Here is a 144179-nt window from a genome sequence, read left to right as displayed (position 1 = left end):
TGACAAAACAGGACCGAGTAGCCCAAAGACCTAGGTCCAGCTCCTGTAGCTTGGGCACTTCCATTTCTGCCTCTGGACAATAGAAGCAGCAAGCATGGCAACAGTTCTTCCCGTGAACTGGGAAGTGCAGTGACTCTGTCACATATATTCTCCTTAATAGCCTCCATCTCTCTCTGGTGCCTCTGGCTTGTGACAGTCTGACACCAAAAATGACTCCTTAGAGCCCAGAGATCAATCAGCAATTTTTTGGCAGTTCCTGTTTGTGTTCCAACAACACGCTCTTCAAAGAACCATTCAGTTCATGACTCAACTCTATTCCCCGGCTGGGCTGGGAATGTGCACTCTCTGAGTAATGTAGATGTGCCTGGTCTGAAAAATTATCTTACAAGTAGACCCAGAGCCTTTTCAGAAGCGGAGCAGACTATTCCCCACCCTGCTGAGAAGCCCACCATCTCACAATCACACCTGGAATCCTCTGGCATATAAATGGCACCACTCTATAACTAACCTCAAGAAGATGCCAGGACAGTGAATTGTGGCAGCCCTACAGGTCCTGGAACATGCAGCCACATATGCGACACCACCACATTTCACAGTACTGACAGCCCAGTAGGAGCATAGATACAGTAGGGTTAAAGGGCACTAGAGAAAAGAAAAGGAGCTCTCAGTGATTACATTGCTGTAATGGTTGTAAAATTAGACTGCATAGATTATATCAAATAATGCTTACCAGGAAATAAAACGTTATCAAGTAAATTTTATGAGTAAGTTGCATAGAAGCATGCTAATCTCAATGAGTGAAAAAAACAGAGGCCCAACTAGTACTAAGTAGCTCAGTAAATCCTCAGACAATATCCTTAGTAGCACCATTGTGAGATATAACAATTTTCTCTTTTAAAATACTTAATTTAAACACCATGGTTTACAAAGTTGCTCACAATACAGTTGTTATGGACTTTCAATGCTCCCAAAGCAATCCCACCACCCGAGTGACCTTCTCTCCACCAATGTCCCCATTTTCTCAAACACCCACTAAGTCTGTCCCACAGTGATATTTTTTATACTACTTGTTACAATTAAGTGGCTAAAGAATTCTCAAAAAAACTTGAGCAAAAGAAAATTTGTGGAAATTATTATATCCCACCATGGAGTTGTTAAGTTCTTGTCTGAGGATTTGCTAAGCTATTCATTGCTAATTGAGCCTTCTGTGCTATTGTTTGGGGGTTTTGAGTTTACATGCTTTTGATGTTACTTTCCCATATAATTTGGTGTGCTCCGACTGGAATTTCAGTTTCGTGGGATTTGGAGGTGTCGCATGGCTGCATATGTGACTCCACAATCCATAAACTTCAGGATCTATAGTCTGGACCAATGAGTTCACTTGGTGGTGGCTGTAGAATGAGGGAAGGCTACCAGGGTTTCTGGAAGTCTGAGGAGGTCGGGGGAAGACTGCCTGCCCCACTCTCAGACCCCAATGCTCTCAACCTGAACACTTGAGAAGCTGGAGTTTTCGCAGCCTGATGTCTCTGTAGAGATTATTAGTGGAGCAGTGGAGTTGGGCCCTTGACATGGCAGCAGCAGTGGAGTATGGGTGCAGATGCCAGGGCTTCAGCAGGACCACCTCACCTCCGCAGGGTACCCCAGAGATTTAGCCATGGGCACCAATATATGTAAATGAATTTTAATGGCTTGGCTTTCATCTCCTTAAAGATTTGGTCATAAATCTGAAGAGCAGAGCTGGTGGGAGGTGGGCCAAATATAACAACTTTCACAAATTTTCTTTACTAAACTATTTTTAATTTTATATGCCATTTTGCTATAACAAGCAATTAAAAAGTAAATTATTTTGTGCCTGCTAAGGGGACAGGCTTAGAGAGAGGGCAGCAGGAAACTAAGGACATTGGTGGGGGAAAGGTCACACTGGTGGTGGGATTGGAGTTGGAACATTGAATGCCCCAAACAACTGTATTAGGAACAACTTTGTAAATCATGGTGTTTAAATAAAGTTTCAAACATTTTTAAAAAGTGACCCCTGAGCTGGGCTGGAGTGATAGCACAGTGGTAGGGCATTTGCCTTGCACACTGCCCACCCCGGGTTTGATTCCTCCATCCATCTCAGAGAGCCCAGCAAGCTACCAAGAGTATTTCGCCTGCATGGCAGAGCCTGACAAGCTACCTGTGGTGGATTCAATATGCCAAAAATAGTAAAAACAAGTCTCAAAATGGCGATGTTACTGGTGCCCGCTCTAGCAAATCGATGAGCAACGGGATGACAGTGACAGTGACAATGACAGTGACCCCTGACCTAGGGATTTCACTCAAGTGATAACTCATACACTTTAGCATACTCAAAGACCTGGGTTTGATTCCTGGCTACAAATTGACCCTGACATGCAAAAGAGCATAGTAGAAATGACATCTGCACCTTTATGTTCATTGCAGCACTGTTCACAATAGCCAGAATCTGGAAACAACCCAAATGCCTGAGAACAGACGATTGGTCATAGAAACTTTGGTACATCTACACAATGGAATACTATGCAGCTGTTAGGAGAGATGATGTCATGAAATTTGCATATAGGTGGATGGACATGGAGAGTCTCATGCTAAGTGAAATGAGTTAGAAAGAGAGGGACAGACATAGAAGGACTGCACTCATTTGTGGAGTATAAAATAACATAACATGAGACTGACACCCAAGGACAGTAGACGCAAGGGTCAGGAATATTGTTCCATGGCTAGAAGCCTGTCTCATGAGTTGGGGGAGAAGGCAGAAGGAATAGAGAAGGGATCACTAAGTCAATGATGGTTGGAGGGATCATTCGGGATGGGAGGTGTGTGCTGAAAAGTAGGTAAAGGACCAAACGTAATAATATCTGTATCTCTCAGTATCTGTATTGCAAACCATAATGCCCAAAAGTAGAGAGAGAGTATTGGAGAAACTGTCTGTCATAGAGGCAGACAGAGGGCCGGGATGGGGGAGGGATATACTGGGGACATTGGTGGTGGACAATGTGCACTGGTGGAGAAATGGGTTTTTGATCATTGTATGATTAAAACTCAAACATGAAAGCTTGTCATTATATCTCATGGTGAATCAATTAAAACAACAGCAACAACAAATTGACCCTTACTCCCAGCACTGCTAGGAATGGGCCTGAAAAGTCCCAAGCAAAGTTCAAAATAGTTTCAGGGGTGGTTGGGAGTAGTCCCAAGGAATACTTAGCAGGAACAGAGAAATCTGTGGAGAGAGACCACCTAGCAGTGCTTACTCCTGTGTCTGTGCTCAGCGATCACTCCTGGCAGTGCTTGGTTGACCTTATGTAGTTCCAGAATTCGAACCCAAGTCAGACACAAGAAAGGCAAGCACTTTAACCCCTGTGCTCTCTTTCCTCCTCTTGGTCTGACTTTGTACATCTTTTTAGCCATGGGCACACTGTGAACCAAGTCACCAAATCTCACAGTATTCCACAGAGAGACTTCTGAACTTAAAATTGTTTTCAATATAATCTTGTCAAGTGTCTTCATAAAGATCATGCATGTTTAATAGCACCCTGAAGGAGGAAGAATTGATTTGGTTTGAGACTAAAGAAAATGGCATGGTTGGGAATAGGTAAAGACCAACCAAGGTAGAGATAAATTGTGCGTGGTGTGTGGGGACAGTGAGAAATCCAGGAGAATGAGAGGTGACTGGATATGCGATCATCAATAGAGCGTATGCCATGCTAATGTTGAGATCCTGAGTTTGGTCTGGGCACCAAGAATAATGTGAGGGAGGGGGAAGGTCAGGTGTCAGTGAGATAGTACAGCAAGTGAGACATTTATCTTACATCCAGCTGACCTGGGTTCAATCCCTGGCACCTCATGGTGCCAGGAGTGAGCCTTGAGTCTGGCAGGACTGATCACTGGATCCAGAGCCAAGAATAAGCCATGAGCATCACTGGGTGTGACTCCCAATTTTTTTTTAAATAAAAAATGGGTGATTCAGATACAGAAGGCTTAAAGGGCACTATAGAAAGGACAAGGAGTTCTCAGTGACTATCTTTATATAATGGTTGTCATATCAGACTGCATAGATTAGGTCATTTAAATGTTACCAGGAAATGGTACATACACAAAACTGAAATACTAGTAAAAAGTGACAAAGGGCTCACCCTCTAATAGGCACCAGACTATAATAATCAAACATTGTCAGCCCTATTGTCCCTCTTTACAGAGGACAAAACCAAGACTCAGAGAAGTAGTGACAGCTCTATTTTTAGTACACACCTGGGACTATGACCTAATGAATACTTAGTGCCCATGGAATAGATGATTATAGTGGTGATCTGGGTCAAAGTACAAATGAACATATTATAAAATAAAAATGTAGAGAGGAGGGTGGTATTATCTCCCCCCCACCCAGTGCACAATCCCCCCATTATGATGGCAATGATCCCTTTGGGAAGAGGAACTCAGTCATTTCTTTTTTTTTCTTTTTTTTTTTAATCACTATGTGGAAAGTTACAAAGCTTTCAGGCTTAAGTCTCAGTTATACACTCATCCCTTCACCAGTGCACATATTCCACAACCAAGAATCACAGTATACCTCCCCCCACCCCCACCCCCTGACCCCCCACCCTGCCTGTGTAGCTGATAAATTTCACTTTACTTTCTCTTTACTTTGATTACATTCAATATTTCAACAAACAAAATCACTATCATTGTTTGGAGAACTCAGTCATTTCTAATTCATAATCTAGGATTTATTTATTTTTTGCACAGTTAGAGTCGTACACATGCAAGCATGTCCCTTACTCCTGAACTATATTTCCAGCCTATCAGTCCTGGAATTTAAAAATTAATACTAGGAATCTCAGTATGAATTTCTGTGGTAAAGTTATGCTTTGCACCTGTAAGATCCTGAGTTTTATCCTTGTCACCACAAAGATAATAGCAATAAGGAATAAGATTTATTTTGCTAGAGTATTTTTAGAGTTATTGAAAATAGTAAATCTTTTTGTTGAAAAATGAAGAGGCAAACTGTGAGAATCTGCAGACCCAGCAGTGAAAGGATTAGCCCCCACAACATGGTCATTAGCAGCAGATTTAAAAGCAGATTTAAATTTGTGTACAGAAATTAAAAGCATATGGAATTTGAAAGGTGAGATAAGAACAAAACATTATTCTTCAGACATATTTGTAAATAGCTCAGAAATAAATAGAATTTCAAACATACGGAATTTAAAAGATGGGAATAAGATTATTTTTATAGACAGATTTGTAAATAGCTAAAAAATAGAATTTCTAAAAATAAATTTCTAAATTTCAGTAGGTGTGTTCAAATCATGAATTAGACAGTGAATCAACATTTCTTGCAAATTTGCCATATGTCAGGTTCTGTATTTAGCCTAAGTCTATGTTACTTATTAATCTTCATAATATGAAATGAGGTAATTGCTACTTTGACTCCAGTCTTAGAGAGAAACCTGGGCAGACTATCTTTTCAGTCTTTTTGTAAGAGTTAAAGGAACTACACTCTCCACGCTTCAGTCCTGCATGCACATCCCAGAAGTGGATGCCTAATCTCTCCTTAACATTGCAGCTTGCCATCCTGGTCTCATTCTTGTCCTTCTTCAGGGCATTAGAACTAGCTTTACTCTAGCATTTCTTTGCTCCTCTCTCTCTCTCTCTCTCTCTCTCTCTCTCTCTCTCTCTCTCTCTCTCTCTCTCTCTCTCTCTCTCTCTCTCTCCTCTCTCTCTCTCTCTCTCTCTCTCTCTCTCTCTCTCTGCAACCCCATCTTCTCCTTAGAATTAGTATTCTCCTTAATGAAATCAGTTTTCTTTCAAAAAAGAATTAAAACAATCCTAGTGTTCAAAAATTAGCATCCTTCCCCACAGCATTATTCATTCCAATGGATGATTCAGGAGTTTTGTAAAACAAACATGAAAATGAAAATATATTTGATGCCCCTTAGTTTAAGTTTAAAAAACACTTGAATATGTTCCCATTTTATTCCAACACAAACTTGGAAGATAATCAAAATACAGTATTTGTAAAATTTTATTTTTGTGTAGCATGGGTAATATGATTACAATAGTGTTAAAATATTGATGTTCAAAGTTACTGTGCCCAGCCACCACCAAAATGCTTGTGTCCCTCCAGCCCTGTCCTTATGTCATCTCTAGACAATCTTCATTCCCCTTCCCTCTCTACTGTGTAGTTAGTTTTATAATCCAGAGCCAAGTGTTTGTCATTGTTCATTACTGCTTATTCCCTTGTTTTGCCTCTTTATATATATTCCATAGATGAATTAATCACCCAGTACTTGTTCTCCTCTTGACATAATATCCTCCAGTTTCATCCTTGTTGCAGAAAATTGCATGATTTTTGTCTGTTCTTGACAGCTTCATAGTATTCCATTATGTAGCTATATATAAGCTATATATGTATATATCACGACCTTTTTCCAAATGGAAAAAGTATAGATGTTTAATACTAAACATCTATTATTAAACATTTGTGCTGTTATTGTATCCAGGCTATTAAAATAAGCATTTTTAAAAGAAAAAAATACCCCAAACTTGGATTTCAATGCTATATTTATGTCATTTAAAAAAATCTAAGAAGTTTTTTATCTGGCATAAGCCTGTGTTTGACCTTGCTATTTATAAACGGATGAGAGCCCAGATGCTAAGAAACCAGGTGGAACCATGAATTTCTGGCTGTTGACAAAGATAACCTTGAGATTACAGTTCTATCATTTTACTGAACATAAGCTAGCTTGATTTTCAGGGAAAAACTATGTTCTCATGTCTTTAACCAACTGATAGTATAAATCTCCATTTCTCATTTGGCCAACTTAAAAGTTTTCTCATTAATTACTGAGTTAAGTCTTTGGCACAAGTTCATGCTGCATTTGCATGAAAATTTTTTACATTCTTTTAAAAATTAAAGATGTTATTTATGATTTTAAAAGGTCAAATAAGTTTCTAAAAATTAAATATATAAAACCCAATAATATATTAGCCTAGTAAAGGTGAACAAGTTGGAATGGACAATAGTTGTAGCATCCTCAGGTTACAGTTTTCAAAGAAACTTTTATGGACATATCCTTCTAGTGGGGCTGGAGCCATAGCACAGCAGTAGGGCATTCGCCTTTCACGCGGCCGACCCGTGTTTGATTCCTCCACGCCTCTTGGAGAGCCCAGCAAGCTACCGAGAGCATCTAGCCCGCACAGCAGAGCCTGGAAAGCTACCCGTGGCGTATTGCATATGCCAAAGACAGTAACAATAAGTCTCACAATGAGAGACGTTACTGGTGCCCGCTCGAACAAATCGATGAGCAACGGGATGACAGTGACAGTGACAGATCCTTCTAGGGAGAGAAGTACATGAACATTGATTGCATTGTTGCTCAGAAGAACATTAAAAATGGAAACAGTGAAATCAATATTACTAATATTGGTTTAAGAAAATACCTTATAATAGAAAGACTATGCTGTGAAAAATAAATGACAATGCCTTATAATAAAAAGACTGCTGTGAAAAAGAAATAATTATGCTATATTCATCACTCTGGTTGAATTTTACATTAACCACATACGTTGATTCTGGTTAAATTTTACATACATATGATACAAATCTTGCAAGAAAATAAGAGAGAGAAGCTCCATGACTCATGTCAAATACAACATGATGCCACAGACTCATCTCTAGTAGACTGGCCTGAGCGAGAACTCTGGGGCCTTCTCAGAATGGGGCCTGGCATGTTCCCCTTATGCCTGAAGGCCCAGTAGCTCCTGTCTAATTCCAAGACCCACTAAAAGGCCAATAATCTCAAAGGGTGACAATAATAATAATGCAGAAGACTGAAATAGCACCAACCAGCTAAATCAATGTCTGCAGTAGCACCATCATGAGATATAACAGTTTTCACAAATTCACTTTTGTTGATTTATTTTTATAATTCATTTGCCTTTTTGCTGTAACAAAGCAATATGAAGTTATAGTATAAACATTTGTCCTCTGGGGAGATTTTCTAAGACTGCTGGTGGTTGGATGTCTGAAACAACAAACAGTACCAAACATTACATACACCATGATTGTTCCTCTGTGGACATTTAACCATGATGAAGATTAATTTGTGTTAGACACTACAAGAGGTTAACAACAGTAGTGAATAATAAAAACAATCATAGCAATGCTCCCTAATACACGTTATGTGAATATGATCTCTGTCTCTCAAACTTCCTTACTACTCCTGCTATTTTTGCACTGGGATCAATCCCAAGTCAGTGAGACAATGGAAGCAAAACTAAGGCAGCGCAGTGGAGGGGGGATGCTATTGTTATGTACTGGTTTATTTTTAATGATCTGTTATAATATTTTATAGTTTAAGAAAACATCATCCACATACTGCTTGCCCAAAGAAGGGTTAAAAGTTTGTAAGAGTCAGACCCTAAAAGTTTATGAGCAATCATCTCTGTGATCATTGCTGTGTAAATGCCTAAGTGATCCTGGGGGGGAATCCTTGCAAAAAGCATGTCCTGATCCTAACCTATGTACAGAGACAATTTGCTTCTGTGAGAGGCATAGCTGGAACTAAAGCCTCATTGATGTATGTTATAAACCATATCTTTGTTTTAAAAATAAGTAAAAGCTTAGTTAAGATAAAGGAGGGTCCGCCAGAAGAGACCCCATGTGGCCCCACACGAACAGCTCCTCCTTCCTGAACGACCATGATCCCAGAGGCCCACTAACTACTTTCAGAACCCAACGGCTTCTTGCAGAAATGCCTCTAGACTGTGAACTAAGCTATGGTGACTTCTGGCAGAAATTTCTCTGGACTTAATTACTAAAATAGCAGAAATCCAAAACCGCATATGCTCTTCATTCTCTGGAATGGAAAACAAATTATCAAATGATGCCTTTTCAGCAGGTCTGATTGTTGGGGGAAGATTCCAAATAATAATAGTGAGTTTTCTGTTGAAATATTGAATGTAACCAAAGTAAAGAGAGAGTAAAGTGAAAATCATCAGCCACACAGGCAGGGGTGGGGTGGCATGGGAGGTATACTGGGTTTCTTGGTGGTAGAACATGTGCACTGGTGAAGGGATGGGTGTTTGATCATTGTATGACTGAGACTTAAAGCTGAAAGCTTTGTAACTTTTCTCATGGTAATTCAATAAAAAAAAGAAGAAGAAGAAATACAAATGGTCAAAAGGCATATGAAAAAATATATATATATATTTTAAATCTTAACCAAAAAAAGATAAAGGAGGGTCCATTATGACATTAATTGGAAATAAACACTCTGGACACAAGTGTTGAAAGTAGATAAAGGGATATTCATGATAACCTTTCAGCATCTGCATTGCAAACCATAATGCCTAAGCTGAGAGAGAAAGATAAAGAAAGAGAAGTGCTTGACATAGAGGCAGGTATGGAGGGAGGGAAGAGGGTGTGATTTGGAGGTTGGGAGAGAAATTGGTGCTGGGAAATTATATTGGTGAAGGGATGGGTTTTGGAACATTGTATGACTGAAACCAATCATGAACAGCTTTGTAAATAAACTAATTAATTAAAAAGTAAGTAAAAACTGTAGTGAATCTTGCATGATCTTAATTGACACCTTAGAATGTGGTTGTAGAGTATAAATACAACCTCAGTCTTTGAATCATTTGTCAAATGGGTTAGAGTCATTGTGATTCCTGGGCCCACCGGGATGAAATAAACTTCTGTCCTCCCCTTCTGCATCTTGGCTGTTCCATTGAGTTCTGACAAACGCAGGCATAACATGATTAATGGCAATTCAAACTTTTATGTCTATAAACGCCTTTGGGAGTCTAAGCTGACCCATCGAGACTGGCTCTGATTCTGCAGTCCCTGTGTTAGTGCCTCAGCGGATTTTCCTGTGCTGGTGGATTCTTGAGAAGTGTATGAAAGATTTGCACACAAAACTCGGAAGAATGAATGTTAGTTTACTGTACAGAAAAGGTAGAAGCTTCTAGGTCCCTCCCCAGACGTCAGTGCCTCTCCTTTACCGGTGAAGGCTGACCAGGTCCTGTCCCTGACGCTGCTGGGTCCCCTGAATGCTTTCCCTGTTTGCTCCATGCCATCTACTCGCTTCCCGTGAACCACAGCTGGGTCCTGTTCCATGTTCACTTCCCGGTCTGCAGCCACAGGTCCGGGTGTGTGGGCACGATCCCTCCCAGCTATACCCCAGCAGTTCCTGTCGTCTAGTCTCAGGTTTCCTACTCTCCTGCATGTGAGCATGTGAGTAGGAGTCCCGAGCTCAGCACTTGAGCCCCTCCTGGGCATCCAAGCTCTATCTGGGTTCTGCCCCTCTCTGGCCCCGAGGTGCCTGCCTGGGCTAGGCCCAGTCCTGTCCAGTCCAGGCTCAGGCTCATGCAGCCCTACCTCACCTGGACGGACATCCTGGAGAGAGAGAGAGAGAGAGAGAGAGAGAGAGAGAGAGAGAGAGAGAGAGAGAGAGAGAGAGAGAGAGAGAGAGAGAGAGAGAGAGAGAGATTGGGTCCAGGGGATGCAGGTACTGAAAAGGAAGAAGGGAGAGGACTGGCACTTGGGGCCTCCTGTTGTCTGTAGCCAAATCTCACCCCCAGCCACCCCATTCTCCCTTCTGATTGCCCCTGTTCCACGGGCAGAGACATTAGTGATAGGGCCCTCCACACCCCAGCTCCTGCTGTACCACCCGGAGTCCACCTCGCAGAGCACCCTGTCAGGACTCAGTTAAAAGTCTCCCCTGGCATGCAGCCCTTGCAGCTCCAGGCCGTGTCCACAAGACTGGTTAATTGTTGCCTGCACTGGCCAGAATCTTGGAATGTGTTTCCTAGGGACGTCAAGTTCAGCCCGAATGTCCCTCAATAACCATTACACTGTCCCATCAGGCTATTTCCAAATATGGGGTGGGGGGAGCAGATGCAAACAAGGAAAAGAGGGAAGAGGTTTTCCCCAAGTCTGTTCCATGTAGTCAATTTCAGCCCTTTGGATTCTTTTCTTCCATTAGAACCTTAAGCCCAATCAGGCACATCTCACTGTCGGGGAGCAGGGGAGCTGGGGATAAAAAAGGAAGAAAAGGTGATTCTAAGCCCGAATTATTAGGAGTTATTCTATTTCCTCAGGTGTAATAGAACTGCATCATGTGTACCTTAAAAAACTTTTGGCACATTAAGTGACCTTGGTGAAAGTGTCATCTGGCAAAATATCTGCTTGATAAGTAAGTGGAGCCTGAAACTTCCCGCTTCTCCTGAAGGCAGGCTGGGAGGAGTCACTACCTGCTTTTCAGAGTTTCTACCTCCCTTGTACTCAGACAACAGCAGGAGATGGAGGAGAGCAGGGAGGCCTCAGGGCAAGCCTGCCACTGTTCTCGTTACTAGGTCCATGTTGAATGGTGTCTCTCTACTGCTGTCCCAAACGGCAGATGCAAGAGGTTGATGGTGCAGCCTCCAGCCAAGCCATCCCCATGGGCGAGCCCTAAACCTGGGGAGCATCTGGGGTCTAGATACTGGGGAGCAGCTCCCACTGCCCAAACTCCACATCATCTGGGGCCAGCTACCTTCCCTGCCCACTTCACCCAGCCTAATGGAACTTTGCTTAGTAGTTTATTTCTAAACTTGATTTTAAAGCGTGGAATGGTCCTAGTGATAACTCAAAATTTCCAGAATAGTCTCCAAGTCAGCTCTCCCAAGGACTAGCCCATTATTGCCTGGATACATTATTGTATTATAAATATTATATGCGTATGGACTGGAGCGATAGCACAGCAGTTAGGGCATTTGCCTTGCACATGGCCAACCCAGGTTCGATTCCTCTGTCCCCCTCAGAGAGCCCAGCAAGCTACCCAGAGTACCTCACCCTCACGGCAGAGCCCGGAAAGCTACCTGTGGCATACTCAATATGCCAAAAACAGTAACAAGTCTCACAATGGAGACATTACTGGTGCCAGCTTGAGCAAATTGATGAATAATGGGATGACTGTGCTACAGTGCTAATATTATATATATATATATATATATATATATATGTATTGCTGTATTTTATGCAGGTACAGTGCAAAATTCAAATTATAAGGTCTATTGTTGAAAACCTAAGAATATTTTATTCAGGGTCCTCACCCAGAAATGCTCAGAGACTTCCTGGCTCTGTGCTCAGGATTCATCCCTTGTAGTGCTAAGTAAATCATATGTGGGGCTAGTGATTCAAACCAGGACCTGCAGGATGCAAGATTAGGGCCTTAACCCCTGTACTATGTCACCAATCCAAAATGTAAGAATTTGAAGACAGTGGCAGGACTTAGCTCCAAATGTGGAGGTCTGCTGAGCCCTGCATACTTACAAAGCTTCCCCTTCTTGAACCATTTACCATCCTGACCTCTCTGAAGTCAGAGTGAGAATCCATCATTGCACCCTATTTTTACAGACAAGAGGAGAAGGGCCAAGCCTCCAAAAAGGGAGGCACCCCAGGTCCTGGGCAGATCTTAGAAGTCACTGCCACAAAGAGAAACCTTGGTACTTTCCACCTCCTGGAAAGTAGATCAGAGTGATGTAGGCAAGCAGGCAGATAGGGAATGCCCACTCCCAAGGTTATGGCAGTAAATTTCCTGGGAATAGCTCTGACCTCATGGAGAACTGATGCCATGCGGTGCCCACAACTCCCCTCTTGAGATGTGTACTTTCATACTTTCATGTCTAATGCTGAGGTATGTGAGGTGTGTGCCCTTGGAAGAGCCCAGCTTTTCTCTTGAGCCTGTTACTCTCCACTCTCTCCCACTATCTCTCCCTCATCCCCTCCAAATAAAAACTGTGTAATTTCACTGCTCATCGACTCCTGAAATTCCTTCCTGCGAGGTAAGACAAGAATCCAGTAACCCGGGGTCCCGGGTGACAGAGGCAGATTGGGAGAAAGTGACCGTCTTTCTTCTCCCCATTTCACATGAGCCACCGTGAGGCCCACCAACATCAAGAGTGTGTTTTTGTGAGCAGCAGATCTATGAGGACATCATCAGAGATGGAGCTTGAACTTGCTTTTCTGGTCCTATTTTTGCAATATCTTTTTACATCGAGAGCACATAATAGGATTTTTCCCCCACTAGTTTATATTGTAAAATTTCTGTGTCATACAAGCTCCTATGATCATTATATATGTCAAATTTGTCACTTAACTATCTCTAGGTAAACATTGTTATCCCTTTTCCTTTAATTTTTTTTTTAATTTTGATTTATGGACCACACCAGAAGACACTCAGGCCCTATCAGCATTACACTCAGGGTCCACTCAGGGAGCCAGATGTCTTACTGGGCATTAAACACAGATATAATGGGATTTCTTGGGGGGCTGAAATTCTGGGGGGATAAAGAAACATAAGCAGTTTCAGCATTGCCAGTATAGCAGCCCTCATTCTAGAAGATACACCAGGTGCCCAGGAAACTAATCACAGCATAGGAATTGTACAGGTTTTCCTGCTGTCTTAGCACAGAACACACCTGTCTGGTTTGCTTTGGCAGACTATTTGGGGAAGAGATGCTCAAAAGCTTTCCCATAAGTTAAGGGTAATAGTTAAGGGTAATACCATTCCTGAACTTAGAAAAAAACCTACTAATCCATAGCAAAAAGGGTTAGTTTGACTCTTGGATCTTGGGGAAACTGTGAATCCTTATTCGGTTATTGTAGAATCAGAGATAGTCCTGACCGTGAGTGAATATGTCCTCATTTAGCTGCTCATGGTCAGACAAGGCTATTTAGTTTAATATCTATTAATTGATAATTTGGATCAAGGCTCTACCTATTTATTCAAGTTTATGTCTCTCTGGGAGTGAAGCGATAGCACAGCGGGTAGGGCTTTGCCTTGCACGAGGCCGACTATGGCTCAATTCCTCCGTACCTCTCAGAGAGCCCGGCAAGCTACCAATAGTATCCTGCCAGCATGGCAGAGCCTGACAAGCTACGGTGGTATATTGGATATGCCAAAAACAGTAGCAAAAAGTCTGACAATGGAGACGTTACCGGTGCCTACTCCAGCAAATCGATGAACAATGGGACAACAGACAGACAGTGCTATGTCTCTCTGGGTTCAGATTTATGTTATTTCTAGGACATGATCATCTTTACAAGAGGTGTCTTTATTCAGTCAGTCCATCTGTCTTCCAGTGGGACAGGACTTCTTTATCCCATGTTCTTTGAGGCCAGGACGATGCTTTAACAAGAACACAGGCTCCCACAAAGGGTCTTAGATTGTGATGCTGACAATTGCCACACATTGATTATGTACCTGCAAAAACAGTTTCCATATGAATACATTTTTTGGTGAATTTTATGCATATACTTTTTAGGCCTGCTTTTAGTTTCATTTTATCTGCAATCTGTTTTCAGAGGTTGTTTTAACTGAGGGAAAAAAAATTTTTCAAAAAGATGAGTAGTCCCAAATGAAAGGTGTACTTTGTTGTGCTGAATAAATCATGTTTTCATTCAGTTAATATTTTTGAAAAAAATAATTGAAATGTCACTAAAAGGATACACTGATCTCTGGTGTTAATATCTTTCCTTTTTTACTGAACTAATTTTACCAAACTATATGAAGAAGCTGTCCCATTTTTCATATATAGATTCAAACCCAGGCAATATTACCTATTTTGAAAATTTAAAGAAAAGCTTTAAGCTGACTTTGTAGTTATTTTTTAACATCCATAATAAAAGCAGTTTTGTATATGAAGCTCATCCTTGATAGTTACAGGATCAAATAACAATTACAACATTTATAAACATCTGTTTCCAAAATCAATCCTTAGCCCTACTGTTGCAGTATTTTTTTAGAAAATTTTGTTTTATTTTATTTTATTTTTTTGTTTATAGTTACAAGCTTTCATGTTTGGGTTACAATCACACAATGATCAAGCACGTATTCCTCCACCAGTGCACATTCCCTAACCCCAATATCCCCGGTATACCCCCCTTTTCCACCCTCCCCCTGCCGCCATGGCAGACAATGTTCCCCAAACTCTCTCTCTCTCTGCTTTGGGGCATTATGGCTTGCAACACAGACACTGAGAGGGCATCATATTTGGTCCATTATCTACTGCTGCAATTTGAAAAGAGAGCTTTAGGGGGCTGGATAGATAGTATAGAAGGTAAGGTACTTACCCTGAACGTGGCAGCCTGAGTTTGAGCCATGCTACTCCATACGGTTCCCTGAAAACTGCCAAGAGAGATGAAAAAAGAGCCAGGAGTAATCTCGGAGCACAACCAAATGTGGCCCAACTCCAACCCCTCACTCCAGAAAATAAAATCTTCACCTACCACACTACACGGACCTGAGCAATAGCACAAATGCCTTGCATGCGGCCAACCCAGATACTACTACTTCACCCCTCACAGAGACCCTGGCAAGCTACCAAGAGTATCTCACATGCATGGCAGAGCCTGGCATGCTAACCGTGGCGTATTCGATATGCCAAAAACAGTAACAACAAGTGTCACAATGGAGATGTTACTGGTGCCCACTCATGCAAATCTATGAGCAATGGGATGACAGTGATAACAGTGATCTAACACCATACTCAAAAACTATCATCATCATCATCATCATCATCATCATCATCATCATCATCATCCCGTTGATCGTCGAATTTCTCAAGCAGTCTCAATAACTTCTCCATTCGTCCTAGCCCTGAGATTTTAGAAGCCTGTCTTTACTTGTCTTTCCCAACGATGCCACATTGGAGGCTCTTTCAGGGTCAGGGGAATGAGACCCAGCATTGTTACTAGTTTTGGCATATGAATACACCATGGGAAGTTTGTGAGGCTCTCCCAGGTGGGCAGGAAACTTGGTAGCTTGCTAGGTTCTCCCGAAGGGAGAAGTAGGCTATAAGTTCCTGGAAGAGAGCGATACAGAAAGTCTTTTGCCCACATGCCTGGCTGTCCTCCCTGGGGCCCCTCAGAGCAGGTGGGCTTCAGTTTCCCTCCCCGGCCTGAGCAGAGCTCCCAAGGCCAAAGACCTATGGAGCCTAGCCACAGCCATGCTCAAGGCCTGTCTCCACAGGAGCCTCATGCATGAAGGTACCGGCAGAGGAACCCAGGTGTGTGGGACCCAGGACTAAGACCTCCAAGCCTGCTCAGATCGGGACTGGGCCTCTTCCACCCAGATTTCCCATTTTCCAGTAGTTAGGTGGTCACACCTAGGGACTGCCCCTGGCGCCTTGTAATCCCACCAACGGCCAACATCCAGAGACTTAAAACCAAGCTCCCAGAAGCTCACGGCCACTTCACGGCCCTGTGACATCTTATAGCCTACTCAAAAACTAATTAAAATGAATTGAATATTGGATGTGTTCCAGAGAGGGATTTAATAATTATCACTACAACCATCATTCTAACAGTCTTACAACCCTTATGCTTTCTCGAGGGAGAAAATCTTGTGATGTTAAAGCACCGGACTCCTGCTGAATGAAACTTGACCTTGGAGTATCCCAAAGGTGTTGGGGAATTGTCTGTCCTGAGCAGTATATGAGCACATTGAAAACTGCCAGGTTAGACAGAGAAACAGACATGGGAACAAATGTGGCAAAAGATGCCTTCAACTGAATAAGGAGGAATTCAGGAAGACTCCTCCCTACAGTGATGGGAACCTTACAAGAAGCTTTGGGTTTCAAGGGAATGGAGGAACAGGGAAGAAGAGGAGCAGGCAATGGCATGCTTAGGGGAACTAGTCTAAGGTGAAATTGTTTCTGCTAGACTGGAGATGTGCCCTCCTACATGAACACACACAGTGTTTTCTTCAATGGAAATAAGCTTCGTCTATTTCCTTGGGAGAACAACGTTCCTTAGTGTTCTTCTCCTTAGTACTTACCTCTTGGAACTTGTGACTAAACTTAGAAGACGTGCAAGACGGTTGGACTTACTCTGGGCTTCTAATAGTACTTTAAAAGCAATGCAAAGGAGTTTTACGTTTTTAATTTAGTCACCCATCAAATTACAAAGTTATTCATGATTGAGTTTCAGGCATAAATGTTCCAACACCAATTTCTTTATCAATGCCCACTTCCCTCCACCAATGGACCCCTCACCCCATTTGCCTCCCACCCACCAGTCTATTTCCACAAGAAGTCACTGTCACAGTCACTGTCATCCCATTGCTCATCGATTTGCTCAAGCGGGCACCAGTAACGTCTCCATCGTAAGACTTGTTATTACTGCTTTTGGCATATCAAATACGCCACGGGTAGCTTGCCAGGCTCTGCCGTGTGGGCGAGATACTCTCGGTAGCTTCCCGGGCTCTACAAGAGGGGCAGAGGAATCGAACCCGGGTCAGCCATGTGCAAGGTGAATGCCCTACCCGCTGCGCTATAGCTCCACAAGAAGTGCTTTATCTAAAACATGAATAACTTTTTGAAACATGGTTTACAGTACTGTTGCTGATAGGATTTCGGACATAACACTTTTCCACCTTTCAGCTCCATCAAGAAGTTTCAGCTCCATCAAGAAGGAGTTTTTAAAGTAGAAGAGTGGCGCAATTAGCCATGCATTCTATGGCATAATTAGCCATTCCACTGCATTCTTGATGACCTGTTGAAATCCAGTGCAAGATCCACTACCATAAGAATTACCTCAGAAGTTTGTATAAAATTCAAAGACTCCCCCTATTTCCCACTCCCAGATCCTCAGAATGCAAATTTCTGTAGCTATGTACAAACCACATTCTGTGTTTCCATCACACTTCCCCACACACACTCGGGTTAACCCATCATCACGTTGTCTCACTCTACCCTACCCCCAAATGATCTGAGTACACATTAATAGTTGAGAAAAAGTGTGTTACTGGTTTATGAAATGGTTCTGTGATTCTTTGTGACACAGAACGTGTCAGCAATTTATTGTTTTGGGAAGAGGAGTTCTACTTTACCTACTCTGTTCTCTAACAAGAAATCTTCCAGAGGGAGCCCAAGCCAAGAACAATGATAATGAGGTGGCTCACCCTGGCCTCCTTCCAAGGCTTCAGATTAAAGAAGGACCTCTGAAGGAGAAGAGAAGAGTGATCCACCATTCCCTGGAGCCAGACACTGTGTCAGTCATCCAAATCCATCTTTAGGAAACATCTTCTCCATTGTTCCTGATCTGTGCTTCCCTCTGCCACAATCACTGCTCCTTTTCAAGCTCTGACTTTGCCTGTTACCATGACTGAACATGAATATCTTCATTATACTTTATGTACTATCATCTTGGTTGCTAATTGCTTTGCATGTCTTCCTTGATGCTTCTGAGAGGACAGGTTTTTATTGCTTTTCTCCTAAGGCTGTGTGTTATGTTGATGGATTGGTGCATTGATCTCACTTGTTCCTCTGGACCACAGCCATCTCCCAAATCATATGTTCTAAATGTTGTAGTCATCTTCTACTATTGATGATATGCCAAAACATGTTTAAACTTTGAAATATCCAATATGCCAAATATGAATCATAAAAAGTGAACATTTAATTTGGCCAGTTATTAGTAAGAGACTGAATGTATAATTAAGTTTCCCACCAAAGATAATTCCAGGACCAGATAACTTTGTTGGTGAATTCTACCAAACTATTAAAGAATAACAATTTTCTCAAACTCTCCTCAAAAAATAAAGAAATGGAAGATGATCTTGAACCGCTTTACCTTAATACTAAAGTTATTTTTAAAAAGGTGCTCCAGTGAAGCAAATGTCCCTAGTGAATATTGACATAGAAACCTTCAATGAACTATTAGCAATAACTTCAACACATTGAAATGATCATATATCATCATTAGCTCTGACATATACCACAGACAGTTATTTTCAACATTCACAAATTAATGTAATATGTTTTAACAAAATAGTTTTAAAATATTATGATAAGATAGGGAGGATTAACATTACCAAGATGGCAATACTGCTCAAAGCACTATACAAATTTGATGTGGTCCCTATCAGGATACTCATCACATTTCCAAAGAAATAGACAAAACAGTCCTGAAATTCATATGGAACAATAAACCTCCATGAATAGTTAAAACAATCCTTTGAAAAAAAGAAGATGGGTGGCAGCCCCTTCCCCGACTTCAAACTGTACTACAAAGCAGTAGCAATTAAAAGAGCACGGTATTGGGCTAGAAACAGAACCATAGACCAATGGAACAGAGCTGAATATTCTGTCACAGACTCCCAAATATATGACTACTTAATCTTTGACAAAGGAGCAAGAAAAGTGAAGTGGAACAAGGAAAGCCTCTTCAACAAGTGGTGCTGGGAAAATTGGATAGCTACCTGCAAAAAAATCAACTCTGACCTCTCTGTATAGTGCCAGGCACAAAAGTCAGATTAAAGTGGATTAAAGACCAATATCAGACATAAATCCATAAGGTAAATAGAGGAAAATATAGGCAGAATCCTCCATGACATTGAAGCTAAAAGCATCTTTAAGGATGAAACACCACTGATCAACCAACTGGAAACAAACATAAACAAATGGGACTACGTCAAACTAAGAAGCTTCTGCACTTCAAAAGAAATAGTGACCAAAATACAGAAAGAGCCCACAGAATTGGACAGAATATTTGCCCAATACCCATTTGGTAAGGGATTAGTATCCGGGATATACAAGACACTAGTAGAATTATATAAGAAAAAACCTCTGACCCTATCAAAAAATGGGGAGAAGAAATGAACACGTTTCCTCAAAAAGGAAATACAAATGGCCAAAAGGCACATAAAAAATGCTCCACGTCACCAATAATCAGGTAGATGCAAATCAAAACAACACTGAGATATCATCTCACACCACACAGACTGGCACACATTCAAAAGAAATAAAGCAACCAGTGCTGGCATGGATGTGGGGAAAAAGGAATGCTCTTTCACTGTTGGTGGGAATGCCGACTGGTCCAGCCTTTCTGGAAAACAATATGGACAGTTCTTCAAAAACTAGAAATTGAGCTTCCATATGACCTCACAATACCACTTCTGGGAATATATCCCGAGCATGCAAAAAAGCACAGTAAAAATGACATCTGTGCCTATATGTTGATTGCAGCATTGTTCACAATAGCCAAAATCTGGAAACAACCCAAGTACCTGAGAACAGACAACTGGTTAAAGAAACTTTGGTACATCTACACAATGGAATACTATGCAGCTTTATGAGAGATGAAGTCATGAAATTTGCTTATAAGTAGATAGACATGGGGAGTATCATGCTATGTGAAATGAGTCAGAAAGAGAGGGACAGATATAGAAGGACTGCACTTATTTGAGGATTATAAAATAACATAACACGAGACCGACACCCAAGAACAGTAGATAAAAGGGTCAGGAAGATTGCTCCACAGTTGGAAGCCTGCCTCATGAGCAGGTGGGGAGAGGACAGCTGGAATAGAGAAGGGATCACTAAGAAAGTTATGGTTGGAGGAATCAATCAGGATGGGAGATGTGTGCCGGAAATAGATAAAAGACCAAACATGATAACCTCTCAGTATCTGCTTTGCAAGCCATAATGCCCAAAAGTAGAAAGAGAGTACGGGGAATATTGTCTGCCATGGAGGCAGTGGGAGGGTGGGAAAGGTGGGGGTATACTGGGGATATTGGTGGTGGGGAATGTGCACTGGTGGAGGGATGGGTGTTTGATCATTGTGTGATTGCAACTCAGACATGAAAGCTTGTTACTATATCTCACTGTGGATCAATAAAGTTTTTAAAATATTATGATAATTTCTATTTTTATGAATGCAGAAAAACATTCATGAAGCCCAATACTAATGTATGATAAAGATTCTCAATAAAATGGGTAAAAAGGGGAATGAACCCCCAACATAATAAATACTATATATGACAATCCACAGCTAACATCATACTCAATGGTGAAGAGCGGATTTTCCACTAAAATCAGTGACAAGAAAGGATGCCCACTCACAGCACTTTCATTGAACATAGAACTCAAGATTCTAATCAGAGAAATTACATGAGAAAAAAATAAAATTTACAGGACTCAGAAAAGTTTTATAGAGGGGCCGGAGCGATAGCACAGTGGATAGGGCGTTTGCCTTGCATGCGGCCGACCCGGGTTTGATCCCCGGCATCCCATATGGTCCCCCAAGCACTGCCAGAAGTAATTCCTGAGTACAAAGCCAGGAGTAACCCCTGAGCATCGCTGGGTGTGACCCAAAAAGCAAAAAAAAAATAGTTTTGTAGAAATATATTTGCATGGAAACAAAAAAACCTTATGAAAGCTAATATACAATATAAATCAGAAAGGCATTTAATAATAAAAAAGCTGAAAGTTTAAGAACTCAGGAGACCAAGCCATATAGCCAGTAGGGCACTGACTGGCACCCGACCAACTGGGTTCCATCCCCAGCACCACACCTTCTCCACCCTTCCCACGAAGGAGTGATCTTTGAGCTCAAGCCAGAAGTAAGTCCTGGTCATTGCCAGGTGTGTCCTCTAGTACCCCAAAATGAACTTAATAGTAAAAAAAAAATGTTCATCGGAAACAAAAATAGCTTCCAAAGGAGAGATCCACGTTTCTTTTCATTAGAAACATGAAAAAGTGTGTTTTGTGGCTACATATCTACAGGGAAAGAAAGAAATGCAAAGCATCGTACTAGTAGCTTTCTAAGAGTTCCTTTGTTTCTTGCCTGAAACAATCACCAGGATTTTACTGAAATCATTAGATGTAGGTTGTTTTACTTTTTGTCAACCTAGTATACATTTCTAAGTTCTTTGTGTGTATTTAGGGGTGGGAGGTTGCAGACATACCCAGAGTTGCTCAGGGATTACTCCTGATACTGTACACGGGAATAACTCCTGCTGATGCTTAGGGAACAGTTTGGGAATCTCAGGGTCAAACCCAGTTCAGCTGTGTGCAAGCCAAGCGCCCTACCTGCCATATTATCTCTCCGGCCCCAACATTCCTAAGTTCTTATGTCCAGAAAGCACTTTTAATCAGTGCCTATGTCAGAGACCTGCCCTGGCAATGAAGTTCAGTTTATTCATGTACTCATGTACTACTCTGTAGGCAGTTTCCTAGTAAGAATTTCTCCTGTACCTGAGCTGGGGTTGAAGTGCACTTTCTTGAATGCACGATAGATAGGTTTGATCTTGGCTTGTAGTATCCTAGGCCTGATCAGAATGAGCAGGATAGGGGCTGGAGAGATATCACAGCGGGTAGGGCATGTTTGCCTTGCACGTGGCTGACCGGGGCTTGATTCCCAGCACCCCATATGGTCCCCCGAGCACCGCTGGGAGTGATTCCTGAGTGCATGAGCCAGGAGTAACCCCTGTGCATCGCCGGGTGTGACCCAAAAAGCAAAACAACAACAACAACAACAAAGAATGAGCAGGATATGGGTACCAAAATGCACCATTGAAACTGAGAACACACAGGTAAGTTGGAGAAGTTGGATCAAAAACCAAGACAAGAACAATAAGGCCAGGCAAAGGATCCTGTTCAAGTAGGACAGAAAGTAAAATGTAGCTTACGGAAAATCTTTGGGTTGGAAGCTTAAAAAATTATGCCCATAAACGATATACATATGAGTCCCACGTGCTTATAGTCCATTTTCATTGTGTTTCCCAGGGAGACAGTTTTCTTGGAGGTGTCTCAAAGTCTTGTCCTTTATTAACCCAATAACGGCATGTCAAGAAGCCAAGATTTCACAGTAAAACACAGGATGCCCAGCTAAATTAAAACTGAATTACAGAAAGCTAACAAAATGTTAGTTTAAGTATGTCCTGTGCAGTATTTGGAGCATACTTATGCTAAAAATGTTAATAAATAAACAATTAAATAGATTCATTGCTTATCTTAAGTTTAACTGGGCATTTTGCCATCCTAAATCTGTCAACCTTAGCAGGATTAAAGAATAAAGCTTCCTCAATAAAGAAAGCACTTGTATGAGAGTCATACCCAAGAAATAGCTGGCACCCAGGCAGTGATGTTTGGGTATTCATATAATGAAAAACAAAGAAATCAAGGGGGAGAGGAGATGAGGAGAGCAAGGGGAGCATTATAAGACTGGAGCCTGACAAGTAAAAATAAGAAAAGGAAAGATATTAAGTGAGATTAGAAAGGCAGAACAGGACAGAAAATTCAAGCTATCAAATCCTTACAGAGACTGAGTTAATGGAGCCATAAGACCGGGTTTAAATTCTGAACAAAAGAAGCAGACAGTGTCAAAGAGAAGAAAAACCAGCAAATTGAGCAAGGCAGCCAAGATTGGAAAGAGCAGGATTGTTTTCAGGCCATATTATCCTGTAAAAACTGTTTAACAATTCTGAACCTTATTTTCTCAGATGCCAAATGAAGGAGACACAGAAACCATTTGATAATTCTTAAACATAGCCTATCATAGTTCTGTTTCACCTTTTCTAGAATTTCAGAAATATCACTTTGATGTCTACCTTCATAATTTTTTCTTTTGTCCATCCATGTTGATGTTACATTTCTTTGTATTATTCATTGCTGAGCATAGCATTCTATTATGAATATGGGCATCATTTAATCCCATTCACTTAAGGATGGACATTTCCATGATTTTTCAGATATTGGAGTATCATGAACAAGACTTGTATCAATATGGGATACATGTTATGTAAATATATATCACCTTTCTATTGTATGATAGATTCCTGGGTCATAGATGAGGACACAATTAAGTTTAGAGAAAACCACTAAACTGTTTCTGAAGAGGCTGCACCTTTGTAACAGGCCCATTAGCATTCACTATCTGAAGGTTCTTCACCTATTCTTATTGCTGGCCTTGTTAAATCAAGGACATGTTTTTGTTGTTGTTGCTGTTGTTGTTGTTTTGTTTGTCTGTTTTGCTTTTTGGGTCATATCTGGCGATGCACAGGGGTTACTCCTAGCTCTGCACTCAAGAATTACCCCCTGGCAGTGCTCAGGGGACCATATGGGATGCTGGGAATCAAACCCGGGTCAGCCACGTGCAAGGCAAACACCCTACCCTCTATGCTATTTCTCCAACCCCAGGAAAGTATTGGTTTTTTTTTTAAAGTTAGGTAGATTTCAAATTCAAGTCCTTTTATTTTCTAACCCTATGACTTTGGATAATTGATCAGATTTTATTTAGCCCAGTTTCCTCATATTTAAGATGAGAATATTACTCATAAAATAGAACTTATGTGGCAAATAAGAATGAAAACAACATGCACAATTCAATTTCTTGGCAGATCTGAGTATGTTCACCTTTTAATATGTAGCTAGTCTAATTCTGAGAGCTAATTCATATGAAGTTCTAATCAATTAAGATGCCTTTGTATTAAAATATCCTGAATTGGGTGAAATCTGGTGGCTCCTGACAGAGGTGCTCAAGTTCAGGTCATGCTCCCACCCCAATCTTCAAGAGAGAACAGGAGCTGACCCTCCAAAATCAAGGCCATACCTGCGTACCCATAAGTCCATCTCCAGAGTGAAGTGAGAACCGCTGCATTTTGTGTTGTCTGCAAGGGCACCATGAGGAGTGAAGAGCCCTTCCTTCTATCCAGGTGCAAGCCTAGGGTCAAAGAAGAAGTTACCTGGACTGAGATTCCCAAATTGTGTTCTAGGAGATTTTAACATACATGCCAGATGTAGAATTTAAAAACTGGGTGGTTACAAAGGAGTTTGGGAAAAGTTTTCTGTAGTCACATTGCAGATGTGCACGTTAAAGGTGCTGAGGGCTCTTATAATTAAGAAATCTGTTTAATTTTTTCTGGCCCAGGCCCCTTCTTTCTTGCTACACTCAGAAGCAACGTCTCATTCGTCCCTGTCAAGTTCAGGGTCAGGTGAATGAGGCCCACTATTATTACTGTTTTTGGCATATCAAATATGCCATGGGTAGCTTGCCAGGCTCTGCCGTGTGAGATTCTACATTGCTCTCTTCCGGCAGTTTTGTTTTATACTGGGTAGGGGGATAGCGCCCCCCAAAAAGTCTGCTGGATGCCGAAAGTAGATGATGGACCAAACATAATGACCTCTCAGTGTCTGTGTTGCAAGTTATAATGCCCAAAAGTAAAGAGAGAGTATGGGGAATATTGTCTGCCTTAGAGGCAGGGGGAGGGTGGGAAAGGGAGGGTGGGAAAGGGGGGTATACCCAGGGTATTGGTGGTGGGGAATGTACTCTGGTGGAGGGATGGGTGTTTGATCATTGTGAGATTGTAACCCAAACATGAAAGCTTGTAACTATCGCATGGTGATTCAATAAAATTTTTTATAATTTTTTTTTTAAGTCTGCTGGAAACTTCTTGGCTCTCTAACTCCTGGTTCTCCTGCCACCTTCCAGCCATCGGCCTCTGGGCCTCTCTGCTTGGTGGATTCCAACCAAACTAAACACTTAAACCTTGTTATTTATAGCTTTTTTATAGCTTTGTTATTTATAGAGCAGGGGTCAAAAAACAGCCTCTGCACTAAGTAACCCACTTATCTCAGGCTCCAACCTTGAATTTATGGTCTTTTGCCTATAAACTTGCCCTTTTTCTTTCTCACAAGATAGCAACAGTCCCTGATAGTTCTTATCTCACACTCAGGCACTGAATTCTTAAACCCAAACTCCAGGAGGCATCACAGGCTCGCTCTCCCTCTCTCCCTCTGAGTGGAAAGGCACCTCTGCCAGGGGGCACCTCTGCCCTGCTGCCCCCACCAGCGATCACTGGGCTTGACCTTGCTTCTGCCAGTTTCCTGGAGCTGTGTCCTTCCCATCCAGAAACATTCCTGCCCTCCCTGGGGTGATTCATGCCCTGTGCTCACTAGAGCTACTCAGCTCCCAGCAGTGTTGGCTAATTAGCGTTCTTTTTCTGATAAATAAGAAATGGCAGCTGTGGGTCATAAATCCACCAGGGCATGGTTGGGGCGTCCTATCTGAAATCTCTGCTCACAGAGATCTCAGGTCTGAGTGAGGTGCTCATAGGAGCTCTGCATGGCCCTAAAAACCCAAGCCAGACAGTTTCATGCTGTACCTAGAACTATGGCTTGGACAAACCCATGCCCTCCTTCATCTTGGGTTTGCTCATGCACAAACTGGAGTAATACCTGTCCTGCCTTTCAGGGCAGCGTTAGGGTGTCTCTGGGCTAAAATGAAGTATTTTAAGCTCTTTGAATGAGTACATTGCTGTAACAATGGACGGCAGGCACTTAATGTCCACAGAGCTTGACTTCACATCACAGGCTGTGGATGAGGGAGGGGAGGCAAATTGTTGCTGTTTATTTTGAAACTCAGGGAGCCTTCAAAGGTTTGCTGTCCAAACTGAAGTGATGAAGGACAGTGACATCGTTGACCCACCCACCCCCACCCCAATGGAGCTGGACAAAGTGTAAAGTGACCCAACGTCCTGTTTGGGCACAAGCACAGCCATCAGCAGCTGTGGAATGGACACAGGACCAGGAGATTGGACCCTCCCCTCAAAGCCCAATGTGTACTGCCCAGGTGGGAGGGAGTACCTCCCCACAGAGCGGACCCTCCCTACCAGGACAAAAGTCAAGGACTACTAAGGAGATGGAGCAGAAGGGCAGTGAGGGAGCCCCCCTCACCCCCACCCCCAGGAGCTGCTGGCGCGGTGGAAGCCACAGTCTAGGAAGAGAACCTAACTCCTTGCATTTGTCAGCTTATGGGAGGCCAGCTGGGTTCCTTGACTCTAGACCTCTTATTCCCTCTTCGAAGGCCACCACATAAATTCAAGCTGAAATTTAGAAGCACTGATTAATGAGTTGTTGCTGGTCTCAGTCCTTCTTTGGTCCCTGTTCCTCTGTTCCTCCCTCTGATTAGATTTTCATCCTGCTTATTTGCATGATCACTTCGTTGGGCTGGTGGAGCCATGAATGAACAGAGAGAGAGACAGCTTGGGATTGGATAGTGAGGTTGTTAGAGGCTCAGCACTGAGGACCCCAAGTCATAAGAGAAAGACACTTGGAGCCCCATCTGCTGAGAAGGTCTCTCTTTTATCCTCCAAAGTGGGCTACAATCTACATACATTCTTATCAGTGAGACAGGGAGTACCGAGGTAATAAGTAAAAGAAAAACAATCAATGCATCGTTTCCACATGGTACGGCCTTTAGGTGCTCAAAAGGAAAATAGTTAGTGTCAGTCTATCTTGCCCATTTTGGTGTGGCCTTCAGGTACCATCTCCCAGGCACTCCTATAAATCTGTCAGGCCCAGTGTGCTCCCATCAATCTGGTGGGCTGGTGGGCCCTTAACTCGGTTAATTGGGGTCATAAAAGGAATGCTTCTCCCTCCCTTCTCTTGTTTAACTTAGGGGGTAAATGTCAGTTTCCCAGTCCCCATCACATTTCTAATTTTCATTATAGTTTCATAATTCTCACTAAATACAGCTTCTTATGTGTCATAACAACTGGGTGCCCGAAAGTAGATAATGGACCAAACATGATGACCTCTCAGTGTCTGTGTTGCAAGCCATAATGCCCAAAAGTAGAGAGAGAGTATGGGGAATATTGTCTGCCATGGAGGCAGGGGGAGGGTGGGAAAAGGGGGGGTATACCTAGGATATTGGTGGTGGGGAATGTGCACTGGTGGAGGGATGGGTGTTTGATCATTGTGAGATTGTAACCCAAACATGAAAGCTTGTAACTATCTCACAGTGATTCAATAAAATTTAAAAAATTCAAATAAAAAACAACTGGGCACCTCCCTCAGGCTGGACACTAGAGACTGAGTAATTGATATCAGCAGAGCCTAGGTGTTTCCAGTAACGGCCCATCTTCATCTGCAGTGGAACAGAAGCTCAGGCCTTCTCGGTGATAGCACCAGCTCGGAAGCCACTTTTCAAGGAGCTGCCTGGAGCATTGAATTTGCTGTGACACTTTACCCCCCATGAAACCTTACACTCTTGATAGCACAGTGAGTACTGTGACTGCAGTGGCTGAGTAAGCGCCTGGTAGAGAGAAGGCACCTCCTGCATGCATAGGGAAGTGATTGCTAACACGCTCACTGCTCTATTCCTCCAGCTATTCCCCTTTTGTCTTCTCTGCCTCTCACCTCCTTCTCCAGAGAGGTTTTAGCCCTAAGAGGCCTTTCGTTCCTACCCTTTCCTCTTCTCTACAAGTCTCCAGTGTGCGTTTTCACAGACTGAGCAGTAAAGGCAACTGGGGATCTAAAAGGCCTCAGGAGTCTGCTTTAAGACTGAACATCCCTCTGACATGTGGATTCAGGACATTTCTGCATCGTAATAATGCTCTGGAGGGCCAAACTCAGTGCTTCCTAGAGGCTACTGTCAGTTCCACACTCAGGAGTCACTCTTGATGGTGCTTCAGGGACCGTACAGTGCCTGAAAATTTACCCCACCTCTTGTGTGCAATCATCTACAGTAATTATTCTTTCATTGTTTAGTTTGGTCTAGTCTTTTAGTTCAGTTGGTTTCATTTCCAAGCATTGGACTTTTTTTCTCCATTTCCATTTGTGATCAATTTCCATTTTCAAATCATCATGTTCTGAGAGGAAAGTTGATACAATTTCTAGCTTCTTGATTTTTATGGAAATAGTTTTGTGGCCTAGCATTTTGTTGATCTTGGACAATACTGTGTGTGCACTGGAGAAGAAATTTTGGAAGAAGAGCTCTATCTATGTCCACCAGGTCCATCTCTTCTGTTTAGTCCTTCAAGATTGGTGTTTCCTACAATAATACTTTTGAATATTCTTTCTTCGGTGTCTAGCTGTGTGGAGCCAACCCCCACCACAGGCTCCAGAATACCTTCAAATGTTGGGGAGACAAAATTCAGATGGAATGCTCTGATATGCCAGTCATCTTCGTGGCTAGATAATGCTTAGGAGGTCCAAGAGATTTCTCCTTTTCTAATAATAGCACCAAACACAGCTCAGACTCCAGGGTAGTAGCAAAATGTGGCACCAGCAGATCCTGTCTGAAAAAGTAAAATGTAAACTCATCCTGGTTATAAGCAGGGATTTTTGAAATTAACTCCTACAGACAAAAATTAAGTCCAGGGATTCCAGAGGTCGCCCAGAGCAGATGGTCTGGGCATCTACCCTATCTTGGTTATCCCCAGCCTGTATGTAACCAGCCTGTAGTCCCTTTCAGGATCCGTGTTGACCAGACACCACCCTTCCTGGAATTGCCATGGGTCTGATGTTACTCTAGACGCAGAAGACTGAACTTGATCTCGAGGATAGAATATCCCATCTAGATTCTCTCTCACTGAAAAAACAAACAAACAAACAAACAAAAAACCTGCTTCTGGTTTTCCAAGAGAAGGAATTACAAATTCCGCTCGAGCCTCTGTTTACAGTGATCCACCTGATCGAGCCCCGTGTAGTGTGGGCAGCCTGGGTCTGGAGGCAGGGCAGATGGCACAACTAGCATTGATCCAGACCTTCTCGGGGATGAAACAGGAGCCCCAGCTCCTTCATGCCGCGGCTGTAATACCTGTGGGAAAGGCAGGAAGGATTCCATTTTCAAGATGAGGAAACAGAAGCTTCACAAGAAAACAACGTCCTTGAAACACCCATCAGAAAACCATAATCACAGCCTGACTGGCCCAATTCCAGCATGCGCTCTCGATAACCAGCCTGTTCAGGAAGTCAGTAAGACTCCAGAAACCTCTCCCAAGGAGGGCGGGGGTGGTAGGGTGAATCCAGGTGGAAGGTAAACTTGTAATTAATACCTGGAAAATCCATGACATCCTTGGAAACTATTGAGTTGCTTGCTCACTCCACATTGCTTCCAGGCAGTGGAATTGGGGCACAGGCTTTGACTGTCATGCCTGCTGCAGGCACCAACGCCTTTCACTGCCCTGAGCCAGTCCTGGCAGGTGGGAGCCTCTCCTAAACCAGTCACTGGGAATTGTGGCAGCCACCCTCTCATCCACCAACCTTCTTTGAGACACACCATAGCTCTTTATTTTTAATTTTTTAATTGAATCACTGTGAGATACACAGTTACAGAGCTGTTCATAATTTAATTTCAATCATACAATGTTCCAACACCCATCCCTCCACCAGTTGTACATTTCTCACCACCAGTGTTTTCCTTCCCACCACCCAATTCTTAGCCTGCCTCTGTGGGAGGCAATTTTCTTCTCTTTCTCTCTCTCTCTCTCTCTCTCTCTCTCTCTCTCTCTGTCTCTCTCTCTCTGTCTCTCTCTCTCTCCCTCTCTTTCCCCCTCTCTTTCTCCCTCTCTCTCTTTCTTTCTTTTTGGGCTTTATGGTTTGCAATACAGGTCCTGAGAGGTTATCATATTTGTTCCTTTACATACTTACTTGATTTCAGCATGCAGTTCTTATCTATTCATCATCGTCATCTTCATCATCATCCCATTGATCGTCAATTTTCTCGAGCAGTCTCAGTAACGTTTCCATTCATCTTAGCCCTGAGATTTCAGAAGCCTCTCTTTATTTGTCCTTCCCAATGGTGCCGCATTGGAGGCTCTTTCAGGGTCAGAGGAATGAGACCCATCATTGTTACTGGTTTGGGCATATGAATATGTCACGGGGAGTTTTCCAGGCTCACCCATGAGGGCAGAAAACTCTCGGTAGCTTGCCATGTTCCCTGAGAGGGAGAACTTAGACTATAAGATGTCGCGTAGCCGCAAAGCGCTTCCAGGAGTTTGGTTTTAGTCTCTGGATGTTGGTCATTGATGGGATTACACATCACGGGGGGCATTTTCTGGGTATGACTATCTAGCTACTGGAAAATGGGGGATCTGGGAGGAAGAGGCCCAGTCCTGATCCAAGCAGGCTGGGTTCCTCTGCCAGTTCCTTCATGCGTGAGGCTCATCCAAACATGTGGAGAGGGGCCTTAAGCATGGCTGTGGCTGGGTTCCAGAGGTCTTCAGCTGCAGGGGCTCTGCTCAGGGCGGGGAGGGAAACTCAACCCACCCCCTCCAAGGGGCCCCCAGTGAAGACAGCCAGGTGCGCGGGCAAGAGACTCTTGCAATTCTTATCCAGAGTGATTATTTTCAACTATCACTGTCATAGTAGTCCTTTCTCTATCCTAACTGCACTCTTCCTCCAGTACTTGAGGCAAACTTTCAACCGTGGACCAATGTTCCTGTCCCTTGTCTCTAGTGTCCTGGGTTATTAGTCTTAGAATATTTTTTTATATCCCACAGATGAGTGCAATCATTCTATGTTTGTCCCTCTCCTTCTGACTCATATCACTCAGCATGATACTCTCCATGTCCTTCCATTTATGAGCAGATCTCATGACTTCATTTTCCCAGTGACTGCATAGCATTCTGTTGTGTAGATGTACCATAGTGTCATTGTCCAGTCCTCTGTTCGTGGACACACCATCCTAGTTCTTGATAAATGCCTGCTTCCTGTTGGCTGGTTCCTGATATGGAACCCTGCCCTGGACTCACCGGATCCAGCCTTGATGGGCATTCCAGTGCCCTCCCCCAACCCCCTAATTCTTCTTGTTTCTCACCAGTGCCAAGGACTTCCCTTCTTGTGTCCCCCCTTTTGACCCTCAAAATCCTCATCACTTGCCAAAATCAGTTGCAAGTTTGGCACAGTAATATTTGGCTTTCTCCCTCAGAATCCAACTCCACATTTATCTCCCTCTTACTCCCAGACCTACCTCTTCCCCATTCCCCACCTGTTCACAGGTGAAGCCACAACACCAGAGAGGAGATTGTGTGGGGAAGGCTGCGTTATTTAGAAGAATATGTAAAGACACAGTTAGAAGTTTTAATTCATAATAGTAACCCTAGGGTTGCAACATTAATCACAGCACTGGGGATGTGATGCATAATTTTTTATCAATAACTTTTCATAAATTGACTCATTAACTTTCAACGTGATGCTTTCTTACAGACGACAGTCCTTGGGCCCTAGGTAGTGATAACCTATCCAGTTTCCAATTGTGGAAATGATGAAGGGAAGCAGAAAGGGGAAACAGAACAGGAAAGACTGACCAAGTCAGCCATGTAGAGGCTCGCCATTCCCCACTGCACCTCCCTTGAGGGAAGCTATACCCCAGATGGCTATAGCAAGGGACTTAAGGGAGAGGGTTGGTGAGAAGTACAGGAAGCAAAGGCATGCAGAAATGTGGAGGACTCAGCTTACTCACTGACAATGTTGGTTCATGTCAGGCAGCTGAAACAGGCATTCCCCAGTCCTGGGGCAGAAACCCATGACTCATGATGGCTAGGCAACCTGGAATCTTTGGTCTGGTCCACAGCCAAAGATGTAACCATGGAATGAGAGAAAGTTGGCCACTGAAGCAGTTTCTGCTCTAGCTTGTCCCGCACACATGGCATTGTGCCCAGCCCAGTCTGACTGTCCCAGCTAGCTTCTCCATGCTCCTCCCAACAGGGCCCCAAAAGTCTCCTTTCCTGTTGCTCCTTGCTGGCCATGACTCCTCCTTCCATATGTCCTGGAAAGATACTTCTTAAAAGCCAATACAATACCCCAGACAGGCCAGGAAAGGGTAGCTATCCTTTAAAAAGTCAGTTTTCTGTATTCTAATCTTAGAAGTGGTGAATCCCATTGCTTTTCCTCTACTGTATCCTAAGACTTGGTCAGTAAGTCCAAGTGAGAGGACTGCAGAGTGATATCCAAGAGACGGGGGTCACTGGAGATCTCCAAAAGTTCTCCCTTCAGGTAAAAGGAACCCTTCATTTTCAGAAAATCACATCTACCTCCCACCAGGAGGTGAATTCATTAAGATGAGAATAAAATTAGAGGAAAGTTCTAAGCTTACTCTAAGCAGGAACCAGAAAGTTGTAACTTGAGACTTGAGAGCTATGATGGACCATAAGACAGAAACATTTACCACTGACTGCCCCTCGGCAGTGGCTGGTTATCTGCACAGATGGCTATAGCTTTGTGCCCAAGCTGTCTGTGTCTACCTTACGTAGGAATGAAGAAAGTTCATTACTGCCAGCAAAGAAAGGTCTGAACAGCCCAGTCAGTGCAAAAATCTAAAGGGGCCATCTAGGCTAACAAAGTGCCTCTCCTGCTTTCCGTGTGGGCAGAGTTGTCATGCAGAGTAAAGGAGGGCAGAGATACTGACCAGATCAGCCAATAACAGGCAGAACCTGTTCCCAATACCTCAATGTCTGGGTCCATTCAGGACTGAGTTGGTTGGGCTCAAGGCCACAATTATCCCTAGATACATGATCTGTATGGAGGAGTGTCCCTGGCTTCCACCTGACTCACCCACCAGGAGACACTTTGCTTTCTTTTCAACTTCTGAAGCACAGAGAAACATAGGGGGAAAGGGAAGAAGTTTCATCTTACAACACATTAGAATATAGCCAATTCCTCTGGGTTCTTTCAGAGGTTTCAGGGATTTTTTAATCACTCAGGAGCTGACTCTGTCTATAAATATTTATTGGGAGTCTTAAATGGATAGTCAGCTCAAGACCATGGGTCGCTTCAGATGAAGAAAGCAAGAGAGTCATAACAAGAGGCTGATGGCCACAGTAGCAGAAGCTATAACATCTGCGATGATGCTTGGGGAATCAACTCAAGGAAGATGTAGGCCTATTGGTTATGCTGAACTTCAATGTAAAATTTTGAGCAGAAACCAATAAGAGATTAAGGGAGGAATCAGAACAAGACTGATAAGATTCATAATTCATGTAGAAGAGTGAAGGCTAATATTCAGGAGTTCCAAGATCAAAGGAAAGCTATACTGGTCACAGAGTAGAGGCCACCACCTGTGCTAGTTTACCACAATAAAGCCAACCAGATTGGCACCTTCAACCTTATCCATCAGGGTCAGTTGCCCAGAACTAGACAGACAGATGCTGTGACTTGTCCATGTTGCAAGCTAGCCTCAAAAGCATTGAGCAAGGGAATAGATTTCCTATTTCCTGTGTACTATATCTTCTTTGACCCCTGGCTCCTTGACACATGAGCCATTAATAGGTTCATTAAGAGTTAACAGATACATCAAGAAATACCAAGTACATTAAGAGCAAAGGTTGAAATATTTATGTAGTGTGACCATAGGGCGAACAGCAATCAATAAACACCATTAATGTATAGCGTTGTATTCATGGTAATTAATTATATTCTATAGGACATTTCCTAGTTAGGCACACAATTGCAGCCTTTTTTGTCTAGAGTAAGCTAAACTTGTGTCCAGGGGACTACCCAGACATCAGGTTGTTTTATTATTTGTGGGGGGAGGATTACAATTTCTCCAAAACAAGGTCCTTACTTGATAAGAATTCAGTTCCCTATATTTGACACAGTGGTAAATGAGGCTCTCAAGAGGCAATTGTACACAGAGTTGTGGTCATCTTGGTAGAAACTCATACATCATGGTTTGGGGTCCTACATAAGTATCCAGAAACAAGTAAAGAACGGTTGCTTGGGAAGGCAGATGAGGATCCAGAACAAGTAGGTGCAGCTACTCAAGAACCCAATCAACGGGGCTGGAGCAGCAGATAGAGCGATTGCCTTGCATGTGGCCGACCCGGATTCGATTCCCAGCATCCCATATGGTCCTCTGAGCACTACCAGGTGATTCCTGAGTACAGAGCCAGGAGTAACCCCTGTGCATTGCCAGGTGTGACCCCCAAAAAGAAAAAAAAAGAACCAAATCAAGTTAGAACTACTGATTTCAAATTATTATTGAAATTAACTATAGAGACAATTAATTCCAGAATCAATCATTGTAAACAAACTATTGTTTCTGCTAAATTAAATACAGGAACCATGTCTTCTTGCTTATTTGGGTTTCCTCAGACTAGCTAAGGCCCTGGTATAGGATAGGCACTTAATAAACGTGCTGTTGAAGAAGCATTGTTCCAGAGAAAAGAGGAATACTGTAGGGAGTGGAACACAGGTATAGCAGAGAAACTTCATGGGTTGATGTAGAAGTTGAGTTTCATTTTTCTTCCAAGTGATAGAAAATTAAGGGAAACCAGGAAACCCTGATTGCAGGTTAAGAGCATGCAATAGGATTCCAACCTCCTATTCCACATTCCTCACCCTGACACCCTGTGGGCCTCATTCAGAATACAACATAGTATTCAAATTATACCACTCACCATTTGTAAAGTCTAATCAATGGATTGGGAATCTGTGCAGGACAAAATCAAGCTAACAACCTGAACATGGGTCTGTGAATTAGCCCTTGACCCATAACTGCATCAAGTCTTGAGCAACTCACTTACTGTCTCTATTATACTCACAAACTGCTTGTTTGCATGAAGCAGAGGCTTTCCAGTTTGGTGTAGACTTACTTATTTACTTTGTTGTTGTTGCCTTCATTTTTGGTGCCCAAAGTTTTAAAAATCAAAGTCAATATCTATTTCTTTTCCCTGTTTTCTCCTGACTTTTCCAGTTTCAATTCTGTGTTCAAGTCTTTATTCATTTTGGGTTGATGTTTGGGTTGATGTTACAGGCATTTTTTGTTTGCGTCTTTATTCGTGGGCCATACCCAGTGGTGCTCAGGGCTTACTCCTGGCTCTGCACGGAGGAATCACTCCTGGTAGGCTCAGGGGACTATATGGGGTACCTACCTGCTGTAATACTGCCCTGGCAGTGTGTATGTTATAAATTAGAAGTACAGTTTCATTCTTTTGCATATGTCAACTCAATTTTCCCTACACTGTTTATTTAAGAGACAATTCTTTCCCTGTTTAGGTTGTATATGACTTAACTCCTAAGTCATAAATTAGCTCACCTTATGTACATTGGTTTATATTTAGATTTAGTCTAAAAATGACTTATGGGGGGCAGAGAAATAGTATAGTGAGTAGAGTGTGTGCCTAGCATTTAGCCAACTTGGGTTTGATCCCTAGCATCCCATATAATCACTCCTGAGTCTCACCGGGAGTGATCCCTAAGTGCAGAGCAGGAGTGCATCCTTAGCACCACCAGTGTAAACAGAAAACCAAAATAAAATAAGATAAAATAAATATAGTTAAAGGTACTATTTTAATGCCAGTACAATACAGTTTTGATAACTTGAATTCTGTAAAAATTTTTAAATCAGAAAGCATGCTGTCTTTAATTTTTTGAATCAGAAAGCATAAAAAGAACTATTTTCTTTTCCAAGACTGCTTTGACTATTCGGCACTTTTGTAATTCTATACAAATTTTAGGGTTTTTTTCTATTTCTTTGAGAAATGCCATTGAAATTTTGATAATGATTACATTGAACCTACAGATTGCATGGGTTATATGGCAATTTTACAATTATTGATTCTTCTAGTTTGTGAGCACACTATAGCTCAAGGAAACCATCAAAACAGGACAAGGAAGGAAAGTTACAAAATCAGTCAAGTTTTTGCAAATCACATATCAAATAATGGACCAATACCCAGTGTATGAGAAAATCAAACAACTCAACAAGAAAACAAGTAACTCACATTTAAAATGAATGGAGGATCTGATTAGACCTTTTTACCTAAAGAAGGCAATGTGTAAATAAAATAGGAAAGTGTAAATAAAAAGCACAAGGTTATATCTCTTTACACAGACGTGATGATCAGTACCCAAAAGGCAAGAGACAACAAATGCTGGTGATGGTGTATAGAAAAGGGAATCCTTGTGTACTGCTGGTGATATTGAAACTGGCAACGTCACTATGGGACACTAGGAAGGCACCTCAAGAAATCAAAACTAAGTTTACCAAGATGAATCAGTAATTCATATTCTGGATTGAGATCCAAAAGAAATGAAACCATTATCTTAGAGATACCTCAAGTATTTATTGCAGCATTATATAGTCAAGAGCCAGGCAAGCTGACCAGGCTTTGATTCCTCCATCCCTCTCGGAGAGCCCGGCAAGCTTCCAAGAGTATCCCGCCCGCACAGCAGAGCCTGACAAGCTCCCCGTGCGTATTAGATACGCCAAAAACAGTAACAACAAATCTCACAATGGAGACATTACTGATGCCTACTCGAGCAAATCGATGAACAATGGGACTGCAGTGCTACAGTGCTATATGGTCAAGATATAGAAACAGCGAAGTGCCCATCAAATAAGTGGGTCCAAAAAAGGTCTGGAAGCTAGATATGTAGAGGATATAGAGAGATGGATAGATAAATAAGCTAAGTTGTGTTTCTCGAGGTGCAGTCCTCTATAAAGAATCACACACTGGGTGTCTGGGTCCCTGTGATGTCAGTGGGCCCCATGAATAGCTCATGTGAGGGGGGGAGAAGAAAGAAGGTCACTTTCTCCAGATCTGCCTCTGCCACCTGGGACCCAGGGTTACTGGGTTCTTGTCTCTCCTCACAGAAAGGAATTTCAGGAGTAGATGGGCAGTGAAATTACACAGTTTTTATTTGGAGGTTTTGCAGGGAAGGAGGAGGAGAAAGTGGGAGAGAAAGTGGAGTAACACGTTCAAGAGAGAACCCGGGCTTCTCCAAGGGCAGAGAGAGCCCCTACTCACATCCCAGGATTACGTATGAGAGCAAAGAAAGTATACATCTCAAGAAAGAAGATGTGGACGACGCATATGCTCGGCCACGTGGGCACAAGCAACACATGGGCAGGGCAGCACGTGCACGCCCTTCCTTTGTTCAAGGTGGCTTTAAAGGGATTCTCCAACCTGCCCCCACGTGGGGCTTCTATCTAGGTCAAAGTCCGTGGTTAAGGAGGTTGTCAAGGGGGTAGGGTTGGGAGTGGTGATGGTCTTCTTTTTTTTTTTTTTTAATTTTTATTAAATCACCATGTGGAAAGTTACAAAGTTCTCAGGTTTATATGTCAGTTATACAATATTCAAACACCCATCCCTTCACCAGTGCCCATATTCCACCACCAGAAACCCCAGTATACCCCCCACCCCCACCCCCTACCCCCTTTCCTGGCCTTTTGTTCTGTCGAGGGGGTCCAGCCTCCTCAGGGTCCATTGTTGGCACAAGGTAAGGGTCTTATCAGCCTTAGTTCCTGTTTTCTGCAAGGTTGGCCTTTGCAGCTTTAGAGCTATTACTTCCCAGGTAATTTGCTGCCATAGCCTTGGAAGGGGGCCTTCCCTATCTGCCTGCCTGCCTACATCACCTGGAAAGAGTGGGTACCTATCAGGGGTCTATGGTTACGGGAGGCACCGATCAGCCTGCAACACCGGTTCTAAGAGAAACTGGAATGGAGAGACGCCTACATGAGGTGATTCACTGTCAGCTCCCAGGTTCCGTCTCCCACCCCAAGTTTTACCTTCTTCCTTGACTGAAAATTTCCCATTATAATCATGCCTGGTTGGGGGTGGGGGTGGGGGCTATAGGGGCAGATTTAGCTGAGAGGGAGCTCAGAGCACAACCGTGTCTGGGCAAGAGGAAACTGGGACACAACCGATATGTCACCCTCCAGGGCCTGACCTGCCCAGTGTGGGAGCGTTTCTCTAAACTCCGAGCAAGGGTCTGCCCCAGGGCACCCCTCCAAGGGAGCAGGGAAATTAATGGACAAACATTCCCTGGGCTACTCTTCCCCCCTTCCTCCGTCTCCTGCTAGCACTGAGGAAATGAAATACACACTGGGGAAATGAAATAAAAGCCAGTGGTGTGTGTGTGTGTGTGTGTGTGTGTGTGTGTGTGTGTGTGTGTGTGTGTGTGTGAGAGAGAGAGAGAGAGAGAGAGAGAGAGACAGAGAGACAGAGAGAGAGAAAGAGACAGAGACAGAGACAGAGAGACAGAGAGAGATGAAGAGAAAAACAGAGACAGACAGAGATAAAGATCATGAGAACGAATGTGTGTGAAATAGAATAAGATACCGAATGACAGAAAAAATTGGGTGGGGCAGTGTGCAGGAGAAAGAAACAGAGGAAGACAGAGTGTTTGAGAGAAAAAGAAGGATCCATAGTCTCAAGGCGTGGCCGCTCAGGAAGACAAGGAAGGCTGGACAGCTCTGTCTGACCTCAGGCCTTCCTGGAGGCTAACAGGGAATGATTAGTGTGTGGTTCTGGGTGTGAGGTGCCGGGGCTCCACCCACTGGCCTCTCAGAGGAGCCCTGCGCTTTTAGAGCATCCCTTCCCTCTTCTCACTTAGTCATGGTAAGGCGGCTTGAGTCAAAAGGAAGTCAGGGTCACTGTAAGGTCGCATCCATGTGGCCTCTGATCACTCCTGGGTGTGCCTTGGGTGTGTCTTTTTTCTTTTTCTTTTCTTTTTTTTTTTTTGCTCCAGATGAGACACTTCATTGTCTGAGACTGGCAAATCCTCTTGAGATTTCTGGGAGTTGGACTTTGGGCAAAACAAGAACAGGGATGGCAAAAAGTGCCTGCATGGGAAGAGGAGGTTTTCCTTCAGGGAGGCCAGCACAATAGCCCAGGGTGCAGTTTCCTATGAACCCTGGCCACCTCCCAGCCCGCTCTCCGCACAGAGAGGGGGAGGGCAGCTCCTGCTGCCTAGGGAACTAGCAGAGCTTCCCTTCTGCGGCGTGAAGGCTCTCTCTCTCTCTCTCTCTCTCTCTCTCTCTCTCTCTCTCTCTCTCTCTCTCTCTCTCTCTCGCCCTGCTCTGGAGAGTGGGAAACTCAGCCATGTGCAGGAGAAACAGAAAGACGGCGTGCAGAGGAAGCCCACACACTCTCCCTGAACCTCCGGCATAGAAGAATGAGGCTCCTGTTTTAAATGACCAAGTTTGTCTAATAACGCTCCAAAGCATTTTCCAAGGTTCCTTCCAACTTAATGCAAAGTTGATCTCAAAAGCGAAGAACCACTTTTTCCAAGAAGGAATGTAAGTGAGGCTACAGAGCCGCGGAACTTTGAGGCTCCCTATTGTAGCCCACTCTCCCTTCTCACAATGGTGTGCTTTGAGTTGGTTTGAACTTCCATAAGGCATTAGGAACAGAAGCTCTCGGCCCTGACCTCCTGCCCAGACCTGCGAGGGACTGTCTTTCTAATCAGCTTTTCCACCGGGCCTCTCAGAGCAGATCATCACTTCTGACTTTTGTGGGGACCACCACAAGAAGACAAAGAGAACCTGATTTAAATAGTTCCAATACTTAAAAGTTGTAGATAAAGCTCACAACCAGATTTCATACCAATCAACCTTGAGATAACATTCCATTTGGAAAAAAAAAATTTTTTTAACAATAATTTAAAAGGCCAGTTTCAAATGTAGGATTCTTACCCTCCTTGGAATTTCATTGTACATGACTTCCACTCTCACACCCCTTTGTGATGTAGAGGTAGATGATTGTGCATACTGCCTGTTACCTCTGTCTTTAATGGGACGGGCATGTTGGTGGGGGAGGGGGAATAGGAAGACTAGAAGCAGAGCCGTTTGTGAAAGATGATGATATTATGTACAGGCTTTCAAGGTACCCTGGAGAATTTACAAGTCCCTGTAATGGTCCAGAATTCTCTAGGTATCTAGCATTTCAGATATCTAGAAGACATTTGTGGGGTTCGGGTGGTTGTATCTCCTTGGCTCTTTGGACATTTTCATAGAGAAAGACATGGCTGGGGGTCTTCACAGTGGGACTCCTCCCAAGTTTAGAGCCAGAGAGGAGAGAGCAACAGAGAGCATCACTGTTGGTCAAGCCTTAACCCAGGAATTCTGTGCTTGGCTCACTTCCCATGTGTCTTAGGGTAAACCTCTTCCAAACCCTGGGCACCAAATACTTCTGTAAAATGTTTTATTTGGGCCATGAACTTATCAGTCCCTTTATAAAATACAAACCCTATGCACACAATTCCAATACATGTATAGAATAGTTATCATGATGAAGGGAACACCAAATAAAATATGATTGGAGATCCTGTGCGGGGAGGGAGATGTGTTAAAAGTAGACTAGAGACTGAACACGATGGCCACTCAGTGCCCCTACTGCAAACCACAACACCCAAAAGGAGAGAGAGAGAGAACAAATTGGAATGCCCTGCCACAGAGGTGGGGTGGGGCGGGGGGGGGATGGAATCGGGGGGTGGGAGGGATACTGGGTTCATTGGTGGTGGAGAATGGACACTGGTGGAGGGATGGGCTCTCGAACATTGCATGAGGGAAAAACAAGCACGAAAAGGTGTGAATCTGTAACTGTACCCTCACTGTGACTCACTACAAAAAAATAATAAATAAATAAATAAATAAATAAATAAATAAATAAATAAATAAATAAAAGAATAGTTATCATGAGCTGGGCACTGTGGTGCATGTTTTTGTTTAACGAGCTTGTTAAATTCACAATTCTACCAAGCCACACTCCCTCACCTACCAGGCTAAATGATGCACATATATCCAGGGATGAATACTAAAAATGAAGTTACATTCAAGGACTTTGAAGAGGAAACATGCAAAAGCTCAGAGAGAGAAATAGTTAAGGTGTTAAGGCACACGGCTGCATGTCGTTGGTCCCTGTTTGAGCACTTGCACTGCATTTAGTTCTTCCCAGTTCTTCCTGGGGTGGTCCCAGAGCACAAATCCAGGAGCTAGTCCTGAGCACAGTCAGACATGGCTCCCAAAACAAAAACTCATTTATTCTCAAAGCAAACTGTAGCCCACCTGCAACATCAATCCTGATACACTGGGTCCTTCTATCCCACTGGTGACCCCTTCATCTTGGGCATGACCCACCCCCTAGTTACATAGTTTTTCACCTGTTTCCCCCTTGTGGGACTATCTTCCCCCCAGCTGAGGAATCCTACTCTAGATCATCCCAGTTCCCAGGGAGGAAAACATCTCTCCTGAAGGCTATGCTTGATGTCAAGTGGACTGACCCGTCCATCTCTTCTCCTGGGCTAGCCAGCTCTCTCCATCATGACTTACTAACTGATCTCCAGCAAGTTTCTTTTTTAATTCCCCAAGCATAGGTTTCTCAACTAATCAAACAAAAAAAAAACTTTCTGAGGCTTCAAAAGGGATTATGCCTGGCACAAGCTAAGCAGCAAATGGCAGGTCTTAATACCATTTCCTCTCAAATGGGAAGACAAGGAGCAAGAAGCCCCACCTTGGAGCCAGATCAGCCCACCGTCTCCCTTTAAAGGTATGTGTGCCTTTGTCCTTGAGGACAGCGTCTCTGGCATGGCTCCTCAGCCCTGTCACTGCAGAGTGGGTCAGCCAGTTACCCAGTTGCCTGGGCCACATCAAATATTGATGTAGGTATAATGTCCTCGAACACAATACATTGCTTCTCAGAGAAGCTGCCCTTCTCTGAATCGAGCTGAAGGGGAGGCCGTCCCCCAGCCCTTAGAAGACACCTTCCTTGCAATCTTCCCCCAGCCCAGACAAACAGAAACCTAGGACCACACTCTCAGGGCAGGATGAAAACACCCACTTCCAGCATTCCCATTTTTAAAAAAGAATTAAGGAGGCTTCCCAAGGAGAAAAGAAAGGGATGTGAACTGAGACTAGAAAAACTTCTTAGAGGCCCGGTGCTGGACTAAGGACTGGACATCTCTGATCCCATATCGAGATGGGGGTGGAAGCTGCAAATTAGGTGAGGACCTGAAATGTAAAAGGGGGTTGATTAGGCAACTCAAGCAAGATCAGAGCATTTGTGCAGAGTGAAGTAGACATTCAAATCTGCCCTGAAAGTCTGAAAACATACTCAGAAAATGAGAACATTTGAGTGTGGGACCCCAATAACCTCAGAGAATCTGTTTCTTGAACCACCAACTGGCTGGGGTCAACATACATGTGACCCATGGAGCTGCCCATGTTCCTAGAATATGTCACGAAGTAAGTAGCAACTGACTAGATGTTGGCCCTCAAAATGAATCTTGTTCTTGTTTTAAGCTGTTTTGAAAATAATATTCCAGCTAATCTTTATGACTCCCCATTAATAATTGGCATTTAGCAAACTGTCCCGATGACGGGTCCGGGGAAGAATGGACAAAGGGGTCAAGGCACCTCTCTTCCATGCACAATGTAAACTGTGTATTTCCCACAAATTAAGATATACTTACAAGTCCTAGAACTCAACATAATTCATATTACTTATAAATTACATTAGAACTTAGAAATAAACTTCACATTCAGACAGCACCAAAGAAAGATCTGACATCTTGTGAAATTATTATGACAAGCTGTAGGTCAAAACTGATGGCTCACATGGTTTTTATGTAGCTGTATCAGAGTCATACAGCATGTTAGAGCTAGACCAGGACTAGAACCAAGACTGTCTTCCAAGTGACCTGAACCACCTTTTTAAAGAGCAATAATTAGCTTACTGAAGACCCAAGGATGACCAAGTGGCAGAGGACCTGCTTCACATGTATGAAGACACAAATTTGATGCCTGGCCCTCCTGCACTGAAGCTGAGTCCTGTCCCTGTGACGCTGCCACTTAGGATCCATGGAGTCACAACAAATCAGGCCATCTCCTGTGCACGCAACCAGGGGTATGTGAACACTACATCTAAAGAGGAAAACTATGGAAGGCAGTACAGCCAAGGATGTGATCCTGGCTCATCAATACAATATGAGGGAAGGGCAGGACAAAAACATAATTAAAAATAAAGAAGAACTATTCACAGTAGCCAAAATCTGGAAACAACCCAAGTGTCCAAGTATAAATAATTAGATAAAGAAATATAAATATGTGTCTTTACACACATATAAACATGTGTCTGTAACTGCACACGCACATATACTCACAAGCAGTGAAATACTATTAGGCTATGAAAAAAGACAAAATCATACAATTTGCTGCCACATGGATGGAACTGGATAGCATCATGCTGAGTGAAGTCAGAGGAAAAGGGATAGATACAGAATGACCTCTCATACATGGGATATAAGGAAACAGGAAAGGCAACAGGAACTAAGAACTAGTCCACGGAACTGAGCCTGGGTGGAGTGGCGGGATGGAGAAGAACATCTGGGACCATGGTGGGGGAAGGAATAGTGAACCCCACTGGAATTGGACTGTTGGACCCATAAGTCCCTACCAGTGATGAGAGCATGGTAAATCACAGATCTTAACTTTTAAATATACATATTTGTATTTACTTTAGAAAAATGAGAACTACCGTATCATGCGTAGACCCAGAGAAATAGAGTGCGGGGACTTGGCTGTAGACACAGCAAGTTGGGATTTGGATTCCCTGGTCTGACCACGGAGGCAGGTCCTTGGCCATGACCTCTCTTCTCTCAGACACTTGGTTCTACGCTAGGAGGCCTGGCCCTGAAGAAGCAGACACCTGAGATCTGTCCCTTCATGATTCTTCTTTCCTGTCCTGGGAGGTGCAGACAAATTCAGGGGAAGCGGAGAACTTGCAAAGTGCCAGTGGAACTCTCATTCTTGGAGGGGGGAAGGTTGTTTTGTTTTTTAATACTTTATTTCACGAGGCTCTGTGTTTTCCCTTTCATAGTCTCATTTTGCAGATGGAAACTTGAAATCTGTAAAGAGAAAAAACATAGGCCCCCTACTGCAAAGCCACTTAGGGAATAGGCCCAGACTCCGCAGCGCCCAGTGACTGAAGGGCCTAGACAAGGCACACGTGTGACCAAGGTCTGGCACTAAAAATTTAGTGGGGTATCACTAAGTAACTGTGCTTGAAGGAGATCTTAGAGCAAGTAAACTTGACCAAATGAGAGGAAAAGGATCCCACTCCCACCCAGCAGGTAAGGGAACATGCCTCCACAAAGCCGGAGAAGTGGGAGGGGGGGGCGGAGAGGAGGGGGGAGCTCGCCCTCCAAGTCCAAATTAGAATGAGGGTGAGCAAGTTCAGTGACTCTTAAATCCCTAGCATGGGCCCAGTGCTGGGAATTCAGCCGTGAACAAAAGTGAAGTAGAAGATGGGCCACTCACTGCTCCGGGCCCAGGGCCCAGCATACAGGTGGCGGCCGTAGACACGTTTCCTGCAGGGTCCTGGTACTCGGGTTGGGGAGTTTCCGCAGGCCACAAAAGGACTCTGCAGGCAGAGTGCCCACTCCCAGCTTGCACCACAAACAGCAGTCGCTGTAACCAGGGACACTGTTTGTGAGTTTCTCACCTGTGAGTTAGGACTCACGTGGGCAACTCCACGGGAACACAGGCAGACAGAGGCCGCTGGGCACTGTGCCAACTGCATAACGCTGGAGCCCAGAGCTCTGAATCTTGCCAAGTCTGAGGCATTGGTCCAACTGTTAGCTCCAGCCCTATAGGCCCTGGCGTCTACAGGGTAACCTGTTTCCCAGCACGACTCTCACATTCCTTTGGGGTCGAAAGGCTTTTAATGGCCAACTCCCATGGACAGGGATTTCATTAACTACTTAAAAACCTTTGCCAAACCTACACAGAATCATTCCTCCTCTATGCACGGGTGCCAGTACCAAGGGCATGTTTTTATTTGGTTATTGCTCTGTCCCCTCCAGCCAGAAGCCTGGACGACTGATTCATGGAGCTCATCTGCCTGAGCACCTGGAAGACAGGACCAAAGAATGCCTGCAGATTGGTGGGTGATTATAGTTGAGCTTGGGGTTGGCGAGGATGTTGCCTGCATGCCAGTGACCACACACCATGTGAAGTGAACAAAGTTGGAAAAGATATTTTATTTCAAAATGGTCTGAATACAAGAGGGCAATCAAAAAGTGGTGAACACAAAATAAAAAAACATCCTGGATGGGACTGGAGTGATAGCATAGCGGGTAGGGCATTTGCCTTGCATGCGGCCAACCCTGGTTCAATTCCCAGCATCCCATATGGTCCCCTGAGCACCGCCAGGAGTAATTCCTGAGTGCAGAGCCAGGAGTAACCCCTGTGCATTGCCCGGTGTGACCCAAAAAGCAAAACAAAACAAAACAAAACCATCCTGGACAAGAGAGTTTCACGGACCCTCTGGTGCTTCCAAAGAGCTGAAGCTTCGAAGCTGAGGTCTGACTGGGGAGGGAAAAGCCAGGGAAGCTACTTGAGCTCCTTCCACCCCTCCCAGGTGACCAGAGAGAGTCAGATTGTGACAGGGGATACCTGCTTATCTGGGACAAACCCACTGGACTGCGCTCACCTGCTGACTCTCCCAGGTAACCCAACACCTTACCAGGAGCCCCGCTGGACACAAGAGTGAGAACTCATGCACCTGGAGGAGGCAAGGCAGCTCCAGGGCTCATCAGACTTTCCTAGAGCTCAGGCAAACCCCGTCCTAACAACCACCTAACAGTCCCAACCGTCCAGAAGGGAAACCAGCCGGGTCTCCCTTGGGCCAGCCCTGTCTTTTCCTTGGGCCGGCCCTGCCTTTTCCTTGGGCCAGACCTGTCTTTTCCTCCATTCAAGTCAGGATGCCTATTCTGAACTTCCTAGCAGTCAGCTTGCTGACTAGGAAATAGCTTGAGGGTGGAGCACATGGCTAGTTGTGTGAGGCCCTGGCTGATCTCTGGGGCTGCACACCCTCCCCTCATCACTGCGTGTGGCCCTGGTCTACCCTAAGTATCACCAGAGAAATCAATGAACCTTCTGGCCCCACACCACTGGGCTGATATTTGCAAGCAGTAATCCTGCCTCTCCCAGGACCATTGAGTCTGGCCCCACTTAAATTAACACTGCACTGTAGCACTGTCGTCCCATAGTGCATCAATTTGCTCAAGTGGGCACCAGTAATGTTTTGATTGTGATAGTTGTTGTTACTGTTTTTGGCATATCGAATACACCATGGGGAGCTTGCCAGGCTCTGCCGTGCGGGCAGGATACTCTCGGTAGCTTGCCGGGCTCTCCGAGAGGGATGGAGAAATCGAACTCGGGTCAGCCACATGCAAGGCAAATGTCCTACCCGCTGTGCTGTGCTATCACTCCAGTCCCCTCTTAAATTAAAAAAAAAAAAAAGGCTAATTAGAATCAGTGAGTCCCCTACCCTAACCCTTTCCGGCCCAGACCCAGCAGGCTTTCCCAGCTGACCGACCTAGACTGATTGCCATTTGCTTTTCCGGCTTCAGAACCCCAAGACACGCTGGTCCTCCCCACCACTCCCGTGGGTCTCTCTCTTACAGGATAGCCTCTAATACTCTATCCCAGGGCTGCCCACAATCCTCTTCTTCCATCTGTCCTACATACCTGCTCCTGAAACAAACCTGCCTGGTGTCACTGTCAAACTAGAAACTCAGGGGCTGAGCTGGACCTCTGTCATCTAATGCAGTCAGGGGTGCAACAGTCGTGAAACCCAGAGGGCATGCACCTTTGCAAAACACACAGAGGCCCTTGGAGCTCAAAATGAGTGGCAACATGGGCTGGCAGACACAACAAATGTCCCAATTCTTCCCATCTGGCTCAAGCATATGCATTACTTAGCTTCACCCATTATTAGAAAAAAGACAGGGGAAAAAAGCTACTCTATCTTCTCCAAGGTAAACATCAATGTCCTTCATTGCATAGATCAGGAAAGAAAACTAAATGATGTGTTAAGGTCCAAACAAGAAAATAGGAACTGCTCTGAATCCACACAAAAGGAACTAAAGTCTGAGAAATGGGAAATTGATCAATTTTACTGGGAAATCTATCAGGGAGTGATGAGGCAACCCCCCAGCTACTGGAAGAACAGTCATCCTCAAGGACTCGAGTGGTCTTCCCCCAAATGGGGGGTTACACCACCCCCCCACACAAGGGGTTGATAAAACTGAGCAGTTATAGCCTCCAGTGAGTGTGGGGGTTGAGGGCGGGATTTCTGTTTGCTCACTTAGAGAAGAAGTTTTCCACGGAAGCCATGAGGAATTATTTTTTTCTGAAAGGGGGTGGTATGTCAAATAAGTTTGGAACCTCTGGGATAGAAGGACAAAGAGGAGATGCAGTCACCTGAGCCAAAATTTGCAAAGGTAGCAGGTCTCTTTGGCGTGAGCCAGAAACCAATATGAGTCACGGTTTAGTGCCACTGGAGGCTGAGAGAAGGACAAATATTCTTGCTTCTCCTTCCTTCCCCCTTGAGTTTCCACCTGTACCCCCCTGTTGGTCACATTGGTAGGCAGCCTGACAGAAAGCCACCAGTGGTCACCTCCCTGTGAGGAAGAAAGCCTGGCTGAAGGGATTCAGCTGCTTTGGCTCTATGTTCTCGTGCCCTGAATAGTAACCAGGCCTCCAGGAACACACCTGGCTTTGCCTTTGACGCACACTCTGGGGCTTGGATATCAAAGCGAAGCCACTTCCATCCGGTGGTGAGATGTTATTCTGGGTTCCTTCCCTTCACCCACTTGGATAGTAGCTTCTAGTGTTTAAGCACAAGTTTTTACCATTACTGCTCCTTCCTTCCTTTTTTCCTTCCTTCCTTCCTTCCTTCCTTCCTTCCTTCCTTCCTTCCTTCCTTCCTTCCTTCCTTCCTTCCTTCCTTCCTTCTTTTTTCCCTCTTTCTTTCCTCCCTCTATTCTTCACTCTGTCCTTCCTTTCTTTCCTCCCTCTTTCTCTTTCCATCCTTCCTTTCCTCCCTCCCTCCTTCTTTCCTTTCCTACCCCCTTTTCCCTCCCTCCCTCCCTCCCTTCCTTCCTTCCTTCCTTCCTTCCTTCCTTCCTTCCTTTCTTTCTTTCTTTCTTTCTTTCTTTCTTTCTTTCTTTCTTTCTTTCTTTCTTTCTTTCTTTCTTTCTTTCTTTCTTTCTTCCTTCCTTCCTTTCCTTCCTTGCTTCCTTTCTTTTCCTTCCTTCCTTCCTTCCTTCCTTCCTTCCTTCCTTCCTTCCTTCCTTCCTTCCTTCCTTCCTTCCTTCCTTCCTTCCTTCCTTCCTTCCTTCTTCCCCTCTTTCTTTCTCTCTCCTCTCTCTCATTCTTTCTTTCTTTCTTTCTTTCTTTCTTTCTTTCTTTCTTTCTTTCTTTCTTTCTTTCTTTCTTTCTTTCTTTTCTTTCTTCCTTCCTTCCTTCCTTCCTTCCTTCCTTTCTTCCTTTCTTCCTTTCTTTCTTTCAGTTTTTGAGCCATACCCAGTGGTACACAGGAGCACAGGAGTTACTCCTGTCTATGTACTCAGGGGTCACCTGTGACAGGGGTCAGGGAACCACAAGTGGTACCAGAGATTGAACCCCAGGTCTGTTGCATGCAAAGCAAGTGCCTTAACTGATATCTCTCTGACCCTCTCCTTCCTTTCTTACAACCTATGCTTCTTACCTTTACTTCCTTTCTTTCATCTTTATCCTATTTCCCTTGCTCTCTCCTCACTTCTTTTATTTCTCATTTGTGCATTTTATCACTCTCAATATGTCAGGCACCTGTTCTGGGCACTGGGATCATGTTGAGAATAAAAGTACTCCTGGAAGGTAGGAAGAAGAAAAGGAGGGAATGGAGGGAGGGAGGGAAAGGGTGGGAGGGGGGAGGAATAATGTGAAAAAGAGCTTGTTTGGAAAAAGTCGAGCTCTGTTCTAGTAAATGGGTTGTCAGGGCCCAGGTTGCTTAGCAACAGGCAAAGTAGAACAGTCTGCACTCAAAGCTTTGGGGGAAGTGGGTGTAATCAGTCAGGTTGCTTCCTCCTCCATGCCCTGAGCTCCAGGAAGGGAGGGGAAATGCTCTACTTGCAGAAGGTTGTACATCCACACCGTAGGGATACTATGTCTTTGTCACTGTAGCCTGTTTTTAGGCCAAGGAGGTGTAGATTTTTCTCTGTCTCTAAGCTAAAGTTTGCCCTGTTTCCACTAAAGGTTCTTCTCCAATGAAACTTGGAGTCAGGACAGATGGCTCAGTGTTCAGGACGTCCATAGAGGTACCAGAGGGTACCAGAGTTACACAGCAGTTCTTGGGGGGGTACAGTGCTGGCGTGACAGGACCTCACACATGCAAAGCCTGAGCTTCAGCTATTTGCACTATCTCCCCAATATCATGAAATCAGCTTTTAACCTCATCATCCAGTGATCACCTGTAGCTTCTTAGATTCAGATTATGTGAGAGGAGAGAACTGCATTGTATCTGAATGCCAGAAGTCTTTTTTCTCCAGGCCTAGAATGAATAGTTTTGCCCCTGGAATTCAACGGTGCAGCTTCATAGCCTTATCTGGTATGGAACTATGCGTGGCCAGACTCTAGATGCATTCCTCTGACAGTTTCCCTACCCCAGACCAGCACATGCCAGCCCTGTGTTTGCAGCATAACAGTCTCCTAGAAACCAAGTTTTCTTCAAGGTCAGTCACATTCAAACTCAGCCTTCTACTCTGATAAGTAGGCACCTCCCCCACCGCTCTGCTGCCTGAATCCCACGGGACAGAGTGCTCCTATTTCTTTTAATCTTGTAAAGACCATTTTTCTTGCCTTTGGAACTTGTTGTTTCCTTGCTCTGTTTCTTGATACCCCGGATATGAGAGAGCTCATTTTGTATCTGCCCCTTTCCATTTGACTTACTTCACTCAACATGATACTCTCCGGATCGTTCCAAATAGCAGCAAATTGCATTTATTTTTTGACTTTTCTAGCTGAGCAGTAGTCCATTGTGAAAATGTACCATAGTCTCTTCATCCAGTCATATATTCTTGGATATTTTGGTTGTTTACAGATTTTTGGCTCTTAGGAACAATGCTTCAGTAAACATTGTAGTGCAAGTGTCTTTATGAAAAGAGTTCTGGGGCCCTTGGAGTAAACACCAAGAAATGGAATTGCTGGATCATATCAAAGATCAATTCCAAGGGTTTTTTAGAGGTGTCCATATTGTTTTACACAATATAAGAAGAGTAGACATCCTCATATATCCACCAACACTGATTGCTTTTGTTCTTGTGATGAGTGCCAGTCTCACTGGTGTGAGATTTGCTGCATTGATTTGCATTTCCCTGATAATAAGTGATACAGAGCATCTTTTGATCATCTGTATGTCTTCTCCGAAAAAGTTTCTGTTCATTATCTGACCTTTTGTCATATGAGTGGTGGGTGAATATTATCGCCAGTGTATGGAATGCCTTTTTATCGTTGTCATCATTTCTTCTGCAGTGCAGAAGCTTCATAGTTTGATATAGTCCATTTGATTATCTTTGATTTCATTTGCTTGGCCAATGGCATTGAATCATTGAAGATACCTCCAGATTCAATGTCATGAAATGTTCTGTTTATGTTATGTTTTCCTTGATATAATTTATGGATTCAGGTCTCATAACAAGGCTTTTTAAAAAAAAAATTTGTACATGGTGTTAGAAAGGCATCTGAGGGGTTTGGGGGGCTTGTCATTTGTTGTTGTTGTTTTTTGCTTGTGACTAACAAGTTTTTCCAGCAACATTTGTTGAAGAGATTTTCTTTGCTCCATTTTATACTTTTTCCTTCTTTGTGAAAAATTAACTCTATTAACTCTCCATATACCTGAGAATCTGTCTCGACTCTCAATTCAATCCCACTGTCCTGAGAGTCGAGTCTATTATTATTCCAGTACCACAGTGTTTTGACTATTAAAGCTTTATAATATAATTATAATTGGGGAAAAAGAAGCTTCCCATTTTCTTTTATCCCTAGGATTGCCTTGGCTATTTTTTGGATTTTATTAGTCTATGTAAGATTCAACTCCACATAAAATTCAGCATATTATCTGTTCTTTAAAAATCTCATGGGCATTTTTCAGAATCTGGAAAAAACCCGAGTGCCCAAGAACAGATGACTGGTTAAAGAAACTTCAGTACATCTATACAATGGAATACTATGCAGCTGTTAGAAAAAACGAAGTCATGAACTTTGCATATAAGTGAATCAACATAGAAAGTATCATGCTAAGTGAAATGAGCCAGAAAGAGAGGGACAGACAGAGAAAGATTGCACTCATCTGTGGAATATAAAATAGCAGAGTAGGAGACTAATACCCAAGAATAGTAGTTTATAATACCAGGAGGTTGGCTCCATGGCTTGGAAGCTAGCCTCACACACTGAGGGAAAGTCATCCCAGATAGAGAAGGGAACACCAAGTAAAATGAGATTGGAAATCCCAAACGGGGAGGGAGATGCTTGCTGAAAGTAGACTAGAGACTGTACATGATGGCCACTCAATACCCCTATTGCAAACCACAACACCCAAAAGGAGAGAGAGAGAACAAATTGGAATGCTCTGCCACAGAGGCGGAGTGGGGTGGGGGGGGGATGGATAGAGGGGTGGGAGGGATACTGGGCTCATAAGTGGTGGAGAATGGACACTGGTGGAGGGATGGGCTCTTGAACATTGCATGAGGGTAAAATAAGCACGAAAATGTGTGAATCTGTAATTGTATCCTCACTGTGACTCACTAATTAAAAAATCAATAAATTATAAGAAAAAAAATCTCATGGGCATTTTTATAGAAATTTTACTGAATGTGATGCTTGGGTAAGACTGTCATTTTAACACTGTTAATCCTTTTAATCCATGAGCAGCAGATTTTTCAATTTCCTCATATTATCTTTAATTTCTTTTAGAAGTTATTTATAATTTTTGGCTTTTAGTTTAGTTTAGTTTAGTTTTGGTTTTCTGTTAGCTTTGTTCTCTTTTGGGTCCCTAACCTGCAATGCTCAGTGGTTGCTCCTGGATATACATTCAGGAATCCTTTTGGTAGTGCTCGGGGAACCATATGGGATGCTGGGAATCAAACCTGGGTCAGCTGTGTGCAAGACAAATACCCTACCTATGATTCTATCTCTTCAGCCCATTTATAGTTTGCTTCATATAAGCCTTTCACCTCTTTTGTTAAGCTGATTCCTAGTTACTTAATTCTCTGAAGCACAATTGTGAATGGTATTTTTTAAAATTTCTTTCTTTATTGCATAATTTGCTAATAGAAAGTCCACGCATTTCTGTGTGTTATTTTGTACCTGCCATTTTACTGTACAATCCTGTTTTTTCCAGGAGCTTGTTTTAGGAAGAGTAGGGTTTTGAGGTATAGTATGCCACCACAAAAAGTGAGGGTTTGATTACTTTCTATCTGGATGACCTTCATATCTATTTCTTTCCTAATTGCTTTGCCAGGGCAACACTATAGTGAATAGTAGTGGTGAGAGTGCACAGCCTTGTCTTGTGTCTGATCTTAGAGGGAAAGTTTTCAGTTGTCTACCACTGCATATAATGTGGCTGTAGGCCTCTGAAAAATGACCTTAACTATATTGAGGAAAGTTCCTTCAACCACCCCATAGAGACTTATTTAATAAATATGCCATGAATCTTATGGGCTTTCTTTCGTATGTGAGTTTCTTCATTGATCTTGTTTCTTGAAATACTGTCTGTCTTTGGATTTTGTCATTTTGACTACAGCATGCCTGATTCTTTTTCTCTTTGGGTCTCTCTTGGATGGACCTTTTGGGTCTCTTGAATCTGGTTGCATGCACTCCTCAACTCTGCAAAAATCTTTTCTATGATTTATTGGACTACTGGTTCTTCATTGAATTCTCCTTTCTGTTCTTTGAGGACTCCAGTGATTCTTATATTACTCCTCTTTAATGCATCCCCTAATTCTCTGGTGTGCTATTTAGTTCTTTTCAGTCTTCTTCCATCCTGTTGGTTTATAGAGGTTTCCTGCATCCTATCTTGAAGCTCGCTAATTTTTTCCCTCAGCTGTTGTCACTGTGCTGTCAAGACCTTCTATTGAGTTTTTTTTTATTTCACCTACTGTGCTGTTCGATTCTATCACTTATCATAGTAGTTTCTCATTCTTGCTCTCATGCTTTCTTGTGCATGCACCATTGTTTCTTTGAGCTCATTAAACACCCACATCATGGTCTCCCTAAAGTCTTTGTCAGAGAGGTTATAGAGTTGGTTGGTGCTGGTAGAGCCTTTTGGCCTATTACCTTCACTCACTAGATTTTGTGGGATTTTATGCAGCTTCCCCCTTATATCTGCTGTTCTCAGGGGTGAGGTTTCGTAGTTCACCCTCGTAAGAATGCTCTTAGTGATTCAGCCTGTACCTTAGGATTGTGGACTTCCACGGGGACTTTTGTGTCTTTAGTGTGAATTTGGAGGCATGCATGTCTACATGATTCAATATTTGGGCAGTGGAGGGTGAATTTAGGGCTCAAACCTCTTAGTAGGGCTTGAGGTGTTGCTCACTAGCTGCAAGCAGACTTCCAATATCCAAGTCTTCCCTGGTGGGGGGGTTTGGTTTGGGCTTCAGTCTCGGGTCCTGGGTAGACTATGGCTCCAGACTGCCTCTCCTAGAAGCCTAATCTTCGGGTGTTCACCTTATAGTTGGCAGGGTTGAGACATTGCAAGGGAAACTGCAAGCCAGACACTGACAGCCAGGTCTTTGGGGTGGGAAATTGGTCTGGGGCATCCATCCTGGACTCCAAGCTATTTCTGCCAGGCTCCCAGTTCCTTGAGGCACTCACCTGATAAGTGGCTCAAGGCAGGATGGGGGACAGCGCCAGGATGCTGCAAACAGGCCACAGACACTAGTTGATCCCAGTGCTCTTAGAAGAGAACTTTAGGGAGCTGAGGTCGGTTTTAGGTGCCTTTCAGTCAGACACAAAGTACAACGCAGTGATACAGTACCAGGATAGAGAAACCAGAGAATCAAACTAGGAAATTAGAAATGTGTGAAGACATAGGGTGGGCACAGGTAAGAAATGGTAGAGTTAAGATTTGACTGTCGGGGCCGGAGCGATAGCACAGCGGGTAGGGCGTTTGCCTTGCAGGCGGCCGACCCGGGTTCGATCCCCGGCATCCCATATGGTCCCCCAAGCACTGCCAGGAGTAATTCCTGAGTGCAGAACCAGGAGTAACCCCTGAGCATCGCTGGGTGTGACCCAAAAAGAAAAAAAAAAAAAGATTTGAGGGGCTGGAGCGATAGCACAGCGGGTAGGGCGTTTGCCTTGCAGGCGGCCGACCCGGGTTCGATCCCCGGCATCCCATATGGTCCCCTGAGCACCGCCAGAGGTAATTCCTGAGTGCAGAGCCAGGAATGACCCCTGTGCATTGCCGGGTGTGACCCCCCAAAAATAAATTAAATAAATAAAAATAAATAGAATAAGGGCATTGTTCTGATAGGCATGCAAAATTAAAGATTCTTTAAAAAAAAAGATTTGACTGTCATATATATTTCATTTTGTGAAGTGACTGGCTTCTACAAACTGAAAAACCCATTCCATTATACTCCATGTATAATTAGGGGAGATATAAGGCTAAGAATGGCAAATGCTGCTCAAACCACTTCCAATTTAGTGCGTAGCTAAGGTCTGTTCAGAGATCAGCTGGCTCTAAAGTTCTGTTCTTTCTTCTGTCTTGGTCCCCCTCTCATGGTTCCCTGTGTCCTTGATAACCGTGTATGTGGGGTGATCCAAGAATCGAAGGAAGAGTACAGACTCACGGTTTTCAAACTGGAATCTAGTCCTACCTGCTAGCAGGGTAACCTGGAACCACCATATTTATTCTTTGTACCTTAGCTTCTTCATGTCAGTGGATAACATACCATCACTGTGGGGAGATGGGGATATAGGACAGTAAAAGTATCAATAAAATAAGGCTAACATGGTTACAATGCCCGCACAGAGCATTTTCTGTATCTTATCATAGATGCCTAAAATGCATTAGATGGATGGGGGCTGGGGAGTTAGCTCAAGGGGTAGAGCACATGAACTGCATCTATCAGACCTTGGGTATAATGAATTCCCTGCACCACTTAGCCCTCCCTCCAGCACTACTGGATAGTGGCCCTGACCTCCAAGTGCCACAGCAGAAACAACAAAAACCTGGGCTGGTTTTGACTCTCTATCTCACATAGGAACCTCTTGTTGCTTTTTGTCCTGATTTCCTGCCCTCATCCTCAACTTTGAGAAATCCTTTGTACATCAATTTCTGAAATATCTTTCTGCCCCTTTTCTCACTCTTGATGCTTATGTTTCCTTTGGAAATTTCTATTGCCAGGGCTCAAAACTCTGTCTGGAATTGGTGCATAGAAGACCTATGCCTGTATTTCCTGGTTGGAGAACTGAAATTCTGTCTGATTCCAAGGACCACCACCTAGTCAAATGCCAGATCAGGTAGAATTGGTCTTTTGTCTCTACATTTTTGTATGCCCACCTGCTCTCAGGGGTCTTTCTGGTTCCTGTGTTCCTTGATTTCTTAAACATCTACCAAAGGTTGTCAAACTTATTTGAACCATCTCCCCTCCCCTTCTTTTTACATTTTTTTTTTCAGAAAAAAGATCAGTTGGTGTCTCAAGATGTACCTTTTTTAAATAGAGCAAAGCAGAAAGTGCAATCCAGTTACACCCACGTTTACTGTCACCCTCTACAGATTATTCCAGTGCCCCATGGGGGTAGTATTGTCCACTAAGGAAACATCTCTAACCAAACTAATCTTTGTACAAAATGCCTCCTCACTCTGGTGAAAGCTAGAGGTAGCCACTGGCTCCTCCCATGGGCACTCCTCTCCCAATGAGCACCAGCATCGCGAGCCAAGACCTGACTTCTCCCTGCAAAGTTTCCCTTTGACACATATTCCATGGGAAGAGACTTAGCCCTGTGCTCAGAGTGGTGTATTTCCCCTGAGGACGCACACAACTGGCGGTGTCCTTGACTGGGGACACTGGCAAAAGTCCATGACCAGTCATGGAAATGGGGAATAGACTAAACGTAGGACACATCAAGTGACAATAGACCTTTCTCAAGGGTGAAGCCTGCCATAAAACACTAACCTTCACCATGTTACAGCAGACACCACAATCAATTACAACAAAATATCTACTTTCTTCCCGGGGCCTCGGTAAGCCGAACAGAGGACAGAAAAGTTTTGTAGGGGATGCTTAGGATGGCTCCCCCAAATGTACACATATTCCCCACCCAGGGAATGTACAAGTCAAAGATCTAGCAATGAGGTAACTGGGTTACTTGAGTAGGTCCTGAATGCAGGAGCCTGGAACAAACTGAGGTCCTCACACTTGCAAAGCAAGGACTCTGCCACTAAGTTACGTTCCCAGTCAGGACTCCTATCTTTAAGAACTTGGAACGGTAGCTGCATTTGTTGAACACGAACTGTATACCACACCCTAAGACAGGAGTTCTATGGACTCCATCAGAACTCTATGTGATAATCCTAGGTCATGATATTGAGACCAAAAGAAGTAAAGCATATTTATTTCCCAGCACTGCATAACTAGAAAATTCCAGAATTAAAGCCTGGACACAGGCGTATCTAATGCCAGAGCCTGAGATTATAATCTCAAGGCTTTGCTGCCAACATGGGGCTTTGTCCAGCAAACTGACCTGCACTTCTCCAAAAGACTACTGACACTTCATCCAAATAGCAGGTTCTCGTCATGTGTCAGCGATTGTGCTCAGCACATATGTTATGTTCATGTTACCATCAAAACAATCCCAAAAGGGAGAAACTTGTATGATTCTTTTATAACATGTGAGGGAATCCCCCCCCCCATGGTAGAATCATCAGCAAGTCTTCGTGAGGTCCCATCTCTTGTCTCTGATCTGCTCTCCCTCCCTTTTGCACATTGGGCCCTAATTTGACTTGGACCAGATTCAGGCTTCTGAAAGGATTCTATGTTGTTCAAAGTCTGGAGCTTTTCCACCAAGTGTATGTAGGGAACTTGCTTGTTAATTTCCACAGTCCAAAACACCCAGCCTTCCGCCACAAAAATATTCCACTGCCCAGATATTCACAAACACTCTGCCCACATTTTCAAAATCTTTCCACTTGTCCTATCTGCACCATTCTCCTTATTATAAGAAAACTGTAGTTTGCTATGAAACTGGCATGCTAAAATTTTAGCAAAGCATATGAGTATAGCCTTGGTCATTTTAATAGTGATTATTTGGAAAGAGGGAAAGAATAAAAATGCTGTGTATCTCGCTAAAGTAATATCCTAATTTTAAAAACATGTAGCTTAACAGAGGTGGGTGGAGGGAAGAAAGCCAAGGAAGAGACAAGAGAGAATGTGAAGAAAAGCAAGAATCTCTATATTTATAAATCCTGAATATGTAAATTCATTCGTTTAACGTTGGAAGAAAATACTTGTTCTGATATAAACTGTTCGAACAGCAACTCACACAACATGTCAGAGGAAAACAAATTGTCTATGGAAGAAGGTTTGGATTTCTCGGATTATTTTTCCTTTGGCAGAGAGGTTGAGGAAGTTGGGAGAGAACAGGCAAAAGAAATAGAGAAATAGAACAATGTCAACAGAACAAGAATAATAAACAGAAAACAGGACTAGGAGCCAAATACCTGCATTTCCATCTTAGCCTGTCCCCTTATTTGGTGTGTGGCCTTGAACAAGCTACTTGCCCTCTCTGGGATTTCCTAAAATCATTTAATTTTATTTCTCAATTTTATTGGTGTAGCATGATTTATAACTCTGTCAATGACAGTTTCATGCATACATCAATCCAACAACACAGCATCACCAATGTTTCCACTTCTTCTCTCTACGCATGTCTTAGAGACCCATCTCCACAGCCTCTTCCCTACCCAGGTAAGCTCAGTTCTGTAGATCAAGTACCCCCGTTCTTTTGCCTTTTGGCATTTGTTGTTCCCTATAAATATATAATACATATATATCATACATATATATCACATATGAGAGAGATCATTCTCTGTCTCTCTCTTCTTCTAAGTGACTTCACTCTGCATTATACGATCTAGTTTCATCCATGTGGTGGCAAACTGCTTGATTTGTTTTTTGTTTTTTATTTTTGCGCGCTCACGCACACACACACACACACACACACACACACACACTATTTCTTTATTCAATCATTTGTTGTTGAGAATGGGTTGTTTCCGGATCTTGGTTATAGTGAATAGTGCTGCAATGGTCCTTTTGGTCCTTTTTTTTTAAGGACCAAAAAAAAGTCTTTTTTGAAACAGTGTTTTTGGACCCTTGGGGTAGATAACAAGAAGTGGAATTACTGAGTTATACAAGTACTCCATACGTATTGGACATCTACCTTTTGTCTAATGAGGTGGGGGGGGGGGTGTCAAATATTTTCTCTCAGTTTGTGGCATGTCTTTTTTTTTTTTTTAAATTTTATTAAATCACCATGTGGAGGGTTACATAGTTCTCAGGATTATGTCGGTTATACAGTTCTCAAACACCCGTCACTTCACCAGTGCCCATCTTCCATCACCAACCCCCCCAGTATACCTGCCGCCCCCTCCCACCTCCCCAGTCCCAACCCTTGCACATGATATGTTTCACTTCGTTTACGCCTTATTTCGATTACATTCCATGTTTCAACATACAACTCACTACCGTTGTTGGGGTTTCCCCCAAAAAAGAAAAGCAGTCCTATTGCCAAGGAGGCATTTGATAGTTCTCCATTGCTAAGAATATAGAGATATTAAGTCCCGCTGTTTGTTACATAGTTTTTCTTTTTCCCCCTTGCCCCGCGCCACCGAGTTCACGCCTGTTTTAGTAATCGCCACGCTGCCTGACAAGGGAAAAAAAAAACCGAAAAGGATGGTTATTTTCCGTCATCAGCAGGCGTGGGGCTCTGGCTTAGTTGATAGACTTGTAGAGTATCTGCAAGCAGTCTCTGGAACCGACGGTCTTGCGCTGGTGTCGGCTCCGGCTCGAGATTCCACCAGCGTCCCGCTGTTCCTTGTACATAATTTTTCCCCTTATATCCCATTCCCACGCCACCAGGTCTGTTTGCTTAATGGACATCACACTGTAGTTGATGACACACCGCGTTTCTTCCCGAGAAAGAAGAAAATTTCTTCTCAGCCGGCGTGGGGATATAGCTTAGTTCAGTCTAGTGAGATGGCTACCACTTTGATTGCCTTCAATATTTCAGCAACAGACTTACTATTAGGATCTCCCACAAAAGTCCGCCCCATTAGAAAGGAACCATTACATATTGCTCATACTAAGATGACATTAAGTCGCGTGGCCGCAGCAGCGGCCGCGCGGTTTTGGGTTTCTGTATAAAGTCCAGGGAAAGTACAACCAGAAATAACATCACTATAAACTTTTACCCTTTTATGGTGCTCATAAGATGGAGAAACCTAGAGAGAGGCTCGGCGTCTCCGTTTTGCGCTCAGGAAAACCGCGGCCCCTGCGCTGTGCTCAGGAGGGAGGAGTTGAGAGAGAGACAGGTTAAAAGAATTGGGGGATGCCCGGGTCCCACAGCTTCAGCACGCCGTGGGGTCTCTGGTCCCATGCCGGAATTAGTTCAGTGGGCTGCTTGGGGGCCGAGGGCGCTCCCTCGGGCCCCTCCATCATGCTCCTTCCACAGCCGGGTCCAAAAGGAAGCACACGTGGGGGAGGTGGGTTTAAGTATCTAACTGCGGTGGGCGGGGGTCGCCGCCCCCGCCCCCTGGGGACTCCCGCAAGCGCGCTCACGTCCTGTTTTGGCTGAATCGGCGTCTCCGTTTTGCGCTCAGGAAAACCGCGGCCCCTGCGCTGTGCTCAGGAGGGAGGAGTTGAAAGAGAGACAGGTTAAAAGAATTGGGGGATGCCCGGGTCCCACAGCTTCAGCACGCCGTGGGGTCTCTGGTCCCATGCCGGAATTAGTTCAGTGGGCTGCTTGGGGTCCGAGGGCGCTCCCTCGGGCCCCTCCATCATGCTCCTTCCACAGCCGGGTCCAAAAGGACTGTCTTTTTTTTTTTTTTAAGATTTGCAACATCATTTTATAGAAAGAAATTTAAGGGAGAAACATAATGGAATAAAATTTCCCAAAGGTAGTTGAAATAAAGAACATGAGAACTGGTCTTCAGTAGGAAGATGAGAACTGGTCTTCAGTAAGAAGAAGCTTGGGGCTGGAGCGATAGCACAGCAGGCAAGGCCTTACACGCAGCCATCCTGGGTTTGATTCCCAGCATCCCATATGGTCCCCCAAGCACGGCCAGGAGTAATTCCTGAGTGCAGAGCCAGGAGTAACCCTGTGAATCTCTGGGTGTCACCCAAAAAGCAAAAGTAAATAAATAAGCTTGTGTCCTGGAGAGAGAGGGTAGGATACAGAAGGGAACACTACATCGATGGTATAAAGCAGTATGCATGAAACCCTATTAGCAACATAACTGTAGTACAATAGTGCAAAAAGCTATTCAAAAAGTGCCTGTCATAGAGGCAGGTGGGTGGGTGGGTGGGAAGAAATGGGAGGGTGGGCATTGATGAAGGGAAGTAGACATTGGTGAAGGGGTTGGTGTTGAAAAATTATATCCTTGAAACCAAATTATGGCTAACTTTGTAAATCACGGTAATTAAATAAAATTTATTTTAAAAGAGGGAACATAGGCTTCTCCAGAGTGAAGAAAGCAGAGGATAGAAATACAGACACATGTTGAGGAGAGAACATGGAATTAGGAAAAATGCCTATGGTGTGTCTTTCATTCTAGTAATTGTTTCTTTTATGGCATACAAAAACTTCTTAATTTGATGTACTCCCATTTGTTTGTCTTTGCGTCCTGGCCAACGGGATTGAGCCAAAATTTGGAAAAAAAAAAAAAGAAGTCAAACTCTCACTCACTATTTGTGAATAACATTATACAATACTTAGAAATACTTGAAGACTCCACAAAGGACTCCTAGAAACAATAAACTTGTGCAGTAAAGTGTCAGGCTACAAAGTCAACACACAGAAACCCATGATATTTCTATACAGAAATAATGAAGCTGAAGAGGAAGAATTTTTAAATTTCATCCAGGTAGGGCCTTGCACGTGCTGACCCGGGTTCGATTCTTCCGCCCCTCTCTGAGAGCCCGGCAAGCTACTGAGAGTATCTTGCCTGTACAGCAGAGCCTGGCAAGCTACCCGTGGCGTATTCAATAAGCAAAAAACAGTAACAACAAGTCTCACATGGAGATGCTACTGGTGCCTGCTCGAGCAAATCAATGAGCAATGGGATGACAGTGACAGTGACTCACAAATGTGACCTCAAAAATCAAATACCAATACCTAGGATCAGCAAAAGAGGTGAAAACTCATACAAAGAAAACTACAAATCACTAGTAAAAGAAATAGAGGATACTAAGAACTAGAAAACATCATGAATTGGAAAAATTAATATGGTTGAAAGAGCATCTTTCTGAGAGCACTATGCAGATTTAACACTGTCCCTATAAAAATACCCATGACATTATTAGAGACATAGACCAATTTCTGTTAATGTATTTTGTTTAGTCTGTTGACGGTATAGTGTGGTATTCGTATTTCTCTAAACCACTGAGCCAGGACTGGAGAGATGATACGGTGGGTTAAGGTGATTGTCATACACACACGGGACCTTGGTTCAACCCCTGGCACTGCATATGGTCTCCCAAGCCACACCAGGACTGGATCCTGAGCACAGAGTGAGGAGTCAGCCCTGAGCACTGCCAGGTGTAGCCCAGAAATAACAAACAAAGTATAAACCATAGAGCCAACAACACTGTAAAATGAGAGCCAAACTACATCAGAACTTTAAAATGTGCCTGTCAAGGAGCAGGCCGGAGCGTGGGAAGGAACCGCCAGACCTGAGGGGTGGGAACTTGACACTGGTGGTGGGTTTGGTCTTGGGACATTGTACAATTGAAACAATTATGACTAACTTTATAAATCACTGTGCCTTAGAAAAAACTTTTAGTAAAAGTAAAACAGATCTCATAGAACGCAAACGAATTAGATGGAATATTAAAACTCCCCCAAATACCTAAAAAAATCCTAGGAAAAGAACATGGGGTCTTTTTTTTTTCTCAGCTTTAAATAATATTATATAGTCATCAAGATAGCATGGTAATAGAAAATAGATAGACTCAGGCTAATGGAATAGAACTGAGGGCCCAGAGACAGATTCTTAGGTATTCAGATAGCTAATCTTCAACAAAAGAGGAAGGAATGTGAAGTGGAACAATGTAAGTCTTTTTAACAAATGGGATTGGGAAAACTGGTCAGTCGCACAAAAACAAACAGCTCAGAACCCTTTCTCACACCTTACTCAAAAGTCAATTCAAATCAGACTAAGGTCATGACATGAGACCCCAATCCATCAATTATTTTGAGAAAAATATGGGCAGAACTCTCATGAAATAGAACTTAGCAGCATCTTCATCAAGTCATTTAAAACAATTAATAGAGGGTTGTAACACTACAGTTTGTTTTTATATTGCCTTTTCACCATCAGATAATCAACTAAGAGATGGGACCAAGCGGGCTATGGATGGTGCTGAACACTCATTTATCCAGAAGACAAATCGCACAGACATTTGTTGAACAATCCTCAGACAGGTGCTGTTTTTCTCAAACCCAAATTGCAAACTCAATGGCGTTGGCTGGATAAGGTAGGCTGGTGCAGCCTTGCTGGAGAGGAGATCCCTGAAGGCTTCTCTCTGAACCTCTTTGTGACATTCTCAGAAAACCTACATTAAACCCATCATTAAGCCTGCAACATAAACATGGTCCAGAGTAAAAGCTGGAGTTGGCAGTTACCTCCAGGAAACAATTCTCTTTCAGAGAAAGCCCTCCACCAGTCCCTGCTTTCAAACATGAAACAAACTTTCTTTTACTGAACTATTTTTCAATAGTTCCATTTATTATTTTGTTGTAACAAAACAATATAGAATTAAAATATTTTGTACCTGCTAAGGAGGCTGACTTGGGGATGGATGGGAAACTTGGGATAACGGTGGAAGGAAGGTCATGCTGGGGGTGGGATGGGTGTTGGGATATTGAATGCCTAAAACAATTGTATTATAAACAACTTTGTAAACCACAGTGTTTAGATAAAATTAGAAAAAAAGAGTGAACAAGGGGTTCCCTCTAGGGTATCACTCTGAATTTACACCCACAATCATGGAAGGCCATGGGAAGAATCACACTGTTTAAAGTCTAGATCACAGTTTGGAGAGAGAAATAAATGGGGGACAGAGGCAAGATTCAGGTGCAGCAGGGTGGGCCAGTGAGAAGGGACATCTTGCTGTGATTGCCACAGAGCTATAGATGGCATTAATGCTCTCATAGACATTTCCCCAGAGTCCAGAACGTAGACTTGAAAATATGCAAGTCTGAAACATCTATTGTGGGTTTATTTAGTTCTTTCCATACCATTGTGTTCTGGTTAATTAAGATGCTGCTTTATTTTAATTAATTCTTGTAAGTTAAGATGCAGTTAGAGCTGAATCTTGTGTGTGTGTGTGTGTGTGTGTGTGTGTGTGTCTGTGTGTGTGTCTGTCTGTCTGTCTGATTTCCTACCCAACTGACAAATTCCTTGATAGACAGAGGAAGATAAAATACATGAGTTCTAAGTCCAGCAACATTTCCAGTGCATAATTAAGCCAAGCTGGTGCTCTGCCGTTAGCAGCAAGCAACAGTGATTCAATCCTCAATGCACTCAAAAGAGCGTCTTTCACCCGTCCTTCCCCCGCCTCCCACCACTCCTTCCCCAGTTCTATGACCCACAAAGTACTACATATTCCACATCTGATAAACTAAATAGAGCTTAGTTTCCTAGATAACATAGTGCTGGAAGTAACTGAAACATAATCAGTTGTGGCCGAACCTCCTCTAAAAAAAAATACTACGTAATTCAATGACCCCTTTATTAATGGCCTCTGGGGAATCAGAGGTGGTGTTTGCTAGAAACTTCTGCTCATCTGTTCTCAGAGCAGCAGCAGTTTAGAAGAACGAATAGTGCCAGACTATTCCTGCACTGTGGGTCTCCTTTGAGATTTTCCTTCTCTTTCGTGCACTGAAGTTGTGAAGGATTGCAGACCATTGCTAGTGCTTTGTTTGTATACCATTTATTTGTAACAGAGAACATACTCCCCAGAGAGAAACATGCTGTTTAAGGAGTTACCCACTGTTAAAAGTGTTGAGTTCAGTGGTGCATATCACTTTACAAATCATGACATATCTATAGAGGAAAATGCATTTGCAATTCTAACTCAGTATGCCAACACAGGACAACCTGCTTAAAATAAGCTCTCTGAAAGAAAATAAGGTGAGAAGCACTATGGCATTTGATAGCCTTCTACCTGGGCCTGGAGCATGGATTAATCACAACTTGAGGGTATATGATTTGTAATAGAAAGGAGAAATTATTTTTATTTAAGTAATAATCTTAAAACTTTACATTCTGGATCATCAGTAAAACTGGTTATAACTGTTAGGTCACATCTTCGAGTGGCTCCCTTTCGAATTTAATCTAAAATTGTAATCAAAATGTAGCAACTCCACATGGAGGGTATCATGCTAAGTGAAATGAGTCAGAAAGAGAGGGACAGACATAGAAGGACTGCAGTCATTTGTGGAGCATAGAATAACATAACATGAGGCTGACATCCAAGGACAGCAGATACAAGGGCCAGGAGGATTGTCCCATAGCTGGAAGCCATCTGAGAAAGCAGATGGAATAGAGAAGGGATCACTAAGAAAATGATGCCTGGAGGAATCAGTCAGGATGGGAAATGTGTGCCGAAAGTAGATAATGGACCAAACATGATGACTTCTCAGTGTCTGTATTGCAACCCATAATGCCCAAAAGTAGAAAGAGAGTATAGGGAATATTTTCTGCCATGGAGGCAGGGGGAAGGTGGGAAAAGGGGGGTATACCGGGGATATTGGTGGTGGGGAATGTGCACTGTGGAGGGATGGGTGTTTGATCATGATGTGATTGTAACCCAAACATGAAAGCTTGTAACTATCTCACGGTGATTCAATAGAATTATTTTTAATGTAGCAACTCACTGTATTCCATTTTGATTGATTAATTAATTACTAATTTTTATTAATCTATTTATAATTAATTTCAGGGCAGGGGAAGCTAATAACATGTATTACTCTGACGAAATGAGGCCTTTGCAGGAATGAAGTGAGACCAATCCTAAGAGGACTTCTTTCTTTTGCGGTCACATTGCACCAAATAGTACAGGTATGCCAAGGTCACATGATTTGCCCTTTAGGTACCATTCTCACACTGAAAGCAGGTACAGAACTCACATTCCAGCATAGCTCGCCATGCCCATCAATTGAGAAACAACTACCTAGCTGTTAAACTGATCCTAATAATAATAACTGGTAAGAAATAATTTTTTCCGAGTCCTTCTAGCTATTTTTTCTTAAAGACTTAATGAAAAGTTATAAATTTCTTCCAAATTTCTTCACATTTGGCTAGTTAAAAAAAGAAATTCTATGATACAAAAAAAAAAACAGCTGTTAGTTCAAGGTTCCCATATAAACAGCAATTCAAATCAATTTATTTAAAGGGAAGATTCACAGAGTATAAATTTATCACATTATTGGAAAAAGTGGGAAAGAATGAAACAGAAAAAAGTAGTGCAAATTAGAAGCATAAAATGAAGTTAAAGAAAGAAATTCATGAACCAGCAATCACAATAAATGCAAATGGATCAAGGTAGCCTATTTTAAAACAAAACAAACAAACAAAAAAACCAGAAAATGTATCTTGGGATATAGTTCAGTGATAGAATATTTGTATGAAATTCTGTGTTTGATGCCTAGCACTGCCACCCCCCTCAAAAAAAAAAGAACCCCAATAATACTCTAGTGAAAAGAAAACATTAGGAATCCAGATAAAAAGTTTTAAGATAAAATTGCTAAACGGGGGCTGGAGCAATAGCACAGCAAGTAGGACACTTGCCTTGCATGTGATTTACCTGGGTTAAATCCATGGCATCCCATATGGTCCCCCCCAAGCCCACCGGGAGTGATCTCTGAGCACCGAGCCAGAAGTAAGCTCTGAGCACCACTGGGTGTGATCCAAAAACAACAACAAAATAAACTGCAAAAATTTAAGATCAAAAGTAAAAAAAAATTAAATAGAGTTTACATAAACTAATAACCCCCTAAATAGCTAATATGACTATTATTAATATTAAATAAGTATAAAAGTAAAAGAGGAATAAAGTGAATCTCTACATTTTGATTACAATTTTAGAACTGAAATTAAGAAGCTTTACGACCCTAAGCTAATTGGACTTCATCTTTGCAGAAAAGTAATTTGAAAGGATCTTGAGAATGAGTAGGAGGCCGGGATAGGAAAGGGGAGAGAAAACCAGGGAGAAGGTGTCAGACAAAAGTACAAAAACACAGGATGTGTGAAAAGATCTCTAGCCCTAGAAAATTATACTGAGAAAGAAACAATTAAAACATTTTGAAATGTTTTCATTGTAAAAACCCTACACCCATGAAGTATCTATATCATGTATCGGAAAAGAATTGAATCAAGCTGAGCTGTAGCTTAAAACCAAACCCGCTAGAAAAAGACAAGTTTTGCAGGGGAGGAGACATATATAAAGAACTAGTGGCTTCATTTTCCCTGGCCAGCGCTGCATTGCAGCTGTGTAAAAGCCCAAAGCCACTCTGATGACATTCACCTGTCCTGTCTTGTTCCCCTTGGCCGATTACACACCTTGGACAATCATGTGACGAATACCCTCTGGCTGACACCAAGAGGCTAATCAGCAGCATTGTTCAGTCTCAGGGTGCTAAGCAACCTGCTTCAATTCCTCACTTTCGTAATTACAACCCGACTTTCCACATGTACATAAAGGGGGTGGGGGTAACAAAGGAGAGACAGATGTGGAAATGATTGCATACTATTGCCATGACCTAACACATTCATTTGCTCTCAGTTGGCAAAGGAAACAGAAGATCCAGTCTGACAAATGTCAAGAGGGGTTGCTTGGTAGGCTTCTGAGCTGGGACAGCCCTTTGTCTGTTTTCAGTAACAGGCAAGTCTTTCAGTTTTGAACAAAACACCTGAGAGAGTAGCCAAAAAAGTCCTAGGAAAGAATGTGCATTATTTTAAAAAGGAAAGAAAATTGTAGATTTTCCTTATATTTATTTTACATTGTTTCATATTATATATTATTTATAATATATTTTGTTGTAATAATAGAACATTGTTGTATTATATGATAAATGATAATACTATTTTATGTTTTTAGGAATACTTAACTTTAAAACTCTCTTTTTGGGGGCTGGAGTGATAGCACAGCGGGAAGGGCATTTGCCTTGCATGCGGCCGACCCGGGTTCGATTCCCAGCATCTCATATGGTCCCCCGAGCACCGCCAGGAGTAATTTCTGAGTGCGAAGCCAGGAGTAACCCCTGAGCATAGCCGGTGTGACCCAAAAAAAGAAAAAAAAACTCTTTTTTATTGAGGTATCACGAGTTACAAAGTTATTCATGATTGAGTTTCAGGTATACAATGTTCCAATGAATATTCTCTTCATCAGTGTCCATTTTCCTCCACCAAGGTCCTCAGTTTCCCTTCTCCCATAGGCACTTACTTTCTAATTTAAATTCCCTCCCCCTTCTCTTATTGTTACTCTCTTCCTCATTGTTATTGATAACTGGGACTGCACGCTTACCCTGCTGTGGTGCTCACATATTTTACTGCAGTGCTCACTGAAGGTCACACAACAATTGAGGTTTTTGCAGGTTCGGCCAAGGTGCTCCCCAATGTTCCAATGTTCGAATTCCATTAGTTGCAGAGCTCACCCAAGTGCTCATCGGCAATCACACCCTTTAGTTGAAGCCTGAAGGTTGTAGTTGTGGTACTCACTGGAAGTCACTCGTGTATTCACACATGCTCATCTCGTACCAGGGCATTCGCATTCTAGGTGGTGCTCACTCGAGCTCACTCTGCTTTCTGGTGCTTACACATGGCTATGCAGTGACTGTGACTCTCTGGAAGCCCGAGGATTCACAGACAGCAGTGCTCAAACAACAGAGCACTTTTGTGCATGCAGGGAGATGGTGGACTTGAACTCATGACTGTATTCTGGCAAGGAAGGTACCATACAGCATTGAGCTATCTCTCTTTTTTTTGATATGAATATTTTTTATTGAATCACCATGAGCTACAACTATAAAGCTTTCATGTTTGAGTTTCAGTCACACAACGATCAAACACCCATCCCTCAACCAGTGTACATTTTCCATCACCAATGTTCCCAGTATACCCCTCCTTCTGCCTCCATGGCAGATAATTTCCCCCATAGTCTCCCTCTACTTTTGGATATTATGGTTTGCAATACAGATACTGAGAGGCTATCACATTTGGTCCTTTATCTACTTTCAGCACACATCTCCCATCCTGAGTGATCCCTACAGCCGTCATTGACTTAGTGGTCCCTTCTCTATTCTAGCTACCTTCTCTCCCAGCTCATAAGGCAGGCTTCCAACCACAGAACAATATTCCTGGCCTTTGTCTCTACTGTTCTTAGGTGTCAGTCTCATATTGTGTTATTTTATGTTCCACAAATGAGTACAGTCCTTCTATGCCTGTCCGTCTCTTTCTGACTCATTTCACTTAGCATGATACTCTCTGTGATCATTCACTTATAAGCAAATTTCATGACTTCATCTTTCCTAATAATTCATAGTATTCCATTGTGTAGATGTGCCAAAGTTTCTTGAACCAGTCGTCTGTTCTTGGGTTGTTTCCAGATTCTAGCTATTGTGAACAGTGCTGCAATGAATATACAGATGTCATTTCTACTGTGTTGAGTTATCTTTCAGAGCCAGGAATGTGCGCCTTAGAAAGAATGCTTTTTAAAAAATATTCATACAAAATTGTGTCCCTTGAATTAGAATCTCAAGTTTGCTGACATTGTTGAACTAAGGAATTATGTCACCTACACTAAGCATTGGCAATTATTCAATTATTTACCTTTTTTTTAAACTGAAACCTGAGAAGAAAGGATGAAGGAATTGTTTCCTTTCAACCTTCTTTAGAAATAGCCCTTTTTCGGGGCCGGAGCGATAGCACAGCGGGTAGGGCGTTTGCCTTGCACGCGGCCGACCCGGGTTCGATCCCCGGCATCCCATATGGTCCCCCAAGCACCGTCAGGAGTAGTTCCTGAGTGCAAAGCCAGGAGTAACCCCTGAGCATCGCTGGGTGTGACCCAAAAAGCAAAAAAAAAAAAAAAAAAATAGCCCTTTTTCTGAAAGGTTGGCTTGGTTTTTGCTCTGACCACAACAGAATGTGTTGTGGACACCACAGAAAGTGAAGCCTGCGCCTTCATAATCTGCCTGTTTCTCTCTAGCCCTCCATGTTTGTCCTCTGCTCTGTGAGGAATTATTTTTTCTTCCTCTAGGTTGCTCCTCCTTTTCATGTTAATTCCATTGCTTTATCATCTGATGTGGAATGGCAGAAATTGTGCAACCTAGTACTTTCTGTAGTAGCTGCGTTATAGTGAATTTCCCAAGCTTGGATCAGGTGCCTGTCACATGCTAGCCCCATTTAAAAACCGGAACACCACAGAGAACCTAGTGGAGGAAAATCCCTCCTGCCTTTGAACTGTGTTTGAGGGCAGTGCCAACGAAGCTCACAGGAAGTGCTCTCTGAGCTGAGATCTGAACAGCAGAAAGTAGTGAGTGAGGAAGGACACCTAGGAGTATGTCCAAGACTGAGAACAATCCATTGTCATGCCCTTGTGAGAATGGCTACTGCCATGCATTTTAGCGAAAGAAAGGAATGTAGGGAGCCGTTCTGGGGTCAGTCAAGAGAAAGTTCCCTTGGAAAGGTCACAGATAGGGGCCAGAGTGATAGTACAGCAGGTAGGGCATTTGCCTTGCACACGGCTGACCAGGGTTCAATCCCAGGCATCCCATATGGTCCCCCAGCACTGCCAGGAGTGATTCCTGAGTGCAGAGCCAGGAGTAACCGCTGAGCATCACTGAGTGTGACCCAAAAAGAAAAAAAAAGAGAGAGAAAGAAAGAAAAAAAGAAAGAAAGAAAGAAAGAAAGAAAGAAAGAAAGAAAGAAAGAAAGAAAGAAAGAAAGAAAGAAAGAAAGAAAGAAAGAAAGAAAGAAGGAAAGGAAGGAAGGAAGGAAGGAAGGAAGGAAGGAAGGAAGGAAGGAAGGAAGGAAGGAAGGAAGGAAGGAAGGAGGAAGGAAGGAAGGAAGGAAGGAGGAAGGAAGGAAGGAAGGAAGGAGGAAGGAAGGAAGGAGGGAAGGAAGAGAGAAAGGTCACAGATAGGAGGTGACCTTCTATCACAGATAGAAGTGATAGCACAGCTGGTAGGGCTTTTGCCTAGCATGCGGCCCACCCAGGTTCGATCCCCAGCATCCCATATGGTCTTCTGAGCACCGCCAGCAGTGATTCCTGAGTGCAGTCTGGAGTGACCCCTGAGCAATGCTGCGTATGACCCAAAAAGCACCTTCCCCCAAAAAAATATACCTCAGTTCACAAATCTGAATCACAAAGAGCTTCTTGTGGATTGTGTTGCTGCCAATATTAGAAATAAAACCATTTTCAAATTCTGCATTCACTTATGGTATGGTTAAATAAACTTGAGCCAAGAATTTAGCTTTGTGGTAGAGCACAATATTTAGGTACATCAGTTCCTAGATTTTATCCCTGGTACCATAAAAAAAGAAAGTAAAAGGACACATTGGAATACATTTAACACCTTATGTTTAATATAGATCATTATTTCGAGCACACATTATATAAAACCCTTTACTGTAACAACAACATTAATTTGACTAAGATGAATAACATAAAATATGTTATAGAGCTAAATAATATTGCATTATTTATGTATTTTATTGCTGATAAAGTGTCATTCATTCATATAAACATGTAATAACCAAGTACATTTATCTTTGATACTTTTAAAGCATCATCATTTAAAGACCATCACTTTGTTGGTTTTTCAATCTATTTTATTTTTATTAAATCACCTTGATATACACAGTTACAAAGTTGTTGGTGATTGGATTTCAGTCATACAACGTTCCAACACCCATCCCTTCACCAGTGTACATTTCTCACTACCAATGTCTGCAGTTTCCCTCCTGCATCCCTCCCGCAGCCTGCCTCTATGATAGTCTCTTCTCTGTCTCTCTGTCTCTCTGTCTCTCTCTCTCTGTTTTGGCATTATGGTTTGCAATACAGGTACGAAGAGATTATCGTGTTTGTCCCTTTACCTACCTTCAGCACTTAGTTCTTGTCCAGAGTGCTCATTTCCCATTAGCTATGGCACAGCTGTCCCTCCTCGATCCTAACTGCCCTCCCCCCACCACCACTTGTGGCAAACTTCAACCATGGACCTGTTCCCCAAGCCCTTGTTTCTACTGTTCCTGTGTATTCATCTCATACAAGTTTTTTATATGCCACAAATGAGTCCAATCATTCTTCGTGTCTCTCTCCTTATGACTCACTTCACTCAGCATGATACTCTCTGTGTCCATTCATTCATAAGCGAGCTCCTGACTTCCTCTTTTTCCTGGTGGTTGTATAATATTCTGTTGTGTAGATGTACCATAGTTTCTTTATCCAGTCATCTGTCCGTGTCACTCGGGTTATTTCCAGATTCTGGCTGTTGTGAATAGTGCTGCAATGAACATAGATATGTAGATGGCTTTTCTGTTGTGTGTTTTTGGGCCCCCAGGATATATTCCCAGAAGTGGTATTGCAGGGTCATATGGAAGTTCAATTTCTAGATTTCTGAGGAATGCCCATACCATTTTCAAAAAAAGGCTAGACCAGTTGGCATTCTCACCATCAATGAAGGAGAGTTCCTTTCTCCCCACATCCATGGCAGCACCGGTTTTTCTTGTTTTTTGGATGTATGCCAGTCTTTGTGGTGTGAGTTATATCTCATTGTTGTTTTGATTTGTGTCTCCCTGGTTATTAACGACAAGGAGCATTTTTTCATGTATCTTTTGGTCATTTGAATTTTTCTTTGAGGAAGTTTCTATTCATTTCTTCTCCCCATTTTTTGATGGTTTTGGAGGTTTTTTCTCATAAAGTTCTACCAGTGCCCTATATATCTTAGCTATTAACCCATTATCAGATGGTTATTGGGTAGATAATTTTTCCAATCCATGGGCTATCTTTAATGACTATCACTTTGAAGTAAGTCTGGAGAAGGAGAAATACCTGATGATCCCACTTATCTGCTATATGTAGAATAATAGGACAAGGGTATGCCAGGTATTAAAGGGGAGTAGATTACCTAGATTCCCCTGGTCCCTAGATTATAGAAATGAAAAGGACAGGGAAGGAAAGAAATTGAGGGGGCAATAAGAAGAGGTTGACGGGAGGTAACAGGGGAAGGGCGGGCAGACACCTTGGATATATCAATGGTGTAGAGGTGTGGAATAAAGTATATATAGCTAAGCCAAATAGCCAGCAACACTGTGAGCAGGAGACCCAACCTACAGTGAGAAACAAAAAATGTGCCCATCAGGGCTGGGGATATGAGGGAACCTAAGGACACTGGTAAAGGGAAATTAATACTGGTGGTGGGATTATGGTTGGAATATTATATGCCCATAACCCTATTATGAACAACTTTGTAAAACCTTAACTAAAATAATTCTTCTTAAGATTTAAGAAATAGTCCTGGGCCTTTAAAATTTTTTAAATAAAAAATAAAGACCACGCCTTCTCCAGATGGAGCCCCGGCGACACTGAGTTTCCACTAACATTTCTCCGGGATGCGGGACTGGGACATCTCCAAATTGCGTGGCTGCTTATGCGGCCGCATGACCTTTCCTGAAAAATGAAAACATACAATCTACTGATGCAATCCAACATGTCTGACTGTTGGAGGAAAACCTTCAAATAATGATAGTGAGACTCCTGTTGAAAAGGGTATGTAATCCAAGTAAGGAAAGAGTAAAGTGAAAATTCTCTGCTACACAGGCAGAGGGGAAGTGGGAGGGAGGGTATGCGGGGGGTTTTGGTGATGGAACAAATATGAAAACTTTGAAACTGTATCTCACAGTGATTCAATAAAAAAGAATAAAAAAACAAATAAAGACCACTACTTTATAAATATTTTAGATTTTGTCAGTGGTTTGTCAAGACAGAAGGACACATTTTAAAGATCACTTTTAGGAGTATGTTCTGATTTTAGTTTCGTTATAGTTTTAATGTAACCAATGGTTACAATAAGTGCTAACTTTCACAGTTTCTATATACAAATGTACATACTGCACCTTCACCACCACTGAAATGCCTCAGACCCTCCACCACTGTCTCTATGTCTTCTCTGTCTTCTTTTCTTCCCCTCTTACCCTTCATTGTTTAGGAATCTGCTATGCAAAGGCCAATGGTTTGTCCTCATTAAATATTTCCCATCCTCTTCCTTTGTTTCTCTATATACCACAGACAAAATGAGTTTAATGTGCCAACTTTGTGAATGGAAAGAATATTTTATTTTTGATAACCTTTTTTTTTAATTATGAGGGGAAAGCAAACTAGGGATCGGACTCTTAAGTTAAGAAATTCCACATTGATGGGCATGAAAAGTTTCATGCTGAGTGAAATGAGTCAGAAAGAGAGAGACAGACATAGAAAGATTGCACTCATCTATGGTATATAGAATAACAGAGTGGGAGACTAACACCCAAGAACTGTAGAAATAAGTACCAGGAGGTTGACTCCATGGCTTCGAGGCTGGCCTCACGTTCCGGGGAAAGGTCAACTCAGAGAAGCGATCACCAACTACATTGTAGTCGAAGGCCATGTGGGGGAAAGGAGTTGCGGGCTGAATGAGGGCTAGAGACTGAGCACAGCGGCCACTCAACACCTTTATTGCAAACCACAACAGCTAATTAGAGAGAGAAAACAGAAGGGAATGCCTTGCCACAGTGGCAGGGTGGGGTGGGGGGGAGATGGGATTGGGGAGGGTGGGAGGGACACTGGGTTTACGGGTGGTGGAGAATGGGCACTGGTGAAGGGATGGGTTCCCAAACTTTGTATGAGGGAAGTATAAGCACAAAAGTGTATAAATCTGTAACTGTACCCTCACGGTGATTCTCTAATTAAAAATAAATAAATTTAAAAAAAAAAAAAGAAATTCCACATTGGGTACTGGGACAAGATATGCTTGAGAGCATCACTAACAGTGATGTAAATAATGGCACCTTAATATAAACACCCCCATGAAATGGACCTCCAATGCCTCAGATCTCTGAGTGTTTGCATTTATCCATACCTCTGCTTACCAGCATTTCCCCATGACTCCTGTGGTGCTACCTCTGCCCTTACATATATGTGCAGGTCTGTGTAGTGAACTTCAGGAGCCCTAAGCAAGACAGTGCCAGTCCCAGGAGCTACTGAGCCCCTTCTGTGTGTCTGTGCCAAGGGGCGTTGGAGGTGGGAGAATGAATGAGAAGCACCAAAATATGCTTGTGCTCTGTTGACACAAGCCTCTCTTCATAAAAAATCCAAGTGTGCAGAGTGCTACAGGAATCTAGAGGGGTAGCAACCAGCAGGGATGGGGAGCCTTCATGGAGAAGGTCGTGTCCCCAGTGGAATACTAATGCAGCTATTAGAAGAGATGAGTCATAAAATCTGCTTATAAGTGGATGGACATGGAGAATCTCATGCTAAGTGAAATGAGTCAGAAAGAGAGGGACAGACATAGAAGGATGGTACTCATTTGTGGAATATTCTATAACATAATATGAGACTAACACCCAAGGACAGTAGATACAAGGGCCAGGAATATTGTCCCATGGTTAGAAGCCTCTATCATGAGCTGGAGGAGAAGGCAGTTGAAAGAGAGAAGGGATCACTAAGACAATGATGGTTGGAGGAATCATTCAAGATAGGAGATGTGTGCTGAAAGTAGATAAAGGACCAACCATGATAGCCTCTCAGTAACTGTATTGCAAACCATAATGACCAAAGGTAAAGAGTATTGGGGAAATTGTCTGCCATGGAGGCAGGGGGAGGGTTGAAAAAAGAAGGTATACTGGGGACAGGACACTGGTGCGGAAAATGTGCACTGATGGAGGGATGGGTGTTTGATCATTGTATGACTGAACCTCAAACATGAAAGTTTTGTAACTGTATCTCACAGTGGTTCAATTAAGAAAAAGAGAGAAGGCCGTGTCCCAGTCATGGCCTGACAGACCCACTGGTAGACAGGCAGAAAGGGCAGCCAGGTGTGAAGTAGATAAGCTGCGGTGGCAGTGTGGGTCTGAGGATTCTTAGTTTCTCTTTCATCTTCATCATCACCACCAACATCGCCATCATCACCATCATTATCACCATCATCATCACCATCATCATCACCATCATCATCATCATCATCATCACCATCATCATCATCATCACCATCATCATCATCATCATCATCATCATCATCATCATCACCATCATCGCTCTTCCTGCTGTTTAGTTAATAATTAATAATAGTGCTAACATTAATGGTTCTCATGAACCATCATCACATTTGCTGCTTTGTGTCCCTCCAGAGCTCCAAGCAAACCCCTCAGATCCCCTCTCAGAAGAGAAGGAGCTGGAGCTGCAGCTGCAGAATCTCCTCCGCGGTTTTTCAGGCTGTCTCGGGAATGCGTGCATCTTGCCACCCAGCCAGCTCCCGTTTCCCTGCAGCTGTGTGTTTCCCACGGGCTCTGTGGAGAGCTCCCTTGCAGAAACACGGGCGGGGGTGCCGGGGCTCACAGGTTCCCGCCGCCTGCCTCTATCTAGGGACTGCGCTTGTCTCAGTTCTCACTCTTATTCCTGATTCATACACTCCCGGCCCACCTCCCCCCTTCTCTCTCTCTCTCTCTCTCTCTCTCTCTCTCTCTCTCTCTCTCTCTCTCTCTCTCTCTCTCTCCCTGGAGTGGGGTTTCTTCATATTATTTTGGTTTTATGCTTCTTGTAAAGGGGTGCACAAGTCTACATGGCCTCCCTCTGTGCCCTTCCCCTGCTGCATCCTGATTGCCAGGCTTTGGAGGTGAACATAAGAGGTGTGTTGAGCAGTTTGACTTAAATCTGTGCCTTTCTCTCCAAAAATAAAACTGAAATGCCATCCATCACTTTGGGTGGTCTTCCCCTCCTAGCATGCTGGAAGTTCAGCTGCAGGGTAACTGAGGTGGGCCAGCTCTGACATAGGAGAGGGACGCCTTTCCGGAGGCTTTTCCTCGGGAGCGCTGGAGGGAGGTGGGAGCAGGGAGAGAAGTGACAGCCTGTTTCCGTTCCTCCTGCACACACCAGAGCAGAAAAGCACTTGAGCATCTTCAGCTCCCAGTGCGGGAGGACGGGCCTCCCACTCCTCCTCAGCTTTTTTTCCCCTACACCCAGGAATTACTCCTGGCGGTGTTCAGGGGACCATATGGGATGCTGGGGATCAAACCCAGGATGGCTGCATGCAAAGCAAACACCCTACCTGCTGTGCTATCGCTCCAGCCCCGAGACCCATGCTTTTTTAAACTAAGCAGCGGCCTCCCAAGAGATACTGCTCTTCTTTGCTGATGCTGGGGCTCCCCATGCCACCCTGGGGGCAACGCAGACCAGGAAGGTGAGCACAGGAAGTGGGGTCAGGAGCTCTCTCTGGACACCTTCAGTCTCAGACCCAGGCCTGGCCACTTCCAGAGACTTTTGTCTAGTGCTGGTGTGGAAACCCCAGCCCCAAAAGGCAAATGAAACAGGCAAGGACCCCTTTCTTCCTTGTAGACGCAGCCCAGGGCCATGGAGCTGCTAAAATCCAGCCACCAAGGGCTGGATTTTAGCCCTTGGTGGCTCCTTGATGGGGCAACTGCACAGGACACTGCGTTGTACCACCATGCATGTGGCATCCACAACTAGAGCAGAAAAGGTGGCCGACTGCACTGGCAGCCCACCGCAGTGACGCTCAGGAACTCTACCCCCACCTCCAAGGCACAGACCAAACCACAACCAGTAGATTCCTGACTCCCTCTGGCCAGGACAGGCGGATTCCTTGTTCGTGGTTTGATCAGTAGAGACGGTGCAACTTGTCTTTCTGGTGGTGTAGTACAGACAATTCAGACATACCGAGAAGTAAAATGAACCCCTGAAATTCCATAATGATGTACACCCAGTGTAAATGAAAAAATAAATAAATTTTAAAAGGTTAAATGCACGAAAACAAAAGCTTAACTCCATATCTAGACCAGCGATGCCTGGTTGTTAGAAAGAACATAAAGGGAGGGAATGAGAGAAAAACTCCGATCATAGGGCTATTTGGTTTCAAAAACAAAGTGGAAAACTATAGATATAATTGTGTAATAGTGATAGAAAGTATTTCTTCCCTTTGTCTTAGGGCTAACACATAAAGATACAATAATCCTTGTGCTAGTGAGATTAAAAGTTCAGGAAATTTTTAATCTCTTCAGAAAAAATCATATAATTTAGATACAAAAGATATGATGGCTTCCCATGTGTAACTAAATCAATGAAGCATTATAATCTCAAGGTTTGTAGGGATGTACTTTTCCATTCTTCACGGGGGTGATATCCCAATGGGTATAAAGCCTGGAACTCTCTAACAATTGGACAGCAGATCCATGCAAAAAACTTAAGTTGTGGTACTACGTAAGCCCTTCAGTGCCAGGGACAACTGAGACAACCTCAGTGATGTGCAGGGCCCTCAAGGATATATCAGGCAGTGCTTGGGGGATGGCGTGGTAGAGCGATTGAATCTTACACGCAAGGCAAGGAGCTTAATTCCTGTTAGATCTCTCTGGCTCCAACCTGTACTTTTAACTCCATACAATATGTTATTTTCAACTTAAGATGCCAAAAATATAACAATTCTGAAAGACCCAAATGAAAGTCACTTGGCTGCCTAATTTCACTTTTTGCTACAACGGAAGCGGAAAATAAACAGAGAACGGAATCACTCTAATACTCCAATAAAAAAAAAAATAAGCAAGTCTTGCTGTCAACTGATGCGAGTGATACTTCTCCACCTGTTCACCAGGGACTTGGGGTACTCATGCTGTCAAGCTCACTTTGTTCCCCCTCAGTCATTTTATACCTTGCCATGCTAGAGATCAGAGAAGGATGTTTTCACTAAGTGTTTTATCCCCCTGCCCTAGGCTACACACCGTGCCTTGTCTGATCGGTTTTACAAGCTTTGTGGGACACTAAGTGGCAGGCACTCAGTCAGATTATAGAAAATAAAGCCTAAAGAATCATGTTTGGGACCACAGCCCCCCATTAGAGGATTCAGAACAGAGGCAACATTACGTGTTATAGAGATGGATGAGCTTTGTGGTCCAGTTCAGTACACAGATCTTTGTCCAGAGGAGTGACTGGATTTCTGCATGTGGACAGTCTCTCTAGTGTCTAAGCAGTACATGATTCTCGTCGGTAACTGTTATTTCAGATCGGGTGTTGGATAGCCTCACTGAGGAAGCCACAGAACTTCTGTAATATAGATGAATCAATCAAACGCTCTTATATTCCAATTTTCACTATTAGGAAGGAGGGAGTATTGGCATGGGTGCATTTTTAGAGTACAGCACCCTCATTTGGTAGGGGAAATACTTTATGACTTTTACTCGTTACATTGTTGACACAGATACACATTCTAAAAGAATTTTAATTGTCCAGAGCAATAGTACAGTGGGTAGGACACTTTCCTTGCATTTGGCTGACCTGGGTTCAATCCCTGGCACCCTATATGGTCTCCCAAGCCTGCCAGGAGTGATCCCTGAGCATCGAGCTAGAAGTAAGCCCCAAGCACAGACAGGTGTGCCCACAACCCAAAAACACAAACCTTTTTTTCCTTGTCTTTTATCCTTTCAGAAAATTGTGTTGTTTCTGAGACACTCTTCTGTTCTCTTACAGAAAAGAGGTCCTGTTGGTGATTCCAACTTGTGATCTATCTGGTGACTTCTTGTCAGTGAATGAGGCTGATGTCAGCCCCAATCTCCATTTTGCATGAAGTGTGAAGACTCCTTTTGTCCTCTCTGACTTTTCTGTTGCCCACTTGTAATCAAGTAGGACCATTCTCCAAGTTGAGTTAAATAAATATTTTTGCTTTTTTGTTTGTTTGTTTAGTTTGAAGAAGTTTCCAGAAAACCCGAGACAAAATAAAATGACCTGAAGATCTATGGGCTTCAGTTAGGGGATGGAAGATAAGATTTTTTCCAAACTGCACAGTCCTACCCCACTTCCCGCCCCACAACATTCACACACACACACACACACACACACACACATACACACACACACACACATACACACACACACAGAAGCACTTGAGAGTCCATCAGTAGAGCAAATCAGAACTTTGAGCCTAAGGTCCACTTATATTTCTGTCACCAAATTTCCAACTGTTCTGTGATCTTGGCTCATCTTCTGGGCAATTACATTCATATGTTCAAGAGTATATTTTGAGCTTAACTAAATACAATTTTATAATGAACTAAATTCCAAATAAGATTTCTTTAAGAATTAAAAAGCTGTCATGAAAAAATATATTTACACTATCTACTATACTTCCCTCTTCCTACCTCCCTTTTCCCACACCCCCAACCTGTTGCCCCCCCAAGAAAACCCCAGCAAAGTTAATTTGTTGTTTTTTTCTTCAGTAAGCCCTGTTAGCCCCTCAAGGAAACATTCCTGATAGAGCTAGAGGATCCAGTTTCAAATAAATGATCACTCAGGGCTATCAATGCAGTTCAGTAGCTAAGTACATGTCTTGCATATGTGTGAGGCCATGAGCCCAACACAACAAAGTGATGCCCATTAATTCACTGCCTACAATTTAGTTGTGTTATCCAAACTCTGGGAGTTTCTTTTTCCAGATGATGGTTGAGAGTTGAAAGGATCCAGCAGAGCCAGGCAGTTACACACCCACACAAGGATGTATAGCTTGAAGACACCTTTAAAATGTGGCCCGAGCAGTTTGAGGTGAAAACGGCAATAACAACAAAAAGAAATTCGTGTGTGTTAGTAATCCCATATTCTTCCTGGTAGGAAAAATACAGTTGAGCAACCAAATGAAAGTCAGAAGACGCGCCTCAGATTTGGTAATTTCCGTCAATTATTTTGAACTCATCTCATGGTTGGCAAAGACAAGTTTCACCTTAGCCTCGTGAAAGTTTCATCTTGTTTCTGACCTTTCTCCACTTCTCTTCGGTTCCGTTAACCCTTGTTCTTACAAATGCTCTGGGAGCTAAGAAGTCCTGTCCAGCCCCTTTTCCTGTTCTCCTAGGCGATGCAGGTCTGCCTATGTCTCAGGTTAGCAAAGTCTAATATATTTACTATATGGCCTTTTAAAGAAACTTTTTTCATATGTTAACTCCCTTTTGGGGCCTTTTGTGTTCTTCAGGATGTGTCTGCTAGGACATGCTCTCCTAGGCTTTCCTTCAAGCAATATACACCCACACCGTGGGGAAGTCTTGTGAGTTATACGATTAGTGAGCTAGGCAGAGGGAACTGAACCTTGGTTTTGCATCAGCAGAGGCTTCTTCTAAGAGCAAGACTGCCATATGTAGTGTAATCCCCGTTCTAATCACTGACACATCGGGTGAAGACAACACAAACTCCTCTATTCTAGAGCTAATAGGGAACTGTCTCCCACTGGGAGATATCGCCCCAAGCTCACAAAGTCTACTGTAGAGCCAGAATTCAAGTTCATTACATTTCCATGACAAACACAACCAGCTGTCGAGCAGGACACATGCTCCTGGTGGACAGGCCAGGAGGAGCTACAGTGTGTTTAGATCAAATCAGAGAAAGGAATGGCAAGAAAAAAATCTTATGGAAGGATTAATTTGCTGCAGAGGTCAAAGAATTCAAGTGTTCGGGTCAAAACGCCTCTGAACAGCACTTAGAAAGTGCTCCCAATTTCTGGCTTCTTGGGCAGGGGTTTTATAGGCCTCGGGCTGACCACACCCTGAGCACCGCCTCTGTGCATCCAGGCTTTCTCCAAACAACTGAGCCATTTTCCACTTGTTAAGTCAATAGCCGTCTGCTGGTGCTTACCCTCCTCTGATAACACTCAGTCACCTTAGTTGAAGTTATAGGTGTTTCCAAAGTCTTTAGTTACATGCTGGTTAACTCTTGCTTTGCTCCTCAGTCTCTTTACCACAATTGTGAGCATGTGTCTGTATGCATGTGTGTTACTGATTTAAAACCTAGAAAGTAACTTTATTTCCTATATCTGAAATTCTTTAGTGTGATCCTTTTATGTTTCCCTATTAACTGCCAACAAGATGTGTGTGTGTGTGTGTGTGTGTGCTCCTTTATCACTTTGAAACTTCAGTACTTGAATGCAAGCACCTAGTTTCTCCTGATTTCAACATGCGTATGAGACAGAACTAATGGTGACAAATATCTAGTAAAGACTCTCTGTATAGGAGCAGGGGATATGACTCAAAGTGATAATGCAATATGCCTTGCTTATGCCAGGCCCTGAGTTCAATCCCCAGCTCAGTTAGCCCCACTGGAGGTGATCCTGGTGACACTGAGCAGTTAAAAAAGTGAAAATGGTGCCTATAAACCAAAATTTATCATATTTATTAGTTGGTCCATATTCTTCCTGGTAAGAAAAATAGAGTTAAGCAATAAACTGAAAGTCTAAAGGTAAAACGTTAAATATTGAGAAGTTGAACAAGTCAAGTTGGGTGTTTAGAATTAAGCTATGACCAGCCTCCTAGGTCATTTTTTCATGACAAGGACATAGAGTTTCAGCTGGTAAAACTATTAGTGAATAGGACAGGGAAGACAAATTCAAGAGACAGTGTCGTTGTCCCCAGCTTTTCCTTCTTTCAAATCTGGGCCACTGGTGCTCACCAACCTAACCAAGGGTCATCCACAAGCAAAGGTATCTTAAACACATGTGTATAAAATATTAAAAGAAACATGCCTTCCTAGAGAAAACATCTATTTATTAAATAGGTTTTGCAAATCTTAAATAGAATATAAAATATACAGATTATTTTCTGGGAAACTGTAAGTATATAGATTTTTTTTTATTGTAGGAGTGCTGCTATTTATTCAGCCATTGATTAAGCTGATTAAATTGGGCATGAACTCCACATTACTTTTTTAAAAAATTGAATATCCATAAGTTAGACCATTACAAAGCTGTTCACTGTTGGGTCTCAGTCATACAATGATCCAGCACCCATCTCTCCACCAGTGTACTTTTCCCACCACCAATGTCCCCCCATTTCCCCACCACCATCCCCCAACCTCCCACTCCCACCCCAGCCTCCCTCTATGGGAGGCACTTTCCTTCTTGCTCTCTCTCTCCTTTTCCTTTTGTGCGTTATGGTTTGCAGTACAGGTGCTAAGAGGTCATGGTGTTTGTTCAGGGTATTCAGACACCAATGTTTTTGAAAACCATTGCTAGCCTCTAAAGCCTTATAGCCTTTGCTAGGAGAGTCTCTTACCTTCTCCAAAGCTCAGTTTCCTTGTATGAAAAACAGAAATAATAATAAGTCCATCTTCTAGTATCATTACTGACATCCAGTGATTCAAGACTGGGAGATCCTTCGGACTTGGTTTTTAATGTTGAGCACCAGGAAGTGTCCAACATATGCTTACAGCTATTATTATTATTAGCACCATTATCAACTTTACTGATAATATCACAATCCTGCTTTCCCAAAGATTTCTCACTTTTTTTTAATCAAGTAAAGGCAGGTTTACTCATTACCGTAGCAAGAAATGCCACACCTTTAGGGTCTTTGTAGTATCTACCAATGATGTTTATTGCTATGTCCAGGATATTCTTAAGGATGAAAGTTATTGAAGAAGTTTTTCCAAACCATAAATTTAATTTTAGGGAGATTTCCAGCGCCATCCGTCTCCTAAAAGTTACCCATCGTTTCAGAATTTGACACACCATTACTCTGTCTTCCAAGTTGAATCATGTATTGTTTGAGATGCAACGCTTCCTGTTCACTGAGAACAGCTACACAGCAACTTGCTTAGTCATCATCCTAAATGATGCTGGTTGTTATGAAAGACCCTCGTATTCACCTCTTCCTTACAAAATGAACAAGAGTCGAGACAAAGTCTTCTAGGTGAGTATTGACTGAATGCTAGCAATGAACTGAGGTGGGCTCTTGGGGAGCCGAACTGACACATTTGGAATTGGAGTCACACACGCGGAGCTTTGCAACCTGTCTCTGACTTTGCAAGCACGACCTAGAACAGCAACACTCCTATCGTTCTCTGTCCATCTGAACACTTCAAAGTGAGCTGTAAACCTTCAAACAAGCCTGTTAATTAAGCTCTAAAACATGTCTGAGACACTGATAATGGCATTAGTCACTCCTGCATTGCGGCGGGGAAGGGGGGAGGGGAACACTAACAGAGGAAGAGGTTAAGCGAAGGTGCCTCTTGGATTGAGGCTGCTTCGGTAGCAAGAGCTCTCCAGGAACATTTCATCATTGCAGTCTTAATAGTTCTACAGCTGGTTTCCTTAGACATCACATTAAAAATCAGCCCATTTGGGATGGAGCAATAGCTCAAGTGGCACAGCACAGGCCTCACCTGTGTGATGCTCTGAGTTCCATCCCTGGCAGATCTTCCCAAATTCGCACGATGGAGCCTTGAGCACTGCTGTGCTGAGCACCAACCACCACAGACCTGAGCACTCAGGCCCCACCACTCACTGAGCATCACAAGGAGCAGCCAAGTTTCCTGAGCACTATTGCAAGTGGCCCCTAGAAAAAAATTCAATTTTGTTTCTTATGAGATTTCAAATCTAAGCTCATGAAGAGAAAAGGACATCCTCACCTGAGCTTAGTGCAGGCTCAGCTACTCTCCCTGGGAAGAAACAGGCTCTTGGGCAAAATGCAAAGAAGTTCAGTCTGTTTGTTTGGGAGTCAAACCTGGCAGTGCTGAGGGGCTAATCCCCACTCCGTGCTCAGGGATCACTCCCAGCGATGCTCGGGGGACAATATGCGGTTCCAGGATTTGAACCTGGGTTCAGTGCATGACAAGTACCTTTAACCCCTGAACTATGTCTCTGGCCCGATGTAAAAGATTTTATAAGCATTCCAGATTTCTCTTGTGTTTATTAAAACAGAATATTCTCAAGAGCTGGAAGCAGGCGTTTGGAGAGCAGATTGAATGGAATTGGGGCTCTGGTTTGATTCCATGAAGTAGGCAAATAACGGAGTCATCGAGTCCAGGGGTGGTTGTAAGTTGCCTTTCTTTGGCTTGCTCAGTCCTTTTATCTGGAATTGGGGCTCCACCCCTTTTCTACCCTCTCATGGCTGACTTCAACTGTCATGGCAGTTTCTGGGTGGTGTGGTTTATGGAGCATCCCTGGCCTGAGATAAGGGTTGCTGGGCTCTCAGCTGGTCGTGAGTTACCAATTTTATCTAGATAAGGAGTTGGGGTTAACAGAGCCATAGAGGAGAGGAGAGGTTGGAGGCTTTATTGCAGGCTTTGGCATTTCTGCTGGAGATAAGAGAGGTTGGGGAAGGAGGCCCCACCATGCCCGGATGCTTGCTGCAATTCCAGCAGGTCAAGGCTGCCCCACCCAGGGGCCTTTTACAGTCCAGCCGCTCTGACTTCCTTTCTGCCCAATATGCCTCCCCTTCTAACCACTGTGGATTCCTCCCCTCATTTCCACTTCCCCATGAGCCTTTCCCCAGTTATCGAGGGGGGGGTGTGGCAGTGGGGGAGACAGTTAAGGATGAAGGAGTGGTCTAAACAGACCGCCTTCTGGCTTGTCTCGACTCCACCCCTTCCACTTGCCTGCCTGCTGTTTCTGCTAAACATAGCCCTGCTCCCTGGTCACCAGCTGGCCAGGCTCTGGACTATTTTTAGCTGAGTCTAGGGCTTCAGGCACTAAATCTAAATAGAGATCTGAGTTTCAGCTCTAGCTTTTAAAAACTTCCAAATTTACTTTGCTACAATTCGTCACTGCTTCACTTCAGATGTTTTTGAAAATTCGGCTGAGAAATAGGTGAGAACACACAGAACATACACCCCAAAAGAACAAAATTTGATTTCCTGTAATATTCAATTAAAGCTACATAGATATAAACTTAACTGGACATCCTGATCACTTATAAGTATGTACTTGTTGAACCTACACCTTAAAAACAACAACAGGGAAAAAAAACCCTCTTGTTCCTTTTCAGTCAGTATCCCTGTGTTTTAGAGGTAAATTCTATTTTTTGAGACATTTTATATATAATTTTGACACATTTTATCTGTTTTTAAATTTCATCAAATGTGATCTTATATATAAATCAGCAGAAACTTTTTTTTTCTTTCTCATCCATTAGAATGCCTCTGAGATTTATCAGTGTTATCACACGTAACCATCTATGGCGCTTTGGTTTTTGCTGTGCAGGATTCTACCATATAAATACACTCGATTTTATTTATTAATTTCCCTGCTGGAGAATATTTAGCCTGTTTCCAGGCTTTAGTTATTAAAAATAAATTTATGGAGGACCTCCCAAGTAGAGCTTGGGAGGTCTGGAGGCTCCACCAGCAATTCTAGCCAGGGGTTCAATGCCAGATCCCAGGATGTGAAGCTGCTCAGGTTGTGCATTGCCAGGCACCTGGGTCACCCTGGAAGTGCTGTGGGCCACCAGGGCTGCTCCCAGCAAAGCTCAGGGGACCACATGGGGTGGGAATCAAACCTAGGGCCGCGCACGCTAAGCTTATGCCCTAACTGCTGCATTATCTCCTGGCCCCTAAAAATAAAACTTTCTCTGTGGTCATGCACGCTCATTTCTGTTAGGTTTATTCCTAAGAGTCGACTTCCTACGTCAGGGAACAGTCTTAGAGCTGTCTTCTGTCAGTGTGTCAGTGTTTCAAGCTGGTTGTATTATTTTACAGACCCCCTTGCCAGTGTGTGAGGGGCCTCACAAAGACCAGATTTTAGACTTCTTCATCTTAACCAACTTGAAGTGTGTGTATATGTGTGTGTGTGTGTGTGTGTGTGTGTGTGTGTTGGTGAGTCACTGGATTTTCCCTGTATTCTCCTGGTGACTAATGAGGCCAAGCACCTTTCCAGACACTTATTGGGCATTAGGGTATCCTCATGTGAAATCCTTGTTCATGTATTTTATAACCAGGTTGTTTGTCTTTTTCTTATTTGTTTATAGAATGTCGGTACTTGCTGGATAAATACATAAATCTATGCAACATCTCTCTCAGCCTATGACTTTCCCTTGCATAGCACTTCTTTATTTGAAGTTGAATGCATTCATCTTCTTTTTATGGTAAAATGCTTTTGCTATGCTTTTTTTAAAAAAAAAGAAAACTTGGATTGTCTTAAAGTCGTGAAGATATTCTCCCATCTTTTCTTCCAAAATTTTACTGGGTTTTTGTTGTTTGTTTGTTAGCTTTTGGAGGACCCTCCCCAGCAATGCTCTGGAGCATTTGCTTCACCCCTTTGAACTCTCTCCCCTGCCCCAGAAGTGTCATTGTTTAACCCTTTACATCTAAGATTCATCCTAAAGAGATATGCTATTTGGAGAAAAATTAAATATAGTCTAATCCTTCAAAGAACTCAAAAGCATTCCAATATAGAAAAATATCATTTATTTTTCAAACCGTAATCCTTAGACATGTTTGAAGCATAATATGCCTGGGAGTGAGATGAAAACGGTCTGAGCTCTGAACTCCTGCTCATTTTATACAAAATTATAGTGGAGAGAAGTGGTGGGAAGTATAAAGCACCGTGAAATCACTCGTGATAGAACTGTACACTTGTACACTTGGCAGGATAGAGGGTGGGTGAGGGTGAGGAGGGCGAAGGCCAAGTAAGCGTTGGGAGAAGACATGACAGGTAGAAAGAAGTTATGTCTTATGGGACGCTCTTCTCAGAGATTTAGATTTTATACTGATGAGTGTCTCAAGAAAACAAGACTATGAGTTGAAGGGTAGAGAGAACAGATAGGGAGCTGTCCCAGTAAAGGAAATGCATTTTAAACAGAGGCAAGTTAAGTATAAAGCACAGGATCGAAATGACAAGAGAGTGGGCCCCATTAGCACATATAAATGTGTTTATGGAAAAAGTGACCTAGCATCAAGTGAAAAGGAGGGGATAAAGAACACAAAGTGCCGACTATAATACTGACCACTTGTGGGAGTTTGTAGGTATGCATGTTAAATTCCAAGGGTACCAAAAGAAGAAAATAATGAATCCCACTATGACTCACCATATCCTGAACTAGGTTCTTTGAGTGATATCACATTCAGATCTCCCAGTTCCACAGGGAGGGAATATTGAGATCCCAGAGAGTAGGTGACTTGTCTAAGGGGTGTGGCTTGTAGCAGAGAATGTGGAGTCTAAAGTCCAAGTTTGCATGATTTTTTTTCTTGCTCTTGCCACTCTATCATAGAAACATCTCCATTATAGTGGAAAAGATTTAACAAATTATTTTCTCCCATGATATTTATCTCCTACACCTTCTTTGCATGACCATTACTCAGTAATCATCCTTTTTTGTAGGAGTCTACGATCACTTGACTTAATCTCTCCCACCCTCTGAACTCCACTCATTCACTTATTCCTTATAGTGCTGTGAATCAAGCCCAGGGTCTGTCATATACAGGCATGTGTTCAACTAGTGAGTTATATCACTTGCCTATGTGGACTCATTTAAACAAATGTTGTATTATCAGAGAGAGAGAAGAAGGAAGGAAGGAGAGAGGGAAGAAGGAAGATAGAGGAAATATTAAAAAAGGAAGGAAGGAAGGAAGGAAGACAAGAGAAAAAAGGAATACAAGAGAAAAGAGAGAGAGAGAGAGAGAGAGAGAGAGAGAGAGAGAAACAAAACACTGATCTATCCCCACAACGCTTCACAGCAAACATCAAGTCCCTTAGCGACACCGTTTTCATAAACGCCTTATCTGACCTCATTGCCCGCTGCCCCTGTGGAATTTTAAAAAGCTTTGTTCTGAATTGCACTTCTGAGCATTAGTCCTGCAGGCCAGGAATAAGAATATGTATAAATTAGGGTTGCTTATGCAAGACGTTTATCCTGCCCAGGAGACCTGTCCAGAGAGGTCCGAGTCATGCATTCCCCACTCTACCTCGACTGTAGACTCTGTCCCATTGTGGAACTGCCCACCTTTGCCCACCCCTCCTGCTGTGAACTAACTAGCCCCGTCAACAAAGCCCACCAAAGCTTCTGACCAGCTCATCCCTTAGTCACTCCTTCCTGTTTCCCCTCACACTGGTGTCCCAGAGCTGGTCCCCAAGCCTACAGGACCTCCACATAACTTGCCTGGTTAGTTCAGCCAGGGCTATGGAATCAGATGAAACTGATGAATAGATACAAGTCTTCATTTTATTTTCCATTAAATGGAAAAGATTCACCTCATGGAATTTTCAAAAGACTCCATGGGATAATGTGCTGGCACAGGATGCTACAAAACTTGATACACATAGTGAACTCCCTGAAACTAACAGAGGCTCCCAAAATTTTTGTCCTACTAGTTCTTATTCAGGAAAAAAAAATTAGCTTCTCCCCTCCCTGCTCCCACCACTCCCCCAAAAGAAAAAAATCTACCTTCTTTAACTGAACAAAGCAAATGGCTTCCAACTACACCTGAAGAAACTATTGCTCCTTCGGATACTTGAGGAATGGGGTAGGTTTTGGTATTGCCCATTTTGGGAAATATTAAGCCAGAAAGCTGCTTTCTGTGAAAGGAGCAACCCCTGGTACCTGGACTCTGGACTCTGGCTCTTGTAGTTTGGACTCCAGTAAAACAAAAGCATCACTATTGGCAGTATCCAAACGTTCATGACTGGCTTGCTCACTCACAACCTGGACCATTGAAAAAGGGACTAAGTAACCTTTTTTTTCAGCCACCAGAAAGTGGGTCATGAGCCCCTTCATGGATTAATGAAAATGGATGGGGCCAAGAGGGAGAACAGCACTTCTGATTTCTGACCAGACTACCAGGGAGGACCAGAGGAAGAAAAACAGGATGATGATGGGCACCAAAAGGGAGGGTTCTGAGGTGTCCCTGCACGGAAAAGAGTGGAGATAAAAGAGGAAGGGACTGCACATATCTATTCTATCTCATTCGGGGGAGGTGGAACAGAGGGAGAGAAGGTAAGGAAAGGAGGAGGGAGGGATGGGGGAGAGAGAGGTAGCTAACAAACCTATATTCTCCATTCAAGTCTACCTTTCCAGTAAGTCAATGAGTTTTAACCTTCCCAGATCCCAACTTTCTCAGCCACAGAGTGAGTGAGGTTAAAAGTACTTATATCACACAGCAGTGAATCCCAGAAGACCGCAGCTCGATGGAGATCTCTCTGGATCCCGTGCGGAGCCAGTTCCATGGGGACAGCTCAGATGGAGCTGGTATGCCCTCTCTGCCCACTCCAGATGAAACCCCGGCGGCCACAAGCTTCCAGAAGCAAAACCCAGGTATGCGGGTTCAAGGACTAAGACTCCAGGCCACATTGTGGCAGCGGAGATGGGCTGTCCCTTCCCGTCTCCCTGACAGCTTGAGGTCCTGGCTGTCATGCCCACCATCTGCCTTCGTGCGCCATCTCAGTGTATCAATAGCCTTGATCCAGAGACTCCCAAATGAATCTCAGAATGGATTAGCTCCCTACAGAGATGTCTCTGGACCCAAACCATTTACAATTTTAGAATTCCAGAAGCACGTGGCTGCTTTTGCGGCTGCATGACCTCTCATGATGTTCATAATAAGTAATAAAAAATAAATTATCTAGCATCTGCCCCTGACAGGCAAGACTGAATGGTGGTGGGAAAATTCGAAATAATGGTGGTGGGAAAGTGTAATGGTGGTGGGATTGGTTTTGAAATATTGAATGTAATCAATTAAGGTGAACAACCTTATGAAAATAAAATGTTATAAAACATAGTTAGATCTTTTTAAAAAATTTCCTAGTATACATAGTTACTCCTTTTGTCCCCCTGCTGTCCTGACATTCCCTATTCTTTGGTTTAGAGCCAGTTTATTCCTGGCAACTAAACTTCTAGGCAACCAGTGAGTTCTATGCTCAGTCCCCTGTCGGTTCAGAAGTCTCAGAGTCTCTCTTTCTCCAAATGGCCAGTTCAGTCTTGTCTCATTCTCAGGGCTCAGGCAAGCCTGTAAATTCAAACTAAATTGTGTCCATGTCTACTACTAGTACAGTGAGAAAACTGATATGTTTTCTGTCATGCAATTAGAAACTTCAATGGCTTTTACCTCATAAGCTTTGTTCTAATTGGTGGTCAAAGTCCTTGTTACCATGGATACTCTTCTACAGTTGCATTAAGGATTTAAATTGATTTTACGGACTGACGTGGGAATTTAACCACAATTTGTCCCAGGGTATCTGTGGGAAAATATATTCTGTGTTCTAAACAATTGACCTCTTGGCATTGATCCAGTTCCTGAGTCAGGGACAACCTGTACAATATTATGTTACATTTTGGAATTCAGTTGTGTGTCTTAGAATTAAAGATTTATGAGAGCTGGGAGAAACTCAGGTGATCATTTAAGTAATGGATTAACTTTTTAGGTAATGAAATCAAGGTGTACAATGGCATACATATTGCTGAAATACAGTTATTTTGATCTCACACTGCTAAACCAATGCTTCCTACAATATCCAAGCGATTTTCTTGGACACTCCCTAATATAACTGTTTAACTTCTTAAAGTTGGAAAGCTGGGAAGATCAATGTCTTCTTCATCACAGAATTAGATACATATAATGTTTTATAAATACTTAATTGATTCATTATTCACTTTACTTATGAGTTCTTGTTATTGTAAGATTTCCTTATGTAACTAATTTTATTATTGGGGGTTGTTTCAATTAGGAATGTTTCTATCATCACACAGTCACAGTCATCTCATCGCTCATCGATTTGCTTATAGGGGCACCAGTTTTTATCATAGACTTGTTTAAATCAAGATCAAGCCAGTTTCAATAAAAATCTTTATTTAAACTGAGTTCTGAATATTCTATTTAACAAGTTTTTTTTTTAAAAAAAGGCTTTGGGGGTTGCTGGGTAGAGAGTGCAGTAGGTAAAATGCTTGCCTTGTATGCTCCCAAACTGGATTCTAACCACAGAACCACAGATGGTCCCCTGAGTCCCACCAGGAGTGTTCTCTGAGCAATAGAACCCTGAGCACAGCTGGGTTTGACCCCAAAACTCACTCCCCTCTCTCCAACAAAGGGCTCATTGATGTTGGGTGTTACTCAAAAAAATATTTTTTCACGACTCACACTTTTGGTTTTAGTTTTAGGAGTTGCACGCTATTAACTTAATGAGGTCTTAGGGGAGACCTCATTCAAGTACGTTAGAAAACTTAACGATGCTTTGTTTTATGCACTGAACTAAAATAATGAGAGAGATTTATGAAACTGTTCAGACATAACCTTCTCTAACCAAAAAGGTGAATGTGTAAGAAGAGCAGCCATAATTAGACACAAAAAATTCAAATTGCTTTTATATGATACTAACTTTCACATATTGTGTACTTTTTCCACCACCAAAGACATGGAACTATTTCTTGGCATCTTATTTGGATGAGCAGGAAAGGAGAGAACTGGAAAGGAAACAATCAGGTACACCTATCTATATGGCTTGGTTTGTTGTAACACGCTAGGGCTGACCCAAATAGATAAGGAGCCCGTCGTCTAATTACAAAAGGCTAAAATGAAGGGCCATCAATCAACCCTTCAAAAATTAGACAGCTTTGGTAGTAATTGCCCATTTATGTTTAGTTGCCTTTTAGTTAGCAATTCTATAGATTCGCTTAGTTAAATCTTTCAATTATTGGATATTTATTCTGTAATCATTTTTATCTTGAAAGATATGTGAGAGTGTTAGTTTAAGAGAAAAAGGTTCCAGTGAGAGTTGATAACTTTGGGGATTTAAAGTTGCTATTTGACAAACAGAATGACTGCCTCTAGTTATATCTTGTAAAATTTTGGACTTACAACTACTATTAAAGAATTAATTGAAAGTTGGACAGCTCAGCGAATGTCACTTCAATCATTGGATAAGTCAGGGCAGCAAATAGCTATATATCACCATCACAACTTTCGAATTTTGATCCTTAAACCTACTCATTTTCACTCTCGTTTGGGTTTTGGCCAACACTTCTCAGTCAAACATCCCCATGGAAGTCTGTGCTCTGTTTACTATGAGTAATCATCGTGCGGATTCTATTCCCTCTGTGCCAAAGTGCTTTATTTGAGGACAATCCATAGAGACCTCGCTCTGATCTCAACAGATATGTAATAGGGGAAAGTGGTTGTCTATGACTGGTGAAACTATAAGTGATTTTATATTTTTGTTTATTTTCCAAGATGCTTTCAATTTTTTTTCTCATTTTATTCTTTAAAATCGCCTATTTAAATGGCAAGCTTGAATGAGTGTGAAGATAACTGGTTTATCTTACATGATGCAAATATTCATAGAATTCATTTTTGAATACTTTTATGATAATTAAAATAATTTTTTGTTTATTTTAAATGAATGTCCCAGGGGCCAGAGCAATAGTACAGTGGGTAGGACACTTGTCTTGGAAGGAGCTGCTCCAGGTTTGGTTCCCCGAACCTCATATGGTCCCCTTAGCTCTGCCAGGAGTGATCCCTGAACACAAAGCCAGGAGTAAGACCTGAGCACTGCCGGGTGTGGCCCCCAAACAAAACAAAACAAAAACTAAATTAATGCCTCATATTATAATGATCTTCCTCAGAAACTGCTCAAATACTAAGTAATACATGTGTACCAGTATAACCTCCAAATCTGAGAACGCTGATTCTGAATTTGCATCTAATTCTTCCTTGAAGGGAAATGCCAAAGAAAAGTGAAGCCCCTCATGTTATAGTGTTCCCATTTTTATAATGACCCTTCCTTTAGACTCCTGGGAGGCACTGGGAAGAAAATGCTTACTGAAATTCTAGCTCTGTAAGTCATCCAGACCATTATCAAGCACTCAGTGGAACAATGCTCCGCCTCTCCACAAAACCTATGTCTCTTCCTCTTAAACTGTGCGACATGCATGTTTAAGCATCTCGTCTAACATCAGAGAAGAGAGAGTTTATTACAACTGCCAGAGTGATAGTACAGCTGGTAGGGTGCTTGTACAGGGCCGAGCTAGGTCTTATCCCAGGCAATACATATGGTCTCCAGGAGTTATCTCTCAGCACAGAGCCAGGAGTAAGCCCTAAGCACCACCATGTATGGTCTCGAGACAAATAAATAACTAATAACAAACAACTAAATCCTACTAATTTGTGTCATTTGGACCTAGGATTTTAGCCATTTTTGCCTCATTCCCATCTACTTACTTGAGACAGTGATAGTACTTCCCTCTTAGGAAAGTCAGGATTAAATGAGAAAACTCACACATGTAACCGTTACTGCAGTGTCAGAGGACGAACAGGGATCTCCAAAAGGGAATACCTATTAGTGAAATGTGGCTGGGGAAACCACTGCCTTGAGCTTGTGTCAGCTTGTGTGAGTTTCTGGACACAAGAAACACACAAGGAATGAGTAAACAACTTTGGTCCAACCACCTCCTAGCAAAGGCCCCAGACTCTGGCTTGTTTGCACAGCTTCTCTTCCTCTTTCTCTTCTAGAGGCAGGATCATGGGGGTAAAGAACACCTGGACAGGGGCTGGAGCCATAGTATAGTGAATAGGGAGTTTGCTTTGCATGCCGCCGACCCAGATTCGATTCCCGGCATCCCATATGGTCCCCTGAGCACTGCCAAGATCAGGTGCTGAGTGCAAAGCCAGGAGTAACCCCTGTGCATTGCTGAATGTGTCCCCAAAGCAATAAACAAACAAACAAAATCACCTGCACAGCCACTGAGCTGCATGTCTCTGCCCCTGACTTCTACATGCCAGACACATGGTGACTGTTGCAGGCCCGAAGAATAAAGTGGATTTACTCAAACAGTTATGAAGAAGGGGGAGGGAGAAATCCAACAGCAGGATGAACACACACAGAGAGTGGGAAATTAACAGCCCCCCCCAAAGTTTTAAGGTGTAAGCCCAGGGGTACAAAGTAAAAGTTCATTCAACTGGTCAATTGCTCATTTAAAATCATTCCCTCCAGAAAGGTACCCAGCCAAAGTAGGTAACAAGATGGTTTGTGGGTGGGAGAGAGTACCTGATTAAAGGAATCGCTTGCCCCCCGACACACACCACCACCACCTACAGCCCTAGCTAGGCACCTTCTCTTTGCCTTTCAGCCATGCCCAGACAGGTGGTCGGATAGCTGAGGCTCTTACCAAGGGAATGTGGCTATGGCCTGAGACCTAGTAAAGCCAAGGGGACAGGGGGATCGTGGGGCATGGCCTCACAGAAAACCAGGGACAAGTTACAGAGCGACAAGGAGAGGCAGGTCACAGGGGTTCAGCTGCATATTTCAGAGCAGGCCACTGTACAGAGAGCAGTGTAGGGAGGAGGGAAGATTGCACTCATAGCGGCAGGACCACGTCCCAGGGATCTGGAAGTGGAATTGGGGAACAAGAGGAGTGGCCTACTCGGATCAAAGAAGAGGCCTGGATATGGGAGCGGGAGTGCGGGTGAGGGGTGGGGAAGGGAACCAGACCCATCTACCTAAACCGTACAATATACTAAGCCTCATGTGTAAATCTTTTATACAATACTCAAGACCTCACAAGATCAGGAATAAGCCCACTTTTGTGGTAATAAGAGGAATACTGCTACCTACAGTCCTCCGCTCTACCAGCTGAGCTATAGGAGGGCTGTAGCGATAGTACAGAGGGTAGGGCGTTTGCCTTGCACTTGGCCAACCCGGGTTTGATTCCTCTGTCCCTCTGGGAGAGCCCCACAAGCTACTGAGAGCATCCCATCTGCACGGGAGAGCCTGGCAAGCTACCCGGGGCATATTCAATATGCCAAATACAGTAACAAGTCTCACAATGGAGACGTTACTGGTGTCTGTGCTAGCAAATCGACGAACAACAGGATGACAGTGCAGTGTAGTGCAAGAGGAATCTGGATATGAGGTTTGTGAAAGTGATCACAGGGGAAGAGCCCAGTACCGATGTAAATATCACAGCTGCCCCCAGCTAATTTATTTCACCCAGGATCCCTTTGGCAACCAGCCTTGCAGAACGCTAAGTACAGAAAACTCCTTATCTGCAATGTCAAACATTTTTCCTTGTTTCCCATATGAACCAAACCAAGCTTTCCAGACCCTATGACCAGGTTCAAGGAACCTGGAGGGCTGCGGGTTTAGCAAAATCACAAAGCGAAAAGCAAGGCGGGAAGGGCACGGCCACCCGGTACATTGGCACCCCGGAGTGAGGAAGTGGGCAGCCGCGCCAGTCAGCGCCGCACACGCGCCTTCTGCGTCTTGGCAGCTTCCGGTGCTCTCCCCCACGTCCCTACACAGCCCCCCCACACCCTCCCGCGACTGGGGCTCCTGCACCGCCCGGGCGATTCGGCGCAGAGGCAGAACCAGGCACCTGCAGACGGGAAGGGTTGCGGGTGGGTGGGGGGTGCAGGAGTGGAGCCCAATGCGCATGCGCCGAGGCCGGACGGCCGAGGGGCGGGGCTGCGGGAGAGAGCTGCGCCGGGAGTCGAGCCCAGTACGCCTGCGCCGAGTCCTGAAGTCTGAGGGGGCGGGGCCGCGGGAGAGAGCCGCGCCGGGAGTGGAGCCGATTGCGCGTGCGCCGAGGCCAAGGCGCCGAAGGGGCGGGACCGCGGGCGGGAGTCGCGCCGGGAGTGGAGTCGAGTGTGCCTGCGCCGAGGCCCGGGCGCCGAGGGGGCGGGGCCTCGGGCGGGAGCCGCGCCGGGGCGCGCCGTGCGCCTGCGCCTGGGGTTGCGTGGCGCGGCGACGGCGGCGGCAGCGGCGGCGGCGGCGGGCGGGCCGGGCGGTGCGGAGCGGCGGCGCTGCGGGTGGGGCGGTCGGCGGCGCTGGTGAGCTCTGCGCAGTGGGGCGGCGCCGAGGCGGCGGCGGTGTCGGCGGGGCCTGACGCGGCCCGGGGCGCGGGGTCTCGCGGAGTTTCTCGATCCCCGCCGTGTGGCGCGGGGCGGGGGGGGCCGGTGCGCGCGCCCCGCGACCGGGTGGGGAGGGGGCGGCGGCGGCGGCGGCGGGAGGGCCCGCGGGGGAGGCGGGCGCCGGGTCCCACGGCCGCGTGACTCGCAGGTGAGGGAACGCCGAGCCGCCGGCGCAGCCGCTGCCGCCACAAGCCCTTGTTCCCGCTGCCAGAGGGAGCCGCCGGCGCGACAAGATGGCGGACGGGGAGCTGAACGTGGACAGCCTCATCACCCGCCTGCTGGAGGGTGAGTCGCCGCCTTTGTGCGGGCCGGGGCGCGCGGCGCGGCGCGGCGGGCGGCGGGAGCGCCCGGGAGGGGCGTGAGGCCGGCTCGGAGGGGTGGCGGCGCCGGCCGCCGCGGGGCCCCGTCCTCCGTGGGACGCCGTCCTCCGTGGGAGGGGGGCTGCGGAGGACGGGGGAGCGGCGCGATCCGGGCCGGGCCGGTGCACCCCGCCGGCGGCCCGCCGGGCCCGTCCTTGCAAAACAAATGGGCCCCTCCAGCCGGTCGCTTTGTGAGTTTGCAGCCAGCGGTGGTGTGTGTGTGGGGGGGCGGGTGTGTGTGTGTGTGTGTGTGTGTGTGTGTGTGTGTGTGTGTGTGTGTGTGTGTGTGTGTGTGTGTGTTTTGGGTTCTTTTTTTCTTTTCTTTTGAAGCGGAGGAACCCGGAACGGATGGTGCACGCGCTGCTGCCGTTCTTGGCTTCCTAATTGCCCGGAGGTAATCGCGTCCTGCTGCGAAGCGGCGTGTACTAATCTCGCATTGAAGAGCGGCAAAGGAGGTTGTCGGATGGGCCGTGGGGGCGCCTGGCTCCCCCTTTCTCCTGCCCGGCCTCCTCATCTGTGTGTGTGTGTGTGTGTGTGTCTGTCTGTCTGTCGGTGGAGGCGGGTACCTGTTGGGTCACAAAATCGTGTGTGTGTGTGTGTGTGTGTGTGTCGGTGGAGGCGGGTACCTGTTGGGTCACAAAATCGTGTGTGTGTGTCGGTGGAGGCGGGTACCTGTTGGGTCACAAAATCGTGTGTGTGTCGGTGATCGTGTGTGTGTGTGTGTGTGTGTGTCGGTGGAGGCGGGTACCTGTTGGGTCACAAAATCGTGTGTGTGTGTGTGTCGGTGGAGGCGGGTACCTGTTGGGTCACAAAATCGTGTGTGTGTCGGTGATCGTGTGTGTGTGTGTGTGTGTGTGTGTGTGTGTCGGTGGAGGCGGGTACCTGTTGGGTCTCAAAATCGGCCACGCAGAATTTTTGCTAAAAAACCTCAACCGGCGAGGCGGAATCCGGAAGCGAAGTTTTATCGGGAACTCCTGAAGGTGTCGTTTCCCTCCGCTTTATTCTTGGGAGCCTCCTGGTGCTTTCGTTTCCTTAAGCCTGAATTTTGACGCGTGCGGATCTTTGCAGCGTCAGGACTGACCGTCTCTGATGAGAACCGATCCCGGGTCTGTGACGGCTGAGCGGAGAGGCCCGAGCTGCGGGGCGGGGGCTGGGCTGGATGGGCCCTGTCCAGGGTGGGTGGCGGTGGGGAAGGTGTTGTAACTTTGTACATCAAAGATGGAAACGTTAACACTGTTGTAACCAGGTTCCCGCAACTGTGTGTGTGTGTGTGTGTGTGTGTGTGTGTGTGTGTGTGTGTTTTAAGAAAAATGCGGGGTAGGGGGGTAGTTGATTTGTGTAAGTGAGAAATGGTATTTTTTTCAAATTTAACGTTTGCTGACCTTTGTAAATACAATCTTACCACCATTTTATTCATCTTGTTTGTGTTGTAAATTGAACTAGTAAGAAAAATATGGTGGTTGTAACTCCTGTCTCACCCCTCCCCCATATAGTAGAATATGGGCACAAAGATGAGTAGATGGATACGTTTGAAAATGTTTGATGTGGAGGGGTCTGGAGCTCAGTGTTTGAGTGTATGCCTGGAATGTGTTGAGTTCGATCCACGCGTCTTGCAAAAAAATAAAATATTTGATCTCAAGACTTTAAGGTCACTGCATTTTTTGCAATTCTAAATGCTTCAAAATTTTACTAGTGAATTTTTTCAGGCTTACTAGGAGAAACTATGGTGGGAAAGGTGCGCAGCTTTGGTGATTTCTTGGTTTTTATTTTTGCTGTGCATTCAAATTAAGTGCTTCGTATAGTCAGAGGAGCTTTCACCCTCTTTTTTCTGGGTGCAAACCCCGACACATTTCCCACTGTTTTTAGTGTGTATTGAACTCCTTTGTACCAGGCACTAGGAATGCAAAGATAAATCTCTTCACTGAAGGAACTCCCCCGTCTGAACAAGTGATTTTTTTTTTTTTTTAGGTTTCCAAGCTTTCTCTGTTCATCTGTTAAGTGTACTGTGGGTGAAGAATTTCAGGGGAGTTTGCTACTTCTGGTGATGCACAGGGCTTATCCTCTGTGTCTGTCCTCAGGCATTGCTCCTGCTGATGGTACTCAGGGGATCACATACAGTGCTTAGGATTTGAACCAGGGTGTACTGTGCCGACCCCTGCCGACCCCCTCCCCCTCGCCATCTCTCCAGACCTGAGGAGTTTGTTTCACTTTTAAATGTAGGGAAGTCAAGTTTCACTCTACCTCCCTGGGATTCTTAAATTCTTTATGCATGTCCTTCCCCTTAAAATGTAGACCTGGATATCTAGAACAAGCTTTGATTTTCATACATTTCATTTGACTGCTCTTTCATAAATCACTCCTATAGTGTTATTTTGTATTGTCTTAGCATTAAGTGACTAGGCAAATTAAAATTTGGCCAGTATTTCTGGGAGGGGAGAGGAAGTTCTTATCTCATTTCAATTTTTTTTTTCCCTTTGAGGGGGTGGGACTCCCCGGGAGGTCTGTGGTTTTCAGGGTACTTGGGATCCTCTCTGTACTTCTTAGCCAGCCAGTCTGGAGGGCTCAGTGCTAAGACCCAAAGATGCAGTGCAGGGGACTGCCAGGGCCACCCTTTCGGTGCCTGGGGATAGCAGTGTGGCACCTGGAATCAGCTAACCCTGTGCTTTTTCCTGGCACTTTTTCTTTCTCTTTTTTTCTATTTTAAAAAAATTCATTTTGGGTTACACCTGGCAGTGCCCAGGGGCTATTCTTGGCTCTGTGCTCATGAGGTGAGCACCACTTCTGGAGGTGCTGGGTGACTGGGGACCGAGTTAGGGATGTCTTCATGAACTGCAGGCATCTTAATCCCAGTACAGTTTCACCTCAGCCGTGCATTTTACATTCCTTTTTTTTTTTTTTGAGGTATTGACAATTCCACTAGTAATACTGATGTTTAAGGATTATAGAGCTACTATATCACACCCATCACCAATATTTCTATATCACTGTCCCATTGCATTTTAAAGCAATTGTGGAACTATATTGTTCCACAGTATACGTGATTATTTTTTAAATTTTCTACTTTTAAAATATTAAATTGTTCGTCAGTCATGGCACACAGTAACTACCTTTGTAGACTGCTTTGTGTTATTTAGTGCAAAATAATGTCCTAATGTATGGTTTTGATGGTGCATATTCTAGTACATGTTTCTATGGTAAGCAACAGAGATCTTCCACCTTCCATTCTTGGACATACTCCATCCTGCTTGATTGTTGCGTGAATGTTCATGCGGTCGGAGGTGCTGAGACAAGCAAGGAACGCGGAAGAAATGTGTTTCATGGAGGTTCTAGGTTCTCTCTGACTCTTAGACAAAGGTAGAGGGCCCTGAAGTCTCCTTTTATTACCATTCTGTAATTCATAGGGCTCAATACAGTAAATTCATTAAAAAAAAGTTAGGGGAAGATCATGCAGAGTTCGTCTGTATACAGGAAAACAATGTAGGATCTGCAGACCGACAACAAACAAGGCTTAGTAGAAACAGATCTGTGAGAAAACAAAGACTGACAATTTTGTTATAATTTAGGAAATTATTTACTAAGGCAGCCAAAAGAATATGTTCAGTATCATCCAAACCACTGGGCTCATCCTGGTAGTTCAGTCCAGCCCCAGCACTTGATAGGATTAAGGAGCTCGGAGTTTGCTGAGGAGTTAGGATGACAGTAGGAGTACAGAACAATTAACTGGAGAACTTTCTTCAGACATGTAGGAGTTTATTTTGCTGGAGGAATGGGATGAGGAATGAATCTAATGTATTTGGGAAAAGGATTGTGTGGTAAATTGCTTCGCACAGATTGATGATAATGTTGGCTTTGTTCCCAACCAGATTTGATCGAAGCTGGGCTTTACAGAAAATTGTTGCTAAATAGCATGACTACGAAATCTATTGGTAACTGTAGCTGTGTGTCATTTGATATCATAATAGACTTAGCTAGGTACTTGTCAAACTGTTCAGTTTTTACTATAACAGTTACTTTTCTTATTGTAAAAAATTTGAAACAACCGACACCTCTAAATTTATACAATTTAGAAATGCTTGTTGAAATTTCAGTAATTTTTCCCGTCATTAAAATGTTGTTTGCATAGCTTATGTGGTCATTTTAAATTCATTGTTTTGTGGAAAATTTTCTTAAGACTTTTTAACTTTGCCACAAAGTTGACTGGTTTTGCCACAGTTTGACTGGCTAGAATGTGAATTTTGCAATATTAGCAGGCTATAAACTTTCAGGGCAGAATATGATTATTTACTTTGTGGGTCTGTAAAAATCTTGTGATGCTTGCTTTTTTAAGTCTTATTTTCCACTTATCTCAGCCTGTCAGTTACATGAATTTGTGAGAGTGCTGTGATCATTTAATATATACCACTCTTCGTTGTTGATCTTGTACCCTGAAATTTTGTTAGGCTAATAAAAAGATGTCCTCAATTATTTTTGTTTATAAAATTTTAAAAAAAATTGTTTTTAAGTACAGGAACCACCATTAGTAAAAACGTCAGTGGAGGACTGAGACTGATTTTCATCATGTCCCCTCTTCCAGGACCTGGCCCAGACCCTGCGGTTCTGCAGTGCTGGGTGGGAGGGTGCAGGTGTGGGGAGATTGAATCCAAGGTGTCTTTCTGTCTCCTTATTTGTCCATTTGAAAGTAGAAATAGATAAGCCATTTTCAGAGAGAGAGAGAGTATGTTTTGCAGGGCCTTGCATGATGAGAGAGAGTATTTTGCAGGGCCTTGCATGATGCATCTTTTAGCTGTATCCCTGACCTTAACCCTTTTAAAATAACAGTTTTATTGAAGTTTGATCCACACCATGTTCTATAGATTTCACCTATCAGAAGTATTTATAGTGTATATTTACAATTTTTAGTGTATTTATATTTGTGCAAATCTCACTGCATTCAACTTTAGATTGATTTACTTTAGCCCGTACCATCACCAATCAAAACAACTTCCTGCTTTTCACTTCTCTCCTACCTCTTAGCATTAGGCAGCCTTTAATCCTGGTGCTTCAGTCTTTTTACACTTCTGGACTGGCACCTGTCTGCATCCTGGCCCATGAACCACAGTTAAAACCACCGTAGTAGATCATTGGTTTTTAACCTTTCTGCACTGACCTTCACTGGTTTGCTGACTGGGGGCTGAAGACTGCTGCCTATTTTCTATGGAGTTGCCTATTCTGTGTTACATATATATAAAATCATGCTCCATGAGCTCTTATCTTTGACTTGTAATGTTTTTAAAGTTCACCCCTATTGTAACGTCTCTATACCTCATTCCTTTTATGACTGAATTATGGAATAATTACTTTCATTCCATTGTATATGTCATTTTATTGCTAATTATTAAATTGTTTCCTCTTTTGTCTATTATGAAGAATGCTTTATAAACATTTGTGTAGATTTTTTTGTGGGTATATGTTTTCAGTTTCCTGGGGATATATGTGGGTCATGAGGTAACTTTCTTTTAGGAATTGCTAGATTTAACTTCCCACCCCTGCACCTCAATTCCTGGCATATGAGGAATGCACTGCCACCTAGCCACATTCCCAGCCTGGACTGGCATGTTTAAAAAGCTCCTTTGATCTTGTTTAACTTTGATCCAGTAATTTAAGAGTTGAGCATTTTGAAGCAAGTATAGTTTCTCCTGGCAACCTGAACTTCCACATAGAAAAAGATATTTATGAAAGACAAATTTTATTAGAAACTAAGAGACGGAATGTAAAGAAAAACATCTAAGGGGGATTTTTTTTTTCTTTTTGGGTCACACCCTGCAGTGCACAGGGGTTACTCCTGACTCATGCACTCAGGAATTACTCCTAGCAGTGCTCGGGGGACCATATAGGATGCGAACCCGGGTCAGCCGTGTGCAAGGCAAACTCCCTACCCGCTGTGCTATTGCTCCAGTCCCTAAGGGGGATTTTAGCTCTTTTTTTTTTTGGATGAAAATCTGGAGAAGACATAAAGACATAAATTGATTCAGAGATTGCATTTATTTAAATTTTCTTAATTATTTCTAACAGGTGTGTGTGGAATGTCTTTGTTTTGTTCTTTGAATACAGAACTGGAGTTTGTATAGTAAATGTATGCGTCCAAGATTAGGATTTATTGGGATTTGGAAATCTAATTTCCAGGCTAAAGAAGTATTTCCCAAAGTGGACAGCATTACCCCATAGTGAGCACTCAACCCAATGGGGGGATGATGGTAGTAGTTTTGGGTATAGTGCAATTAAAAAATTTTTTTTCTCTCCTGAAAGGGGATGGTAGACCAACAAAGTTTGAGAATTTCTGGTTTTAGCGATTTGAGTTATACTAAGACAAGTTTACGTGAGGTGATTAGGTTTTTTTGAACATAGAAAAATTCGCTGCTGTTGTTTTGAATTCATGAAAATCATTGATCTTCTCTAAAAAATAAGTTAATGTGGTTTGTATACACAATATTAGAGTTTACGGTATTAATACAGAGCTCCTAAATATCAACTCTGAATCCATTTTATTATTCTCAACAAGCTAAAATAAATTGAAATTCCAGCAGCTGGCTAATTCTTTAAAAACACAAAATTTCATAGATTAGCCTAGTATACAGGTAACTTGATTTTGCGTTTTGCTGCTTAAAGGTAGATCCCAGCACTTAGTAGAAAGAAACTACCATTTCATTATGTTGATTTTGTTTGTTTATACCTGGACGTGCTTGGGGGCTATTCCTGACTTGGTGCTCCTGTATTCAGTCCTGGCAGAGTGTGTTGGCGGGGAGGGGGTCCAGTGAAGGAATGTCATATGGTGCTGAGGGTCATGCTATACATGGATTGAACCCAGACTCCAACATGCAAAACATGTTTTTTCGGTGCTTTGAGCTACCTCCCCGGACCCTTTAAAAAGAAATTTAAGAAATCTGGGTTCAAGATAACTTTGGTATTGACCAGTACTCAAGTAAGTCTCAAGTGAGTCTTTTGCATACTCAAGTAAGTCTTGGGAGTGGTGATACGGTTGTATAAGTGGGAGGTAAAATGAAAAAATTAGTAAGATTTCATAGCTAAGATTTCTCAAGGCAGATATAATAGAATTTTTTCCTTTCTTTTTTTTTTTTTTTCTTTTTGGGTCACACCCAGCAATGCTCAGGGGTTACTTCTGGCTTTGCACTCAGGAATTGCTCCTGGCGGTGCTTGGGGGACCATATGGGATGCCGGGGATCGAACCCCGGTCGGCCGCATGCAAGGCAAACGCCCTACCTGCTGTGCTATCGCTCCGGCCCCGAATTTTCCCCTTTCTTTTTTTTCTTTTTGATGTTATTTCAGAGGATATTACTAAGACTTGCACAATAGCAGTTGGTTATTAGAAGGTAAAAAGTGTTATACCTGACACATGTGAAGATATGCCAATACTATTTATGACTTAAACCTGCTTTGTGTGCATTGTTTGATAATTGGAACAGTGGAATTTTTGGGAAGAGAACATTTTGCTTAATTGATATTCAAAGTTAACATTGTGTTATCAAAATCAGTTGCACATTTTCATCTATTACTGCCAACTTATAGTGGGATTTTATGTAGTTCCCATCTTGAAAGATGCTAAGGTACTACTGATGTGCTATTATTCTATAAGCATACTGGAGTGATAGCACAGCGGTTGGCCTTTCGCCTTTCACTCGGCCAACCCGAGTTTGATTCCTTCGCCCCTCTCGGAGAGCCCAGCAAGCTACCCGTGAGTATCAGATATGCCAAAAACAGTAGATAAGTCTCTCAACAAGAGATGTTACTGGTGCCCGCTCGAACAAATCGATGAGCAACGGGATGACAGTGACTATTTAGAATAAGTGTATTTGTCACTTGAGAGGTATTTATAGAATATTTAGAATCTTTGAGACTTTTCGCTGGGTTGTTCTCCCAAGCAGTGATCAGAAGGGTTTGGCAGTGTTGTGCCTGCAAGCCTGATGGTTCACCGCTGGAGCTTGGCAGCACAATGCTGCTGGGACCCGGTGTGCTATGCCAGGTAATTCCTGCCGAGTCAGAATGCCAGGTATAGATAGCCTTTACTTCTTTGAGCTATCTTTCTGGTCCTTGGAGTATTCTCTTCTTTCATGTTTGTCTTTTAAAGCATGTCATTACAATGCAGAGTAATTGATCCAGTAGAGGATTAGATAGATACAAACTCTTTAGCTGCACAAATAAGTGGGGTTTTGTTTGTTTTGGGAGCCACACCCTGTGTTGCTCAGGTCTTAGTCCTGGCTCTTCTATCAAGATCACTCCTAGCAGACTCAAGGGACCATATGGGGTGCCAATCACTCTAACCCCAATAAGTAAATTTTTATAGAATTTGCATTGAGGGAGGAAGAATGCTGCTGGAACTATAGTTTTGGTTTGGAAAATACATTTGTGACAAATCTGTGGGAATGATGATTTCCAGACAGCACTGGAAGTGTATTCAGTAACTTGACATTTGCTTATGATTCAAGCAGCATTTATTTGTTACTGAAATGAGTTAGCCACAGACAATTTTTGCGTGTATTTTTAAAAATTGATTTTTTAAGAAAAATGTTTAAATATCAGGTTTACAATAAAATTAATTCTTTAAGTTACTGAATGATAGTGATTGAAGGTATGGTTTCTCGTTCAAAAAAATTCAGGAATTATCAACTTCAAGCTAAAAAGTTGTAATAAAATTATCTTGAATGTTGCATGATAGGGTAAGTCATATACTGTTTTTATTTCTGACAATTTCATGGAATTGGAGATGGTTAAGTTTATCTAGAGCATATGAAGTTCACCATCGTTCAATAGTGAGTGTATTTTTCCCATATAATTGTGTTACCCTGTGTAACCCTAAACTTTAAATGCCTTAAATTTTAACAATCTTTATAAGATCGTCCAACTAAGTCTTTTTTGATTCTACGCATAATTTTTACCACCACAAGTTTTAGTATGCCTTAGAATCTACTTCTGGTTGGACTAAATCATTATTTTAGGTGATGTAGGGGGTTGTTTGGGCCATACTTGTCATTACTCAGGGCTTATTCCTGGCTCTGTGCTCAGGACTATATGGTACCAGGGATCGAAGTGCAGTAGATTGCATACAAGGCTGTAAAAACACATTCCCTTCCCCACCCCCCCACCCACCCTATATCTACTCAGTCCTTATCTCTCCCCCAACCCACACCCCCTCCCCGAACCCCAAGAACTGTTTTCAAAAAGGCTAATCATTTTTACAGAGTTTATTGTCTCAGGACATAATATTCTTTTGTCTTCTCCAGTTATATATGATGTAATTGACTTAAAATTTGAAAATGACTCTTCTCCTCTGGCTAACACATGAGCCAGTTGTAAATTCATTGGGTTGGCAGCCTCATTTTTGTTTCTGTGAAGAAATCCTGCTGTGATGAGGTTATTTACATTAAAACTTTTTTTCTGATCATATTTTTCCTATAATTGGAAATGTCATAATGAGTTTTCATCTGGTAATGTGAACATGGGGGCCACATCCCATGGAGCTCAGGGGCTACTCTGGCTCATTGAACTCTCTCCAACCCTGAAGTGCATGGTTTTAGCACAGATAAAATATTAAAAACAGAAAACCTAGCTATCTCCTTGAATATTACAGACCTCATTTTACTGTCTCTTAAACTTACACATTCACATACTTTTTTGCTTGACATTGCTTTTGTAATCAAAATAAAATAAAAACTTGCAGAGCAACAATAAACATGGCAGGCATCAACTTCTGATCATCTCTGCAGTTTATAAGCTGGAGAGAAGCTGGGCGCCACTGTGTCTTGGAGGTTTCTGTTGCTGCTGCTCAACTCCATTACAGAGTAAAGGCAGCCATAGATAGTATGGAGATAAGAGCTGTTGTATTCTAGTAAAACTATTTCTGGACAGTGTCACTAGAATTTTATATAGTACTTGTGCCTTGGGGTATTTTTTTGTCCCTTTTTTTATGTAAAAAATCAGTTTGTAATTCACACAAAAGCACTGGTCCAAATCTGACACTTCAGATTGTGTTTTTCCCCTTTTCTAACATAAACATGGTTGTGAAGTACGATTATCCTAACATGAGTCAGGAGACAATGGTGCTGTTCCTTCCAAAATTATGACTCAGTCAGGTAAAATACACGATTAGATCTCACTGTCTACTCCTTGGCAAGATAATCCTCAAAATCCTTTATATAGTAATACGAACTTCTAGTATGCTGCTTTGTGTGCAGTCATACTTTGTGTTCTTTCTGTTCTTACACAGCCTATTCATTGTTGAAAGGCAGTACAGGAGAAGTGTGTGGTTTTGCTTTTTGGGAGAAGAGAAGTTTATGTAAGTTCAACAGTCACTCCTGTTTCTGAAGGCTTAGGGAGTGGTCACTTCAAAATGTGTTGGTAAGCTCTAATGTAGAGAAGAACTGAAAAGTCTGGGTAGTGGAGACTAAGGAGAGAATCATAAAAGAGGGACAAAAGAAAAATACCCCATGGCACAAATATATGAAATTCTAATGATTCTGCCAAGTTGTAGGAGCCCCTAATGTACCCTAAATTTTCTCTTGATGCCCCAAATGGGCATTTTTTAAGATGGGGGGCAAAAATGATACAAATTTGCCCTCCAAAAAGTATGGATGAGTTACTGGTACTCCACTGCTAAAAGGAAGCAATCCTCTTTGAAATAAGTCATCTAGAACTTCTGTAATTTTTTATTTAATATTATTAAATAAAAATACTTAATATTATTTTTTTATATATTACTGATATTTTATTTAATAATATCAGTCAGTGGACCATTGCAGGACAATCAGCAAGACTAAAATATTAAGACTGGGAAATAAAGGAACAGCTTCTGAGATAATTGAAATATTTAGAATTATCACAGTTTCCATCTGATTTAATATGCTCAAGATAAAAAGATAGAATTAAAATGTTTTTGTTAGTTTGGGCTACACCCAAATGTACTCAGGAACTCCTGGCCCTATGCTTGGAGCTTGCTTGGATTACTCCCATTGGAGCCTAAGATCCGGTGCGGGGAGTCTAACCTAAGCCTCCTGCATGCAAGGATCCACTCAGCCCTTGCAGCTGTCTCTGCAGCCCAGAGATGAAAATTTTATTAGAAACTTGGATGCACCACAACTAAAATTTACATAAACAAGGGATTTGGATTTGGTAATTAAGGATTTGGTAGTTGGAACCACTAATGAAATAAAAAACTGCAGAATAGAAGAGTTTATAATAGAAGTGCTTATATATTTTTAGATTCTATAATTAAAAAGCTGCAATAATTAAGCCTTGTATTACTGATATAAAAATAGATTAATGGACTACAGTGCTGGAGAAAGGCCCATTCTGTGTGGTAATGATTTTTTTTCTGCAAAACATCAAGGCAGTTCAGTGAAGAACGGGTGATCTTTGTAGTAAATGTTTCTAAAGCAATGGAGGTTTTTAATATGAATAAAAACTTGATTGTTCAGCCATGCACAAAATAAGTGGACTGTAGTGAGATAGACTAAAAACAATATAGCATCTAGAAAACATACTCTTTCACTGCACAGTTGTTACAGAGTTCATGCCTTTTTTATTCTAAACAAACCCACCCTTCATTCCCCCTTTCTCCTATGGTTCTTCATTTGGTTGAGTGATGGTAGTGTTAGTACTGCTGAAAATCACACAAGTTGCTTTTGATACAGCGTGTGTGGGTGCCGAGAATTCTACACTGCCACTGCACGGAAAGACTAATGTACATCCATATGCCACCAGGGAATACATTACTGAGCTGTTTACCTTTTACCTGATGTAATGAACAGAACCGTACTGTGTAGCAATTACTCAGAGGGAGGCTGGTTATAAACCAAGTTTTGACTGATGGAAATGCCTTTCCTTTTCAAGGAAAAGCCAGAAAAAGAAATTAGATGAAATATACACCGATCACAAAGACATGATTGAAGGCCAGAGATAGTACAGCAGTTTAGACACTTGCCTTGCCTGTGAATGACCTTACTTTGATCCTGGGCACTGCGTATGATCCTCTGGGTCCTGCCAGGAGAAAGTTCTGAGCACTGCTGGGTATGGCCACCAAACAGAAACATTTTAAAACCTTTTTAAATAATATTGTCATTGGTTGGATTGTAAATTGGTATGATCACTTTGTAGAGCTGATATTTAGTACTTAGGAAAACAACCTTCCCTGTGGTCTGTTTCCAGTTCTATATTATATGCACCCAGGGAAATATACAACCAGATTCATATAGCGTTTGTAATAGTTCTGAACTGGAAAAGGCACAAGTAGAGTAGAAAAGTATATGTGATAATCTTCATACAATAAAATACTTTAAGTGCCTGTCAAGCACAGTGACGTGGCTGGAGCTCATAAAATAATGGGCAAAATATAATTTTTTATTTATTTTTAATCAAATCACCATGAAATACACAGTTACAAAGTTGTTTGTGATTGAGTTTCCGTATACAGTGTTCCAGCACCCTTCCGTTCACCAGTGAACATTTCCCACCAATGTCTCCAGTTTCCTTGCTGCCACCACCCTCACCTGCCTCCATGGCTGACACTGCTCTCTCCCTCTTCTCCCCCTCTACCCTCCTCCCTTTCTTTTTAGGCATTACGGCTTGCGATACAGGTACTGAAAGGTTATCGTGTTTATCTCTTGACCTACTTTGAGCACACAGTTCTTGTCCAGAGTAATCATTTCCAACTATCATTGTCATAGTGATCCCTTCTCTATCCTAACTGCCCCCTACCCCGCCACACACCACTTAAACGGCAGGCTTCCAGAGCATGGACCAGTCCTCCTGGTCCTCATTTCTACTGTCCTTGGATATTAGTCTTATACAAGATTTTTTTATATGTGACAGATGAGTGCAGTCATTCTACGGCTGTCCTCTTTTTGACTTTTCACTCAGCATGATAACTCCATGTCCCTTCATTTATAAGCAAATTTCATAACTTCATTTTTTCTGGTGGCTGTGTAGTATTTCGTTGTGTAGATTTACCATATTTTCTTTATCCATTTATCTGATCCTAAGCACCTGGTTTGTTTCCAAGATTCTGGCTATTGTGTATTGTGTTGCAGTGAACATAGAAATACAGATTGTATTTCTCTGGGTTTTTGAGCCCCAGGATATATTCCCAGAAGTGGTATTGCAGGGTTAGTATGGAAGCTCAATTGCTAGTTTATTGAGGAATGCCCATACTGATTCCAAAAAGGCTGAACCAGTTGGACATTTCCATCAACAATGAATGAGAGACTCTTCCCACATTTTCACCAGCACTGGTTGCTTGTTCTTGTTCTTTTTGATACATTTTTACTTCTATTTAAAATTTTAAAATAGGGGCTGGAGACATAGTACAAGCAGGTGGGCTGCTTGCTTTGCATGATTGTGAGATTGACTCTAGAGACAGCGATTTCTGTCATTGACTCTGTGGGGGGCGTGTGTGGGGGGGGGTGCAGCGTCCCCTTTTTTTGTTACTTTGTTTTTGGGGCCACACCTGGTGGTTCTTCAGAGCTTTTGATTTGGTGCTCAGGAGACCATATGGTGCTAGAGAGCAAACCAGAACTCCTGCACTTAGCTCTTAGAGCTTTCTCTCAATTTTCCCTATTTTCTTTTAAAGTCTTTCAGTTCAGATTAAAATACACCATCTCTGTATTTAAAAAACAGCAAGTGAAGGAATGTAATATAAAAAAATGGTTTTGAAGCTGGAAAGAGAGCATAGCAGTTACACCAGGTTGCATGCGACCAGCATGGGTTCCGTCTCTTAGTATCCTGTATTGTCCTCAACACTGCCAGTACTGAGCATCGCCAGGAACAGGTTAACTCTGTAAATTCTGGCTTCTGTCTCCATTGACACTGTTACCTAATACCACATGCATAAAGATTGCTGGTATGGAAATGAGGTTCTCTTCTTTCTCTTCAGGGCCAACTAGAAACTAAGTAGAGAACCCTAAAGATTTCAAGGTCAGTTTAAGAGTTTTGTTTGTTTGGTGGTTGGCGGCATACCGCGCCCCCCCTCCCCTTCCCAAGGAAAAAAAATCTCCCTGTGCGCCATTCTTCCTTACTCCATCCTAGAAGATACTGGGAATCATTTAATGAATTTTATTGCTGACTCGTGTTTAAGAAATGCTTTCTTCCTTCTAAGTAGATTTTAAGGTTTTTAATTTAATATTCTTTGTTAAGAAGTGAGTTAACATTTGTTAGATATCTGGCACATTTCAAATTTTGTTTTGCCCAAAATTGAAAGGTTATGGTTACTAAAATCCTTGAACATAGTTACTGAATTAGGGAAGCACATGAAGCATATCATACCTACTTATAGCCAACTTTTATTTGAATCTTTTCATAGTCAGTTATTCTTAAAGGTGCTACTCTACCTTCTGCTGAATGCAAGAGCTTGCTGAGAGAGTAAACACTTAAGCTGACGTTGAAATCTTTAGGGTTCTCTACTTAGTTTCTAGTTGGCCCAGAAGAGGAAGAAGAGAACCTCATTTCCATACCAGCAATCTTTATGCATGTGGTGTTAGGTAACAGTGTCAATGGAGACAGAAGCCAGAATTTACTGAGTTAACCTGTTAGCCATAAAACACATAGCAGGTTATCTGGATCTTCAAATTATGGGCATTGTTTTACTTTAAGGATAACTATTTTATGGATAGGTTTCAGAGAACTGACTTTCATTTGTTGTTTGTCAGTACGAGGATGTCGACCTGGGAAGATTGTGCAGATGACTGAAGCCGAAGTTCGAGGCTTGTGTATCAAGTCTCGGGAGATCTTTCTCAGCCAACCAATTCTTTTGGAATTGGAAGCACCACTGAAAATTTGTGGTATGTAAATTGGAAAAATTTGAAGCAATCTATATTTACAGATTTCCCTTAGTGTTTAAGTTGTACATGATCCATAGAAAACATTCAAAAATTTTTGTATAATAACAGGCTAGGAATGGAATTCATCGGTGAGAGTCCATAATACCTGAATGTGTGAGGTCTTCGACCTGATCCCTACAACTCTTCCCTCCCGTCTCACACACAACTTTTTTAGGTGTGTGCAAAACATTGATAGGTCTTTTCCATAAAATCTTAGCATTTAAGACAGAAACGAGATCGACCAAAGTTTTAAATTATTCCACAGTTTGAAAGATAGCTATTCAGAATAAATGTTATTCTCATTGTAAGAACTTACTACAAATAAAAAACTGGAACAAAAGAAAATGGAGGAAGAACTTATACAAAATCCAAGTGTCAGAGATAAGTGAGATACAGTTTAAAAACAAATCATAAGCTTTGCTCAGATTGGGACAAAAAATGTTAACATTTCTAGATAAATCTAAACTCATTGAAAAAAATGGTTTTAAAAATTTGTGATAATCTATTGTCGCTGATATGGGGAAATGTGCATTTTAATACTTGGGTTAGAAATAGCTATAGAATTTTGAGGGTCACTAGGGTAGTACCCAGGGTCTTCTAACTTAGTTATGATCCTTTTATAGATTTAAGTAGTTTTAATTTGTTAAACAAATTTGTATATTTTTAAAAACAGTAGTGCTGACATTTATAAAAGTTTTTGGTTTACTTACCTGTTGTTGTATGACACAATTTGTAGAAGTTTGTAACTTAAAACTTTAGCTTGCCATCTAATGGTCTCTCTGGATCAGACATTTAGGCATTGTTAAATTCTCTGATCTTGAATTTTTCTTGAGGCTGCATTCAAGATGTTCTCTGGACATCATGAGCAGTTAATCTCAGCTATGGAAAAAATCAGTTCTTTATGGGCGGATGGACCAAGGCTTTAGTTTCCGAAGAGCCCTTGGCCAGAGCCTCTTAGTTCTCTGCCTTGCATTTTCCCCTATAAAACAGCTGCCTGGCTTCATCCACTGTGTGAAAGAGTAAGAAAAATGGAAGTTTTAGTCTTTTGTAATATAATGTCAGAAGTGACAGCCCATCTAACTTAATAGAAGTCTCCAAAACTCACACTAGAGACAATTATATAAAGATGAAAACAGTATCATTTCGTATAATGTTTATCACAGTTAACAAAATTTCTGAAACTGACATTTTCTGTTTTTAGGAGATATTCATGGACAGTATACAGATTTGCTTCGGTTATTTGAATATGGAGGCTTCCCACCAGAAGCCAACTATCTTTTCCTAGGAGATTATGTGGACAGAGGAAAGCAGTCTTTGGAAACCATTTGTTTGCTATTGGCTTATAAAATCAAATATCCAGAGAATTTCTTTCTTTTAAGAGGAAACCATGAATGTGCTAGCATTAATCGTATATATGGATTCTATGATGAATGTAAGTAAAAAAGATACATTTTTATTCATAAACTTTTTTTTTTCATTTTAAGAGTTCCTTTGTGTCTGAATTTTTCCTGAGTGTAATCTATGAAGCCCAAGAAGAAAGCCTTATGTACAAGCGAACCCTGAAACTGGGAAACATATTACAAATTAAATTGGTTCTTTGCTCCTTGGTCATGTTTCAGGTTGACTACAGCTTATCTAGAAAGTCCTCTTGTGATTATTTACCCTAATGAAAATAAGTGAAACAGCTCACAGTGGCCTCTAATGGTCTAGTGTTCACTAGGCTTTTACTTCTCAAAGCCTTTGATCCCGTCCTGCGTCACAAGTAATGTTGAGCCATTCTCTGAAATTATTTTAAAGTTAAAGTTTATTATTAGAATTTTAGTTTATATCCCAGTGTTAATACAAAATTGTCACGGCACCTTTTAAAAATAACCTACCTTTCCTTGTTTCCTCCATTGTGTACGTTGTGGTGACTGAAGGTTGCCTGTGTAGCTTGAGCTTTTTTTCAAAGCTGTGACACTTGTTGGGGGTCACAAATTAGGTTGCGGTGCTTTTATGTTTGGCCATAGCCGTCCCAAGATTAGTACTCGCACAGCACTTTGCACGTTTGCTCTGCTCACACTCTGCCTCAAGTTGAGGCATCCTGAAGTTACTGTGTTAGTGCTCATTGGGGCGCTCTGGTGCTCACACATGCTCAGCCTTGGGTCACACTTCTTGGCTGTGACTCTAGCCACTCTAGTTGGGCTCAGTGAAGGTTGCACTTTGCCAGAAATCGTTTACAATGCTAAATGATGGCAGGCAGCTGCCAGGCTCAAACAGCAGAGCTTCCAGAATTACGCCGGAGTTTCAAGGTCTGGCACTGGGAGAACAGCACAACACTTAAAGTTTTTCTAGTAACTTGACATGTATATTATTTTCTAAGACATGTAGAATGTAGAAGTGCTAGATAAATGTAAGGAAAGAATTGAAATAATTTGGTGGCTTTGACATAACTGTTACAATTTTAGTTTCATTCTGTTTGTTTTTTTTTATAGGCAAACGAAGGTTTAATATTAAATTGTGGAAGACCTTCACTGATTGTTTTAACTGTCTGCCTATAGCTGCCATTGTCGACGAGAAGATCTTCTGTTGTCATGGAGGTAGACTAGTGAATTTCCCTTATAGGTTTTCCTTACTTTCCTATTACTTAGAAAAGATTTTAAAACATTTTGATACCATAAGAAAACAAAGTAGTGTCAAACCTCGAGTAATTAAAGTCTTGTCTTTGCCTTAACTTTTCCTGATGTTGTAATGGGAAGATTATGATTAGGTTCTGAATGTGATTGAGTATAATATTTCCACATGCCAGGAGACTTCATAACTGCTTTGTTTTAAAAGTAGTTTTTAGTAGAATAGTGGGTTACTCTGCATAATTTATGAAATTTTAATATTATTGAAAAATTGTCTAGCACCTGACTAAATTTCATTATATGGAGACTCTGCTCTGGTTGTCTGAGGAATTGTAAAACAAATTATATTTCCTAAACATATTGGATAATGAAAGGAATTTGATTGTGCATAGTACTTGGAGACATAGCAGTTACTACCAGAACTCTGGAATGGAAGAGAATTGTTGGGTGTTTATTAAGTCCTGTGCTTTAGAGAATAAATAGACTTTCAAAGGTGGCATGGACTTTTGACAATCTTTGTTTTCAGTTTCTTAGAATTCTGGCTAGACTGTTCATTATGTGTTAGAGAATAATAGGGTTGATTCTAGAAAATCAAGCCTGAGTAAAAAAAAGTTTATTGAGTGCTTTTTTTTTTCCTAAATGCAGAAGTATTTATTGAGAGTTTATTAATTATGCATGTGGTATTTAGTTTGCAAGAGAAACTAAAATGGAGAAATTCCTTAATAAAAAATAAGCTCTTGTAGGCCTGAACTTAGAATGACTATATTTATAGAATATAATTTAGTATATTAAATGGAAGTTTACGTAGCAGATGTTAAAATTATATTAAGAAATTATAAAGATGTCTGTTAATGTAGGTTAAATAAGAATGTAACATGGGACTGAATATTTTCTGTGATATGTGGATGGCATACTGAAGAGAAATTATCTTATGTTCATATACAGTTCTTTAAAGATAGTAAAATATATAGGTTTTTTTAATTTACCCTTTTCAGTTATAGTTTTGTAAAGATACTGAAACTGTTGGAGTATGAGATGTAGGAAGGTCTGTGGGACAGAGTGAGATGCTTTCACTTGGAAATTAAAATACTTACGATTTGATGGCAAGGAGATCCAGAAGCAGTAGGAAGGATTGAAATTAGCTTTTCTATAAAAGGAAGGGGTAGGGCATTTACTTTGCGCACAGCTGACATAGGTTCAGTCCTCTGCATCCCATATTGTGGAGCATGGTGACAGGCACTGGTTCCTGGAGCCCCACCAGGAGTAGGTCTTTAGTGCGGCGCCAGGAGAAATTACTGAACATCACCAGGTGTGACATGCTCCTGCCCCTGACCCCCATTTTTTTCTTAAATAAAAGGGAATTAAATCCCTTGCAGGGAAAAGTGCCTTTACACCTTATGTTGTATAAAAATGGGTTTCTGATTAGTAATTCAAAAAATAGCATTGGAAAGAAGTACTTTCTCTAAGTAACTTTACATTGGAATCTATTTTGATTAAGTGCTTTTTCATCTGAGTGACTTGAAAGCAAGTTGTTTAGAACTATAACTTCTTTTATTTTTAGGACTGTCACCAGACCTGCAATCTATGGAACAGATTCGGAGAATTATGAGACCCACTGATGTCCCTGATACAGGTAAGTGTATAGAGAAATTTAAGCATTAAATGTAAAATACTAAATGTATTTAAAAATTTATGTTTAGCCTCAATAACATAGTAAATCACAATTCAGTTAATTTTTAAAACTTGTTTAGTGTAAATAGGATATGTATATGTAATAGAATTTTACCTTGTAATCAATAAATGACAATATAAAATGTTTTCCAAAAGTTTTTTACCATGGTACTAATTATTGCTCAGAATATAAAACTTAGATGTTTCATATCTGATCGTGATACAGTTCTTCAATACATATCACTAAAGATACCTCTGATTTCCCCTATGCTTTCTATAAATTCCCTCACTTGTCATTGGATATAGCCCTATTCATATTTGTTATATACTTCGGAAACTTATTTAAAATGAGTCCAGTGTTTTTTCCTTCTTACCTCTTAGAATGCAGTTACCTTCAGATTATCTGGTGGTTTTCTGTTTTTTTCTGTAATTTATATAAAACCTTCAGAATCTTTAAGATTATAGTCATGTGATAAGTTATATGAAAATGTGATTTCTGTGAAAAAAATTAAGGAAATTGACTTCAGACATTCAGAATAGCTCTTAGATTATGAAGCAAGTCAAAACAGCAGATAAATTCAAGTTGAGAGTACATTGTTTTGCTCATTAACAAATTAATATCACCACAACTGTCACTGCTATCCCGTTGCTCATCGAGTTGCTCCAGCAGGCACCAATAACATCTCCATTGTGAGACTTGTTTTAGGCATATCGAATACACCCTGGGTAGCTTGCCTGACTCTCCGAGAGGGGCGGAGGAAACAAATAAATATAATTTTATAAATATATCTCAAGTATTCATATAAGAAAAATACCCTTCCCTTGGTTTATACCACGTTTCTTTAGAACAGAGTTAACTAACTAGATTATTTGTTCCATTGCTACCAGAGGTACCCATTAGATTTTCTGTTCATCAGTAGATTCAAAGTAAGGCTTCCCTGGAGTGACATGAGGTATAGAAATCCTTTTATGTAGTAGGAACATTATATTTGGCTGGTGGGGACAATCTTATAAGAGGATTGCTTATTGATAATTTTATAAATTGCTTATTGATAATTTTGTAAATTGCTTATTGATAATTTTGTAAATTGCTCATCAAATACTGGCTGGGTTGAGTGGTTACGATATTGAAATCCCACTTTGAAGACTTAAAGATTCTAAAGAAAGAGCATTAAAATCTGTTCATAGATAAATCAGTACCTGAGCAAAAAAATGTGACTAACGCTCTAAAGTAGGCTTTTAAGAAATAGGTGTTTGATTGTTGGCAAATGTGATTTGGCCTTACTGCTCAGCTGACTGACATCTGTAGAAACATTCAAAATGCTACTCATGATCGAATGTCAGCCATTTATTAATAATTGTATTGGGGCTGGAGTGATAGCACAGCGGGTAGGGCGTTTGCCTTGCATGCGGCCGACCCGGGTTCGAATCCCAGCATCCCATATGGTCCCCTGAGCACCGCCAGGGGTGATTCCTGAGTGCATGATCCAGGAGTGACCCCTGTGCATCGCCGGGTGTGACCCAAAAAAGCAAAAAAAAATAATAATAATAATTGTATTGATACTCTGTTGTCAGTAGCAAATGAGATTTGCATCTTGTTATAAGCAGCCTCACCTCATAACGTGGTCTCATAATTAACATAACATTATTTGTGTTATTACAAAGTAAAAGCATGCAGTTTACTAGATGTAGATATTAAAGTATTTAAGCCTAAAAGAGACTATCATTTAAATACTAGGGTATGTATAAATAACTGAATAGGAAAATATTTCAAGTCAGTTATGTTTGTGATATGCCAAAAACAGTAACAAGTCTCACAGTGGAGACATTACTGGTGCCTGCTTGAGCAAATTGATGAACAGTGGGACGACAGTGCCACAGTGCATTGTTTGCAGTTTCTGTTAATAATTTAGTTCAAGGTGGGAGCAGGAATACAGTGGGTAGAATACTTGCCTTGCATGTGATCCACCTGGGTTGTATACCCTATGTCCTATGTGGTCCCCTGAGCACTACACAGTGATTTCTACTGAGTGTAGAGCCAGGAGTAATACCCCTTCTCATTGCAGAGTGTGACCCCCAACAACAACAAAGTTTTTTAATTAGACATAAATCAGTTCTAAGAATGACCCATTGGTGGTGGATTGGGGGTTGTGGGACAAAGAAATAATACAGGGCACTTGACTTGCATGCAAGTGACCCCTACTCAATCTCTGGCACTACATATGGCAAGCTGAGCACCATCAGATGTGGCTCCAAAACAAGTACACACAAAAATGACACATTGGATAGGTTTCTTATTTGAGCATAATTTCAAAATGCATATAGATTGTCCTATATAATTTTATAATACTTCCATAGCAATTCACATAATTCCTAACGGAACTGTATTCTAGTTTTATTGGAACATTGAAAGTATAGACTAGTGTCTTGACCTTCTGCTATGGAAACACAGCATTTGGGAGAGAGAAAATGCATGTTAAGTAATTAATGTGATGATGATTTTGAAGTGGAGGATGTTGAGAAATAGTAAGACATGAGAAAAACTACCTGCCCCTCCCTTTTATTCAGAAAGGTGTGGTCGGTTCTTAGTCACCAAAAATTCCTTACTTTAACACGTGCATAAGACATGGCACAAACATAAGAGGCATCTAAATAGCTCATTACTTGCCCTCTCAAGCACAAAGTTGAATTTACATGGTTTTCTATCCCTAGAGACCTAAATATCTTTTCCCTTTATTTGGTCACAGATGTTAGCACCAGTTCTAACCACCAGTTCACAGTCATCCTGTATTTATGTGTAGTACATGTGTACATGTACTTCTGGTTAAAAAAAGTAATGCTGTGGGGCTTAGAAATTGTGGTTATTCCTGTGCATTTGTACTGCTGTGGATTTGTTAAAGCTTTAAGTAGAAAAACAGGAAATAACGATAGGAACTAACTACAGTGACAGCCAATTCTGCAAGATACTTTAATTTTACCATCAAGGCAAGCTGTTAGAAAGGCAGGAGTTTTTAGTTTCTAAAAAACAATCTTGAAATGGACTCATTCTGGAACAATCTTCCCTAAAGAGAGAGATCTGTAGAAGGGATGGGTGCAAGGGCATAGGTTCAGGCTCCAGCACTGCTGAGTGGCCTAGTAGTGGTTGCCAGCATCATTGGACTAAGGAGATGTGCATTGCTATGCTGGGGAGAGAGAGAGAGAGAGTGTGTAACAGATAATTTCATAGCATAATGGTTCTTGAAAGTGAAATTTATATTGCCATGTTATCACCTTCTACAATTAGATTTTTTTTTCTTCCCTCTCCAATCTAAATCTTAAACATTTATGATGTCATCTTCTGATTGTAAGCTGCACAGTTTTTGTGATTTTTTTTTTTTTAAATACTTGTTTACAGTAGTTGGAAGTTAACAATTACCTACTTCTGGGCCAAGAATAGTAGTTGCGCTACTTGCCTTGCCTGTATGAAGCATTAAGTTCAGTCCATAGCACCAGAAATTCAAAGAACATTTCATACTGCTGATAGTTGTATGGGAGTGCTCTATAACCTCAGCTTTTGTTTTGATCATCTTTTCAAAATATTTTTCATTCTCTCCCACGCCTTTCCTGAATGTTTGGTAACTTCGAGTTCATTTACTGACTTCTTCACACGATGTTCTTAGCGTGGTCTTAAGTTTAGCATAAGATTTATTCTATAAAATATGATAGACACCCAGATAAAAATTTTTAGATCTCTGTTCCTAAGCCCAGAGCATGCTTTTTAAAAGCCAGTAATCTGTTTTGATTTTGTTCTACCATGATTGATATAAATCCCCAATCCTTAACAGAAAATTTTTATTCCCCTCAAATTCACTTGTAGATCAGATACAATCCCAATAAAACCTTTTTGATTCATGGAGTTATGTGGAAACTGATCCTGGAGTTTATGAGGAAGAACAGTGGATTGAGAGTAAAAGTTCTAGTGTGTTAGTAGGTTAGGGATAAGGTATGCTAATGATAGATTACAGTGTCCATAAACAGTGAAGGTAGTAGCTGTGTAAAGAATGGATGAATTATTTGGGAAATGCTGCTGGATTGATTGGTTGCCTGTATTGATAAATAATGTACAAAAGATCAACTGATTTTTTAATAAGTGTTCTTAAATAACTTAAGAATAACTTGAACACATTTCCAATATGTGGAAGTGGTACTGCCTTAAATGATCAACCAAGATTTATTTGTATGTTTTCTTTAAGAAAGAGAAATGAAATTTGATAGATTGGGATACTAAGGGCAAGCAATTATAGCTACTAAAGGATCAGAAATGTGATGTAGATGTATTTTATTTTATGAATTTTGTATTTTATTGCTGTTTTTATTCTTTTAAGGTTTGCTCTGTGATTTATTGTGGTCTGACCCAGATAAGGATGTACAGGGCTGGGGAGAAAATGATCGTGGTGTTTCCTTTACTTTTGGAGCTGATGTAGTCAGTAAATTTCTGAATCGTCATGATTTAGACTTGATTTGTCGAGCTCATCAGGTATGAACTATAAAATTCTTGGATATATTAAAGATTTATTTGATACAAGATCATTCCTTACATTTGATGTCCTGAGATCCAAGAATTGTAGTTATAGAAGAAAAGCAATTGGAGAGGTAAAGCCTATAACTTGGTCTCACATTGTAATCTAGCAATATATTGGTTTCTTAGCCTTTTCCACCTCCTAAGGAAACATTGTTTTCAGTACAACTAATATGTGAATATGTTTATATTGTTAAGATATAATAATAATATCTGAAACTATTTTTGAGCACATCACTTCTTAAAACTATGAGACTTTGAAATAATACAGATACAAATACTTCACTTTTAAAAATAAGCCTTTGCTTTTAATAGGTATGTGACTGAATGAACAAGTGAACAAATGAGAGCTTAGTCATTAGTTCTACCTGCAATTCTGTCATGGGTTAACTATATAATAGGATGTACCTGGTACTAAGTTAGAAGTTACTTAAAATGTAAATGAGAGCTAGAGGTAGAGCATGTTTGGTAACGCACTTGCTTTGCAGGTGACCAACCAGAGTCAGATCTGGTTGGGTTCCCAGAGCACCGCCAGTAGTGATGATGCAGAGCCAGGTGTAAGCCCTATATATGACCTTCAAGGGAAAAGTTACAGCTTTAGAATTGCTTGGGCTTTTTGTTTTTTGGATTAACGGAGGGTTTTTGTTCTTTGGTTTTTTGTTTTTTTTGTTGTTGTTGTTGCTACTGTATTTTTCCTTTGGACCTCACTCTTCATTGGAGGCACCATGCAGTGCCAGGATAAAACCAAAGCCCTCTGCATGCTTTAAAACCATCTAGATTTTAAGCCATTTCTCTAGCCTTAGGAGTGCTTTCTAATATTAGTGTTGTGGGATAATTTTGCTTTTTGAAAATACCTTCAAAACACTTCACAAAGGTTTTTGGTTTGTTTGGGGTCGTAGCCAGCAGTGCTCAGGACTTACTCCTGGGTCTGTGTACAGGGATCACTTCTGGTGTGACTCGGGTGACCGTATGGGGTTTCGGAGACTGAACCAAGTCAGCCACATGCAAGGCAGCACCCTTCCCCATAGTACTATTGCTGTGGCCCCAGTTTTTAAGTATTAATGTTTCACGTGTCATTGCCTACTGCTCAGATTTATTATTCTGAGGAACATGAATTGTTGGATAACATAAGAGTTGACAATGTGTTCTAATAATAATGTCATCATTAAGGAAAATTACTAGTTTATATGTGTATATGTACATATATGTAGTGTATATGTACAAATATGTAATCTATAGACATTTAGAATCTACAGATTCTACCTTAAGCTTGACTTACTGAGATTTCCAACTTCCAGCAACATAATGCATATAGAAAATTAGAATTGAGAAAGTTTTTGGTACAACCATACTTTCATTACTTTTTAAATGTAAGGATGTATAGTTGAGGGGCTGAACTGATAGTGCAGCAGGGAAGGGAGCTTGCCTTGTTTGTGGCTAGCCCATGTTCAGTCTCTGTTCACCATTTCAATTCCCCCCAGCATCATCAGGCGTTCCCCCTGAACACAGAGCCAGATGTAAGTCCTGAGCACTGCAGAGTGTGGACCCTGAAATACCAAATCAAAACAGTCTGTAGTTGAATTTTAATGACATCATCTAACAAGTACTTAATGACATCATCTAACAAGTACTTATCTCAACTCCCTATAGACAAAACACACTATTAGTACATTTATTCTTCCTGTAGAATTTTGGAAGAAGTCTGACTTTTATTCTTTACGAGTAATTTATTATTTAGGCTGAGACCTTTCTATTACGGGTCATGGGGAGGAATTACATCATTTTTAGTGTTCTAAGTAGAGTGTAAGAGTAAAAAAATCAAGGCCTGGGAAGATAGCTTAAAGGACACGCTTTGCATTCCATGGTAGTGTTTGATCCGGGCCCTGCCTGGCTCCTAAGCACTGCAGGGCATGGCGCGCTCTCACCCCTCCCACTCCCCAGTCCAGCTTCCTAAACAAAATTTTCTTGGTCTGTGTATATTAGTTTTAAGTAGTATAGATGGTTAAGAATTATCTGTAAAGAAATGCTTTTTCTTTGAACATTAGCATTAATTTCTTTTGAAATTTTTTTGTTAGGTGGTAGAAGACGGATATGAATTTTTTGCTAAACGACAATTGGTAACCCTATTTTCAGCCCCAAATTACTGTGGCGAGTTTGATAATGCTGGTGGAATGATGAGTGTGGATGAGACTTTGATGTGTTCGTTTCAGGTATGTAAATAGAAATTTAAAACATTCCGGTGTCTAATTAAAACTGCTACCAGAAATTTTATCAGATTTGTTTTCCTTGAACAAGAAAATGAGTTTAAATCTGAAATCGTAATATTCATAGGATCATTAAGAAATCTCTATTACATAGATTAAAAAAACTTTAATACTTTCTGCATAGGTTATTTTATATCCCTGACATCTTACCCTATATTTCTCTTTTTAAATGTAGAGTAACTTTGCCATCTTTCTTCCATGATACTGTTTTCTTTCAACTAGTACAATTGAATTATAAATTGCCTTCTCATAATTAAAGAATAGTAACGAATCCTTCATTGGTTGCCATCATGGAATTTAATTAATATTTTTCACTGAGATATTGTCTAAATAGTTCTAAGAAATGCTTCATAAATCTTCCAACCTATACATAAAGTTTTAATTTTATTTTGGAATAAAGCTTGATGTTTCAGTGTAGTTTAAACTATATCCACCATAAAGATAATTTAAAGCATCAAATAGTAAAAAGTATTGGTGAGAATGTGGAGAAATTAGAAGCTTTAAATATCTACATGACCCAGCAATTTTACTCCTATATATAATCAAAATATTTGAAAATAGTTACTCTTTAATTAGGATATTCATTGAGTGGCATATTACCTGGCAGTCAAGTTATTGAAGTACTGGTAACAAACTTGAACATGAGTAAATATCAAAAACATCTCTGTTTTTGAAAACAAGTTACAAAGTACCATGTATTGAATGGTTTTATTGATAGGATATAGCTAGAACAACTGTTCAATAAGTAGAATAGTGATTGCCTCGAGTTCAGGGAGGTTTAGGGAATAGGGAGCAGAAATGGCTAATAAAACAGTGGCTTATGGAAACAGTCTTTCTGTTTGAAAAGGGTTATCAAATTATTATATCTGTTTAAATATGTTAAGTGCATCAATTTTAAATCAGTTTTAGCACTTAAAATGGATTATGTAAAACAAAGAAATGTTTATACTTTTTTGTTAATTAAATTTGAGGGGGGCTGCTTTGGGGGCCAGGTGTCTCTTGCCTGTTGTTAGCCTGGCTCTGCCAGCCTGATGGTTTAGTTACTTCAGCTTAGATGCAATGTTCTTGGGGGCCACCAGGGTCATACCAGCAGTGCTGGGGGAGTTGTACATGCAGTTATGCATGCAAAGCATGTGCTCCAGCCCTTTGAGGTAACTCCCTAGCCTTTAAATATTGTGTTGTTCTTTTTAAAGCTCTATTTACACTAAACAAATTAAGGTAAGCCTTGGGCTGGATAAAGAGTATGGGGGCTAAGGCACACTTACCTTGCACCCACGTGACCTCTGTGAATCAGAGTCTAATAGGTGGTCTAATGAGCACCTCTAAGAGGAGCAAACCCTAAGCATTGCTTTATATCATCTCAAAACAGCAAAGTCTGGGGGTAGCTAGAGATTTAGAGCTCATACCTAGCACACATGAAGCAGTGAGTTCCATTTCCAAAATGGACACCTTCAACGCCTGGTACAACCCTAAAACTATTGTGGCCCCTATCAAAATTTTAAATGTGGCTAATTGTCCTGCTACAGTGGCAATATAGTGAGAACCTTTCAAGCCTTCAAGCCTTGAATAAGTGTTCTTTTCACACAGGAGACACTTAATTTGTGTGTGTGGCGGGGGTGGGGGGGTGGGGGGGGTTGGGGATTAAGGATTGGTAGTTGATAGGATTTGTATAATTGAGTGTGTAGCTCTCTCTTACTAAATTACTATATGATCAGTGGAGTGTGAGTAGCAGTACTCAGATATTCCAACAAATGTCCTCTTTAAAACATAAGAAATATTTGTGGAGCTATTTTCTCCTTTTTCTTTTTGGAGTTTTTTTTTTTTTTTTTTTTGCATGTGTACTTTTAGAATTTATGTAATCTGTTGAGAAACCCATCATCGAGATGATTTTTCTTAGATTATTGAATAATACTCTTAACAAATATTTGCTTTAAGATATTGAAACCATCTGAAAAGAAAGCTAAGTACCAGTATGGTGGACTGAATTCAGGACGTCCTGTCACTCCACCTCGAACAGCTAATCCACCGAAGAAAAGGTGAAGAAAAGGAGCTTGAAAGAAACCATCAGATTTGTTAAGGACATACTTCATAATATATAAGTGTGCACTGTAAAACATCCAGCCATTTGACACCCTTTATGATGTCACACCTTTAACTTTAAGGAGACGGGTAAAGGATCTTAAATTTTTTTCTAATAGATGTGCTACACTGTATTGTAATAAGTATACTCTGTTATAATACTCAACAAAGTGAAATCCAAATTCAAAATTACCCATTCAAGTTACATTTTCACGTATCACAGTTTTTTAAAGTTGAAAAGCATCCCAGTAAACTAGATGTGATAGTTAATGCAGATGAAAGCATGATGATCCATCTGTGTAATGTGGTTTTAGTGTTTGCTTGGTTGTTTAATTATTTTGGGCTTGTTTTGTTTTGTTTGTTTTTGCTAGAAAAATGGCAAGTATTTTAATTTTTCCCTAATCATTTTAAAAAGTGAAATGTGGGAAGGAAATGTATTTAAAAGTGAAATGTGGCTTTAAAGAATTCAGACATTCACTGTTATTTTCTCTTATATTCTCATGTACCCAATGTTATTAAGGAAATTGCCTCATTACATTAAAAAGGAATTTTAAGAATTGAGAAAAAAATTTTAACGTGGAAACTTCAGTCTGGTGATTTAATCAAACAGTTTGGGCAAACTCTACAGCTGATAGTAAATATTTTGCTTTATACAGAAATTGCCACTGATTTTGAATTTGTGCACTCTAATATTTAACTTATTGATGCTCTATTGTGCAGTAGCATTTCATTTAAGATAAGGCTCATATAGTATTACCCAACTAGTTGGTAATGTGATTATGTGGTACCTTGGCTTTAGGTTTTAATTCGCACGAAACACCTTTTTGGCATGCTTAACTTGGTAACACCCTCACCTGCATTGGTTTTGTTTTTTGGGTTTTTGTTATTTTTTGGTTATAGATCCACAGAACATGGGAATCCTTTTTTGACATGCCTTGGAGAGCTGACAATTTTTCCCCCTTCCTCTCTACAAAGGATATATTTAAATGAATGCTGGTCAATGGGACATAATGTCAACTGTGGGTATTGGGTGCTTAACTGTCTAAATTGCCACGTGAATGTTGTATACGATTGTAAGGCTTATGTCACTAAAGATTTTTATTCTGATTTTTCATGATCAAAGTTCATTATGATGTATAGACATGCTTTGTAGTGACTAGTAGCAATAATTTCTGTACATGATCAAGGGTTTATTGCAGCATTTCTTGGGTTTTTTTTGGTTGTTTTTTTTTTTTTTTCCTTAAGAGTTGGTATTAACAAATGACAAGTGAAAAGCCAACAAAGATTTTAGGAGGAGGACATACGGGACAAAGATCTGTTGATTGTTTGGATGCAACACTTTTGGATGTGATGCTAAAAACTTATTGAGCATTGTCAAATTTGTAAGCTTCACAGGGTGGACATCATATTTATAATGCCCTTATATATGTGCTACCATAGATGTGAAATTCCTGACCTTAATGTTGTCTTTGAAAATGTTGAATTGAGAATTCTGTTAACTTACATTTTATGAATTGGCATATTATATTACTGCAAGAGATTTGGTTTTCAGCACAGTGCAAAGTTCTTTCAGATGCATATGTCTTTTTTTCTAATTCCATTTTGTTCTAAAGCACATTTTAAATGTAGTTATCTCATTTAGTAAAAGTTGTCTAATTGATATGAAGTCTTGAGTGATATTTTATTCTCTCTTTTTCCTAACAGTGAGATACTTGAACATACATTTTATTCTAATGGATTTTTGTTTTGATAGATGTTAAGGCACTGATGTGCTCCTTAAGATAAATTAGGCCACACAGGTTTATTTCTAATGAGATTTAAATATCTTCCTAATTAAAGTGTAAGTTGAGCAGTTTTTAATACAATTTTAGATGTACTCTTAGTTATCCTAGTAAATCTGGAAGGTGATGGGGGACCGCCTTTTATTAATCTCAGTATGTCCCAAACCATTGATTTATATCCTGCCTTTTCATAATAATTTATTCAGATCTATAGTGAATGTGAAGAAATGTACGTCATTCACATCCAGTTACATTGCTTAAAAGAAATGAGGGAGGGAAGGTGGGAGAGAGGAATTTCTTTTAAGCAATGTAATTGGACGTGAATGATGTACGTTTATTATTTTGTCACTGCTTAATTTCCTAAAATATTTTGGGATTTGTTTGTTTATATTTTGGGCTGGAGCAATAGCACAGTGGGTAGGGCGACTTGGATGTGGCCGACTGGGTTCGATTCCTCCGTCCCTCTCAGAGAGCCCGGCAAGCTACAGAGAGTATCCCGCCCGCAGGGCAGAGCCTGGCAAGCTCCCCGTGGCATATTCAGTATGCCAAAAACAGTAACAAGTCTCACAGTGAAGACGTTACTAGTGCCCACTCATGCAGATTGATGAACAGCGAGACAATGAACAGTGGAACAGTGAACAACGGGACTACAGTGAATATGAAAAAAGACAAGCATATGAATACTGGTCTTAATTTAAAGGGTAGAAACTTGTGTTTAAAAGCTTAAAAGTCTTGAATGCTTCTGTCATATCTGTTCATTATTTACTTAGCAACACTGCTACTTAAATCCATTTCTTAAAAGAAGTATATCCTGTAAGTCTAGTACTGCTAAGTTACATACTTCCATGTTATTAATTTATATCACCCCCCTCTTTTTTTCAGTTTGAATTTTTTTACGTGCAAATTGATCTTTAACTGGCATGTCATGACATTCATTAAGCATACTAGATAACTTGCTGAAGCTTTGCAGTGTTTTAATTCTGCCAGGGACAAATTTTAATCATGTTAAATTGGACTGGTTTGTGCAAAATACTGAGGCAAAAATGGTTGCATGAATTTTAAAGCGTGAAAGCTGGTTACTGGGACAAGGAATGTGGGTCAGTGCTAGAGTACATTTAAAGCGAAAGGGTTTGATTCCTGACACCAACCCGAAAAAAGTGGGTTAACTGTAACACTTGCTTCAAACCAATTTTCTTCATCTTAAATTTTTTAAAGGAAAATGGTCAGGTTTATGGTATTGTTTCTTACTTTCTTGATGTAAACTACCTCCTTTCTTCTTATGAGCTGACTCCGTCCCTGAGTCTAAACTTCTTTAAAGAAGATATTTAATAGCCTAATTGTATCAGTGGTATCCACTTAGAAATAACTAATTTTCTTTTTGCTAGTGGATTGAAATGTTTTATAGTTTACTTGAAAAGCTAAACAACTGGTTATAAGGATATATTTGTAAATGACAGCTACCTTGCAAAATGAACAGTAGTTAAATAAAATGAACGTGTTTCATATTAATACACAGCTAAGTTTTTAAGTCAGAAAACTTTCCTTCAGTTACTATCATCTATGAACTTAGTAGACTGTAATTTCTTTTCTTTCATACACTATTTTTACTTGTTATAATTTGTTTTTCTCATTTGGAGTGCTTTCTTTTTGTTTCTACTGTTTTCTTAGAAAAGTGGCCATGAATTTTTTGGTTCTTTTCTCATTTGGAAGCTTTCCTGCCCAATAATGTGGCAGAAAAATCTGAACACTTTGGGAATTTTACCTGGGAAATTCATGTTATGTCAGAGTGTAAAATTTTGCTTAATCATCTGAATCACCCAAGACTCAATTTCAGTATTTCTTTGATATCACTTACCAGAAATGGTGGGTAGCTAAGGGTTGCCAGGGGGGTTTTATTTAGGCCTGGCCTAGGTTCACCAAGTAAGATACTTTTGCGGCTGCCTAAACCTTGTAATTCAGTAGCTCTATAGAGACAAAAAAAAAAAAAAATACTGAAGTAGAGAGTAATGGTACCTCAGCAAAATATCTAGAACAGTCAGAGCATATCATACCAGTTTACTAATCGGTACATTGATTATTGACAGAAAAAAACACAATAATAATGTAATCCAATGCAGTCCTTTATAAAGTAACAGGTTTATTTTTAACTAATATTAAACCTTAAACTTTGTGGTATTGGGGAGGGGGGGACGGGGATGGTTTCGGAGAGGAAACAAAAGCCAGAATATTCAATCAGGCTACCTCCAATATAGAATTCTCAGACTAAATATATAATTCCTAAACTGTTTCTTAAATTGCCCCTTACCAACAGGATACTAACAAACACCATTTCTGTCTGTTGTCTCGGTGTTTTATTTCTCTGGGTTTTGTTTAATAAGGATTACTGAGATGAGGTATAAAGGTTAGTGCTATTGAGGAAGCATTTATTTCAGGTAGAACTCTGGATAAAAATAGCCCTCAGATCTAATTTTCTCAGCTTATAGGACATAGGTTACATGACTTCATGAACACTCAAATTTATGGTTCCCTGCATTAATGGCTTCAGGTTTTAAACCCGTCTCTTGTTGGGACCTGGGAATGCTGAAATTATTTTGAAAATATCACAGTTTTAGGTTAAATGCTTTCCATTTATAGCCAGTATTGTTTGGGGTTTTTTTTGTTGTCACTGTTGTTCTGTTGGTTTGAGAGCCACATCCGAGAGTGCTCAGGGCTTACTCCCGTGGGCTTGGAGACCAAGTGAGGTTCTGGGGATTAAACCCTGGTTGGCTGCATGGTAGGCAAATTATCCTTCCTGCTGTACTATCACGCCAGCCCCAGGTTTTAATTTTTTTATGAGTTCCCTGAACTCATATATTTACTGATAGGTGAACACATTGTGAATCTGGTTTTATTTTTTATTTTGTTTTTGGAAGCTGCACCCAGTTGTGGCTCAGAGGTCATTCCTGGTGATGCTTTGGAGACTTCGTGGTATTGGGGGTCAAACCCAGATTGGCTGTGTGCAAGAGAAGTGCCTTTACCATTGTACTCTTCATCCCATTAATCCGTGTTTTGTTTTGTTCTTTTATTTTAAAATATTTTGATTTGGGGGAGGCCACACCTGTTAGTGCTCGGAGGTCACTCCTAGTTCTATTCAGAAACCACTCAAATGGTGCTCAGGGAACCATATGGGGTGCTTGGAATTGAACCCGTATCAGCCATATGCAAGGCAAGCACTGTACCTGCTGTATTATTGCTCCACCCCATTAATTCATTTTTAAAGGACCGATTACCATTATTTTGTTGGAGATTCCTATAGTGTGACTAGAACATAAATCCGTGAAAAGTAACTTTTGCCTCTCATTTCTTAGTTACTTTCAGTCTTAGAGTGGTGCCTGTCACATTTTTTTTTTAATCTAGGAGAGCTGGTGTTCGTAGTAACGCAGCTTGAAGTCAGAAGCTTGAAACTTCCCAATAACTTTATTAACATATATGTATGTTGTATGTATATGACTTGTGTGTGCAAATTTTTTAACGCCCTTATAAGGATTCTGAGATCCTCCTAACTACATTATAAACGCATCTCTTTCCTGCCCAGCTTGTACTCCATATAGAATGTTTTAGTTGTGACTCCCTAGAAAGTTACAGAAGAGTAGGAATATTGTTGGCTTTATTGAGTTACCACTGCTTGCCTTCTATGTTTGATGCTTTCCATGTGGTAGACATCTATTTTTCAATCATCATTGTGTATTCAAAACTGGTAACTAGGTAATTAGAGGAAATACTGATAGACTTAGGGGGAGAACAAGTGAAAGATCTAAGACCCATTTTCTTCACCGACAACAAAGTGTAGAAATGTACACCATATTGAACCCTCTGGTAGACTTGAGCATCATTTTCTGTGAGTGCCCAAGAAAGGAGGACTCTTAAAGACGTTCTCCACAGTCGCTGACTGAGGCGCTCATCCTTGGGAAGTGATCACAAATCTCCGCGACCAGCTCAAATGCCATCAGAGTAGCCGAAAGACGGAAGCAGTGCAAATACCAGAGTAACAAACTGCAGTCGATGCAGTAGGTCAGAATACACCGTGTCCAGAGGGGTGTGGGGGTTCCCACCGCAGCCGGGGCGCGTGGAGCCGGACAGCGGGGCGACACGAGGTGCACGGGGGCCTTTGGCCGCGGGGCTTCCCCGTGCGCGGGTCAGCCTCCCACCTAGCACTGAGGCCACAGCCCTGTCTGCTCTGTCGCCCATGGGTTACGGAGGGAGACAGCCCTGCAAGGGAAGCCTCCCTTTTGACAGAATCCGAGATTCTCGCAGGCCCGGTCGGGGTGAGGCGGGCGGTAGGCGGCTCCCAGTGCAGCAGGCGGGAGTGCGCGCGCAACTGCGGCAGTCCCCGCCCTCCGAGCCCATTTCTGCACGCTGATTGGCTCACGGCGCCACTGGTTAGTGAGTGGCGTTCCAGCCGCCCAGCCGCGTGCCCAGGCCGGAGTCCCAGCTCTATCCTCAGCGGCGCACCGTGCCCGCGTCCCCGATAGCCGGGGAGGCCGAGTCGGGGCCGTGCTGATGAGCCGCCTGGGAGAGGACGAGCAGCCGCTGTGTCGGGATTGTGGCTCTTCCTACGCGCTCTACTCCGCAGAAGCACGTTGGGAAATGCCCGCTCAGGGAACAACGATTTTTCTCCGATTTTCAGTTGCATTTGTTAAGTGGAGTCAAGCGTGCGTTTCTCTCATGGTCTGACTTGTGTCTTCGAAGAAAACCCTTTAAAGAAAGAATAGCGCTGTGTATATTGGTTTTTTTTTTTAACCTAATGTTACCTCGATAAGAATTTAAAAAATTTTTTGAATCGCCCTGAGATACAGATGCAAAGTTGATCCAATGATCCAACATCCATCCCTTCACCAGTGTACATTTCCCACCACCAGTGTTTCCAATTTCCTTCCTGCCACCGCCACCCAGTCTGCCTTTAGAACAGGTACTTTTTCTCCCTCCCTCTCCCCCTCTCTCCTCTCTCTCCTCTTGTTCTCTCTCTCTCTCTGTCTCCCCCCATCCCCACTCCCTTCCTTCCCCCTTTTCATTTGGGCATTACGGTTTGACTTTTTGCTAAGGGTTCAGCACACGACTGGGCATTTTCTGTGTCCGTCAGGTGTTGCTGTGAGGTGGGGGTGGGGTATCCACAGTAGAGGGGAGCTGCCGCCCTGGCTCCCCATTACCTTGCCTCTTGCTGATCAAGTGCCGAGGAAATTGGAAGAGGAGGGTCTGCCTGAGCTCCTTGCAGTGTAGGCGACAAACTCCTGCCAGTGTCACTTAAGGCAGCTGTCAACCTGCACACAAGCTTGGGAGCTGGAAAGCCCCATTTATTTATATGCTCGCAGGAAGAGGAAATGTTAGTCCTGACCTCCTCAGGTTTCCTTAGTTTTTTGTGTTTTCTGGTAGCAAAGACTTTTTTAGCTTAGACAGTGAAGCAATAATAGTTTTAGTAAAAGAATCATGGGGGAGATGTGAGCTCGCTGGAGGGATGAAACGAGCTGCTCCGAGTTGGGATGTGTGAGCGACTCCAAAAAGGAGTGCCATAGGGTGGCTTTCATAAAGCCGATGTGTAATAAAGGCCTTCTCAAAACTGCTCAGGTTTGGAGCTCACCAGGGAAGAAGTCCTGGTGATCTTCACTTGGAGCATAATCAGGCCTCTTGTTCTTGCCGAAGCATCTCTAAATGGGTGCTGGCCTTAGATTTGAATTTGTGGTCCTCGGTCTGCAGCGGCTGGCTGAGTGCAGTAACTACTAAACATCTGAAGATTTTGACCGCTTGACACTGCTGAGAGGGCCCCTAACTGACAGCCTGCTTCATTTTCTTCATTAATCCTACAAAATACGTATTGCTAACAAGGCCTGATAGTCATTTTTATTTGATGACCTAATATGTACTAGTAAGACATTACATGCTTTTATCTGGTTATTGTAGTTAAGAAAGATTGGGGAAGTGAAATAGGCTAAGGCATGTAGCTAGGTCTCTAAGAATAGAGCTAGGTCTCTATTCTTAAGTATTTTATCAGACAAATACTCTACTGGCTCAGTCTCGTCTTTTGGACTTAGAATCTTAACCTTTCTTTTATTTAACTTTATTTTAGCTTTGGCTGGGAAGAGGACTTTGAGGGCAAGAGCTGCTTTTCATGGAGAAGCCTTTGGTGTGAGCCCCAGGTTAGATCCCTAGAATGATGCTCAGGAGTAAGTAACTCCTGAGTGCCATTAGTTGTCACAAAGCAAAAAAAATTTAATTTGGTTATTTTGCCTTCTAGTTACTGTTCATTTTCTTCTAATAATTGTCACAATTTTTAAAGCAGGAGAAGGGTACCTCTCCTGCACATCATGTTTTACAAATACTGAAGCACCTAAAATTTCCCTGAAGTTAAACATGCTCTATAACCATTCTGTGGTTAGTGGGGAAATCTTTAAAATATCAAAGTTGTGGAGACTTGATAATAACCAAAGTAAACTTCCAGCAATTTTGCTGGAATACTTACGCAAAAAAGCATACTATTTTGCTATATTTTAAATAAGATTCTGTGGTTTTGATAGGAAAAATGATGCCATCATGTAAGAATTTTTATAACAGTATTTTAGCCCAAAAAGTGATAATTCCATAAGTCTTTAGCAAAAAGTTTAACTTCTGTTGTTATTTATTGTGCCTGTTTGTACTGCAGGTACTAGAGCTAAATTCTTACCAATTTAACCTTTCAGCCAAATTATATTTTCTTGCCAAAGTGACACCAAGTAACATTTGATTAAGAACCTCTGAGCCTCACGGGACATAGAAACTCCACACCCCAAGCACAGAGCCTAGAGTAACCCCCAGCATTGTCAGGTGTGACCAAAAGAAAAACAAAACAGTTCATAAGTGACAAAAGTATATGGTAACTTAATAAACATGTGCAGTATACACATATTGGTTAATGCTGATGTAGAGCCCCACTATAGCAAATCTTTAGTTTTCAGTCCTTCAACAGGGAAGTTTCTGAGCGAAGTTTCTCAGGAAGGAGAATCTGTACATGTCTCTGTGAACACTAAGGGAGGCATAGCTGCCTGGGTCGCTGTGAGTTAGGAACTCAGAGATTCTCGTTAGGGTCTTGGACTAGTTTCTTGCTTTGCTTTTCGTACCTCCATTTCCTATCTATTACTCAATAAAATGCTTTGACCATAAAGCTGTGACTGTAATCATTATATGAACTAATTATCACCATATAGTGATTGTGAATACTGTTAAATATTGAGGGATTGTTCTAAATTGTTAAGACTTGAACACTGTACATTCTTCATATACTTAAAACAAGCCAAATCTCAAGTCTCACAACTTGGAGTGAAAGGGCATTGGAAACGCTCTTCTGGACCCTGATTCTTGTGTCTCTCCCAAGAAAAATGTTATGGGGTTCAGGAAATATTTAATGAATGCATTTATTTAAAGGCTGAGGAAACAAGTGAAGGAAATTAGTCCCTCGCTGGGATCAAGTACAGTGTTCAAGGAAAATTAAAAATAGCAAAAGAACTCTCACACGTACAGGGACTAGAGGTTCTGAACAGAAGAACACCGAAGTTCTCTGTTTAACCTCTTTTGGGGAGCGGGGAAGTGGTGAAGGGGTTGTGGAACATTCAGTAGTGTACCAGGCTCCAGGGCCTACTCCTGGCTCTGAGCTCAGGAATAATTCCTGGTGGTGCTGGAAATCAAACCTAGTCGGCTGAGTGCAGGGCAAGCCCCTTACCTGCTGTATAATTGCTCTCACCCCTCACCTCTTTTTATAGTTTCCAGCCTCCTGCCTTTTCCTACTCCTATTTCCTCCCTCCTGGAGGTCTAATTTGGTCACTTTTATGGGTTCCCTTGATAAATGTCAAGGCACCCACCTTGGTCATGATTTTGATATGTTAAAGTATTAGAGTAATGCTGTAATGAGTTTTAATTTGTTCAGAAGCCTAAGACTGACCTATGATTGTATGTATTTGGATAAAAAAGGGATATAAAACAGAACAGGGTAAAAAGTAAACACAAACACACAAATGCATTTTTCTAATGTGTTTATTAAGCAATTTGTATTGCTTTGTGAACTACATATCCCTGTCCTTCCAGAAAATATTTATTTTAGGTATCTGGCTAATATATTTGAAGAAGGTGAAAACTCCGTATGTGAAAGTTTTTCATGGGCTTTAAGAGAAAACGGGAGAAAATTATTTACTAATTTCTCAAAATTAAAGGGCCAACCCTGGCATGGAATTAATTATAGGGCTATTATAAGTAAGCCATGCTATGAGGAAGTAAAGTTTAAAAGAAAACAACACGTTTACTGTGCATAATCTGTTTTCTGTGTCTGTCATTAATCTTGTTCTTTTAATGTAGTTCTAATTTTTTATTTTCAATATATATCAGGGTAGACCATTGATCTTCTATGTTACCATGGAATGCATTTCTTGTGTATTACAATGCTTTGTTTTTTCATAGGGGTCATACTCACCCATTACGGGGAGCGCCCAGAGCCAATCTTAGTAATGCTTGTCCCTGGGTAGGGGTCAGGGGACATTCAGTGTCAAGGATCAAATAAGTCATGCATGCAAGTCAAGTATGTGCTCTACCACTTGAACTCGCCTCCCAGCCCCTACAATGCTGCTTTAATTTTGTACTTCAGTTATGAAAGGTCAGTTCTAATGTCAAAACAGTAACATTTTTGTTTGTGTGTTTGTCTCATCTGAAAGACTGCCAATGTATTAGGAAAGGGTAGTGTGCATATCCTAAAAATGTCTCAATGACACAGAAGTTGGATAATAATTGTACCAAATTGACCAAATTGTACCAAATTCCATAACCCCAAAGTTGAAATGTGAAGGGCATATTATAAAATTAATTTAAGATAATACCTCTTTTAGGGGGCGTGAGCCCCATGAGTAAGGGTTTGCCTTGCACACAGCCAACCTGGGTTTGATCCCTAGTACTGCTAAGAATAATTCCTGAATGCAGGGCCAGGAGTAAGTAAGCCTGCTGCCGGGTGTGTCCACCCCGCCCCCACCCCCCAAAAAATAAAAGATTTTTAAAATCTTAGCTCCATTGACTTCACACTATGGAAGGTGGTCCATATGCCATTGTTCTGGGTTCCTGTTGCAAATTAATGGGAAATTTCCACATTATGTAGGACTCTGCATGGTCCTGCAAATAAAGGAGGAGAATGTTAAATTTGTTGCAGTAGGAAGCCAGTTAACCGGCACTAATGGTGACTTCCAGACAGAGCAGTATCTCTACAAAATGAAATGAGAACCTGGCAGTTCTTGCCAGTGCTGCCATTGAAAACCCAGCTGGGTGGCTATCAGTGTGAGATCCTGCAGTCCAGGAATACTGGCGGGGCGGCTGCGGGGCAGGAGAAGCTGTGCTGCAGCTACTCCCATTGCTGGCCATTTCCCTCCTGGAACTCGCAGTAACCAGGTCCAGGCAGCTTTGGGGGAGCCAAGACTTCTAGTGGTTACTGTTTCCAGGGCTGACTGCCAGGCTCCCAAGAGCTGTTTTATGTTAACCTGCCAGTCATTGCTCTGCGTAACAGACTCTGCCTCTGCCCTGCTTGGACATTGCCATTCCTTGCAGCCAGGTTGCTCATTCAGTGGATCTTGTGGTGGATCCCGACCCGGGAATTTCTGCATTTGTGAGACACCATCCTCTGTGAACTCCCATGGGACGTCATGCCTGAATTTCAGGGTCAATGGACTGCTTCAGCTCCTGCCATTTCACTGCCACTGGGCCTGAGGCTGCAGACTTGTGCCCTTCCATGCCTGTTCAGTATCTGTTGAGGACTCGAGCACCCGCCTGCCTCGGAAGTCTGGTCTGTAGCAACCACTGCATAGGCTGTAGAATGGGTCGGAAAACGTTGAGTCATCTTACAGTGCTCTTCCACACCCTCTAATGAAATGAAAATAAGGGTGACGGAAAATTAGTTTCTAAAAGGAAACAAAGAAAACTCAGCCTCTCTTGACATAGGATAAAGTACGTTTCCTTGATGCCAGTGTCTATTAAGATGAAAGAAAACCCCTAAAATTTAAAAGATCAGTAATTTTATTTAATGTGCTGGCTTTCAAGAATAGAAGACAGTTTATTTTTCAAGCTAAAGAAAGTGGTATATGTGGGCTAAAATAATGCTAAAATTAAATGAAGTGATAAATAGTGAATAACTGTAGGTCAGAAGAGCCCATTTAGTGAATTAGTGTCAAACCTGAAGGAAAATTAGACATGTCACAGAACTCTTCCCACAACTGCCTTGTTAGTCATATCATAATTAGATTGTACTAAGGTGAGGATGATAGTAAATGCTCATGTTAATTAAATAAGGAGCGTTGGATGTTGCGAGAAATGGCTAGATTCAAAAATAAATTAAAATGTAAAGCCAAGTCTTTACAATAGAAAAATTAGTGGGCATTTAAGGTGTATACCATGTATATGAATTCTGCAAGGATTTATGTTTCCATAATGTTTCCAATTACAGAGCACTAAAAAACTCCTGCACTGTTACTTTTTTGTATTACTGTCTACCCAGATTGGGAGTGGATACTTCCTGCACCTCTTGCCATCCTTAGAGAATGGTCCTTATTTGAACACTCTTGATTTTCTTCTAAGCAAATGCTTTAGATCTGTTAAGAGCATGGAAGGGAACATCAGAAGCACGAGTTCCTTCATCTCTTGGCAGACTGGACCCATACTTCTGAGATACAACAAATAGCATTTTTAGCTGCCATCACTCTGATTTATACTATTGGAATTAGAATAAAGCAGGGACTCAAAGGGGGAAAAAAATCACTTGAAGAATAAAAAGAGTTAGAGCCTTTTTTTCCCCCTGTTTTTTCCTTTTTTGTATAAAGAGAAGATTTAAGAAGTACTAGCTGTTTTCAAATGTTTAAAGATCCACAGAGTGGTAAATAGGATTCACTTTGTTTTGTTTTGGTGGGGGGCATATTATTTTTTCAGTAGACGGGGTTCTATGAATTTCATGTCTCTGTACACTGTATCTTAGTGGAATAATATACAGGACTTGCTCTTTGGCATCTCACTTTGCAGTGTCCTTGAGGTTCATCCTTTCTATTGCATATCAGCTGTTAAAATTAGTAATTATTGCCCAGTATATGTGAGACCCTGAATTTGAGCCCTAATATTGCATACCCCCTGGGGACCTCTAGGTGTGACCCTAGTGGGCCCTCAGATTTGCTGGCTGCAGCATCTGTTAAAAATAAAAAGTGAGCAGGGCCAGAGAGATAGTACAAGAGTTAAGGCCCTGATTCAATCCCCAGCACCATATGTGGTCCCCTAGACATTACCAGGAATGATCTCTTGAGCAAAGCCAAGAGTAAACCCTGAGCCATAGCTGAGTGTGCCACCGCCCCCCCCCCCGCCCCCAATTAAGAAAAATAGTGTTAAAAGTGAGGTAGAAATTTACTTCTCATACCAACAAAATCTGGAGCTAAGCAGCCCAAGTCTGGTACAGAAAATAATTAGGGATCCAAACCTCTTCCAGGGCCACTGCTATAATTTAAGATCTTTACTACCTTTTCTGTACTCTGTGATTTAAGATGCAGCTAGGGCTCCAGCCATTACGTGTAAGTTCTACTCAGGAAGAGGAAAGGGAATATGCCAGTTGTGCTAAAAGGGATTGCTGAGAAAAACATTTGTGCCATTCCTAGTTACATCTCATGGGACACGTGTTTACATTTAGCTGCCTCAAAATGGAAAATATCTATTCTGAGCACCTTATATCGAACTAAAAATTGACAGTTGTGTTGTAAACAAGGAGGGAATGTATCCTGAGTAGAATCCAGCCATCAGTGTCACTTCCTTCACCGCTACCTCAGGATATTCACTGCCCATTTTTATATCTACACATTTTGCTGGGTGGAATGAAGCCACGTTTGCCATCACTCCACTGCCTGAGTTCTTAAAGCTGAGGATCTTTATATTCATAGCCTAATACTTGGTCCCTCTTGTTTGGGCTTGCTTACTCTTCCTGGTGCTCTTAGAATGACAGGATTTTAGGAGCCCTTTGCCAGCAACTGGGTCCAGAGATGGGTTGGGGAGGGGGATTTTCTATCACCTTTCAGCCCTATGATCTCATTGGGAAAGAAGTATAAGGGCTAGAATGCATTTCTGTATCAGAAATGTCAGCTAGTACAAGGCAGCACTCAAATGCAAGGCCATTTAGTTCCTCGCACCGTGCTGGTGTCTCCTAGGGAGTGGGGTCTGCATACCCTCTCCTACTTGGGTTTCCTCAGTAGGCCTGTGCTCTTGCCCTGCTGCCCCCAGTATCAGAGCTCACCCAAACTTGCTTCTTGTGGCTGCTCGCAGCTCCTTATAAATCTGCCGGGTGCCAGAACATCAGGACATTGGGTCACTTCACACTTGAGTCCATGGGAGTGAAGAAGGTGGTCGGTGATGTCGCTGTCGCTTCACCTGAGTTTGGAGAGCAGACCTTGGAAGGCCATTTGTGTCTCAGAGAGCAACAACTGCTCTTCTCCACCCAGAGCCTGTGATGTGGGAGATGTGAGTGAAGTCATAATGCTGGGAAACAAGGGCCTTCCAGTATGGCAACACGCCCTTCCTGAAAGCTCATAATACTTGATTTCATTTAGGAGTCACCCTGATGCTCCCTTGCAAGGAATTATATTGCTCCATTTTTGTATGAGCAAACCCAGGATCAAAGGGTAGGGACTGGCTCAAGGTCACAGATCTAGTTCCAGCATGCATACTGCCCCCACTTGTTATGGGCATGTGGTCACCTCCCTAGTATATGCCACCAGCAGGTTTCAGCTGGGGCTTCTGAATGTGGCAAGAAGGCTGTCTAGATCAAGGGAAAACCAGTGTCTTTATTGCCAGACACAGAGCACCTTTCATATAGAGATCAGGCAGGTAGTTGGGGTCGGGGAGGAGATGGGAGAGCCTGGTAATGAGTTCTGGGGACATAGTAACGCCAAGATGGGAATCTGAAGAAGTTACTCTGTCACTAGCCCAAAAGCTAAAAGCGTTGCCAGACCCACTTTGTGGACATAGAAGCAAAGGTCTGATAAGGCTCTAACTTGGGTGCCAGCATAGACCCGGACAAGGCTGGACTCCCTGCAAGAGAAGCTCTAACAGGAACAAAGGCTGGTAATAAAGTCATGAAAGAAGAACTGTCAGCTGCTCCTCTTCCCCTTGGCAAACACCCTAGCAAGGTGTAGGGGAGGGGGAATCGGTTTGGGCAAAGGGTGTACAAGCAAACTTGGGCAAAGGAGGAGAGCACGTGTGTTGCTCCCAGGCTTCTGTTCCCTGCGCACTTGCTGTCAGCATCTTCTCTCATGCACCCTCAGCTCTCCACCTCTGGAGAAGTTCAGTCTCTCGAGCACATTGTGCATGCGTGCTCGCTCTCTCTCTCTCTCTCTCTCTCTCCTCTCTTCCCACCCCACCTCCTACCTCCCTATCTCCCCTTCAGATTTTTCAAATAAAAGCTGTTTTCACTTCATTATTTGTCTATTCCTTTCTGTGAGGACAAGGTAACAGACCCCCAAAGCCTGGATTAGGTCTAGGACATCCCTGTCGAACAAGGGGCAGTTCCCTGCTCCAGCCTGAGCCCAAGGTTCCCCGAGGAATTGGGTGGCAGGGATTATCTCCCACACTGCAGAACAGGTGAATGTCAGTCAGGCGCAGCTTGCCGGGTGCCTCGTGGGACTGGCGGGGTGCGAAGCTCCTGCTGTGCGGGACCCAGAGCCGACTCACCAGAACGAGACCTCCCAGGCGTTCCTGGGTGACAGGTACGTACAAAGGGGTAGATTTCCTTCTTGCAGCTACTTTCTCTCCTCCCCACTTCGCAGAAGTCACCCAGGGAACTGCCTGCAACAGAAATATGCAACATGACTACAGAAAACAGTTCCCCAGAGTCTTGACTCCTTTTTCAAAGACATTCTTTCTGTACTTTGCACATACTCAGCATCTTCAGGAGCCTATACTGGGAAACGGTCCAGTCATCTCGGCTGGGCCGTTGACTACACCTGTTGTGCTTTCCTCACTGGGGCCCTGGCCACCACCTGAAGAGTGTGCTGGGAGAAGTTTGGTTCTGTTCAGAAACCGGAGTCCAACATCACTGGAGTTTGAATATCTGTTATTGCCCTAGCCCAATCTCCGTCTCCCTCTGCTGGTGTCCCTCAGACCACCAGGATAGAAACGGTCCCCTAATTACCTAAAAGAGCAGAGGGGCAGGATGAAGTAAGGGGTAGCTGGTCCCCCTCATCCCTTTGGTTAGCTAAAGGATCTGTGCGTGCATGCCCACGATCTTCTGGATTGCACTGGGCAAAGCTGTCCTTTCTAGAATTGGCTCCCTCCCGGGTTTTCCCACTCAGGTCTCAGTCCTTCTGTACCGGAAGGATCCGTTGTGTGGTGGGTTTCAAACTTGGACATGCATCACAATTTCCTGGAGAACTTCAACAAAGTTTCTCAAGTTTTATCATCAGGCTTTTGTTTGAGGAGCTTTGAGATGGAAACTGAAATTGCGTTTCTCTTCAGTGCCCATGAGATGACGCTGATAGTCCATGGACTGTACGTTGGGCCACACTACTTGCCAAGCCTGTGCCTCAGGATCAGCTGAGACCCTTGATTAACCGGAGGTTCCCAGGGTTCGCCTCTGTCGTACAGAATTGAAATTTGGAGATTGATGTCTACCTCTCCCTGGCCTTGGCTGTCCTCCTTCTTGGTGTCCTGTGTCACATAGGGACATTGGGATGTGCTTTCTCTTACAGGAAACTTACTTAATTGAAATACGCCACCTCCACCTGGATGTTAGAAAGACTGACCTGTATTTGCTGTTTGAAGAGGTCTCTGTTTGGACATGTTTTGTGTCTCTAGTAGGGGAAAACCAATCTTTTCCATACCATGTTTGTCAGTTTTTGAGCAATAGTAATCTTAGGAGTAATAGACTGAATTTTCCTCTGAAGAGATTTGCATTAGCACATCTGAAAAGATTTAGACAAAAGGTTTCACAACTAATGACTCACACCACCACCACCACTGTTTCTCCCCCGCCTCCCCACCTCCAGCCCCCACTCACTCCCACATATTGCTGTGTACTGGAGATGGAGCTCTGGTATGGAAACGCCCAGATGTGGAGGGTTGACTCCTGCCCTCTCCCTGGGGCAAGGGGTAAAGACAAAGCTAATAACAAAACCTGACTTGGGTACCACAGTAATGAGCCATGGGCATCCTATTCAGGTGATTTTAATACTAATAAACCTTCATAGTTGGGGGCTGGAGCGATAGCACAGCAGGTAGGGTATTTGCCTTGCACATGGGCGACCCGGGTTCGATTCCCAGCATCCCATATGGTCCCCCGAGCACCGCCAGGAGTAATTCCTGAATGCAAAGCCAGGAGTAACGCCTGTGCATCACCAGGTGTGACTCAAAAAGGAAAAAAAAAAGAAAACCTTCATAGAGTTCTTAAATGAGAACTACATATAAATTAGCCTTTAATTTGACTAAGTGAATATATACAAGATGCACTTATTACTTGCCACATAAGACCACTTTATGAATAATATTCTCATTTAAAATATTTAAAAATGTTTTTAAATATTTCATATTTCACATTTAAAATATGAAACTGGACTCAACAAAATCCATTCAGGCTGTGTCTTCATACTTCTAGAGCAAGTTATTTTTTTAATCTGTTGGTTTTTTTTCTCTTCAGCCATCCTGGGCCTCTTATACATTCAGTTTAAAAAGTAGTGTCAAGTGGGAGTGTCTCACTACAATTACTAGGTAGCAATCCAAATGTCTTAGAAGCATTCCACAGTTGCCAATTTCCACTCTCTCCCTCTCAAAAGTAAAAGGTAGATGTTGTCTTGTTTTGGGAAACTCATTTTGACTACTTACAAACCTAAAAAAGACATTGCGTTTTGGGGTAGGGGATTTGGGCCACACCCAGCAGTCCTGAGTCAACTCCTGTGTATGGAACTCAGAGGACCATATACGCTGCTAGGGATTCCACCAGAATCTATTGAGTATAAAGGTGATAAGCTCTTGACCTGTTTTTCCTCCCGTGGTTACTTCAGATTTCCATACCTTCTCCTATCTCCTACCCGCACGGCTACAAAACAGCACCTGGAGTAGACACAGTTTTCCTCCTCTCCTAGGTGTCCACCATGAATCATGAAGTCATGCTTCTGGGGAAGAGAAATGAATGTGTATGGAATGCTGCTCGGCCACAAAGAGGAAGATGGTGCCAAATCACAACAGCTAATAATTAGCAAGTGGCACAGGATATTCTTTTTTTAAGCTCCTACAAAGACAACCTATGGAATGGGGGCAATATTTGCAAGCCACTTTTCTGATAATTGGCTAATACCCCAAACATAAAGAATTCATCCACCTCGGTAAACCATAGCTCAGTTGAAAAATGGGCAAAGAACCTGAATAGCCGTTCTCCCGGGGAAGGTATAGAAATGGCCAGCAAGTGCCTGAAAAAGAGGTTTACCAGCACTGGTTATCAGGAAAATACAAATTGAGACCATAATGTGCTGTTTTCTTCATACCTGTGAGGATAGTTATCATTAAAAGACAAAGATCATAGTGCTGGTGAGATGGGGGGAAAGGAATTTTTTTTCTCTGAGCTAACTCACTAAGTTTGGGCACACCAACAGCTCCAGATAAGGTTTTAAGAAATAAGTGTAACATCTCATCTGCAATGCAGCCCTGGGCATATTTTTCTTTTGCTTTGGCTGAGCCCTTCGGAAACCACAGGCTCTGCTAGTGGATCAGAGACTTGGAGGTTGTTGACCCAGCAAGGGTTGTTTAAGTTATCTAGCTGAGAAAGATTGTTGACTCCTTCCCTGCAAAAGCACCATCAATAATATCCCTGATTCTGACTGAGGAGGAATTTGCCGAGTGCACTAGATTTTTAAGGTAGTGGTGAGATGGGGGGAGCAGGGGAAGGAAAGGTGCTTTAAGATGGAGTTGCTGCCGACAATCTGAGAATCCTCTTTCAACAGCAGCCTGCTAAGGGCTCTAATAAAAGCGCCTGAGAGGGGTTCTATGCATGCTCGTGTCCCACGCTATCATCCCCAACCCTGACTCTCAGCCATGTCCCGAGTTCTCACATCTGGTTCCTTCAAAGAATTCTTTTCTTTTCCAAGAAGTATTATTAATATGTGATCAATAGATCGGTACTTTTGAATTTAATTTTCTTCTTTACTGGTGTCTTTGTACTATGTGTCTTTTCCCTTCACCTTAATTTCATACATTGACTCTTCTTTTTAATTCCACAAATAAACATCCTCTTATTTGACATCTGATTTACACACAAGTCATGAGTCCACGTGTAGTGCATTGCAGGGAATGGTAGATAGAGGTAGTAGCAGATAGATGAAGGAGACAGATGTAGTAGGTAAAGGAGAAATGAGACAGCAAGGTAAGGGGCCAGAGAGATAGTGCAGGGGGTATTTGGGTTCAATTCTCGAGACCCCATATGGCCTCCCAAGTCCACCAAGAGCGATCCGTGAGTGCACAGCACAGTTGGGTGTGGCTAAAAAAACGGGAAGAAATGTACAAATGACTGTGGAACCCAAACAGGATAGGACTGAGATGAGGAATGTGGCACTCCAGGCCCAGAGAGGTTGGCGGGCCAAGGTCTGAGTGGGGTAGAAAGTGGAAGAATGAAGAATGCTGAGAATGGGTTATTGAAGGTCTGGGCTTGAGAATGGGCTGGCCTGGGCTGAACTCTGCCAGAATTGTCTGGTTTGGTTTGTTTCTCATTTGACCTGC

General features: G+C 42.3%; 1 protein-coding gene across 2 annotated transcripts; it reads left to right on the top strand.

Annotated features, from left to right (window-relative positions):
• Nucleotides 1–96026: 96026 nt before the first annotated feature.
• On the top strand, nt 96027–126298 carry PPP1CB (protein phosphatase 1 catalytic subunit beta). 2 transcript variants are annotated; one of them, XM_055121900.1, is made up of 9 exons: nt 96027–96156; nt 96386–96522; nt 111287–111418; nt 112659–112889; nt 113932–114036; nt 115628–115699; nt 120102–120253; nt 122371–122505; nt 124495–126298. In XM_055121900.1, exons 2-9 carry the CDS (start codon nt 96471–96473, stop codon nt 124597–124599), a joined length of 984 nt encoding a protein of 327 aa, XP_054977875.1. In that variant the 5' UTR covers nt 96027–96156; nt 96386–96470; the 3' UTR covers nt 124600–126298. The 2 variants fall into 2 exon arrangements, with proteins under 2 accessions (XP_054977875.1, XP_054977874.1); XM_055121899.1 differs by lacking the exon at nt 96027–96156 and having other exon boundaries at nt 96300–96522.
• Nucleotides 126299–144179: the final 17881 nt, after the last annotated feature.

Source organism: Sorex araneus, chromosome X (genome assembly GCF_027595985.1).
Source record: "Sorex araneus isolate mSorAra2 chromosome X, mSorAra2.pri, whole genome shotgun sequence".
Classification (NCBI taxonomy): domain Eukaryota; kingdom Metazoa; phylum Chordata; class Mammalia; order Eulipotyphla; family Soricidae; genus Sorex; species Sorex araneus.
This window is presented reverse-complemented; position numbering and strand designations above follow the sequence as displayed.

What these genes read in the sequence shown, in the direction of transcription:
- PPP1CB (XM_055121900.1), top strand. Translation starts at nt 96,471, where the DNA reads ATGGCGGACGGGGAGCTGAACGTGGACAGCCTCATCACCCGCCTGCTG. An exon ending in GATCTTCTGTTGTCATGGAG is followed by an intron (nt 114,037 to 115,627) that starts GTAGACTAGTGA and finishes TTTTATTTTTAG; the next exon opens with GACTGTCACCAGACCTGCAA. An exon ending in TGATTTGTCGAGCTCATCAG is followed by an intron (nt 120,254 to 122,370) that starts GTATGAACTATA and finishes TTTTTTTGTTAG; the next exon opens with GTGGTAGAAGACGGATATGA.